We start from the raw sequence: 144,179 nt of genomic DNA, 5'->3' as shown, positions 1-144,179 counted from the left end.
AAAAACCATCTGAAACTACCAGCCAGAGATAAGAATTATGAATATTTTAAGACATATCTTTCCACATTTTAATTTTTTTTTAACGTTTATTTATTTTTGAGACAGAGAGAGACAGAGCATGAACGGGGGAGGGGCAGAGAGAGAGGGAGACACAGAATCGGAAGCAGGCTCCAGGCTCTGAGCCATCAGCCCAGAGCCTGATGCGGGGCTCGAACTCACGGACCGCGAGATCGTGACCTGAGCTGAAGTCGGATGCTTAACCAACTGAGCCACCCAGGCGCCCCCACATTTTAATTTTTTTAATGTTTATTTATTTTTGAGAGAGAGAGAGAGACAGAGCACGCATGGGGAAGGGACAGAGAGAGAGGGAGACACAGATTCTGAAGTAGGCTCCAGGCTCTGAACTGTCAGCACAGAGCCTGACGCAGGGCTCTAACTCACAAACCCAGAGATCATGACCTGAATGGAAGTCGGATGCTTTACCGACTGAGCCACCCAGGCCCTCCTGATAGACATTCTTATAACCAAAATCTTTGGAATCCTTTGTTAGTTCTTGAAGATAAACTTTAGGAAGTGGGATTATAAGGTGTATCAGTGAAGATTCTTTGGTTGCAAGCAACAGAAATCTTACTGCAACCAGCTTAAGGAAAAAGGAAGAATTTACTGATACACATTCATTCAATAATTGTTTAAAAACAATTAGAGGGGCACCTGGGTGTCTCAGTCAGTTAAGTGTCCAACTCTTGGTTTCAGCTCAGGTCATGATCTCACTGTTTGTGAGATCCAGCCCTGTGTTGGGCTTTGTGCTGACAGCTCAGAGCCTGTTTGGGATTCTCTCTCTTTCTCGCTCTCTACCCCTCCCCTACTTGTGCTCTAACGTTCTCTCTCTCAAAATAAATAAACATCAAAAATAACATCAGAGATTTCGTTATTGGATTTATAAGGATACATTTATTTCCAAATTGGAACACAGATATGCTAAAAAAAAACTATAATTTTTTTTTTATCCACCTTAGTTCCTTATATCCATATTGTGATCAATACTCAGCTAAGCAATACAGGCAGACCCTCTGCAGATCTTCAGAGCACTCTCTGTGCAGCAATCCCCTCTCTAGTATGCTACTTTGAAAACTCTAGCTGCCTCATCCCCACATGAGCCTAGCTCTTATCTTCTCAATTCAGAGAGTGTTCCCCCTCTTTGCAGTGCAGTATGGAAACGTTCCCCAGACAGTGAATGGGGGTATTCATAGGGTTCACTTTGTTTCCCCCACTCTTAGAAATCTACTGTTTTGTTTGTTTATTTGTTTTAAGTAAGCTCTGCCCCCAACGTGGGGCTTGAACCAATGACCTGAGATCAAGAGTTGTATACTCTACCAACTGAGCCACCCAGATGCCCTGAAATCATACTGTTCTGTATTGCCCGATATCCAGTGTATAAAACCATTTTTTCATTATATTGTCTGCTTTTTTAATTGTTTTGGAAGGAAGGGTGAATGTGGCCCCTCTCATTCCATCTTGGTCCAAAGTAAAGTCTCTATCTCAACATTTTTCAAGTGCCTGTTATGTACCGGCACTTGGGATCCCTGCTAGAGCATATAACCAAACTACAGAAAGGTCAGAATTTGTGCTGACTCCAGGGACGGCAGCATCTAGGGATACATAAACGCTACTGGATTTTGAAATCTCTGTCTCTCTATCTCTGTTTCTGTCTCCGTATCTTTCAATATGTTGTGACTCTACCTTTTTGCATTTGTGTCAATTTTTCTTTCTTTAGATGAGCTGAATTCACAAAGAGAGCACAGGCAAAGCAACTTGAAACTGCATTCTTTCAAGCTTAGTTATTTTAGAAAAAGGTGAGTCTCTTTTTCTCAGCTTCAGTTTGAAAAATCTCTAGGAAGGAATGATAAGCCCATCCCTTGGATGAATCACTGTGGCTAGGGAAGTGAGGAACTTAAACTGACCCAATCCAGATCATATGCCTTACATTTGTAACCAGAGATCTGGAAACCCTTACAAAATAGAGTCACAGGAGAGTCATCAGATGAGCAGCCATCACAATTTATGTCTGCAATTCTGGGTGTACTATTTTTTTATATTTAGAAAAACTGAAATAATTTCAAACTTCAACACATTTGCCAATGGTTAGTATTAAGGGTTCAGAAGCTTGCCTATTATACCGCATAAAGAAGCTAAGGTAGAAGTAGGCTTAACCTTCGATTGGTGAATATGGTTCAGAAAAGTAATGCACTATAGAGAAAAGCATATGAGGGTTCAGAAGAACAACAGAACTCTAAAGGGTAAAGGAAACATTTACAAGGTTAGTTTAGGAAACATCCAAAAAGAACTTTATGATAAGGTGGGGAAATCATTTCTCATTCATGAGCCACAGCCAGGAAATTCTTAAAACATCTAGACTATTTCACAGTTGGGCAAGACATAGTTTAATCTTGGAGTCATCTTTTTTTTTCTTTTAAGTTTATTTATTTTGAGAGAGAGAGGGAAAGAGAGAGAGAGAGAATGCAAGTGGAGGAGGGGTAGAAAGAGAGAAAATCAAGGAGGCTCTGCATCACCATCCCAGAGCCTGGTGTGGGGCTTGAACCCACAGACTGTGAGATCATGACCCCAAACCAAAGGCCAACACTTAACCAACTGAGCCACCCAGGCGCCCCTTGGAGTCATCTTTGAAGAGTCTTTCCACTTATTATTATTCTCTCAGCAAATTGATTATCAAATCCTGTCCATTCTCTCAACCTTCACTGGCTTCTCTTTATTTAAGTCATCTCTCGCTTGGATTACTGCACAGGTTTTCCAGCTGACTTTCTGAACCAAGTCTTGCTCCTTGTGATGCAATGCTTATGTTTACTGGCCCAGCATCCATTTCCACTTCTTCTCTGTAATTGTACCCAAAATCCCTTTTTGGGAAAAATTCGTCTCTTACTCTCAATCATATAATTTTGGTGAGATTAACCTCACCTCCAGTTCCAGAACTGGATTCTGGTTAGCTTAGCTGCTTAGTGAATTTCTGTTGAATTAGTAAATCTACTGATTCACTCACTGAGTGAATTCACTTATTCTTCTGATCATACTGATTACTTTGGGTCAATGAGACAGAGTAAAATGTTTGTTGGGTGCTTCTGCAAGCTAATTTATATTCTTCCTTTGGATTTCTGTAGAAATGTCATTTTATCAGGGATAATTTCCCTAATCTCACAATTTAGGTTATCCTCTCTTGCTACACACTCCTATAACTGCCTTTTGTAATTCACATTGCATTTCTAATTGTTTAAAATCTGCCTTCCTTTTTAAGAATATACACTCCCTGGATAATGCATGGCTTTCTCTCATACTCATTGCTATATTCCCAGAGTCCAGCATAGGGCCTGGGACCAAATACAGAGTAAACAAATCAATAGACCAAGAATGAACTTGGAGTTCAGAATCATAGAGAAGGCAAGAAAGTGTAATTTAAGAAGGAATGAGCATTCTACCAAACTTAGTTTAAACATCAACCTAAAGCTACCTGACATTAAAGAATCTGAATATTTTGAGCTAAATTCCAATTTAGACAGAGCTAAGAGAGGAAATTTGAAATCAGAGAGGCCAAATATTGTTTCCAAGTAAGCTTTTTAAAAAAAGGTTTATTTATTTTTTAGTAATCTCTACACCCAATGTGAGGCTTGAACTCACAACGTTGTAATCAAGAGTCACATGCTCTTGGGCGCCTGGGTAGTTTCAGTTGGTTGAGCATGTGACTTTTGGTTTCATGATGACTCAGGTCATGATCTCATGGTCTGTGGGTTCCAGCCCCTCCTCAGGCTGTGTACTGACTATGTAAAGCCTGCTTAGAATTCTCTCTTTCTCCTTCTCTCTCTGCCCCTCCTCTGTTCATGCTTTCTTTGCCTCTCTCAAAATAAATAAATAAACTAAAAAAAAAAAACAACCAAAAAACAGGCATATGCTCTTCTGACTGTGCCAGCCAAGTGCCCCTCAAGTAAACTTTTTTTAAAAAATTTTTTAAGGTTTATTCATTTTTCAGAGACTGAGAGAGACAGAGCATGAGGCAGGGAGGGGTAGGGAGAGAGGGAGACATAGAATCTGAAGCAGGCTCCAGGCTCTGAGCTGTCAGCACAGAGTCCAACACAGGGCTCGAACCCACAGACTGTGAGATCATGACCTGAGCTGAAGTTGGACGCTTAACCAACTGAGCCACCCAGGTGCCCCTCAAGTAAACTTTTGGCTACACTTTCCTTAATGATCTCTGTGAACTCATCCATGTCTGTGCTTGTGCGTTGTCTATCATTTTGGCATTATCTTATTCATTAATTCAACAAATATTTATTCACTATCTCCTTCATTTATGCACTGCTATAGATGCTAGAGATAGGATAAATAAAAATGTGATCCTATAAGAAATTTATAGTCTAATTAGAAAGATGATGTATAAACAAATTATAATATAACATTGTGACATGTGCTGAAAGAACAAATTAGTGATTATTTATTTCTTTAAACATATGGTATTATTAGTCAGGGTCTTTCAGTTGCAGGTGACAGAAACCCAATATCAAATGGCCTAAGCAGAAAGTGGAATCTATTGACTTTTGTAACTAGGAATTCCAGGGATAGAGCTAGGCTAAGTGACTCAAATAATATTATTGGGTCTCTCTATTTCTTTCTAGATTTCTTTTTTTTTTTTTAATTTTTAATTTTTATTTATTTTCGAGAGGTGGGGGACAGTGGGGGCAGAAAGACGGACACATAGAATCCAAAGCAGGCTCCAGGCTCTGAGCTGTCAGCACAGAGCCTGACGCAGGGCTCGAACTCATGAACCACAAGACCATGACCTAAGCCAAGGTCTGACGCTTAACAGATGGAACCACTCAGGTACCCCTCTGGATTTATTTCTTACTGTTTAGGCCTCATTTTCTTTTTCTGAAGATGGACTCTGAAGTAGATTCTGTGGTGCCCAGATGCCACCTTTAGGATGAAAGCACTGATTTCCCTCCACCAGCTTTTGGGAGTGTGGGCTGCTAATAGCTCAAAGCAGAGTCCCAGAGTCTCTCTCTGGGAATTGCCCTTAGACAAAAAGGCACCTCAATCAAGGTTATACCTATTCCCTGGGAGCAACTTGCTCTCAGACTGATCAATGAGGGGTTCCAAGGCCTAGGCTCTTGCCTTGATTCAAGAAATAACTGAAGGGCCATCTCAGCTTTAGAGCTACCCACGGGATCAGTTGACTCTGAGGAACTTGAGAAGATCTGACATTTGGTAGATCTGTTCTATGAATAACAGGGTTGAATATATTTTTAAATTCCGGTTATACAGGAAGAAATGGAGAGAAGTAAAGAGGATGAAATATAAAGTAAAATCAAAAGACTGTTCTGATTAAAGACCAAGAGCCTTGCCCTGTGACTTCTCTTCAGGATTCTGCAGATCTTCATCAAGTGCTTCTGTGCAAGTGGGTCTTTTGTGAAAGCAGTGAAGAGACTGGGCTTCCCCCCCCAACCTCCTCCTCTCCCCAGATAGCCTGGGATGGGATGGAACTGTGGAGCATAGGTGTATTTAAGAATTTAGAAACATAATCTGAGGAAATGCATTCTAGAACTTTGCAGAGGCAGTAGATAGAGCTATAAACTCTATATGTTATAAGGTTTAACTGGTGAATATCTGGATATATTTTTCATAGCAACAAATATCACTTGAGGAACTAATAGCAAAACTAATAAATGCCAATAAATCACAGTATAATAAAAGAAAGGTAAAATGCCATTGAAATTGAAAGATCTTAAGCAACTGATATATTAAAAGATGGATATTTATAAGTCATCACTTAGCTTTCCAAGAAAAGTTAGAAGTTCATTCCAAGAAAATTTTTATTTATTTATTTATTTATTTATTTATTTATTTATTTATTTATATTTTCAATATACGAAGTTTATTGTCAAATTGGTTTCCATACAACACCCAGTGCTCATCCCAAAAGGTGCCCTCCTCAATACCCATCACCCACCCTCCCCTCCCTCCCATCCCCCATCAACCTTCAGTTTGTTCTCAGTTTTTAACAGTCTCTTATGCTTTGGCTCTCTCCCACTCTAACCTCTTTTTTTTTTCCTTCCCCTCCCCCATGGGTTTTGGTTAAGTTTCTCAGGATCCACATAAGAGTGAAACCATATGGTATCTGTCTTTCTCTGTATGGCTTATTTCACTTAGCATCACACTCTCCAGTTCCATCCACGTTGCTACAAAGGGCCATATTTCATTCTTTCTCATTGCCACGTAGTACTCCATTGTGTATATAAACCACAATTTTTTTATCCATTCATCAGTTGATGGACGTTTAGGCTCTTTCCATAATTTGGCTATTGTTGAGAGTGCTGCTATAAACATTGGGGTACAAGTGCCCCTATGCATCAGTACTCCTGTATCCCTTGGGTAAATCCAAGAAAAATTTTAAAAATAAATTATGTTCATCCATCTATCATGACACGCAAAAAATAATCAAAATTCTTGTTCCTGACTAAAACATTACCCAAAGTGTTCCCTTAGGTGTTATTCATTAAACAACAACAAACCCTCACAACTATCCTCCGAAGAGAGACCTCTGCAAATGAATTTACAATTGTGGATTTTAAATCCTTCTAGAAAATAGACAGATGAATTAGATAGTTTCTGGGGAGCCATTTCTATCTACCCTGTTACCGAGGTTTTTTGATGGTTTTGTCTCGACTGGGGGTGGGGGGGGGGGGGGAAAGCACTGAGAATAAAACAACAAATTAAGAGAGCCATCTACTGGCAGCTCACTGAAATCTGTTTAATTCGTTAGGCTTTTATGCCGAATATACTTCCATAAATACTATGATCAACTTTCTGGATAAAGTTAATCTCATGCTATACTTTGTATGAAGGAGGATAATAGTTATAACTTGAAACACAGATACCCATATAGAAGTTATTCTTTGAAATTTAGCCAATTTGGCTATTACACTAAGAATGATGATGACAGGGTAGATGATGTTTATTTAGTAAAGTGAATATAGTAAGAGCAGACAATGTATGTCCAGCACTGGTCCATGTACTTTCTTTATTCTTATAATCCTCACAACAATCTTATAAAGTAGGTGCTATTATATTCTCATCTCACAGATGAGAAAAGTGAGCACAAAGAAGTTAGTGCCTGCCCAAAAGTCAAGCAGCTAATAAGTGTCAGCACTTGGATTAGGACTCAAATAATTTGGCTGTACAGTCTATACTCTTTAACTATAATATGATTCAAAAATTTGTTGAGTTCATATTATGTGATCAGCACTGGCATAACTTATCGAGAGACTCCTGAAATTAAGCTACAGATCTGGTGCAATTCCTACAAAAATTCTGACTTTTTTTTTTTTTTTTTTTACAGAAATTGACAAGATGGTCCTAAAATTCTTAAGGAAATGCAAGTGACCCACACTAGCCAAAACAATTTTGAAAAAGAAGAACAAAATTGGAGGACTCACATTTCCCAATTTCAAAACTTAATGCAATGTTACAGTAATGAAAGTGTGGTACTAGCATAAGGATAGGCGTATATATCAAAAGAATAGAGGGGCGCCTGGGTGGCTCAGTCGGTTAAGCCACCGACTTCGGCTCAGGTCATGATCTCGCAGTTCGTGAGTTCGAGCCCCGCGTCAGGCTCTGTGCTGACAGCTCAGAGCCTGGAGCCTGTTTCCGATTCTGTGTCTCCCTCTCTCTCTGCCCCTCCCCTGTTCATGCTCTGCCTCTCCCTGTCTCAGAGATAAATAAACGTTAAAAAAAAAAAAAAAATTAAAAAAAAAAAAAAAAGAATAGAGAGGCGCCTGGCTGGCCCAGTTGGTGGAGCTTTTGACTCTTGATCTCTGGGTTGTGGGTTCGAACCTCATGTTGGGTTTGAAGATTAAAATCCAGAAATACTCCTATATATTTTTGGGTAATTGATTCTCAACAGGAATGTCAATGCAATTTAATGGTTAAGGAATAGTCTTTTCAACAAAAGGCGTTAGGACAACTGGAAATCCACATACAAAAGAATGAAGTTTTACTTTCTTTTTTTATTTTTATTTTTTAAAGTCTATTTATTTATTTTGAGAGACAGAGAGAGTATGTGAGCAGGGGAGAGGCAGGAGAGAGTGAGAATCCCAAGCAGGCTTGGCACTGTCTGAGCTGACAGTGCAGAGCCTGAAGTGGGGCTCCATCCTTCAGACCGTGAGGTCATGACTGAGCCGAAATCAAGAGTTGGACGCTTAACTGACTGAGCCACCCAGGTGCTCCTGAAGCTTTATCTTCTATCATTTACCAAAAGGAAATCAAAATGGATCAAAAACCTAAATGTAAAAGAGAGAGAGAGAGAGACCTAAATGTAAGAGCTAAAACTTTCATGTTCTATCATCCTACCTTGCCAAAAAAAAAAAAAAAAAAAAAATGCTTTTATAACAACAAACTGAAAATTTTGCTTAAATTTATGGTTTTATGTAACTGAATGTCATCCAAATATCACAGATGATTGAATTTACTATTGTACATGTTTGTGCATCCTGCTGATGAGCTGGTGATGTTTGAATTAGTAATAAAAGAAATATATACCTAATTCATAAATTGTTGCATGCTGTATTAGCTTGCTAGGGCTGCCATAATAAAGTACTACAAATTTAGTGGTTTAAAGAACAGAAATCTATTGTTTCACACTTTTGGAGGGCAAAAGTCTATAATTATTTGAATTCCAGGTAAACTACACAATTTTTTCCTGAAATGCCCTTTTTACATGAAAAAGTAAGTGGCAAACTATGTTTATTCAGACTTTGGCATCTGACAGAATTTTTTTCAAAAACGAATGAAGTGAACCTGTTACTTAGTTCAAGGAAAACTATGCAGTATTTTTTGCTGATAATAAAATTTGAGATTTTAAGTGAAAATTAGAATGCAGGAGAACTAGTTAGTATCTGCCATGGTGAGCTTGTCAGCTCCCAAATACTTACAGACCTTTCTGACAAGAAAAGTGCACGGTAAGGCACATTCCCACCTTAAGGTTTTGTGCACAGCCTGTCTCCTGTGACCAGAATGCTCTTCCCTCAGATCTGCTTGCCTTTATCCTTCATCTCCCTTAAGTTTTCATTCACATGTCGCCTTCCAAATGACGTCTACCCTGAGTGTCATATTTAAAATTGTAATCCACACCTCAGGACTCTTGAGCCTCCTTCCCGTCCTCTATTTTTCTTCCTCCCTCCATCTCCAAAGGACTTATCACTTTCTAGCATTCTACATAATTCACTTATTTTATTATTTATTTATTATTATTATTTTTTTTAAGTTTATTTATCTTGAGAGAGAGAACCAGTGGAGGAGGGGCAGGGAGAGGGGAGGACAGAAGATCAGAAGTGGGCTCTGTGCTGACAGCCGCAATTACGGGGCTCCAACCCATGAACTGCAAGATCATGCATGACCTGAGCCAAAGTCAGACGCTCAACTGACTGAGTCACCCAGACACCCCTATTTTTAATCTTTTTAAAGTTTATTATTTGTTTTAGTAATTTCTACACCCAGTGTGGGGTTTGAACTCACAACCTTAAGATCAAGAGTTGCATGCTTTTTCTAATGAGCCAACCAGGCACCCCTATTTTATTTGTTGTATATTCTGTCTTAACCAACTAAAATATAACCTCCTTGAGAAGAGGAATCACTGTTTTTGTTCACTGATATAACCCAAGCCCCTAAAATAGTGCCTAGCACATTGTAAGCAATGCATACAGATTCATTAAATTAACAAATGTTTGTAATATTTTATGTTAATATATTCATAAAAAGTTAAAGATTATATATCATATTCTTAGGGTTCATTATCTTGATTGTATTATATATTTCCTCAATGCCTGAATTTTTATCAAAGACTTAGGTTATTTTAAAAATCAGAATAGGGGCGCCTGGGTGGCTCAGTCAGTTAAGCGTCCGACTTCGGCTCAGGTCACGATCTCACGGTCCGTGAGTTCGAGCCCCGCGTCGGGCTCTGGGCTGATGGCTCAGAGCCTGGAGCCTGCTTCCGATTCTGTGTCTCCCTCTCTCTCTGCCCATCCCCCGTTCATGCTCTGTCTCTCTCTGTCTCAAAAATAATAAAATAAACATTAAAAAAAAATTAAAAATCAGAATATACATGTGCCTACACATGTACACATGTGTACATGTATATGTATACACATATATACAAAAGTGCTTGTATATGTATATGTGCACACACACATGCACATATATATTTAGCCCAGCCCAAATTACCTTCTATTCCAAGATGGAATTAAAAAAAAAAGTTTTTTAATCTTTATTTATTTTTGAAAGAGAGAGAGACAGAGTATGAGCAGGGGAGGAACAGAGAGATAGGGAGACATAGAATCCAAAACAGACTCCAGGTTCTGAGCTGTCAGCACGGAGCCCGATGCGGGGCTCAAACTCATGAACCTCTAGTTCATAACCTGAGCTGAAGTCAGATGCTTAACCAATTGAGCCACTCAGGTGCCCCACCAAGATGGAATTTATTCTGAGGAATTTATTCCTCTTGTATGTCACAGTAAGACTTTGTGTCTTTATTTAAAGTCCTGTTCACACTCTGCTTTGTTTTATAATTCATCGTGTATATGTTTGTCTCCCTCAGTAGATTTCAAGCTCCTCAACAGCAAGAAAATGTCATGTTCACATAGGCACCTGGCCAACTCAATATTTAGCCATGACTCAAAGATTAAACATTTTCAAAACTAGAGTAGATTTATTTTGAAACTGGCATTTGTCACTCAATGGTACAAACTTTGTGAATTTAAGTAAATAATAATTTTCAACTAAGCACTGGGACTTAATAAATATGATTCTTCCTAGCTTCTGTGTTTCTGTAGAGAAGTCAAAAAGTCAGGAGGTGTTCTCTTGTGGCAGCCTTTTTTTTTTTTTTTAAGTTTATTTATTTATCATAGAGAGAGACCGAGACAGCACAAATGGGGGAGGGGCAGAGAGAGAAAATCTCAAGCAGGCTCCGCACTGCCAGCTCAGAGCCCAACGCTGGGCTTGAACTCAGAAACTGTGAGATCATGACCTGAGCCGAAGTCAAGAGTCAGGCACTTAACCTAATGAGCCACTCAGGTGCCCCATTGTGGTTGCCTTTTTACTCTAAAATATATCAGTCTAAGGGCACCTGGGTGGCCCAGTCGTTAAGCATCCGACTTCGGCTCAGGTCATGATCTCATAGTTGGTGAATTCAAGTCCCACATCAAATGAGCTTGAGCCCAGCTTCGGGTGAGCACGAGCCCCGCTTTTGGTAAAAACACAAGCCCCGAGGGAGCCCCCTTATCTCTCTCTCTCTCTCTCTCTGTTCCTCGTGGGATTCTCTCTCTCTCTTCTTCCCCTTGCTCACTTGTGCCCTCTCTCTTGGAAAAAAAAATGTGTGTGTGTGTGTCTCTCTCTATATATAGTTTAATATAAACTACAGCTTTTGTGATACCAAGGTTTAATATTAATATCAACTTATTATTAAGTTAGTAATCCCTTTATATTTATAAAATAAAATACAGATTGTAAATCATTTGTAAATGCAGCAGGAAGAAAAAAACATCATTCAAAATTTCATCATCTAAAGGCAACTACTGTTGATATTTTTACCTGCATTTCTTGATATTTTTCTTCTAAGTGTTGTTTTTCATTTGTTTGTTTGTAAGAGTTGTGATTATTTTACCAACATAATTTTTTAGCCAGCTTTTTTTTCACTTGCCATTAGTACATGAAGCACATTTCCATGTTATTATGAACTATTCATAAACATTATTATTTGAATCTTCCCCCAGTTCAAAGTTTGAGACCTGGATTTTGGTTCAAGCGACAAACTGTCAGTATTAGACTCTTTCCTCTTTCTCCAGGTTCGCTGAATTCTCAGTGTCCTAACAGCCAAAAAAGTTAACGATTTTCTGTTAACAGAGACAGAGATGGAGAAAGAGAGAGAGGGAGGGAGGGGAGATAGAAAGAGAGAGAGAGAGGCTTTATATACTTATTTATTTATTAAGTGTTTATTTATTTTGAAAGAGAGATGAATCGGGGTGGGGGGGAGGGCAGAGAAAGACATAGAATTCCAAGGAGGCTCCATGCTGTCAGTGCAGAGCCCGATGCAGAGCTCGATCCTACGAACTGTGGGATCATGACCCAGGCCAAAATCAAGAGCCAGATGCTCAACTGACTGAGCCACCCAGACTCTCTGACAGAGGCTATATTTAGATTCAGAAGAATCTGAAATTGGGTCAGGCTAAAATTTAAACTAACAGAAATAATGTTTATGAACAGTATTTAACTTGCTGTCTTCCTGGAAAGCAGTGTAAGGTAGAAAGAAGAGCATAGGTTTTTTAAAAAAAATAATTGGAAAAATAGTTAATTTTCATAAGAATGGAAAGAATAAAAAGGAGAAAGAAAAATGTGAATTTTGAGGTCATACTGACCAGAGTTCAAATCATCTAAAAGTTGAGTAATGTTAGAGAAGGAAAAGAGTATAATATTTACTGCCTAAGAGGTTCAAGGTGCCTTAAACACATCAGTTATACAACTAGCCCCAGGCAAGAGGAATCATTGTTTTATGTCCCCAAGGCTTAGAGGGCTGCATATATAATGTACCCACAAAAACCATACTAAATACACAAAAGTGTCTTTATCATTCTTTAACTGGTTCTCAGCACTAACTTAGTAGGATCTCTTACCCATAATGTTTGTTCTCATGACTAATATTGTTTAGGCCCCAAGGAAATGATTCTCACATCCTTTGCCCTATATAATGCAACAGTGTTAAAATGCTGTAATGGTTTTGAACTTTGCTGGTGGCAACATCAAAGATAAACACTGTCTCAGGGTATGGAGAGGATGTGAGTGGTAAATGCTTAGGTAAGAAAAAAAAAAGACAACTGGGGCGCCTGGGTGGCTTGGTCGGTTAAGCGTCCGACTTGGGCTCAGGTCATGATCTCACAGTCTGTGAGTTCGAGCCCCGCGTCGGGCTCTGTGCTGACAGCTCAGAGCCTGGAGCCTGTTTCAGATTCTGTGTTTCCCTCTCTCTCTGCCCCTCCCCTGTTCATGCTCTGTCTCTCTCTGTCTCAAAGATAAATAAATGTTAAAAAAAAAATTAAAAAAAAAAGACAATTAACTTGTTAAATACTTTCTCTCAGAAAGCATGAATGCAATAGATTTTTTTTTTTTTGCAATAGATTCTTGAATAGCAAAGAACCATTTCACCATAAAGCTAGTCATTCATTTCCTTGCTTCAGTTCCTATTGCATTTTGTGGTTCCAAGGTACTTAAGAATTAGCATGATATTTGCAACAACTGTATAAGGTGACTATGTAGGTATTTTTATTTTTTATTTAAAAAATTTTGTTTAACGTTTATTTATTATTGAGGGGCAGAGACAGAGCATGAGAGGGGCAGACACAGAATCCGAAGCAGGCTCCAGGATCCAGCTGTCAGCACAGAGCCCAATGTGGGGCTCAAACTCACAAACCAAGAGACCATGACCTGACCCGAAGTCAGACGCTTAACTGACTGAGCCACCCAGGCACCCCTATGATGGTAGGTGTTTTTAAAATGCCCTCCAATGATCCCTGCTTCCTTGTGTGTATGCCCTTTTGTAATCGTCTCTCCTTGAGTGCGGGCTAGATGGAGTGGATTGTTTCTAACATGCAGAATACAACAACAGTGATGAGATGCTACCTGTATGACTTCCGCGGTGGCTCAGTCGGATAAGCGTCTGACTCTGGATTTCGGCTCAGGTCATGATCTCACGATTTTTGGGACTGAGCCCTGCATCAAGCCCTGCATCAGTCTCAGCACTGACAGTGGAGAGCTTGCTTGGCATTCTCTCTCTCTCTGTCCATCTCCCTTTGGTGCTCTCTCTCTCTCAAAATAAATAAATTAATTTAAAAAAAGATTCTCTCTCTCTCTCTGCCCCTCTCCCCTGCTCACACACACTCTTGATCTCAAATTAAAAAAAAAAAGAAAAAGAAAACAAAAAGACTATGACTTCTATTTTGCTAGCAAACTCTCTAGTGCTTCTTGGCTCACATGTTTTGAAGAAACAAGATGCTTTCTGGCAAAGAAATGAGAGTGACTATGACTAATAGCCAGTAAGGAACTAAGGCCCTTCGTCCAACAAAGAACTGAATCCTGTCAACAACCACTGAAATGAACTTGGAGGCACATTCTTCCCCAGTCATGCCTTCAGATGGGTCCATAGACCTTGGCCATCACCTTGATTACAACCTTGATGGACATCAGGAAGCAGAGAACCCAGCTAAATTATGCCCAGATTACTAATCCCCCCAAATTGTGAATTAATAACTGTTGTTCTTTAAAACCACCAAGAAATGGGTAATTTTTAATACAGAATACATAATTAACACAGTGGCTACTTAGCATTTTGTAATTTGAAACATTTTTATTACTCTTAAGTGTGTGTGTATATGTATATATATCTATATATGTAGGTATAGACATAAAAATACATTTTAATTAGCATAAAATATGATTAGTGATGTTGAACATCTTTTCATGTGCTTATTGACTACCTGTACATATCCTTTGGAGAAGTGTCTATTCAATTTCCTTGCCTATCTTTTAACTGGGTTGTTATCTTTTTATTCCTGATCTGTAAATTCTTTACATATTCTGGATACTAGACCTTTATCAGATATATGGCTTGCAAATATTTTTTCCATCCTGTGGACTGTCTTTTCACTTTCTTCAAAGGGTCCTTTGATGCATGAAAGGTTTTAATTTTGATGAAGTCCAATTTACTTATTTTTTTAATTAAAAAATGTGTATTTATCTTTGAGAGAGACAGAGACAGAGCATGAGTGGGGAGGGACAGAGAGAGAGGGAGACACAGCATCTGAAGCAGGTTCCAGGCTCTGAGCACAGAGCCCGATGAGGGGCTCGAACTCACAGAGAGATCATGACCTGAGCTGAAGTCAGATACTTAACTGACTGAGCCACACAGACACCCCTCAATTTCATACTTTTAAAGGCTGAATAATATTGCATTGTACCTATATTCATTTTGCTTATTCATTCACCTGTGTATGAACACTTGGGCTGCTTCCATCTTTTAGCTATTGTGAATAATACTGCTATGGCCAGGGTGTACAGCATGAACTGTTTTTTGTTAGAGAGAAAACAAACTTTCCCCAGAAGCTCTCTAGCAAATTTTCCCTCACATCTCATTGCCTGGAATTGCGTCACATATTCATGCCTAAACCAAGAGAAATGGGCCACAATGTTTAATTAGGGTCTAAACTTTAGGCAAATCATAATTTATGTCTGGTAGGGTTTGAGGAGGGAGTAGAACTCCCCAGAAGCTCTGGGCTGTAAGGAGGATGGTGGATTCCATTATAAAAGAAGGATGTCAGGGCGCCTGGGTGGCTCAGTCGGTTAAGCGTCCGACTTCGGCTCAGGTCATGATCTCACGGTCCGTGAGTTCAAGCCCCGCATCGGGCTCTGTGCTGACTGCTCAGAGCCTGGAGCCTGTTTCAGGTTCTGTGTCTCCCTCTTTCTCTGACCCTCCCCCGTTCATGCTCTGTCTCTCTGTGTCTCAAAAATAAATAAACGTTAAAAAAAAATAAAAAAAAAAAAAGAAGGATGTCAGATGTACAGATGGCCAACAGGCACATGAAAAGATGCTCAACGTCGTTCCTCATCAGGGAAATACAAATCAAAACCACACTCAGATATCACCTCACGCCAGTCAGAGTGGCCAAAATGAACAAATCAGGAGACTATAGGTGCTGGAGAGGATGTGGAGAAACGGGAACCCTCTTGCACTGTTGGTGGGAATGCAAATTGGTGCAGCCGCTCTGGAAAACAGTGTGGAGTTTCCTCAAAAAATTAAAAATAGACCTACCCTATGACCCAGCAATAGCACTGCTAGAATTTACCCAAGGGATACAGGAGTACTGATGCATAGGGGCACTTGTACCCCAATGTTTATAGCAGCACTCTCAACAATAGCCAAATTATGGAAAGAGCCTAAATGTCCATCAACTGACGAATGGATAAAGAAGTTGTGGTTATATACACAATGGAGTACTACTTGGCAATGAGAAAGAATGAAATCTGGCCTTTTGTAGCAACATGGATGGAACTGGAGAATGTTATTTTAAGTGAAATAAGTCATACAGAGAAAGACAGATACCATATGTTTTCACTCATATGTGGATCCTGAGAAACTCAACAGAAGACCAGGGGGGAGGAAAAAGGGGGGGGGGAGTTATAGAGAGGGAAGGAGGCAAACCATAAGAGACTCTTAAATACTGAGAATAAACTGAGGGTTGATGGGGGGTGGTGGGGAGGGGAAAGTGGCTGACGGGCATTGAGGAGGGTACTTGTTAGGATGAGCACTGTGCGTTGTATGGAAACCAAATTGACAATGAATTTCATATTAAAAAAAAATAAAAGAAGGATGTAAGCGTAAGCAAGTCAGTTACACTCTCCACTGCCAAGAGCAGTGAAAGTGACACACACAGGTTAAGGTGAATCTCAGATTTACATTGAATTTCTGTTTTGAAACTTTGAGGCTGGTGAACATACCTCATATTCCTGTCATCCTTGGTCATCATCTTCCTTTTTGTGTTCTCACCTGTGCTTCCTTTCCCCTAGCCCAATCCTCTACTTTTCTCCCTCTGAAATCTTTCCATTCCTTCTTTCATGCTCTAATTTGCTAAAACCTAGTTCTCCTCATAGAATTCTTATTTCACATCCTGGTTTTAATGAATGCTGACTTTTCTCTGAATTCGGTCTCCCTGAAACTTTCTTGAATTTATGTGGGTTGGTTTTTTTTTTTTTTGGTCTTTTTGTTCTCACTTACTCATGCACACCAGGTCCAGAGATGAATTCAGCTTTCTCCTCATTCTGTAATCCTCTGCTCTTATGTAAAAATCCTATTCCCTGAAGAATTTTGAGACATTTGTATACACCATTCTCTACCCTACCTCACTTCTGGCTAGGAGCTTACATCTCTATCTGCCTAGCTCACAATCTTATCCATGCCCATGTTTTTTTTTTTTTTTTTTTTTCAATTGTTATTTAAAGTTAATTACTCCTAAAGGTATATATATTCAGCTCAAATCTTCCTCTTAAACTTCATATCTAACTGTCTTCTGGACATAGCCATCTGACAACTCTTAAGCATTCCTTTTTTTTTTTTAATTTAATTAATTAATTAATTTATTTATTTATTTATATTTTGAGAGAGAGAGAGAGAGAGAGAGAGTGCAAGTGGGAGAAGGGCAGAGAGAAGGAGAGAGAGAGAATCCCAAGCAGGCTCCACACTGTTAGCACACAGCCCGATGTGGGACTCAAACTCACTAACCGTGAGATCATGACCTGAGCTGAAATCTAGATCAGGACGCTCAACCAACTGAGCCACCCAGGTGCCCATATTTTTAATTAATTTATTTATTTAAAAAAATTTTTTTTAATTTATCTTTGAAGGAGAGAGAGAGAGAGACAGAGTATGAGCGGGGGAGGAGCAGAGAGAGAGGGAGACACAGAATTCGAAGCAGGCTCCAGGCTCTAAGCTGTCAGCACAGAGCCCGATGTGGGGCTCGAACTCACGGAGTGTGAGATCATGACCTGAGCCGAAGCTGGACGCTCAACCAACTGAACCGCTCAGGCGCCCCTATTTATTTTTTTATTTTTTAAGTAGGCTTCATGCCCAGTGTGGAGCCCAACACAGGCCTTAAAATTACTGCCCTGAGATCAAGACCTGAGCTGAGATCTCAGATGCTCAACTGACTGGGCCACCCAGGTGCCCCTTGAGATTTTATTTTTAAGTAATCTCTACACCCAATGCAGGGCTTGAACTCACAATCCTGAGATCGAGAGTAGTATGCTCTTCTGACTGAGCCAGCCAGGCGCCCTAAGCATTCGTAATTCAACATCTGGAAAATCAGAAAACCAGAAACTTAGAAATCTTTCTTGATTCCTTCTCCTCTTCACACCTCTTCTTGATTCTATTATCCTAATATCTCTGACCAATTCTTTTTGCTCTTTCCTTATTACTATTTACTTCAGACTTCCCATTTTTTAAACTGAATTATGAAAACAATCTCCTAACTGTTCTTTCCAGCCCAAATCATTCCCTGTAATACCACAACCAGCAGCCTAAAATGTCATTCCCTAAATGGCTACCTATATAACCAGGTTAAACTCCAAGATTCTTATCACAGTACACAAGACCCTTTTAAGGAAATAGCCCCCGTCTGTCTTTCCAGTCTTGTATTGGACCATTCCCTCCCTCTCGTGTTCCAACTATAATGAATTTATGTTATTCCACATTGGTTGAGCCTCCCTCTTCTGCAGCTGGTTAATTTTTTTTTATTTATTTTTTAAAATTTACATCCAAGTTAGCATAGAGTGCAACAATGATTTCAGGAGTAGATTCCTTAATACCCCTTACCAATTTAGCCCATAACCCCTCCTACAACCCCTCCAGCAACCCTCAGTTTGTTGTCCATATTTATGAGTCTCTTATGTTTTGTACCCCTCCCTGTTTTTATATTATTTTTGTTTCCCTTCCCTTATGTTCATCTGTTTTGTCTCTTAAAGTCCTCATATGAGTGAAGTCATATGATATTTGTCTTTCTCTGACACTAATTTCACTTAGCATAACACCCTCCAGTTCCATCCACGTAGTTGCAAATGGCAAGATTTCATTCTTTTTGATTGCCGAGTAATACTCCATTATGTATATATACCACATCTTCTTTATCCACTCATCCATCGATGGACATTTGGGCTCTTTCCATACTTTGGCTATCATCGATAGTGTTGCTATAAACATTGGGTGCGTATGCCCCTTTGAAACAGCATACCTGTATCCCTTGGATAAATGCCTACTAGTGCAATTGCTGGGTTATAGGGTATTTCTATTTTTAATTTTTTGAGGAACCTGCATACAGTTTTCCAGAATGGCTGCACCAATTTGCATTCCCACCAGCAGTACAAAAGAGATCTTCTTTCTCTGCATCCTCACCAACATCTGTCATTGCCTGAGTTGTTAATGTTAGCCATTCTGACAGGTGTGAGGTGGTATCTCACTGTGGTTTTGATTTGTATTTCCCTGATGATGAGTGATATTGAGCATTTTTTCACATGTCGGTTGGCCATCTGGATGTCTTCTTTGGAGAAGTATCTATTCATGTCTTTTGCCCATTTCTTCACTGGATGTTTGTTTTTTGGGTGTTGAGATGTGTTGAGTAAGAAGTTGCTGCAGTGATGGTCAAAGAGGTTTTTGCCTGCTTTCTCCTCAAGGATTTTGATGGTTTCCTGCCTTACATTTAGGTCTTTCATCCATTTTGAGTTTATTTTGTGTATAGTGTGAGAAAGTGATCTAGGTTCATTTTTCTGCATGTCATTGTCCAGTTTTCTCAGCACCACTTGCTGAAGAGGCTGTCTTTATTCCATTGGATATTCTTTCCTGCTTTGTCAAAGATTAGTTGGCCATAGAGTTGTGGGTCCATTTCTGGGGTCTCTATTCTGTTCCATTGATCTGAGTGTCTGTTTTTGTACTACTACCATCCTGTCTTGATGATTACAGCTTTGTAATAAAGCTTGACGTCTGGGATTGCGATGCCTCCTGCTTTGGTTTTCTTTTTCAAGATTGCTTTGGCTGTTCGGGGCCTTTTCTGGTTCCATACAAATTTTAGGACAGTTTGTTCTAGCTCTGTGAAGACTGCTGGTGTTATTTTGATAGGGATTACATTGACTATGTAGCTTGCTTTGGGTAGTATGGACATTTTAACAATATTTGTTGTTCTTATCCAGGAGCATGGAATCTTTTTCCATTTTTTTGTGTCTTCTTCAATTTCTTTCATAAGCTTTCTATAGGTTTCAGTGTATAGATTTTTCTAGTTAATTATTTTTATCATTTATCTCAGGAATTTCTCATCTAGGGTCCCTCAAATTGAGAGTAACTGACAATCCTTATTCTCTTAATACCTTGTTCATACCTCTATCATAATGTTTATCACACTGTATCATGGACCATAATTTTCTATCTGAATTCTCTTCATATTTCCAAAGTGCTGGATATTTAGTACGTATAACCTGTGAATATAGATCCTGAGCTGCATTTTAAGATGAAGGTTTATTTTCCAGCACTTGCTGAATGTGGTTATGAAAGGAATAGGAAGATGGAATAATATTGCATTTAGGAGGGAAGCTGAGTTCACTGAAGTTGTTTTCAAAATTATGGGGATTCTGTGCATGTTTGCAGGTTGAGGTAAACGGGGCAGTGAAGAAAGAGAGGTTGAAGACGTAGGAGAAGTGACAGAAATAAGGTCATTTGGGAAGGAGAAAAGGTTTTAAGTTATCCTCAAAATAATTTTTTAGCTTTTAGAAGCCTACAAGTTATTTGTCTCATTAAGGGCTGAGTTCATTTTATCTAAAGATAATATCCTTGATCAGGGATTTATGTTACACATTTACTTATTAAACAGAACTTTCATCTTTACTTGGGTCCAGGAGGGAGATGGATAAAGAAGTACACTTGGTAGAAGTTAAGGATTAAAAGTTCACTAACAAAAATCTGGAGTTGTATCACAGTCAATGCTACTAGAATGGCTGGTATACTTTCAAAGGACAGTATATGCCTGGGATATGATGACATTTTATAAAGGTCTTGACACTTAAGATAAATGTTGTTATATATACCCATACACAGCAGTAAATGCTCTTTCATGATTTTTGAGTGTACCATTCTGATTAATCAAATATTATGGCTTTAATACTTATTATACAATCTGAATTACTAATGAAGAAAATGAAACACAGATGTTAAAAATAGCTTATATTAAAACTACACAGTATGAATAGAGATGGAGTTTCAGGGCCTCAGATATCACAGTGAACTCCCACAACACTTATGGAGAGTAAGTTACTCTGAACAAAGTACTGTGTTAGAGCTAAGAGGGACACAGATGTTTAAGATGTGGCTCCTGCCTTTTAGAATGTATATTAGCTCTTGCAGAGTTATGATTAACCGAATACATAAGTGATGTTTAGAAGACAACGTTACACATATTTTACTTCCCACTTTCCATTCTGATAAAGCTCTCTTATCTTATTTTCATTTCCCTTTTAAATCTTTCCTGTGCTTCAGAAATAGACTTTAGTGGCTAAGCAGAGTGTTTTGTCCCTAGCAGCACTCACTGTGTATTTGTTGAACTCAGACGAATATCTTGTATGGTTTTGATTTTTGTGTGCTTGGCAATTGGCTGAATTGGAAACTCAAAGACACAGTTAAAAATGAGAAGGGAGGGGTGCCTGGGTGGCTCAGTCAGTTAGGGGTCTGACTTCAGCTCAGGTCATGATATTACAGTTGAGCCCTGCATCAGGCTCTAAGCTGACAGCTCAGAGCCTAGAGCCTGCTTCAGATTCTGTGTCCTGCTCACTCTCTGCCCCTTCCCTACTCCTGTTCTGTCTGTTTGTCTGTCTCTCTCAACAATGAATAAACATTAAAATTTTTTTTAAATGAGGACATTGCTGAGTACTGCAGCTGCAAGAATCTCTTTTAAAAACCTACAGTCTGTTACATAAATTATGTACTCTTTAAACTTTTTTCCACGTTCATTTACACAATTGATCATTGAAACTGCTTTAGGATATGTATATCAATTATTTAGCATATTTTAAAAGCTTCCTTAATAACATCTTTAATAAGTGGATGCAATTTTGTATTTACTGCAAACAGTTATGAATAACAGATAACCTAATTATAGTTTATCATTACCTCTAATCATTACAATGGAAATGTTTCTCTCATTGCATTCATATTGTTTTGGTGCATGAGTATGGAAAGCAGCAGATTGTTTTCTGTGATCATAGATTTTAAATATTTACTTGCTAGTGCTGCATAATTTAGCACACTGGAGTTGGGAAGCAGTTTGTATGGTAGTGGGTGCCATGTCCGTGTTACAGAATACAATTACCCTCTGTGACTTCTATGTGAGGTTATAAAAATGGTAAGTATTCTACTCCATTTTTCCAACCAATTAAAATCTGTTTTGCTGTAAATCCACAGAAAACCAATGTTAATGGTATATGTCAATTTTATTTTGTAAAATTACCACATTGTTTAAGGATTCAAGCATTGTTTCTCATGGCCTGTTAGTGCAAAATATAAAAAATAAAATACATTCATTCTTGGTAATCCAAATCTTTATGAAAGTAACAAAAAGGCATACAGACAGCTTGTTCAATGCATGCTATCTGTCCTAAGAAATCAAAACAAAGTCTGTATTTTAAAATATGGAATCACAGACTAATGAGGCAAGATAAGTCAGTTTGTTAAATCTAATAAATGTTGCATTTATGATCTTGTGTAATTGGTTACTTGGTTGCCCTACCACAGAACAGAAAATAAATAGTTCCAGTTATCTGTTTTTGTAAGAATAATGAAAATAATCCAAACCGTTAACATGTTAAAAAAGTGAAAAACACTAAAAAAAGTTTATTTTTGAGAGAGCAAAAGGAGGGGAGGGCACAGAGAGAGGGGGACAGAGGATCCAAAGAGGGCTCTGCGCTGTCAGCAGAGATGTGGGGCTCGAACTCATGAACAGTGAGCTCAGGACCTGACCTCAAACGACTGAGCCACCCAACCACCCCAAAAGTGAAAAACATTTTAAAATTTAATTTTTAACTTTCAACCCTTCGATCTGAAAGGTTTCTTTTCCCTTGTAGGTACATAGTCCGGTAATACAGACTGTTAATTTTTTACTCCCAGGTCCTACTATAATTTCCTACGCAATTCAGAAGCATGCCTGGCAGACCTTGTTCCAACGCAATCTTTCAGTACTGCAAAACGACCTAGGATTACACTTTGCAATACGTTAGTATTTCCCTCACACTCCTTACGAGTATGGATAAAAATTTCCATCTCATAAAAAGCCTTTATACCGTCCTGTGTTTCAATCCTTGAAAAATAAAAGGAATGTGGAAAATCAGCGCACACATTCCTTAATATTTTATAACTTTCTGTCTATCAGTCTCAACTACAGCTTGGCTTAGACAACCTTCACAACAGGATAGAAAGGAATATATGTATCTTTATCAAAGTGAGGCTTGGTAGGAAAGTCTACATTATTACAAGAAATTTAGTGACTCCTCTGAAAACACATCTGGGATCTCCGGGTGTCAGGTGAAAACTGAAAAAAGAGGGGCGCAGCGCATATTGGGTCTTGTAGTTCCGCGCTGAAGGAGGAGGCGTGGCGTGGCGTTGCATGCTGGGAGTTGAAGTCCAATTGTTCCGCGGGAACTCAAAGCAGACACAATGTGGCTTGTCTATTAGAGACATTGCTTACAGAAACATACTTTCCCTTGGCTCTGCGCTTGCCGTATTGGTGACCTAGGGGTTGGGATGGCAAAGAGCGGGGAAAAAGGGATGGATGAAGTGAGTGGGTCATGGGCCTGTGGGCGGTTGATATTGCTACGGCCAATCAAAAGGATTTAATGCCCCGGAAGTGGCTGACATACTGGGTTCGCAAGGGAGGCCTTTCCTCTTACTACGGTGGCCGGGAAGCTCGGGATGCCTGTGGCTGCGGCGCTGAGGTCGGAGCGTCTGCGTGTGTGAGGGCTGCTTTTGGGGCGGCTGCTGCTAGAGCTGGAACACTTCCCGGGTTGGTGGCTCTTGCACATTTTTTACACCTTTCCAGTTCTGTTTCGGTGAGGGGCGACTTGAGCCTAGCGGAGTCAGGAGAAGGTTGGGACTTAGCGTCTCTGGTACCCAAATGACCGGGTTTTGGGGGGACCCACCTTCAGTGGAGATCCTGTGACCAACCGTTTACGCTCTCTGAGGGTTTTGGCACCTCCCTCATCTACTTTTTAGTGTAATTTGCCTTCTGACCTCTTGCCCTACCCGGGCTCCAAACCTAACTAACCATAAGCCTTCCTGTGGGCTGCTTGTTCCCCCCTCTCCTTGTGGCTTTTAGGTATTCCAGATACGACCTCTTGTCCACTAAGCTATCACATCCGTTTAACTTGTTTCCATTAAAAAAGAAAAGGCATGAAAAAAAAAATTAGATTCTCAAGATCTCAATCTTATCATTCCTAACACCTTATCTCCTTTTTGGCCTTTGTTACTGCTGCAGACCTTAACACTCGCCTGAATATCTTAATGCCTTTCCCTCCAGAAATTAACGTTCACTCTATTTGGTTCTTAGTCACCCTCAACTCTAACACCTTCATCTACGTCTAAGGGCTTCATAGGCTGGAGGTTCGAATACATTCTTATGATGACTGGTGAATGTGAGAGATTTCAGTGGTCATCTCAGCATGACTGCTTATTGAGTTTATATTTCTTAACATTTTTTGGCTTACATTTTCATTTTGTGTTATTTTCCAAGAGGTTTGATGCTACCTTACAGTTAAAGTAGAATACTTTGTCCTACAGCTTTTTGTATCTGAATTACTTAGGGGGGATTTTTTCCCCTCTATTCCTACTCAGAATATGTGTCCCTACTGGAATTTGCAATGATTTTGTGTCAGTTAATGGACACAACGGAGTGCTCGTTCCTTCTTGCTTGGTTGTGATTTGTAATTAGATTATGAGTCATTGAAAGTACCCAGAGGGATTGGAAAAGCTTTGAAAGGTAAAGTCTATGTATGTTCCAACTTACAAATTAATAAAGCCTGTTTGCTGAACAAGGAAGATTCTAATTCTAAGAGTTTCTAATTGGTCTAGTAATCTGATATGATATTCGATTATAAATTAATTCTCTGTAAAATTTGGGGAATTGTTTCAAGTTAATAAGTAGTCAGTATAAGGAATTGTATAGTTTAGTAAAAAAAAAAGTTTAAAAACTATTTAACTGATATTCTTTCTGTAAAATAGAATGCAAATATGTTGAAAAGTTTATTTGTTGTAATTGTTTATGGTGTATTTTTATATATTTTGATAAATCTGGTAAAACAGCACTGTATACGATTCATTAATGTTTTGTAGACAGAAATTTTTGTACTTCCTGGCTTTATGGGGACTGTGTAGCTCAAATAAGTCTGCAGCTTTTCTTCTATTCTGATTATTGCACTATGGAAATCCTAACAGTAAAACATTTGTTCTTCTTTAAGCATTTAAATACAATCTGTATATGTCAGTAAAATATAAATATTAATACTTGTACCCTGTCAAATGGGAATTATTCCTAATCAGAAATGGTTTCAGCCATGCTTACAATTTGGAGCTAAATATATAATATTTCATATGTAATTCACTCATAGAATTCTTGATTAGATAAATGTTAAGGGGCTAGACATTACTCAAACTTTATATTTTCTTGAGATTTTATTGATTTAGTAGGCATCCACTGAATATGTCTTACTATTTAGCGATCATGACAAAATCATCAAAACATTTATTGAGAGCATCCTGTTGTTCTCAGCTCTGTAGTAGATGCTATTAAAGCATTACTGCACTTAATATAACAACTTCGTGAGCTGCTGAATAGTTACATTTAGCAGATTGAGAAACTGAACCTCAAAGAGTTCAAGTCATTTAGTCCAGGTCATTTGACTCTTCCCACTCAACCACAGCTGCCAAGATGTATTCTCTACCCTGGAATATATAAGGAGCATTAATTCAGTAAGTATTTATTGAAGCAGCTGTTATGTACCAGATACTCTTCTAGGTGCTGGAGATATAACAGTGAACAAAAGAGACAAAAGTAAGTTCTTGGGGAGCTTACACTATAGCAGAATGTATGGCATGTAAACCTTGCCTTCAAGAAGCTGCAAATATAGCCAATATGCATTAGATTTTATGTATTTTAGAATGTTAAAGTTGAAAAAAGAGATTAACTAGGAAAGATTTAATGAAGAAGATGGGATTTAATGTAGAACTAAAATAGTGTATATAGAATTGGTAGGTAGAAACTTGAAGAAAAGTGATTTTAGCTTGAGGCATAAAAATAACAAAATTCTGAATTGTAAGGGAGACAGGGGAGAGGGAGGGACAGATAACTGGACTGCTTTTCAGTAACTTGCACACACAAGTGCGCAGTATTGGTTGAATTTGAAGCAAATGTTTAAATGAATGAAGCTATGACAAGAGTTCAGATATGAAGCAAAGAGGGATTAGATAGATCTACTGTTATTATAGTGGGACTGGAAGACAGGAATGCATTTGATAGCTGTTGATGAAAGAACCAGTAGGTTCTGTTAATTATTAAATATTGGGAGTAGGGTGGTGGCCAAAGGAGAAGGGAGGCTACATTACCAAGTTTGAACTGATTGGACCAGGTGTGTTGTAGATTTATTTACTTATTTCATCAAATCATGAGGTTTTAGAAAAAATTCCAAGATACACCTTTGTTTATGAATCACTATGAAAGAAGAAAATATTGCCAATTAAACAAAGATCGTCAACTATAAGTTGTATTCATTTTCAGAGTTAAAATGTGAAAATGTGTGATCTAGAAATGATGAAATGAAATACTCCTTATAATGGTTGGTGGACCTTATAACCATTTTCCCCCCTGTTTATAAATAAACTTGCAATCTTTGACATGCATTCAGTTATTTAGCATTTATTTATTAACTGGGCACTCTTCTCGGTCACAATGATGAAATGGCGAGCTTCATCACAGAACTACCCTCATAGAACTTACTGTGTAACAGGGGAGGCAGACATAAATCAAATGTTCAAAGATATTTAAAGTTCCAGCTATTGTAAGTGCTATAAGAGAGGACTTGATGTTATACAGAGGAAACACTGTTTACAAGAGGGACAGCAGTGTGGATGGGAAGAGGCCAGATTAGAGACGATTATATCTTGGGCCAGATGGTGGTGAAGATAGAAGTGATGGATTTAGAGATATTTAGGAGGTGGAACGAGGTGATGGATTGGACATGAGGAAAGAGGAAGAGGAAGGTGCTGCCACCACTAGGTTTTTGGCTTATGTAACTGGATGGATAGTGGTATAGTTCACTAAGCGAACACTGTAAGATGACCAGGTTTGGAGGGACATGGTTTATTTGTTAATATTTTTTATGGTGGCATTAGTTTTCAAGGTTAATTGCTTATTCTTTTTTTTTCTTTTATGTCATTGTTTTAATTAAGTATATTTGAGGAATGATGTACCTGAAATAAATTTTTTCAGTTTTTTTTTTTTCTTGAGAGCAGGGATAAAGTTCTAGATGAAAGCATGTTGGTATTCGTTTTGAATTTATATGTAACATTCAGCCATATATATGAATAGGTAACTGAGTACAGTTATATATGATCTTTATTTTCACGTGGGATTTGGCAATACATTGGGCTTCTGGTTAAATTCTAGCTTTTTCATTCAGTTAGTGTATATGTAAATTTAAATGTGTATTTGGGAAGAAAGGCATGCTTTTGATTTTTCCTTGAAATGGCTCCTTTGTGTAATTTTTCATAAATTTTGAATCAGTACAGTTTATTTTTAAAATTTTACATTTCATAGTAAAGCAGTGGAAGAGCAAAGAGCATGGGCTCTGGAGTCAGACTGCCTGGATTCAAGATGTGTTTTGCTATTTACTAGCAGTATGACCTTGTAGTAGTTATTTAGTCTTCCAAGCCTTTTTTCCTCTTAATCTGTAAGATGAGGATAATACTAGTATCTGTGTTACAGAGTTGTTAAAAGGATTAAATGATATGTAATATATGCATAGGTTAACAAAATTACTGGTACAGAGTTTGTGTTTATTTTTATTAGAGATATGTGGTCTGAAATTATCTGTGTATCTGTATTAACATTTTAATTTTAGAGATCCTTGTAACTAATAGATCCCAATTGGAGAAAGAATTTGGCTAGTCATATTTGGATTTGGAATAAATATTACTTAGCATAGTTTTGCTAATTTATAATTGTCCTAGATGACTTACCACATGTCATCTTTTAAGAATTTTCGTCAGATATTATGTTTAGTCTACAGCTATCATAGGAAACTAATGGTGTCTTGGTTTGTAATTACTTATTATTTGTTAGAATTAGTACTTTTATTTTTAGCTAAACCTTTCTGAACTTCATACTTGATTTTAGCACTTATGGATAGGATGAATAAGTTAGACTTAATATAGCCTGATCAGCTGCATGAAAGTAAATTTAATTTCCACCCTACTTTTTCTTCCAACTTTTTTCTTTTGAAAGTTTCAAACCTATAAAAAAGCTGAAAGAATAGTACAGCATATATCTGCACATCTTTTACTTAGATTCACTAGTTGTTAACATTATACCTCTTGTTTTTTCTCTCTCTAAATACACACACATGCATGCTTTTTTTTTTCATGCTGAACCATTGGAAACTGAGGTTGGAGACATCATGACACTTCACTCCTAAATTCTTCGCCATACATCTCGTATGAATTAGGACATTTTCCTACATAGCTATAATGCTGTGGGCACACCCAAGTAATTTAACCCTGATTGATATTATTTAATGTATAGGCCATATTAAAAAATTTGAATTTATCCAAATGTTTATCAGTAACCTCCCTTATAGCTTAAAAAACATACTGAATCCAATCAGAGATTATGAATTTTCTTAGTTGTCATGTTTGTTTTATTCTTCCTCCTTCCTGTTTTTTTTTTTTTTTTTTTTGTCTTTTAAGACTGACATTTTTTTTTAATTAAAAAAAATTTTTTTATTTTTGAGACAGAGTGACAGAGTATGAGTGGGGGAGGAACAGAGAGAGGGAGAATCCAAAGCTGGCTCCAGGCTCTGAGCTGTCATTGCACAGAGCCCAGCACAGGACTTGAACTCATGAGCTACGAGTTCATGACCTGAGCTGAAGTCAGATGCTTAACCGACTGAGCCACCCAGGCGCCCCTCAAGACTGATATTTTTGAAGACTCTAGGCTATTTTGTTTTGTAGATATTTTTATTAAAATTTTTTTTCTTAATGTTTATTTATTTTTGAGAGAGAGATAGAGTGCTAGAGGGGGAGGGACAGAGACAGAGAGGGAGAGACAGAATCCGAAATAGGCTCCAGGCTCTGAGCTGTCAGCACAGATGCCAGCACAAAGCCCAATGAGGGGCTTAAACCCATGAACTGTGAGATCGTGATCTGTGCCAAAATGAAGAGTTGGATGCTCAACTGACTGAGCCACCCAAGTGTCCCCCCTCCCCCCCTTTTTTTTCTTTTTTTAAAGTAGGGTCCATGCCCAATGTGGAGCTTGAACTCATGACCCAGAGATCAAGAGTCGCATGCTCTACCGACTGAGCCAGTCAGGTGCCTCACTGTTATTCTTTTTTTTGATGATTAAATTATCTCAAATCTGATTAGTCCCTTCAAGCCAGTTCCTATGGCCTTTGCATATGTCCATGTTGGTATTTGGGCATATTCTTAATTTTTTGTACAAAAGATGTTCCAGGCTCACCTTGTATATTCCTTGCTTAAGACCTGGAGTTAGCCATTTTGCAATGGAGTCCTGGTTCAATTTATTGGAAAACAGTACTCAGAAACCAAGATTTGGGCATTGAATATACTCACTGCTACTGGAGTATCACTGCTTTTAGGCTCTTTAAATAAATGGACACACATGCGCGCGCGCGCACACACACACACACACACACACACACACACATTTTTTAAAAGAAATCATGAATTTATAGGATGCTTTCAATTCGGATTCAGAACCACAGAGTTTATCTTCACCTTCTGTCAGTTCATATTTGTATCTCCCTTTTCCTACAGGGAGAATTCCGATTCAAAACTGTATTAATATATTTACCCATCTATCCTATAAAACATTTAAGTTAGTTTTGGAATTACTATACTGATACTCTCCAACAACAGATTTACCACTTAAAGATTTCTTTGCCATTTTATGTCCTTAGACTATATTCCACTAAAGATGTATAGTCAAATTATATGTTCCAAGTCATTTGAATTTTTTTTCTGTGATTATGTTTTCAATTAAAAATATAAAGATCTTACTAAACTAATTTTTTGTAGACTCTGTAAGTTATCTAGTAAAATGACTAAAGTAGCCATAATAATTTAAAACTTCAGCAATAATATATAGTTATAGGGAACTCCAGAATAGTTATATCAGGTAGAAAATATGCAGTTTTTATCTTTGTAAGGCTGTAAACTTGTAGCTCTATTTTCAAATTGATACACTATTGTTTAAAATTAGGAATGATGAGAAAATGACATCAAACAATTCCATTTATAAGCCAAAACAATTGTGTTTGTGAACATTTTAAACAATGCTCTTCTTTTGAGTGATGATACAATTCAAGCATTAATCTTTAACAATAGACATAATTGTTGAGGGTACTTTAGCACATTCCTAAGGAATATGGCTAGTGTTATCCTCATTTATACCCAGAATAGTAAGATTTATGTTATTTGTGTGTCCTTGGTCTTTGTATTTGAAGAGTCCCAGTTGTGACTGTGTGTGATTTTTTTCATTATGTGAATATTCTCATTGGAAAGGGGGAAAATATTTCTCTGAATAATTATAACATTTTATATTTCTACTGTGAGACATACCATGTTCTGTCTTGAGTTCTGGTTAGTTATAAACATCTTTCATATTAGAATGTAAGTTTAATGGGGTCAGGAACTGGGTTTCATGGCTCATTGTATCTCCCATAGTTCCTTATGAAAGTAACCAAATACTTGATGAATGAATTAATGTGATATTTTGTGTTTAAGTGAGGTATAAGTATTAGTCTCAATAATATGGATGCACCTTTTTGTAGTAGAAGTAAACTAATGGAATGGGACTTGGAAAAGGTCTTATCCATATTTACATGTTAAACCTCAAAATCACTGTCTGAAATTGAATTTCCCATCTTCCCCTTTAGCCTTCTCCTATTGGGTTAACTGTTTCTGTTAATGGCATTATTATCCTCCTAGACATCAGACCTGAAATCTCAGAGTCACTTTAGTGTTTCCTGTATGTACGTATATAAACATTCATATATTTGTATGATGTTGGTAGTTCTACCATGTCACCTTGTTGCTTATATCTCATTTCTTATCCCCTTACCAGTATTCTGACTGAGACCCTCATTAACACTCATATAGCAGTCTTCTGACTAATTGAAGAAATTGAGAATATTTAATGTGGAAAAGAGATGATGCAGCTGGGAGGTGGGTGGGAGGGTATGGGAGGTCTTTATATGATGGGTTATCAAATGTAAGACAGATTAGTTTCAGAAGGCCCAACCAGGATCAGTTGGTAGAAATTAAAAGGATACAGACTTTCGGTTCCATATGTCTTTCAGACAAGTGAAGTTGTTTAAAATGAGCTGGAATGGGGCGCCTGGGTGGCTCAGTGGGTTAAGTGTCCGCCTTCACCTCAGGTCATGATCTCATGGCTCATTAGTTCGAGCCCCATGTCGGGCTCTGTGCTGACAGTCCAGAGCCTGGAGCCTGCTTCAGATTCTGTCTCCCTCTGTCTCTGCCCCTCCCTGGCTCGTGCACACACACTCTCTCTCTCTCTCTCTCAAATATAAACAAACATTAAAAGAATTTATAAAATGAGCTGGAATAATATAGTTATATGGATACTCTAGAATAATTATGTTAGTAAAGAAAAATAGTTTAAAACACTATCAGGCTTGGGGCGCCTGGGTGGCTCAGTCGGTTAAGCGTCCGACTTCAGCTCAGGTCACGATCTCGCGGTCCGTGAGTTCGAGCCCCACGTTGGGCTCTGGGCTGATGGCTCAGAGCCTGGAGCCTGCTTCCGATTCTGTGTCTCCCTCTCTCTCTGCCCCTCCCCCGTTCATGCTCTGTCTCTCTCTGTCTCAAAAATAAAAGTAAAACGTTAAAACACTATCAGGCTTTTAAATTTATAGCTCAGTACTTAAAGCTCATTAAGTACTGAGCGCCCTGTTTTGGAGGTGTTCCCTAGAAGCTGGGTGAATGCACTTGGCTAGGATGTTGTAAAGGAGATCTCACTGCTATATAGGTGGTTGAATATGATTAATGATTAGTGAGTGAGTTTGAACCAGACAGCAGGTTAGATTCCGGTGGGTGGGAGTGTTTTGTTTTGTTTTTTTAATTTTTGAAATTCACACATTTTCTTTCATTGTACACTGTAGGTTAGGAGAGATTACTGATAGATTGGAGTGCATTATGTGGGAAAAAATGGTTAAGAACTGTTATTAATATTACTACTCTCTGGTTACTAGATACTTGGTAAATTCCCTTTGAATCCTGAGATTCTGAAATCCTTCCATACTTGTAGAGGTTAGGTTAATTTTGTCAATTAAATGATTTGACCCTGTATGTTGCTTCTTATATGCAGACTACATATTTAACCGCTTGCAAAGTTGTATTTTGAAGTATGGAGGCTCCAACCATTCATAGTTACCCCAGACTTACAGACCCCAGAGGTTATGTGATATTATTAAAATTTATTTATCAAATTATAGTAAATATTTTATGCTTCTTAGAGATAAGATCAAGATGAAGTAAGTATTATATGATCTTAGAGATAAGATCAAGAAGATCCAAGGAATACTTAAGGCAGGCCAAGTATCATTAATACTTCTTACTATAATTTTCAAGTAAATGAGGTCATTTAAACTCCTTATATCCTGTTTAGATTGTTATGATGACGACTTTACAGTCTGAACATGTACTGCACAAATGGAGGCTTTTGCCTGTAGGAACTTGATAGCAAGGCCACATTTGAGGGTAAATGAATGCTCAGTACTTAGTGTCTTCTTTGTAATTTCTACTAGATTTAAGAGAAGAATGCATAAGTAGTACCTTTTATTTGCATTATCATTGTAAAGTAGCTGTGCATTCATGTAGTGTTTTTACCAGGAGGGTGTGATCCTGAGGAGTCGAAAGAATGTTTGTAAGATGTATCCTTAAGGCAAAACTATCTTATTAAAAATGGGTTGTTTTTTTTTTTTTTTTTTTTTTTACTATTTTTGAGAGAGAAAGGGAGAGAGCACGAGCCTGTGAGCAGGGAAAGGGCAGAGTGAGAGGGTGACAGAGGATCTAAAATGGGCTCTGTGCTGACAGCAGAGAGCTTAATGCAGAGCTCGAACTCATGACCTGAGCTGAAGTCAGATGCTCAGTTGACTGAGCCACCCAGGTGCCCCTTTTATCCTTCTTTAAAATTTTTTTTTTTTTTAACGTTTATTTATTTTTGAGACAGAGAGAGACAGAGCATGAACGGGGGAGGGTCAGAGAGAGAGGGAGACACAGAATCCGAAACAGGCTCCAGGCTCTGCACGGTCAGCACAGAGCCCGATGCGGGGCTCGAACTCACGGACAGCGAGATCATGACCTGAGCCGAAGTCGGCCGCCCAACCGACTGAGCCACCCAGGCGCCCCTCATCCTTCTTTTAAAAGCCAGTTTCTTAATATGTGAGTCCTGCCCTTATTATATATCTGTTCCTTTTCTCAGTCTTTTTTATCCTTATCTCTTACTATCATCTACTTTGCCTAACCCTTAGCTCTGAAAGGGGACAATCCAAATAAATATTACCAGTGTTCGCCCTTTCTTCATATTGGTGACTTTTTAAAAGAAATAAACATGCTAGGTTTACAAACAACATTGTTAGACTACCAAGTTCAGTGTAGGAAGATAGAAGATTGGCAAATATAGGAAAAGAGAGAATAGAAATGGATACAGTAATTGATGTTTCTGCAAAGAACTGAGATGGAGGGCAATAAGAGAGCAGAGATGACAGACCAACATATTGAGAGACATTCAAGGTCAGACAAGGGATTAATAATTTGTTACTAAAAGTGCAAGCAGGTAGAAAAGGTTACAGTAGATGAAAACTTAGAATGGACCTCACAGTTCATTTTATTTGATGGTATAGCTAAAAGCACATAAAAATTCTAAATCAATATCTATATTTCATTTTGCTGCAGAATACCGTTTGGGGAAGATGCCCAAGCATACGCAAATCCAGTAAATCTGCAGTGTTTTTGTCGGTTGTACTATGTGACTGAGATATATTCTGTAGAATCAGTTCCTGAAGTTCTGTCAGGAGCTTTTACTTGGCTTTAAATTCTCAGTGGATAAAATATTCTGTCTACTGCCATATGAGAGAGGCTGATTACCTTCATCTGCCCTTCAAGGGCATTGATTTGAGTACCCTTTACATTTATCAGTTTATAATTTATCGACTGTCTTAATGCATGGTTATGGTTAGAAAAGTGACTCTCTAAAAATGACATCTGGGTCTCAATCGATGATTTTCATATCAAGGGTTGTAGCTCTGCTTTCCAAAAGAACTCTGCTTAGTCTTCACTCTGCTTTTCACATAATTAACAGTAAAGTTTAGGAATAAACCTCATCTGATAGCTTTATGTTTACTAAGATAAAATAAAATAGAATTTTCTCTTCTTCACTGCTATTTTTTAATTAAAATGGATTTGTCAGAATGTAAGTAATGAACAGAAATATGGGAATGATGGATGGTAAGATTTATTGTAGTATGCATTAATAAAGTCTACTTGAAAAAAGTTACTTATTTCTCTAAACTTCAAGAAATACGTATAAATCCCTTCTTCAAAGTGGAAATTGGGAACAGTGTTATTTTGATGGTTTTCCAGACTGAGGCTCTGACAGCACTACATAAAATAAACAAGAATTTTGGCATATTGTTTTGATCACTGCAGCAGTGAAACCAGGTATTTTAGATAACAAAAGAGATTGAAATATAATAGGTAATGAGTAAATCATCACTTTATACCTGATAGAATGAATTTTAATTCATTTTTAATTTTTTTTAAAAATTAGGAAAGTTTTTGGAAAGGGAATTTGTGGGTGAGGATAGTTTAGAATTTTGCAATGAGACTGCTGTCAAAGTTCATTGTGGTTTTATTTATTTATTTTTTTGCTCAGTTTAGTTAAACTAAAAGTACTGTTTGTCTTGCCTTTCCTTGGCTTATCTCACACAGGTGTAAAAAAGACATTTTAATAGACTGAATGGACTCAGTTATTAATTTATTCCTTTTCCTCTTTCCAAATCTCACTATTATTTTAAAGAGAAACAAAAATTATGAATTAACTAGGGATTTCCTCTAATTCATTTTATTCAGCCAAAACTGCCATAGGGAATTATATTGAGGAAGTTAAGTTTTCTACATGACTAAATAGCTGAGTGTGATGTCTTTAAGAACAGGAAAAATAAAATTGTTTATCTTAAAAAGGAAAAAGCACTCTGTCAGCATTTTATCTTTCTTACAGTCTGCTTAGGAATTTTGTAATAGAATGTCTTTCTTCTCTGTAGACTTCTTAGTCAAGCAATTTCAGGCACATTTGTAATGTTCTGTATTCAATTTTTAATGGGAGCATTTTTTGAATATTTTGTTAATTTTAAATGGGTTCAATATAAACAGTTTGAATAATAAAGTACAAAAAATTAAGAAAATATGACATTTCATGTCTTAGAGAGTTCTACATTTAGTGTGGACTTCTAGACATTGTTTTTCCATATTTTGTGGTGTGTGCAATTCTATATACATATATAATACGCATATAGATGTGTAAATTGTATTTATACTATTCTCTCTTCCTTTACCTTACTCTATATAAATTTAGTAAACTTTAACTTTTTAGGTTCATAGCAAAATTGAGCAGAGTTCTTACATTACCTCCTGTCCCACAAAACACAGAACCACAACCCCCCCACCCCCAACCAACATCCTGCACGAGAGTGGTACATTTATTACAGTCAAACCTACAGTCACATATCATTATCACTCCAGGTCCATAGTTTATATATTAGGGATCACTTTTAGTGTACATTGTGTGGGTTTGGATAAATGTATAATAACATGTATCTACAACTGTAGTATTCTAGAGAATAGTTTCTAAAAATCTAAAAACAGTTGCCTAAAAATCCTCTGTGTTCTGCCTATTCATCTTTACGCCTACAGCCCCAATCCCTCACAAACACATATATTTTTACTGCTTCTGTAGTTTTTAAAACATTTTTAAAAAATATTTATTTTGAGAGTGTGTAAGAGAGAGGGCATGAGAGTGAGGGAAGGGCAGAGAGAGAGAGACAGAGAGAGAGAGAGAGAGAGAGAGAGAGAGAGAGAGAGAGAGAGAGAGAATCCCAAGCAGGCTCCACACTCAGCATGGAGCCCAGTGTGGTGGGACTCCATCTCATGATCTGGGAGATCAAGACCTGAGCCAATATCAAGAGTTAGATGCTAAACCAACTGAGCCACCCAGGTGCCCCTACTGTTTCTGTAGTTCTGCTTTTTCCGGAATGTATAGTTTGACATACAGTGGCCTCTTAAGATTGGCTTCTTTCACTTAGTAATATACATTTAGTTTTCTTTCATATCTTTTTATGGCTTGATAGCTCATTTAGGTGCCTGGGTAACATTCTTTTGTCTGAATGTATTATAGTTTATCTGTTCACATACTGAAGGACATCTTGGTTGCTTCCAAGTTCCAATAAAACTGCTATAAACATCTGTGTGCAGGTTTTTGTGTGGATTGTTTTCATTTCATTTTGGGTAAATACCAAAGAGCACCATTGCTAAATCATATGCTAAGAGTATGTTTAGTTTTGTAAGAAGCTGCCAAACTGTCTTCCAAAGTAGCTGTAACATTTTGCATACCCATCAGCAATGAATGAGAGTACATATTGCTTGACATCCTTGCCAGCATTTGGTGTTATCAGTGTTTTGGATTTTGGCCATTTTAATAGGTATGTAGTGGTATCTCATTGTTTTAATTTGATTTCCTGGATAGCGTATGTGGAGAATATATTCATATGCTTATTTTCCATCTTTGGTGAGGTGAATCTGTTTAGGTCTTTGGACCATTTTAAAATTAGGTTGTTCATTTTCTTATTGAGTTTTAAACATCTTTGTATATTTTAAATAGCACACCTTTATCAGATGTGTGTTTTCCAAATATTTTCTCCCAGTCTGTGGCTTGTCTTTTCATTCTCTTGACATTGTCTTTCATAGAGAAGTTTTAAATAAAAAAAATTAATATTTATTTTTGAGAGAGAGAGAGACAGAGAGAGACAGAGAGAGAGAGGGAGACACAGAATCCAAAGCAGGCTCCAAGCTCTGAGCTGTCAGGACACAGCCTGATGTGGGGCTTGAACTCACAAACCACAAGGTCATGACCTGAGTGGAAGTCAGATGCTTAACTGACTGACCCACCCAGGTGCCCTGAGAAGTTTTTAATTTTAATGAAGTCCAGTTTACCAGTTATTTTTTTTAAGGGTTTGTGCCTTTGGTGCTATGTCTAAAAAGTCATTGCCATACTGAAGGTCATTTAGGTATTCTTCCATGTCATCTTCTAGGATTTTTATAGTTTTGTGTTTCACATTTAGGTCTACAGTCCATTTTGAGTTAATTTTTGTAGAAGGTGTATGGTCTTGTCCAGCTCCTTTTTTTTTTTTTTTTTTTGCATGTGTATGTCCAGTTGTTCCAGCACCATTTATTGAAAAGACTGTCTTTGCTCCATTGTATTGCCTTTACTCCTTTGTCAAAGACCAGTTGACTGTATTTATGTTGGTCTATTTGTGGGCTCTCTATTCTGTTCCATTGATCATATTTGTCTATTCTTTTGCCATTACCAATAATGTCTTTGTCCGATTTTGGTATTAGGGTAATGCTGACCTCATAGAATGAATTAGGAAGTATTTTCTCTGCTTCTACTGGGAGAGAGTATAGAGAATTGGTACAAATATTTGGTAGAATTCAACAGTGAAACCATCTGAGCCTGATTTTTTTTTTTTGGAAGGTTATTAATTGTTGATTCATATTTTTCTAATGGATATAGACCTATGTAAATTGTCTACTTGTGTGAATTTTGGCAAACTGTCTTTAAAGGAATTGCTTCATTTCATCTAGGTTATCATATTTGTGAGCATAGAACTGTTCATAATATTCCTTTATTGTCCTTTTAATGGCCATGGGATCTGTGGTGATGTCCCCTGTTTCATTTCTGATGTTAGTAATTTGTGTGTTTTCTCTCTCTCTCTCTCTCTCTCTCTCTGTTTTTTTTTCTTAGTTAGCCTGGCTGTAGGCTTGTAGATTTTATTGATCTTTTCAAAGAATCAGCTTTGGTTTTGTTGCTTTTCTCTACTGATTTCTTTCTTCCTGCCTTAATTTTTATTATTTCTTTTTTTTTCTGCTTACTTTAGACTTAATATGCTCTTCTTTTTCTGATTTCCTAAGGTGGAGGCTTAGGTTATTGATTTTAGATCTTTCTTCTTTTCTAATATAGGCATTCCCAATGCTATTAATTTCCTGTAAATTTTAAGGGAATTTTGCGGCATATCACAAATTTTAAGTTGTATTCTCATTTTCATTTAGTTAAAAACATTTCTTAATTTCTCTTGATGTTTCTTATTTGGCCTTGTGTTATTTAGAAGTGTTTTGTTTAATCTCCAAGTATTTGGAGATTTTGCAGCCAACTTTCTGTTACTGATTTCTAGTTTAACTCCATTGTGGTGAGAAGAAATGTATGGTTTCTATTCTTTTAAATTTGTTAAGAGGTGTTTTATGGCCCAGAATCTGGTCATTCTTGGTGAATATTCCATGTGAACTTAAGAATAATGTGTAATCTATTTTTATTGGGTGAAGTAGTCTGTCAATTATGTCCAGTTGATTAATGGTCTATTTACTTACTTGTTTTTAAAATGTTTATATATTTTTGAGAGAGAGAGAGAGAAAGAGAGCAAGCGGAGGTGAGGCAGAGAGAGGGGGGAACAGAGGATCCGAAGTGGGCTCCATGCTGACAGCATAGAGCCCGATGTGGGGCTCAAACTTGTGAACCGTGAGATCATGACCTGAGCCAAAGTCTGAGGCTTAACTGACTGAGCCACTCAGGTGCCACTCATGGTGCTATTTAATTCAACACTGTCTTTACTGATTTTCTGCCTGCTGGACCTGTATTTCTGTTAGAGGGATGTTAAAGTCTGTAACCATAATAGAGGATTCATCTGTTTCTTCTTACAATTTTATCAGTTTTGCCTCACATATTTTGATGTTCCCTGAATATCTTTTTATCATAATAAATATAGATCTATATCATAATATGCATATACCATAATTTAGTCATCAGCAGATATTTGTGTCTATTAGCACACCAGTGTGCTAGCTATAAGGATATAGTAGTGAAAAAGACACATTCTCTGCCCTCATGGACTTTATTATTTGAGAAATAATTATGTAAAATGCTTGTTTCTTCAGACTCACCAATTTAATCTCTTATGATGATGAAAAAAATACGAAATTCCTTTAATGTGCATTACTTAGATTTAGTAAGTTTGAAAATATTTTTCTGTGTTTATTGGCCTTTTTCTTTGGAATGCCTGGATTTTGGGGGGGGGGGGTGTGTTTTTTCCCCTTATTGATTTATAGGAGCTCTTTGTATATTAGAAACATACATAGAACATTTTTCTGTGTAATAGATATTGAAGTTTTTCCTAATTGATGAATTGTAATTTAACCTAGTTAAAGTTCTTTTTCTTCTTCCTATATTGAAATTTTCATTTTTTTTTTTTAAATTTTTTTTTTTTTCAACGTTTTTTTATTTATTTGTGGGACAGAGAGAGACAGAGCATGAACGGGGGAGGGACAGAGAGAGAGGGAGACACAGAATCGGAAACAGGCTCCAGGCTCTGAGCCATCAGCCCAGAGCCTGACGCGGGGCTCGAACTCACGGACCGTGAGATCGTGACCTGGCTGAAGTCGGACGCTTAACCGACTGCGCCACCCAGGCGCCCCGAAATTTTCATTTTTATGTGATTACAGTTTCCTTTCTGATTCCTAGTTTTGTATACCAGGCTTAGAAAGTCTGTTTCTTCAAGATTGTTTAAAAAATTTTAATTAACACTTCTCTGGCGTATGAGCACATGTGCCAAGTGTGTGCATTTGTGTTCAATTCTTTAACTTGTCTAGAATTCATAATCTGTGAGGTAGCTTTATTAAACCAGCTAGCTTATTACTCTAGCACTGTTTAGCAAATTAGCCATTTTTTTCAATGATGTGAAATATTTCCTATGTTAGGTACTAAATTCTTATATATGCTTGGATTTATTTCTTTTCTCCCTATTATGTTTTATTCAGTGTCATCCTTTGCTAATAATAATAAATTCAAGTTTTACTAAACTTTAATTACTCTAGTTTTTTTAAATGTTTGTTTATTTTTGAGAGAGAGAGAGAGAGATCGTGCACAAGCGGGGGAGGGACAGAGAAAGAGAGGGAGACACAGACTCCGAAGCAGGCTCCAAGCTCTGAGCTGTCAACACAGAGCCTGATGTGGGGCTCGAACACACAAACTGTGAGATTATGCTTGAGCTGAAGTCAGATGCTTAACTGAATGAGCCACCCAGGTGCCCAAATTACTTTAGTTTTGTAATGTGTTTTAATAGTCAGTAAGGCAAATCCTCTCCTTATTTGGAATTTTTGGTTATTCCCTTTTTTAAAAATTTTAAAATCTTTTTATTTAGAAGTAACTTTAAACTTAGAGAAAATATGCAAGAATAATAATAGTACATAAAACACAACTAAAATCCTTTACCCAGATTAATCTTTTATATATATATACACACACATACATATATATACATACATACATACATATGAAATTATTTTTCAGAACCATTTGAGAATAAGTTGTATTCATTGTGACCATTTATGTCTAAATATTTTATTGTAGACTTCATAACAATATTACTGTCATCTAGTTAGATCTGTCAATCTAATACCTTTTATAATTTTATTCCTTTTCTCAGAAGCAGGTATTACATTTAGCTTTTGTGTTTCTTTCATCTCCTTTGATGTGGAAAGATTCCAAGCCTTTCTTTGTCTCACACGACACTGACATTTTTGAAGAATATAATTCTCCCTCCCCTTTTGAAATACATGGTTCCTCATCTGGGGTTAGAGTGATGTTTCCCCATGCTAGATTCAGATTTTGCATTCTAGGCTGGACTTCTGTATTTGGTGTACTCTTCTCAGGACTCCCCTCTGAAGGCAAAGAAAAGCCATCTGTTCCACGTTGGCAAAGCAATTGTTTAATAGACATTTTTACTGAAGTATAATATACATACAGAAAAGTGCACAGGGGTGCCTGGGTGGTTTAGTCGGTTAAGCATCCAACTCTTGATTTTGGCTCAGGTCATGATCTCATGGTTGTGAGTTTGAGCCCATGTCAGGCTCTGTGCTGTCAGTGTGGAGCTTGCTTGGGATTCTCTCTCTGCCTCTCTGCCCTTCCCTTGCTCACGCTCTCCCTCTCTTTCTCTCTCTCTCTCAAAGTAAATAAACTTTTAAGAAAGTTAGAAAAATACACAAATAATAAATAATAATAAATGGATAGCTCTGTTATCACAAAGTGATCATACCTGTAATTTCACCATAAAGATTTTAATAGAGCATTAGCACCCCAAAGCTTACCCTTGTGTCTCCTCTTGGTCACTCCTTCCTCTTTCCCCTTTTCTGAAGGTAATCTCGAATCTGACTTCTAATATCATAGATTAGTTATGCCTATTTTTGAACTTTTAGAAAGGGATTCATATGTGTGTGTGTGTGTGTGTGTGTGTGTTGTTTGGCTTCTTTAGCTCAGTATTATGTTTGCAAGATTTATTCACATTGTTGATATAGTTGTAGCTCATTCTTTCTCAATGCTATATAACATTCCATGTAAAAAATGTACCTTTGGGGCGTGGCTCAGTTGGTTAAGTGTCAGTTTAGGTCATGATCTCATGGTTCATAAGTTCAAGCCCTGCATTGGGGCTCTTTGCTGTCAGCACAGAGCCTGCTTTGGATCCTATGTCTCCCTCTCTCTCTGTCCCTCCCCTGCTCATGCGACTCTGTCTTTTGAGAGTATTTTTGAGAGTATTTTTTACATACTGAAAAAAATATATACCACAATACATCCATTTCACAGTTGATGGACGTTTGAGTTGTAGTTTGGAGCTATTAAGAATAGTACTGCTATTAACTAACTAGAATTTAAATAGAAATTTGAAAAAAAAAGAATACTGCTATGAACAGGTTTACACATACGCTTTATTGAATACATGTATGCATTTCTGTTTGGTATATTCCTAGAAGTGCAGTTTCTGGGTCAGAGGCTATGAGTATGTTCAGCTTTAATAGATATTGCCAAACATTTTTGCAAAGTGGTTTCATTAATTTTTAACCACACCAGTAGTGTATGAGTTCCTTATACATCTCTCTTAACACTTGTAGTTTACTGACTTTTTAAGATTTAGCCAATCTTGTGTGTTTGTAACACAATCTCATTCTGTTTTCAATACATGTTTTCCTTTTTAAAGACCTTTCTTAGGCATATTGACCATTTGGTCATCCACTTATAAAATCATAAGTGTCATCCATTTATAAATAGAAAGTTCCTGTTCAAGTCTTTTGTGTATTATTCTACTCATTTTGTTATTGACTTACAGGAGGTCTTTGAATATTCCATTTTTACTAATTGAAATATTGACATATATAGTTTCAGGTTGTACAACATTGATTTAATACTTTGGAAAATAATCACCACCATAAGGCTAGTTGTCTGTCACCATACAAAGTTACAAATTTGTTTTTCTTATGATGAGAACTTTTAAGATTTACTCTTAGCAACTTTCAAGTATACAATACCAAATTATTGACTATAGCCACGAATGCTGTTCATTATATCCCCATTGGATATTTATTTAGTAACTGGAAGTTTATAACTCTTAATCCCCCTCACTCATTTTGCTTACACCCACACCTCCTACTCTTTGGCAACTACTGTTTTCTCTATGAGTTTTGTTTTGTTTGTTTGTTTGTTTAGATTCCACATGTAAGTGCAATCATACTGATTGCGTCTTTCTCTAACTTATTTCACTTTGCAAAATACCCACAAGGTCCATCGATGTTGTTGCAAATGGCAAGATTTTCCTTTTTTATGGTTGAATAGTATTCCAGTGTGTGTGTGTGTGTGTGTGTGTGTGACTTCTTTATCCATTCATCCATTGATGGACACTTACGTTGCTTTTGTATCTTGGCTATTCTAAATAATTCTGCAGCGAGCATACAGGTGTATATATCTTCAGTTAGTATTTTAGTTTTCCTTGGATACTCAGAAATGGAATTGTTGAATCATATGGTATTTCTTTTTTTTAATGTTTTGGTGAACCCGTATACTGTTTTCCAAAGTGGCTGAACCAGTTTACATTCCCACCAGCAATGCACAAGGGTCCCTTTTCTCCATGTACTCACCAACACTTGCTATTTCTTGTCTTTTTGATAATAGCCATTTTGACAGGAATGAGGTGATATCTCATTGTGGTTTTGATTTGCATTTTTTTGATGATGAGTGATGTTCATGTGCTTGTTAGCCATCTGTGTGTCTTCTTTGGAAAAATGTCCATTCCGATCCTTTACACGTTTTTAATCCAATTGTTTGATATTTTGTTATTAAGTTGTATGAGTTTTTAATATATTTTTGATATATACCCTTTATTGGATATATGATTTGCAAATATTTTCTCCCATTCAGTAGGTTGTCTTTTTTTTTTTTTTTTTAACGTTTATTTATTTTTGAGACAGAGAGAGACAGAGCATGAACGGGGGAGGGTCACAGAGAGAGGGAGACACAGAATCCGAAACAGGCTCCAGGCTCTGAGCTGTCAGCACAGAGCCCGACGCGGGGCTCGAACCCATGGACCGTGAGATCATGACCTGAGCCGAAGTTGGACGCTTAACCAACCGAGCCACCCAGGAGCCCCTAGGTTGTCTTTTTAAAAACAATTTTTTTAATGTCTATTTATTTTTAAGACAGACAGGGACAGAGTATCATCGGGGAAGGGCAGAGAGAGAGGGAGACACAGAACCCGAACCAGGCTCCAGGCTCTGAGTTGTCAGCACAGAGCGCAACGTGGGGCTTAAACCTGCAAACCATGAGATATCATGACCTGAGCCAAAGTCGGATGCTTAACTGACTGAGCCACCCAGGCGCCCCCATTCAGTAGGTTGTCTTAACATTTTGGTTGATGGTTTCCTTCACTGTACAAAAGCTTTATAGTTTGATGTAGTCCCAGTTGTTTGTTTTTGTTGTCTTTGCCTTTGGAGTCAGATCTGGTTATTCCCTTTTTATAGCATTTTGATTTATACTACTTTCCAATATGGTTCAAGGGATCATCTTCCAAAATCTTCTCTGCTCTAAAGTTAGTATTCTTAGAAACATCCATTTAATTTTTTTTATGGATATAAAGTGGGTTTCTGTCTTTATAGAAGATTGGAATTCAATTTTAGTTACATGAAAGTAACTACCATTGACTCTTGAACAACACAGGTTTGAAAGGCATAGGTCCACTTATACATGGTTTTTTTTTTTTTTTTTTTTTTGGTAAGTACAGTATTATAAATTTATTTTCTCTTTGATTTTTTATTAGCATTTTTTTCTAGCTTTATGTAAGAATATAGTATATAGTACATGTGACATACAAAGTGTGTATTAATTCAACTGTTTATGTTATTGGTAAGGCTTTTGGTTGACAGTAGGCTATTAGTAGTTACATTTTGGGGGAGTAAAAAATTATACATGGATTTCTACTAAACAGGGGTCAGCACCTAGCCCCTGCATTGTATATTGTTCAAGGGTCATCTGTATACCAAATTATTAAACCAGCAACAGCTTAACGAGTTTGACCTTATAATAATAACTTAATTATTCTCATCTACCCTCTGTATGGTGACAATAAAAGTATTCTTATAGGATAAGTCAAGGATATGTTCCAAAAATGTTTCAAATGTTTCACATTTGGGGGTATAGTTATTCTGAGTGAATAATCTATAGTAGCAGGAATTTTGAGGAAAAATAATAAAAGAACAACTTCACAATTTATTCTGCTCTAAGTTCCTTTAGGTTTGAAAATTTCTCATTAATTTCTGAATCTGTCACAGCATCTTACCTTGGCTATTTATTTATTACTAATTTATTTAGGAGTGATTATCTAAGATACAGACTTACCTCATACAAAATGTCTCACTTTGTCTTCATGTTCCCCCCACCCACTTTAAGGCATTAATTTTACATTCTTGCCAAAGACTATCCAGGGTATCCCTGGTAACCAGTGTTGTGAACTATTTGAACCAAAGTCTTCCCCATGGTCTACTTTCTTTCTGACTTAGAAAGAAAATACATGTATGTACGTTATCTTATTTTAAACATTTGAATTTAGAAGATTCATGGTTGGTGGCTTTTTAACAATAAAAATTTTAAATTCTAAAAATTACATATGTTCTTTGTATAAGATTTGAAAAGGTGGACAATAGTGGCATAAAAATAACCACATAGAGGAGTGCTTGGGTGGCTCAGTTGGTTAAGTGTCTCTTTTATTTTTGTTTTTTGTTTTTTTTTTTGAGAGAGAGGGAGGGAGAGAGTGCAAGGGAGTGAGAGGCAGAGAGAGAAAGAATCCCACAAGGGACAGAGAGAGAGAGACGGGGGGAGGGGGAGAGAGATAGGGGCACCTGGGTGGCTCAGTCAGTTAAGCGTCCAGCTTTGGCTCAGGTCATGATCTCACAGCTAATGAGTTTGAGCTCTGCATCGGGCTCTGTGCTGACAGCTCAGAGACTGGAGCCTGCTTCAGATTCTGTGTCTCCCTCTCTCTCTGCCCCACTCCCACTCACGCTGTGTCTCTTTCTCCTTCAAAAATAAACAAACATTAAAAAAATTTAAAAAAAGAGGGAGAGAGAGAAGCAGGGCTCATCTGAATAGGGACTGTTTTTACCCAAAGCAGGGCTTGTGTTCACCTGAAGTGGGGCATGAGCTCACCCTAAGTGGGACTCGAACTCATGGAACCTTGAGATCATGACTTGAGCCAAAGTCAGATGCTTAATGACTGAACCACCCAGGCACCCTAAGTATCTGACCCTTGATTTTGGCTCAGGTCATGGTCTCACGGTTTGGAGCCTTCTCTCTCTGCCCCTCCTCCACTCTAAATAAATAAATAAATAACCATCCACACACAATTTTACATCCAGAGAAACTTGTCCATTTTTTAAATTAATTAATTAATTTATTTTTAATTTTTTTTTTTAACGTTTATTTATTTTTGAGACAGAGAGAGACAGAGCATGAACGGGGGAGGGTCAGAGAGAGAGGGAGACACAGAATCTGAAACAGGCTCCAGGCTCTGAGCTGTCAGCACAGAGCCCGACGCGGGGCTCGAACTCACGGACCGCGAGATCGTGACCTGAGCTGAAGTCAGACGCTTAACCGACTGAGCCACCCAGGCGCCCCAAAACTTGTCAATTTTTGATGTGCTTCTTTCTAACTCTTCCCCTGCCCCTTCCCCAGCCAGTACCGTATGATGCATAAAGTTTTAGATTCTGCAGTGTTTCTCCATTTTCACAAACTTTCTGAAGACATTTTTAATGGATATGAATTCCATCATGTGGATGCACATTTTATAAACCTTTCTTCTTGCTTTTCCAAGTTTTGTTAAATTATGCAATTTTCTGAAGGAAAATTTTTCTTTCCTTTTCTATATTCTAGTTGTTAGTGAAAAAAATGTTCAATTGACAGAGGTTTACAGCTTGTAGAAGTGCTACTAGTGGTATACCTATATTTATTAATTTATCAGTACACTGATTCATTTAATAAACATTTTGAGAGCCAGTCACATGCCAGGCAGAGCTTACGGATACTCAGAAAGTTGACCATCTAGTGGAAGAGGTAAGAAGTAATAACAATTCAGTATGATGAGTCCTGTGATAGAGGAAGACATAGGATCCTGTAGGAGCTAAGAGCAGGGACCCGTCTAATTTGAGATACGGAAGTGGGGCGATATCTTACAAGTCTTATAAGAGGAGGTGAAACTTAAGCTGGGTCTTAGGGACTCAAGATAATAAGGTAGTCAAAAAGTGAGAGCGAGCAGGAAGACATTCTAGGTGAAGGGAACAGCACATGAAAGGTGTGAAGTATCAGATAGCATGTCCAATAGAAAGCTTTCATATTAATATTAAAAATGGCTTCAGTTATATGGTACATGTGAAGGAATGGCAAGAGAGGAAGCTAAGAAAGAGGGCAGACATAATTTCTTGAAGGGCCTTAAATATCATTCTCAAGGCTGAGAGTGTAAACATAATCATGGCAAAGTCCTTGAGGAACGTGTTTGTAGCTCTACTTTTCATTGATACATCAGCAATGCTCAAATTAATAGCTCTCACTCTCTGAGCTCCTGATCTATACATCCAGCTGCCTAGTTGGTCTCTCTAGAATATAGTTAGAATGTAAGCTCCATGAGAGGAAATATTTCACTGCTTTAGTCCTAAGCTGTATCTGCATTGCCTTGAACAGTGCCTGGCAATAATTTATTGAATAATTAAATAAATGTTTGATAGAGAATCATGTATCTCTCAGAGGCATCTCAAACTACATATAAATCAAATTTGTGATCTTCCTCCTCTAACCAGATCCTTTCTAATGTTCCCTATTTCAATGATTATCACCATTTATTTAGTTTCACAAGCCAGGAACATGGGTATATCTGTTGGCATACCTGTTTTTCTTGCCTTCTATATTCATTTAATTGCCAAGACATTGAAGTTTTGACATATTTCCTTATATGTCTGTTTCCCTCTCTCTTCACTGTTCCAGCCCAGGCTATTATCATCTCTTTCCTAGTCCTGTACAATCCTAGGAAACTCTAATCCTGTACTCTTGTCCCTTTTCAGTCTATTCTTCATGCTGGTCTTAGAATCAAGCCCATAGAATCAGATTCTGATATTCCTGTTTGAAACCAGTTTTTCTTTGGATAAAGAATAACATTCTTAACATGGTCTACAAGGCCCTGTGTGCTCTAGCCCATGTCAAACCTTTGGCTACATCTCAAGTGCTTTTTCTGGAATATCCATGTCTAGTCACATTGGCTTTTAAAATTTTTCCAATGGACCATGCTTTCTCCTGACTCCACTGTATAATGAGTAGCTTTTAGTACATGTTATAAAATGGAACATCTACTGTTAGAGAAATAAATGTATCAATACTTTTGAGGAGATATTTATTACCCTAAAAGAGCACTGTTCTGTGCAGCATTGTTTTCTTGAAAAGTAAACCTGTGAATTTTTGTAAATAAGCACAAGCATGTTAAAGTATAATTTGTTCCTTTTTCAGATTATATCACACATCTCACCTTTCCCTCAAGTCAGTTATAAAGCAAGTACTTACAAGGTACATTTATTCTTATTTTAAAGTAAGAAAACATTTTCCGTTGTAAATTTAAGCTATTGTTTTAAATGCTGCAGTATTGAGATAGGAAGGAAATGTAGGAAATGCCTTAAAAAACAAAACAAAACAATTCGGTTTTATATGAAAGTAGTGACTTAATCAGAATGGTGACTTAAAGCCTCCATTCTGAAGATAGCTGTCATTTCTTATAAGATTTAAAACCACCTTCTCTATAATAAATAAAACAAGTTGAATAGTCTCACAAGCACCAAAGCTGAGTTGTTTTACTAAGCTAATTTATTGTTCTTAATTGTGAGCACCTGGAGGAAATTATTGTTTGGTTTTGTATAATAATTTTTATTGTATATTTGATATTAAATGTTTCTGTAATTAAAATATTTATAGAATATATTGTATTCTGTTATGGAAAACAAGAAACTGGTTTGCTCATTCGTAGTTCAAGTTGTAAATCAGTTAAATAACTTTAGCAGGTATTGCACCATATGATATATATTCATTACTGATATTTCTTTAATTTTTTTTCTTTTAGTCAAAAGATTAAACTTTACAGAAGAATGCAATCAAGTGATGGCTTTTTCTTTAGAATTTGAATATGGAGGCTACAGGAACAGATGAAGTTGACAAGCTAAAAACTAAATTTATATCTGCTTGGAACAACATGAAATATAGTAAGTGTCATGATTTAAAAATTATATAAATCCAAAGAAATATTTGAAGATGTATATCATCTGCCTTATAAAGTCATTGAAAATTGGTTGAGGTTCTCTTGAATGAAATATTTCTGTAAGGAATGTAAATAAGAATATATTCTGAAGAAAGAGCCAAATATCATCATAAACATTGCCTAGAAACTTAGGCATGCTGTGTGGTCCTTTTTCCTTTAAACATTCAGAAGCAAAAAGAATTTATTTAGGTGATGATAATACCTCAGGTTTTCCGACTCAGTTTTAGGCAACTGTATGTATAAACTAGGAAGCAAGCAAAATAGACCTTTGAACACACCAAGCAGATATGTTCACACACCATTACCTATGAATTTCTCTCAGACCCTTATGTTTAACCTTGGGTTTGCGAACAAAGCCATTAAGGATCATATAGTGATTTTAAAGCCCACCTTGGACTAGAAACAATTTGGAGAAGAGGCTTTCAAAAATGGGGAAATACTCAGCAGAACCAGCTTCAACCAGGAAGAAGTTCAGATGCATAAAATACGAATGATAACATTTAAAAACTCCCTTTATAATGCAGATTCAGGTAGGGGAGCCAAGATGACAGAACAGCATGGAAGTTTTTTGTGTATCTCGCCTCCATGAAATACAACCAGATCAACACTAAACCATCTTGCACACCTAGAAAACTGATCTGAGGATTAACACAATAATCTGCACAACCTGAACCACAGAATTCAGCGGGTACACAGCGCGGAGAGGTGAACTGGGGGAGAGAGAAGCCGTGGAGGGCAGGGAGCCACTTTTGCTTGGGGAGAGAGGATGGAGCCGGGGGGGGGGAGGGGAGCGGAAAAGCACCACTCCCCAAAAGCAGCTGGAAAGTGAAAATTGGAAACAGCTGCAGGGACTAAACTAAAAAGGGAGAAATGAGAAAGGAGAAAGGGGAGGGTTTAAATTCCATTAAGACTGTAAACGGGGAGCGCAGAGTCTGAAACTCCACAGCTCAATACCTGGTGGTGCTCTGGTGGGAAGGGCAAATCCCCAGGAGCAGAGTGGGGTCCAGAAGGTTCTCAGGCCACACTGGGAGAAGTGGTTCCATTGCTAGAAGGACATTTGGTGGCGGCTGTGAGGCCACCTGGTCCCAGCAGACCCCAGAGAACAGCCACATTTGCTGGTGCTGGAACAAGGTCGTTAAGGGTGAAGCCTGGTGCCAGATGTATTGTGATTTTCCATAATCCCTGAAATGCTGCTGCTACACTATCTCACGAACTTTTTCTGGGGCGGGCTGGCACCTGGCTGCAGTCTCTGGGCATCGGCAGCAGCACCATCCCGTGAACATTCCTGGGCGCAGCTGGCACCCGACCATTGCTTGGTGAGACCCTCCGCAGAGGGGTGTAACAGGTTAAAGCTGCAGTCCCTCAGAATTAAGGGGCCAGGCAAAACAGCCGCATCTGAGACAAAATTCGGGAGAGAGGTACTACCTGGGGCTTGGCCATGGACTGTATAAAAGCGGGGAGTGGACAAAAGCTGAAGACAAAGGAGGGGTGTGTGATTGTTGATAAGGGAGAACAGTTCCCATACTAGAGACTGGGTTGCTGCATGACGCCATTTTCACTGCTCCCATGCATGCACATATGCACCTGCGAACGCCACAACAATCCACCCCAGTAGGCTAGCAATGCCATCTAGTAGAGAACAGAGCTGTTACACTAAGCCCCGCCCAACTGGGCCAACCTCGCTCTTCAAGAACACAAGTCTCACTGCCTGCTTAGTTTATGGAAATAAACTTCTAGGGGAAAATGAAGTAATTTCAGTCGTATTTCAGTCTGTTAGCAGGTCCAACTATTCAATTTTTTTTTTAAACAGTTTTTTCTTCTCTTTTTCACTTCTTTTTCTTGAATACAGAAAGAAAAAAAATCGTTTTATTTTCAATTTTTATTAAAAATATTTTTCTTTAAAATTTTTCCTATATTTTTACTTTTGTGTAAATTTTTTCAAATTCTATTTTACTTCCATCATTTTATTTTAGTCTACTTCAGTGTATTCACTTTTTCAAATTTTCAAACGATTTTTTTTTCTTTTTTCTCTTTTTGGTTTCTTTTCTTTTTCTTGAATACAGAAAGAGAAAAAATTCATTTTTATTTTTAATTTTTATTACAAATGTTTTTCTTTAATTTTTCTACTATATTCTTTACTTTTGTGTAAATTTTTTCAAATTCTATTTTACTTCCATCATTTCATTTTACTCTACTTCAGTGTACCCAGTTTTTACAATTTTCAAACAATTTCCTTTTTTTTCTCCCCCCCCTTTTTTCTCTAATCTATGAAGCCACTTTCAACACCCAGACCAAAACACACCTAGGATATAGCATCATTTATTCGATTTTTTTGGTGTCTTTTTAATTTTAATATTTTTTAATTTTAATTTTTTTAATTTTAATTTTTTCTACCTCATTAATTCCTTTTCTCCCTTCAAAATGATGAAACGAAGGAATTCACCCCAAAAGAAAGAGCAGGAAGAAACGACAGCCAGGGACTTAACCAACACAGATACAAGCAAGATGTCTGAACCAGAATTTAGAATCACAATAAGAAGAATACTAGCTGGAGTCGAAAATAGATTAGAATTCCTTTCTGCAGAGATAAAAGAAGTAAAAACTAGTCAGGATTAAATAAAAAATGCTATAACTTAGCTGCAATCACGAATGGATGCCACGGCAGCAAGGATGGATGAGGCAGAACAGAGAATCAGTGATAGGACAAACTTACGGAGAATAATGAAGCAGAAAAAAAGAGAGATTAAGGCAAAAGAGCACGATTTAAGAATTAGAGAAATCAGTGACTCATTAAAAAGGAACAACATCAGAATCATAGGGGTCAGAAGAGGAAGAGAGAGAAATAGGGGTAGAAGGGTTATGTGAGCAAATCATAACGGAAAACTTTCTTAACCTGGGGAAAGACACAGACATCAAAATCCAGGAAGTGCAGAAGACTCCCATTAGAGTCAACAAAAACCGACCATCAACAAGGCATATCATAGCCAAATTCACAAAATACTCAGGCAAGGAGAGAATCATGAAAGTAGCAAGGGGAAAAAAAGTCCTTAACTTACAAGGGAAGACAGATCAGGTTTGCAGCAGACCTATCCACAGAAACTTGGCAGGCCAGAAAGGAGTGGCAGGATATATTCAATGTGCTGAATCAGAAAAATATGCAGCCAAGAATTCTTTATCCAGCAAGGCTGTCATTCAAAATAGAAGGAGAGATTAAAAAGTTTCCCAGACAAACAAAAATTAAAGGAGTTTGTGACCACTAAACCAGCCCTGCAAGAAATTTTAAGGGGGACTCTCTGAGGGGAGAAAAGATGAAAATATAAATAAATACCAAAAGCATCAAAGATTAGAAAGGACCAGAGAACACCACCAGAAACTCCAACTCTACAAGCAACATAATGGCAATAAATTCGTATCTTTCAGTACTCATTCTAAACGTCAATGGACTCAATGCTCCAGTCAAAAGACATAGGGTAACAGAATGAATAAGAAAAGAAGACCCATCTATATGCTGTTTAAGAGACCCACTTTAGACCTAAAGACACCTTCAGATTGAAAGTAAGGGGATGGAGAACCATCTATCATGCTAATAGTCAACAAAAGAAAGCTGGAGTAGCCATACTTATATCAGACAGTCTAGGCTTTAAAATAAAGACTGTATCAAGAGATGCAGAAGGGCATTATATCATAATTAAGGGGTCTATCCACCAAGAAGACCTAACAATTGTAAATATTTATGTGCCAAATGTGGGAGCACCCAAATATATAAATCAATGAATCACAAACATAAAGAAACTCATTGATAGTAATACCACACCCTACTCACAGCAGTGGACAGATCATCTAATCAAAAAATCAAGGAAACAGTGGCTTTGAATGACACACTGGACCAGAAGGACTTAACAGATATATTCAGAACATTTCATCCTAAAGCAGCAGAATATACATTCTTCTCCAGTGCACATGGAATGTTCTCCAGAATAGACCACATACTGGGACACAAATCAGCCCTCAGCAAGTATAAAAAAATCGAGATCATACACTGCATATTTTCAGAACACAACGCTATGAAACTCGAAAGAAAAAATTTGGAAAGGTAACAAATACTTGGAGACTGAAGAACATCCTACTAAAGAATGAATGGGCTAACCAAGAAGTTAAAGAGGAAGTTAAAAAGTATATGGAAGCCAATGAAAATGATAACACCACAACCCAAAAACTCTGGACCACATCAAAGGCAGTCATAAGAGGAAAGTATATAGCAATCCAGGCCTTCCTAAAGAGGGAAGAAAGATCTCAGATACACAACCTAACCGTAGGCCTTAAAGAGCTGGAAAAGAACAGCAAATAAAACCCCAAAGCAGCAGAAGACTAATGCTATTGAAACCAAAAAAAAAAGAGTAGAACAGATCAATGAAACCAGAAGATGGTTCTTTGAAAGAATTAACAAAATTGATAAACCACTAGCCAGTTTGATCAAAAAGAAAAAGGAAAGGACCCAAATAAATAAAAACAAGAATGAAAGAGGAGAGATCACAACCAACACAGCAGAAATAAAAACAATAATAAAAAATATTATGAGCAATTATATGCCAATAAAATGGGCAATCTGGAAGAAATGGACACATTCCTAGGAACATACACACTACCAAAACTGAAACAGGAAGAAATAGAAAATTTGAACAGACCCATAACCAGTAAGGAAGTTGAATTAGTAATCAAAAATCTGCCAAAAAACAAGAGTCCAGGGTCAGAGGGCTTTCCAGGGGAATTCTACCAAACATTTAAGAGTTAACATCTATTCTCTTGAAGTTGTTCCAAAAAATAGAAATGGAAGGAAAACTTCCAAACTCTTTCTATGAAGCCAGCATTACCTTGATTCCAAAACCAGACAGAGACCCCACTAAAAAGGAGAACTATACCAATTTCCCTGATGAACATAGATGCAAAAATCCTCAACAAGATATTAGCCAACTGGATCCAACAATACATTAAAACAATTATTCACCATGAGCAAGTGGGATTTATACCTGGGATGCAGGGCTGGCTCAATATCCACAATAAATTAATGTGATTCATCACATCAATAAACGAAAGGACAAGAACCATATGATCCTCTCAATAGATGCAGAGAAGGCATTTGACAAAATACAGCATCCTTTCTTGATAAAAACCCTCAAGAAAGTAGGGATAGAAGGATCATACCTCGAGATCATAAAAGCCATATATGAACGACCCAACGCTAATATCATCCTCAATGGGGAAAAACTGAGAGCTTTCCCCCTGAGGTCAGAAACAAGACAGGGATGTTCACTCTTGCCACTGTCACTCAACATAGTATTGGAAGTCTTAGCCTCTGCAATCAGACAACACAAAGAAATAAAAGGCATCCAAATCGACCGGGAGGAGGTCAAACTTTCACTCTTCACAGATGACATGATACTCTATATGGAAAACCCTAAAGATTCCACCAAAAAACTGCTAGAATTGATTCATGATTTCAGCAAAGTTGCAGGATATAAAATCAATGCACAGAAATCAGTTGCATTCCTATACACCAACAATGAAGCGACAGAAAGAGAAATCAAGGAATTGATCCCATTTACAATTGCACAAAAACCCATAAAATACCTAGGAATAAATCTAACCAAAGAGGTGAAAAATCTATACACTGAAAACTATAGAAAGCTTATGAAAGAAATTGAAGAAGACACAAAAAAATGGAAAAAGATTCCATGCTCCTGGATAGGAAGAACAAATATTGTTGAAATGTCGATACTACCCAAAGCAGTCTACGTATTCAATGCAATCCCTATCAAAATAACACCAGCAGTCTTCACAGAGCTAGAACAAACTGTCCTAAAATTTGTATGGAACCAGAAAAGACCCCGAATAGCCAAAGCAATCTTGAAAAAGAAAACCAAAGCAGGAAGCATCATAATCCCGGACTTCAAGCTATACTACAAAGCTGTAATCATCAAGACAGTATGGTACTGGCAGAAGAACAGACACTTAGATCAATGGAACAGAATAGAGAACCCAGAAATGGACCTACAAACGTATGGCCAACTAATCTTTGACAAAGCAGGAAAGAATATCCAATGGAATAAAGACAGTCTCCTCAGCAAGTGGTGCTGGGAAAACTGGACAGCAACATACAGAAGAATGAACCTGGACCACTTTCTTACACCATACATAAACTCAAAATGGTTGAAAGACCTAAACGTAAGACAGGAAGCCATCAAAATCTTCGAGGAGAAAGCAGGCAAAACCTTTTTGATTTTGGCCTCAGCAACTTCTTACTCAACACGTCTCCGGAGGCTAGGGAAACAAAAGCAAAAATGAACTACTGGGACTTCATCAAAATAAACAGCTTCTGCACAGTGAAGGAAACAATCAGCAAAACTAAAAGGCAACCAACAGAATGGGAGAAGATATTTGCAAATGACATATCAGATAAAGGATTAATATCCAAAATCTATAAAGAACTTATCAAACTCAACACCCAAAAAACAAATAATCCAGTGAAGAAATGGGCAAAACACATGAATAGATACTTCTCCAAAGAAGACATCCAGATGGCCAACCGACACGTGAAAAAATGCTCAACATCACTCCTCATCAGGGAAATACAAATCCAAATCACAATGAGATACCACCTTACACCTGTCAGAATGGCTAACGTTGCAACAACAGATGTCGGCAAGGATGCGGAGAAAGAGGATCTCTTTTGCATTGTTGGTGGGAATGCAAGCTGGTGCACCCATTCTGAAAAACAATATGGAGGTTCCTCAAAAAGCTAAAAATAGAACTACCCTATGACCCAGCCATTGTACTGCTAGGTATTTATCCAAGGGATATAGGTGTGCTATTTCTTTTTTTTTTTTAATTTTTTTCAACGTTTTTTATTTATTTTGGGGACAGAGAGAGACAGAGCATGAACGGGGGAGGGGCAGAGAGAGAGGGAGACACAGAATGGGAAACAGGCTCCAGGCTCCGAGCCATCAGTCCAGAGCCTGACGCGGGGCTCGAACTCACGGACCGCGAGATCGTGACCTGGCTGAAGTCTGACGCTCAACCGACTGCGCCACCCAGGCGCCCCTAGGTGTGCTATTTCAAAGGGACACATGCACCCCAATGTTTATAGCAGCACTATCAACAATAGCCAAAGTATGGAAAGAGCCCAGATGTCCATCGATGGATGAATGGATAAAGAAGATATGGTATTTATATACAATGGAGTATTACTCGGCAATCAAAAAGAATGAAATCTTGCTATTTGCAACTATGTGGATGGAACTGGAAGGTATTATGCTAAGTGAAATTAGTCAGTCAGAGAAAGACAAATAGCATATGACTTCACTCATATGAGGACTTTAAGAGACAAGACAGATGAACATGAGGGAAGGGAAACAAAAATAATATAAAAACAGGGAGGAGTACAAAACATAAGAGACTCATAAATATGGAGAACAAACTGAGGGTTACTGGAGGGGTTGTGGGGGGGGAGGGGAATGGGCTAAATGGGTAAGGGGCACTAAGGAATCTACTCCTGAAATCATTGTTGCACTATATGCTAATTTAAAAAAAGAAAATTAAAAAAACCACAAAAATAAAATTAAAAAAATAATGCAAATTCAGGTAAAACACAATGGACAGTTGGCTCCTGCTCACTGGAAAGCATGGCCAGCTAAAGGCCATGTTAGACAGTTACAACTTGATAATAAGACATTGCATTTTGAAAACTATGAGCACTGATTTTTTAAAAATTGAGATATACTAAAAAAATCATCCTTTTATGATTCAGTGGTTTTTAGTATATTTATAAGATTGTACATCATCACTAGCTAATCCCAGAACACCTTTATCACCCCAAAATGCAACCCAGTACCCATTAGCATCTACTCCCTGTTCCTCCCCACCTCTTCTCTAGCCCCTGGCAATCACCAGTCTATTTACTGTCTCTATGGATTTGACTGTTCTGGACATTTCATATAAATGGCATTATGCAACTTGTGGCCTTTTCTGTCTGACTCCTTTCGCTTAGCATAATGTTTTCAAAATTCATCCATATTGTAGCAGGTATGTATCAGTACTTCATTCCTTTATATGACTGAATAATATTTAATTGTATGGCCATACTACATTTTCTTTACCCATTTATTATTTGATGGACATTTGGGTTGTTTTTGAATTTTTGGCTAATATGAATATTGCTGCTATGAACATTGTGTAAAAGTTTTTGTGTGAACATATGTATTCAGTTCTCTTGGATATATACCTAAGAGTAGAATTGCTGGATAATACATTAACTCTAATTTTAACTTTTTGAAAAAGTACCAAGCTGTTTTCTAAGGTGGCTGTACCATTTTACATTCCTATCAGCAATGTTTGAGGGTTTGAATTTCTCCACATCGTCAACAGCACTTTTAATTGTCCATCTTTTTTTATTGGAGCCATTCCAGTGGGTACGAAGTATCTCAGTGAGTTTGATTTGCATTTCCTTGATGAATAATGATATTAAGCAACCTTCCATATACTTAGTATTTGCATATATTCTTTGGAGAAATATCTATTTAAATCCTTTTGTGTATTTTTTAATTGGGTTATTTGTCTTTTTATTTTTGAGTTGTATGAGTTCTTTATATGTTCTAGATAGAAATCCCTTAGCAAATATATGATTTACAAATACTTTCTCCCATTTTGATGTTGTCTTTTTACTTTCTTGATAGTGTCCACTACAGCACAAAACCTTCAAATTTTGATGAAATCCAGTTTATTTATTTTTTCTTTGGTTGTTTGTGCTTTTGATATCAAATTAGAGAAACTGTTATGTAAATCAGAATCATGAAGATTTATACCTGTGTTTTCGTAAGAGTTTTATTTTTTTAATTAAAAAAAACCTTTTTTTAGGGAGAGAGAGAAAGCGAGCATGAGTTGGGGAGAGGGGCAGAGGGAGAGAGAGAGAATCTTAAGCTCCACAGTAAGTGTGGAGCCTGATGAGGGATCCTGGGATCATTACCTGAGCCACAATCAAGAGTCAGACGCTTACCTGACTGAGCCACCCAGGAACCCCAAGAATTTTATTAATTTAGCTCTTATATTTAGGTCTTTGATCCATTTTGAGTTAATTTTTGCATGTGATGTGACGTAGAAGTCCAACTTCATGAAGTCTTGCTATTTGCAACTATTTATTTTTTGAAAAGACTATTCTTTCTCCATTGAATGGTCTTGATTCCCTTGTGTAAATCAGTTGACCACAGGGGCGCCTGCGTGGCTCAGTCGGTTAAGCGGCCGACTTCGGCTCAGGTCATGATCTCGCGGTCTGTGAGTTTGAGCCCCGCGTTGGGCTCTGTGCTGACAGCTCAGAGCCTGGATCCTGTTTCAGATTCTGTGTCTCCTTCTCTCTGCCCCTCCCCCGTTCATGCTCTGTCTCTCTCTGTCTCAAAAATAAGTAAATGTTAAAAAAAAAAATCAGTTGACCACAGATGTAAAGGTTTATTTATGGACTTCCAGTTCAGTTCCATGTATGTACACATCCATCCGTGTGCCAGTGCAACACTCTCTTAATTACTTTAGCTTTTTGTAAAATTACAAAATTGGAAAGTGTGATTCCGTCAACTCTGTTCTTTCCAAGATTATTTTGGCTATTTTGGATGAATTTTTGATCATCTTAACAATTTCTGCATGAAATCCAGTTGGGATTTTGATAGAGATTTTAGTGAATCTGTAGATCACTTGTACAGTATTGCCATATTAAATCTTCTAATCCATGGACATGGGATATGTTTCCTTAGACATGGGATATGTTCCTTTATATTTAGGTTTGTAATTTTTTGTTTCAATCATGTTTTATCGTTTTCTACTTGTAAAGCTTGTTAAAGTTTTTCCTAAGTATTTAGGAAAGTATTTACTTCCTTTTTTGTTAAAGTTATTCCTAAGTATTTTATTCTTTTTGATGCTATTTTAAAGTGAATTGTTTTCTTTCTTTATTTGTTGCCAGTATATAGAAATACAGTTGCTTTTTGTAATTTTATCTTGTGTCTTGTAAGCTTGATGTTCTACTTTATTAGCTCTAATAGTTTTTTTTTGGGATTCCTTTGGATTTTCTGTATGTAAAGATCATGTCATCTGCAAATAGAGGCTTATGTTCTTTTTAAGCCATTTAATTTGGTGAATAGGTTATGTGATGAAGATTTCATTTGTAAGTTGAAAACTGTCATACAGGCACTAGATAACCCATTTTTATTTTACTATTTTTTAAATACAAATCACTTTTATTTTTAAATGTTTATTTATTTATTTTTGAGAGAGACAGAGAGAGAGAGTGTGTGAGCAGGGGAGTGGCAGAGGAAGGAGGCAGAGAATCCGAAGCAAGCTCTGAGTGCTGTCAGTGTAGAGCCTGATGTGGGGCTTGACTTCAAGAATCATGAGCTCATGACCTGAGCCAGTCTTAAGCTTAAGACCTAGGTGCTCCTAGAATAACCCAGTTTATCAGTATCCTAGGAATTGTTAAACTATTATTTACATGTGTTGTTTTCCTTATCTCGATACTTAAGTGGCTACCATAAAATCATGGTAATTTCTAATCTCTGAAGAACAGATGGTTTAAGGTGACTAAGTGTTCTAGATAGCTTCAAGTTATGGACTAGTATTTTTGTTTGATTTTATTGGTTGAAAATCTTTCTAAAATGTTTTCTGTATTTTCCTTGCTTAGAGTTTGTGTAGTATGGGTGGTGCAGGAAGGACTAAGATTGATTGAGCATTTACTAGCATTTAAAAAAAGTTTTTTTTTAATGTTTATTTATTTTTGAGAGAGACAGACCATGAGTGGGGGAGGGGCAGAAAGAGGGAGACAGAATCTGAAGCAGGCTCCAGGCTCAACTGTCAGCACAGAGCCCAACACGGGGCTCGAACCCATGAACTGCAAGATCATGACCTGAGCTGAAGTCAGAGGTTTAACAGATTGAGCCACCCAGGTTCCCTAGCATTTTGTAGATGATTTATGTACCTTATATAAATCTCATATCTTTCTGAGATGGATATCTTCCTGAGATTTTTTTTTTTTAATTAGAAAACTGAGATTAACATATTTGTGGTCACATATCTAGGTAATAAGTCATGAAACTGGTGGTATTCAAATCCAGCCTCCCTGTTCCTCAGTCTTGCTCTTCTCTGAATATAGTAAACATAATTTAGGATTATTTTTTTCAATGTCAATATTATGAAATGATGAAGATGGAACTAGAAATGGCATAGCACTTAAGATTTAAAAGACTCTGGACCTTACTTTCTTGGAAAACTGCTTAATTTTGCTTTCTTCTCCCCTCTCTCCTTTTATTTACCTGACTTCATGAGGTGTGTAAACTTGACTTCCTTTTTAAAAATGGTTAAAAGTAAACCATCCTTCTGGGTGTTTCAGATCCTCCCGAAAATAATTATCATCTGTTATTTCTACATTTTTTGGCTTGTTTGGATCTTTTAAAGCTTTGTGGTTTTCAGGTAGCTGACTTAATGGACTACAGGTTTTTTGTAACATTCTGTTTATGATTGCTATTCTCCAAAGATCGTCCTTAGTAAGGATGTTTAATCATATCTTGTGTTGTCTCTTTTTTCATTGAATCTGGGCTGGCCTGTGCCCATATTAACCAATAGAATGAGAGGAAATGAGGCTGTGTCGATTCTAGGACTGGCCATTAAGAGGCAACTTCTGCTTGCTCTGATTTGGAGCTCTGAACTGTTATGTCACCACTTTAGGTACTCTGCTGGAGAAAATCACATGGAGAGACCACATGATGAAGAAAGGCCCTGAGATGATCTAAGAGAGAAAGCATCAGCCATTTCAGTGTCTCAGTTGAGCCTCTCCATCTGATTTCCACTACGTTAGACTTAGCAGGAGAACTGCTCAGTTGAGCCCAGTCAATCCACAGAACTGTGTGATATAAGAAAAAAGTTGTTTCATAAGATAAAAACAGAGAGGGAGGCAAACCATAAGAGACTCTTAAATATACAGAACAAACTGAAGGTTGCTGGAGGGGAGGTGGGTGGAGGGTTGGGCTAAATGGGTGATGGGCATTAAGGAGGGCACTTGTTATGATGAGCACTGGGTGTTGTATTTAAGTGATGAATCATGGGAATCTACCCCCGAAACCAAGAGCACACTGTATACACTGTATGTTAGCTAACTTGACAATAAATTATATTAAAAGAAAAAAAAATTTCCTTCAGCACAAAAAGTTTCTTCAAGCTTCCTTCTGGTCAATGCTCACCCCTCACAGACAGTCACTGCCCCGTTTCAATTTATTTAATGGCTTGCTTGCCAAATTTACTTACTTTTCTTAACTTACTTAGTTTTATTTAGTTTTCATTTGAATCATAATGACATTTGTCTCTGTCCCACCTCCCTCTGCTATAAACTGAGACTTAAAGGTAAACAGTAGGGGAGATTAAGATACAAAATAAGAATATATTCTTCAGTATGAAGAATTCTGGTGAATATATATTTTTCAATATGTATAAGAAGAACTTATTAATATAATTTTATTCATGGCTCCTTCCTATACTCCAGGCTCTGTTATCCCATGTCTCTATGGATTTTATATCCTCCATTTTTTGTCTGTGTGTGCCATGGTATCCTGGTGCAGCATCAACAAGCTAGGGTAGAGGTAGTTGTGTTTCTTACAATACTTTTATAAAGATAAAATGAAAACTGGTCAACTAAAACAAAATAATTAAAAAAAAAAAAAGAATATTCTATAGACTAGTCATTTGGCATACTGGCCTAATTCAGCTTTGACATGCCTGTGGAAAAAGAGAGGAAAATGGCTGGGCCTTATGAGAAGTCCTGAGCCTTCTTATGTACCTAGCATCATGGAGTATTAAAATAAGTCAGTCTATTATGAGGGTTAGGTCCTGCCAGGATTTGCACAGGAAGTGTAAGAGTGAGAGAGTATGCACCATATGAGTGATGGCTGAGCTTTAAAGCACTGTATATCTGTGCTCAAGTAAAATGTGGATCCTTGCAATGCCCCAGGCTCTTAAGAATCAGACTCAACAACTTCTCTTTTCTTGAGGAAGGATTGGTGAATGGTAAGACGGGGTAGGCAGAGGCTAGAGCATAGGGAGAAAGAGAAGTTCCTCCTTGAAGATTGTTTCCTTTTATTTGAAGTTGTTTTTGTGAAGTTCTTAGAATTTGCTTTAGAAATACTGCCTTTAGAGGGGGAGGGAGTTATTACTATTTGGGGGTTAGAATCATTTTCGTACAGTACTAACAATTCTAAGAGATAATGTTTGTTTGTAAGGTGCCTAGCCTAGTTCCTGGTATAGAATAGGATCAGTAAATACCATTTTCCCACTGGAGTTCAGAGAAGAGCATCAGAGCCAGGTGGGAAAAAGAAAAACTGGCTTAGAAGTGCACACAGGAGGGTGTGGAGCCTGCTTAAGATTCTCTTCCCTTCCTCCCTCTGCTCCTCCCTGGCTCACACTCACTCGCTCTGCAGACACACACACACACACACACACACACACACACACACACGAGCTGTAAGAAGTAGATAGGCTCATATTGGGGAGGATATTTTTGTCATGGGATAGTATGAGCCAAACAGCAAAGCCCACTTTGAGTATAGGTGAAAAGTAGTGGAAAAGATGACTGTAAACGTAATTTGTATCATATTTTGGAATGTCTGTAGTATCACTGAGAAGTTCATAATAAATCTGTTAAGTAGTGAGTCACTGAGGATGGTTTTTGAGCAGAAGAGTTACCTATCCAAAGCTGAGCCACAGGGAGATTAATTTGGCAGTGACATGTGGCATATGCTAGAATGAGGAAAAACTGATGACACAGAAACCGTTTTGGAGAGTACTGCAGCAATCCAAGTAAAGGAAAACCCGATTCATATATTTATTTGCCATTCTTCCTTTTCTCTAGCAAATTCAAATACTTGCATCATCTTTATTATGAATACATATTTCTATTTCTTTTTTGTATTCATTTGTATTAAAGTACTTTGGGGAGCACTTTTGTAAAAAGTCACTTATTTTACATTTTCTAAAAACTTTTCAATATAAATGGCAGATAGTCTACTTAAGAGTAGACCTAAGTCTGTTGGCTCCCAATTTCAGATTCTTTCTGTTTATATGCTCTTGCATGTTAGGAGCTGCTTTTAAGTCTATCCTTAGCAGTCAGGAATTTCATATACTTAGGAATACTCAGGAATATAATGGGCAAGTGTTTTTCTCAGGAAATTAAGAACTATTAATGGCATCATAAAAAACCAAGAGGATAGATGCTACAGTTTCGCAGGAATAAAACTTAAAGAATTTGCAACTGTAGTTGGGAATTGGGGATTTGGAGGTGGAAATGGAAATGAGGATCTCTGAAAGCTCTATTCACTATTTTCAGACATCCTCAGGTGGCTGAAATGATGGGGTTATACATTTACCTAGGAAACTTCGGGGATTCACATTTATCACAAGCAGTAGTGGACTGTGTTACCTTTTCCCTAAATTACCTCATTGGAATACTCAATTACTTTAAATATTTTAATTATCTAAAATGGAAGGAAAGACAAGAAATTGGTAACATTTGTTGCATGTGGGAGAAAGAAGTTAATGTCAGAGAAACTGGAGTAGAATTTGCACTGTTATTTTTAAAAGTAACTTTTGTCTTTTTAAAAATGTTTATTTATTTTTGGGAGAGAGAGTGCATGTGCGCACAAGTGAGGAGAGGCAGAGAGAGAGAGGGGGAAAGAGGATCCCAAGTAGGCTCTGCACTGACAGCAGTGAGCCCTAAGCAGCCTCGAACTCATGAACTGCAAGATCATGACCTGAGCTGAAGTCAGATGCTCAACTGACTAAGCCACCTAAGGCACTCCTATACTGTTATTTTATTTTATTTGTAATTTTTAATTTTTACTTGAGAGAAAAGAGAGAGTGCGCACAGGGGAGAGGGGCAGAGGGAGAAAGAGAGAGTCCCAGGCAGGCTCCACACTCAGTGTGGAGCCTGATGTGGGGCTTGATCCCACAGCCCTGAGATCACGACCTGAGCCAAAGTCAAGAGTTGGACACTCAACCAACTAAGCCACTGAGGTGTCTCCAGAATTTGTACCTTTTAAGTTTTATACCATAAGATCATTGTGGGGAAAAAAAAGAACATTGTGACCTGTTTGAAAATAAATTAAAATTAAGTTCTTTTCTTTCTCATGTTCTTTACATGATGGAGTGTGTTTAAAATACTTAACTGTATTTGAAGGTAGCATAAATGACCTGTATTTTCAGTTCTTTGTCCATATATTTTGCTATTCTTGCAAAAAACTGCATGTTCATAGTTTAGAATTGATGATTTGAAATAAAATAAAATAAAATGCTACACTTTTAGCCTGAAATCCTTTAATTGCAAAACTGTTTTTCTCTTTTCTTGTTTAGGTTGGGTGTTGAAAACAAAGACATATTTTAGTAGAAATTCCCCTGTATTGTTGCTTGGAAAATGTTACCATTTTAAATATGAAGGTAAGTGCTAAATTTGTAACCCATTTAAAAATCTTTGTATTCCTTTATTGTGTAACAGTTTTCATTGTTTTATTTCCAGATCAATCTACTTTTGGCATATTTTTTTTTGTTTTTTGCTTCTTTTTTATTGTAAAATAATAACAGAATTTACCTTCTTAATAATTTTTTTATATTTATTTATTTATTTATTTTGAGAGAGAGAGATGAAGAGTTCTGGAGATATATGGTGGTAATTTTATTAGCACAACATTGTGAAATTGTGAATGTATTTAAAACCACTGAACTGTATGTACACTTAAAAATTATTAAGTGTGCATGTATGTGTGCAAGAGCGAGAAAAGGCAGAGAGAGAGGGAGGGAGAATCCCAAGCAGGATCTGTGCTGTCATCATGGAGCCCGATGTCAGCATAGAGCTTGATCCCATGAACTGTGAGATTATGACCTGAGCCGAAATCAAGAGTTGGATGCTTAACCAACTGAGCCACCCAGGTGCCCCATACCATCTTAATAATTTTTTTAAAAAACTTTAATGTTTACTTATTTTTGAGAGAGAGAGAACGAGAGAGAACGAGTAGGGGAGGGGCAGAGAGGGAGGGAGACACAGAATCCAAAGCAGATTCTGGGCTCTGAGCTGTCAGCACAGAGCCCGATGCAGGGCTCGAACCCACGAACCATGAGATCATGACTAGAGCTGAAGTCGGATGCCTAACAGACTAAGACACCCCAGTGCCCCAACTTTTTTTCTTAATGTTTTATTTATTTTTGACAGAGAGTGAGTAAGGAAGGGGCAGAGAGAGAAGAGAGACAGAGGATCCCAAGGAGGTTCCACACTGTCAGCACAGAATCTCATGGGGAGCTTGAACTCATAAATTGCGAGATCATGGTCTGAGCTGAAATCAAGAGTCAGACCCTTAACCAATTGACCATTCTACTTTTTATGCCTCTGTTTTGGCATATTTCTTTTAAGAACATGTATTTTGTGTAACACATAATGTATTGCCATATGGTTTGGGTTTCTAGTAAACTCTTTGAGGATGAGAATCATGACACCTTTTGTTATATCCCTCACAGTTTTGGACTTATGAGTGTTAGTTAAATATTACTTGAATTGATATCATAATATTCTTTATCAAGTTTTCTGATGATAACTTTAAAGTATATGCTAATATGAATGGACATTTTTCCAAAGAAGACATTCAGATGGCTAACAAACACATGAAAAGATGTTCAGTATCACTCATCATCAGGGAAATACAAATCAAAACCACAATAAGATACCACCTCACACCTGTCAGAATGGTTAAAATGAACAACTCAGAAAACCACAGATGTTGGCAAGGAGGCAGAGAAAGGGGAACACTTTTGCACTGCTGGTGGGAATGCAAACTGGTACAGCCACTCTGGAAAACAGTATGGAGGTTTCTCCAAAAATTAAAAATAGAACTACCCTACAACCAGCAATTGTACTACTAGGTATTTATCCAAAGGATACAAAAATGCTGATTCGAAGGGGCACATGCACCCTAATGTTTATAGCAGCACTAGCAACAATAGCCAAAGTATAGAAAGGGCCCAAATGTCCATCAACTGATGAATGAATAAAGAAGATGGAATATATACACTGTGGAATACTATCTGGCAATCAAAAATAATGAAATTTTGCCATTTGTAACAACATGGATGGAACTAGAGTATATTAATGCTAAACGAAATAAGGCAGTCAGAGAAAGACAAATGCTGTATGAATTCACTCATATGTGGAATTTAAGAAACAAAACAGATGAACATAGGGGAAGGGAAGGAAAAACAAGATAAAAACAGAGAGGGAGGCAAACCATAAGAGACTCTTATATACAGAGAACAAACTTAGGGTTGCTGGAGGGGAAGTGGGTAAGAGAATGGGCAAACGGGTGCTGGGCATTAAGGAGGGCACTTGTTGGGATGAGCACTGGTTGTTATATGTAAGTGATGAATCACTGGGTTCTACTCCTGAAACCAATACTATACTATATGCTAACTAACTTGAATTTAAATAAATAAGTTAAATGAAAAAGATTGAGAAAAAGAAGTATATGCAAATAATTTAAAGTGTCACCTTGGTTAACCTGAAAATGGTAGATTTTCCAATTCTTTTTTTTTTAAGTTTATTTATTTTGAGAGAGAGTGAGCATGATTGGGGGAGGGGCAGAGAGAGAGAAGAGAGAGAGAATCCCAAGCAGGCTCCCCTCTGTCAGTGCAGAGCCGGATATGAGGCTCCATCCATGAACTGTGAGATCATGACCTCAGCTGAAATCAAGAGATGGAGGCTTAACCGTTGCCCCAGGCGCCCCAGATTTTTGAATTCTTTAAAAAAAAAATTTTTTTTTAACATTTATTCACTTTTGATGGAGACACAGAGTGTGAGCAGGGGAGGGGCAGAAAGAGAGGGAGACACAGAATCTGTAGCAGGCTCTCGGCTCTGAGCTGTCAGCACAGACCCAATGCAGGGCTCAGACCCATCAACTATGAGATCATGACCTGAACTGAAGTCAGATCCTTAATCAACTGAGCCACCCAGGTGCTTCCAGATTTTCCAATTCTTAAGGATGTTCTAATTTCTGAAATTATTGACTTATTTTGATGTTTTTGAGTTTCTACATATGCCCGTCCTTTTAATAATTATGTATTTTCTTTTAACAATTTATGTCACTTAATGAATGCCTTGTGTTAGGCATCATGCTAAGCTCTTTGTGAAGTGCCTTTAATTCTCACAGCAAGCCTACAAGTTTGATTCAAGTATCTTATGAGTATGAAACAGGAGCTTAGAGAAGTTAAATAATTTGTCCAATGTCACACAGGTATTAAATGGCACAGCTGTAATTTAAACCAAGACTGTGTCTCACTTTACTCCTGGCTTTTTTTCTACTATACATCTGTCCTTGGTTTTGTGTGTAGGAGTATGTGTGTGCATGTGTGTATGTGTGTGTGTGTGTAAGAGAGAGAAGGAAAGAACGTGTGTGAGAATATGTCATTATCAAGGCTTTTATTTTTGGTTGACTTATTTTGGCATCTCATTTATCAGCAATTTTCTAAAGCCTTGTAAATGTCTTGTAATGGTAACAGCTAACATTTATTGAGTATTTATAATGTGCCAGGTAGTATTTTAAGTAGTTCACATGCTTAACTCATTGAGTCCTCACAGCACTCTTTAAAAAAAAAATGTTTTTTTAATGTTTATTTATTTTTGAGAGAGAGACAGAGTGTGAGCAGGTAACAGGTAGATAGAGAGGGAGACACAGAATCCGAAGCAGACTCCAGGCTCCGAGCTGTCAGCACAGAGCCCGACATAGGGCTCGAGCTCGTGAACTGCAAGAACATGACTTGAGTCGAAGTCAGACACTTAACTGACTGAGCCACCCAGGCGCCCACAGCATTCTTGAAGGATGAGTAGGAAGGTGATAGATAAAGAAGGCATGCGTTTTAGATAAATAGAATGGCATGAAATATTAGAGAGTATATTTAACAAATAGCGAGATATCCAGTGCAGGTATGGTGGGAGAGAATTCTGGAAAGGATCAAATTATGGAGGAGCTTCTTGAATGCTGTGCTAAAGAGTTATGTCATTAAAAAAAATTTTTTTTAATGTTTATCTATTTTTGAGACCGTGCGAGAGACAGAGTGCAGGCAGTGGAGGGGCAGACAGAGGGAGACAATGAATCTGAAGCAGGCTCCAGGCTCTGAGCTGTCAGCCCAGAGACCAACGTGGGGCTCGAACTCACGGATCGTGAGATCATGACCTGAGCCGAAGTCAGACGCTTAACCGACTAAGCCACTCAGGCGCCCCTATGTCATTTGTTTATAGGCATGGGAGAGTATGGGCCTTGGAGTCAGATATTAAGTGCTTTTGAATTTTGGCTCTTTTTACTAATTAGTTGTTACTTTAGGCAAATTATTTAATCTTCCTAAGTATTAATGATAATTTTCATAAGGGCTTAGTGATGTGCCTGGTACACATAAGCATCCTAAATGGTATTATTATTCATGATATAAGAAATTGGAGAAAAAGTTATTAGAATTTTCAAAAATTTAATTTAGCTTTTCAAAGTAATCCTCTGCATTCAATTAGAATAAGAAATTAGAATTTCTTTTTAAAGATAGCATTGTATATTTTTTGGAAGAAGTACTTTGAACAGATCCTTGTAGTGGGTTCTTGAGCATCCTCAACTCTAGAGACAAAAAGTAAATGATAATAGGAGATATGAATGAGAGAAATAGAAGACTACAGTTGACCCTTGAACAATGGGTTTGAACTTTTCAGGTCCACTTGTAGGTAGATTTTTGCAATAAATATAGTACAGTCCTATAATTGTATTTTCCTTGTGATTTTCTTAATATTATTTTCTTTTCTCTAGCTTACTGTAAAAATACAGTATATAATACATATACAAAATATATGTTCATTGACTGTTTATGTTATCACATAAGGCTTCTGGTCAACAGTAAGCTATTAGTAGTTTAAGTGTTTGGGAACTCAAAAGTTCTATATGTGGATTTTTGACTACAGGGTTGGGGTTGGAACCCCTAATGCCCTGTTGTTCAAAGGTCAACTATAATTTGCTTTGTTTTAGGAATGGTGATACAGGAGAAGGGTGTGGAGATCTAGAGGGAAAAAGGAGACAAGCTAGAAAGGAGGCTGCATGTCCACTGAAACACTGCCTTGTTGACATCACCTCATCTTAAGTAAAGTCAGTTAAGTGCATGAGATGCTTGATCTAAGAGGAGTTCTTTTGGAAAAGGAATGAATTTGACATCTGGAATGAAGAAGACAACTCATATTGCAGTAGCTGGTAGCAGGGAGAACCATTAAAACTTAAGCTATGGAGAATTAACAGAAATCTTGGGGGCTGGTTCTGGACTCCAACAGGTCACAAAATTTTGGCTTCAGCAAGTTTTTTAGGTTTTCAGAGAGACGGAAAGTGGGGTGCCCAGCCGACTTAACTACAATGATTGTTATTATCTTAGATTTCTGAGCAACAAAATGCCAAATTTCATTTAATTATTTTCAGTGATCACATATTGAGAATGTACTGTTTAGGACATTATCTTGCCCAGAAGAAGCACATGGTAGTCATAATAAATACATTCTTTGTTAGAATAACTGATAGAATGACTGGGAGTCAGTTAACAGGCAAGATATAATGACTCTGATAGAGGGTAGTGGAAATGGAAAGGAGGGGATGGATGTGAGATATTATAAAATAGAATCAATAGTATCTAACTATTGGTTTTGGTAACATGAGAGAGGAGATAAAGAAGACTTAAAAACTACTATCTTGGGGGCACGTGGGTGGCTCAGTTCATTAAGTGGCTGACTCTTTTTTTGCTTTTTTAAATTATTATTTTTTTACATTTTATTTATTCTTGATAGAGACAGAGCACAAGTGGGGGAGGGGCAGAGAGAGACAGAGACACAGAATTGGAAGCAGGCTCCAGGCTCTGAGCTGTCAGCACAGAGCCTGACACGGGGCTTGAACTCACAAACTACGAGACCATGACCTGAGCTGAAGTCAGACGCTTAACCAACTGAGCCACCCAGGCGCTCATAAGTTGCTGACTCTTGTTTTCTGCTCAGGTCATGATCTCACAGTTCCTGAGTTCGAGCCCCAGATTGGGCTCTGTACTGACAGTGCGAAGACTGCTTGGGAGTCTCTCTCTCCCTCTCTGTCTCTTTCTCTCTCTCACAAAATAAATAAACTTAAAAAAAACCCCGAAAAACACTCCACTATCATCTTGGATGATAGGTAGTGTCAGTAACCAAATGGTATACTAAAGGAATGATGGGTTTGGGCATATATGTAGTGTTTGAAGTAGACTGCTTAGAAATGAACAATCTGAAGTAGGCTGTTGAGAATTGATTTGTAGTTATTTTCAAAGAGGTGGCATTTGAGGCCAATGGATAAGGTCACATTGATTGAAAGTGTAGGTGGAGAATATCCATCTTTAAGGATATCCTGATGAAGAAGAATTAGTGAATGAAATTAAGAAGATACAGACAATATAGAGGACAAAACCCCACAATGGTGTATTATCAGAGACCAAAGGAAAGAGATTTTCAAGAAGAAAGAGTTGGACAAAGTGCCTAATGCTCAAAAAAGAGGTTAAGTAGGAAATAGCCTCAGTAGAGGATCTAGGATTTGTTAATTAGAAATTGCTGATGACTTACTTATATCAAGTTGGTGTTACTATGTGTGCTGTTGGTTTTTGTGCTATGTCTACTGTTTTTAGGGATCTGTGTTGCTCCAGATCTTGCCAGGGTTATACCTAAATGTTGTGGAAATAAGATCCCAGAATTTGGAATTTTTTGAATCATAACTTTTATTAAATGCACAAAGAAATGAGGAGTTACATAGAAGCATATTACTTTTTTTTTTTTCTTATTAACTAGACCCCATGCCCCATGTGGGGCTTGAACTTACGACCCTGAGATAAAAGTTGCATGCTCTACTGACTGACCAGCTAGGCGCCCCTACAGAGATATATTACTTAATTCTAGAAATTTGAACACTTTTTAGATGTCATTCTATTATTGATTGATATTGAAAGTATTTTTTCTGACCACAATAGAAGTGGATTAAAAATCACTAAATAATATAGTAATATGATGGGGCACCTGGGTGGCTCAATAAGTTAAGCGTCTGACTTCAGCTCAGGTCATGATCTCGCAGTTCATGAGTTCGAGACCTGCGTCAGGCTCTGTGCTGTCAGCTAGGAGCCTGGAGCCTGCTTCAGATTCTGCGTCTCCCTCCCTCTCTGCCCCTCCCCTGCTTGTGCTCTGTCTCTCAAAAATAAATAAAAATTTCAAGAAATTAAAAAAAATAATATAGTAATATGCTATATACACTATAATGACAAAAAACTAGAAACAAACCAAATGTCTATCAATAATAATTTGTGGTAATTCATACAGTGGAATATTATACAGCAATAAAAATAAACCAGAACTACCTATAACAACATGGACAAATCTTAAAAACACAATTTTGAAAGCCATAAGCAAGTAATAGAAGCAAAATAGTTTGATTCCATTTTCAAAAGGGTCAGAAACAGGAAATATAAAATCATCAGGGACACTGAGATAATGGGGTTTTGTTTTTGGCATAAAAGGGCTAACATTGGGAAGAAGCAAACAGATTAAAAATTACTCAAATACCATGAGTTCGCTCATATGTGGAAATTAAGAAAACAAAACAAATGAACAAAGGAAAAAAGAGACCAAAAAAACCAGAATTAAATACAGATAACAAACTGATGGTTCCCAGAAGGGAGGTGGGTGGGGAGGGGGGGAGTTGGGTGAAATAGGTGAAGGAGATTAAGAATACACTTACTGTGATGAACACTGAGTAATGTGTACAGTTGTTGAGTCATTATATTATATACCTGAGACTAATAGAACATCATATATTAATTATATTTGAATTAAAAGTTAAGTAAATAAATAAAAAAATTACTCATAATGTATTGTTGAGTACAATTTTGTTATCCTCCATAAAAGGGTATACACAGGGACTGGGTGGCTCAGTTGGTTGAGTGTCTGACTTCGACTCAGGTCATGATCTCATGGTTTGAGAGTTCAAGTCCTACAGCAGGCTGGCTGTAGTCAGCGCAGAGCCTGCTTCAGATCCTCTGTCCCTCTCTCTCTGCTCTTCCTCCTTTCCCCTGCTTGCACTCTGTCTCTCTCTCAAAAAACAAAAACAAAAATGGTGTATACACAGGGTTTTTATCTTCTCTGTAAATGCACAACTCATAATTTCAAAAAAAAGATTTAATATAAAATTATTAAAACAATAAAAATTCACTATTTGTAATAAATAATACAGACCTAAGCATTCAACTTTGGCTCAGGACATGATCTCATGGTTTGTGAGTTCGAGCCCTGCATCTGGCTCTCTACTGTCAACATGGAGCCCGCTTTGGATCCTCTGTTCCCCTCTCTCTTTCTCCATCCTCTGCTCTCTTTCTGTTTCAAAAATAAACAAACACTAAAAAAAAATAAAGAATACAAAGAAGAAAAATTTTTCTTCCATTGGATTCTGTCATATCTGTCATATATCCTATCTTTGTACTGAAACAGACACATGCTACTTTAAGGAGTAATAGGTGAAGATAAGGCCAACATGCTGAGATTTAGCAGAGTGGGACGATGAATAGAACAGGAGTCCTAGATGTCACAGAGGCACTGAATTAACCAACCTAGAGCCATCCCTACATAGGACTTCTGTTTGTGTATGGTAATACATCCCCTTATTGTTTAAGCTATTTTGAAATGCATCCATTAGCAACCTTTCTAATTTGGTCTACTTCTGTAGTTTTGTAGCAGCCTATATTTCTGCTTCACCACAAATATCATAATGGGATTAACAACTTTTATACTTTTGTTTAATGTTTCTCATCTGCTGGACTGTAAGCTCCTTGAGAGTAAGGACTGTGCCTCTCATACTTTCAGTGTTAACTCCAGTGCCTGGTGCATAATAAGGCTCTCAATAAATATTTGTGGAGTAAATTAATAATCTTGTTCATCAAATCCCCTATTAATGAATACTTAAGTTGTTTCCAACTTTTTATTTCAGTAAAGCTACATTAAACATCCTTATACATGTGTTCACACATACAGAGAACTTCTCTATGATAAACATTTAAATTTACAACCTCTTCATGAGAAATTTGAGAGTACTTAGAAAAATTGAAAATATATACATTTTAGGACCCAGCAATTTGACTTTTAAATATTTACTTATCGCTTCTCGGCCTTTTGGCTAAGATCGAGTGTAGTAAATATTTACTTACTTTATCCCATATCTGATAATTACAAGAACTGTAGTCTTTGAGGATTCAATTTCACAATTTTTTTTACTTATGATTCTCATATTAGCTTGTTTAATTGTGATAGTCAGCCTTGACTGAACCCTCAATGTTACTAGCAGTTTTCTTCTATTTCTTTTATCAGCTTTCGTTTCATTTTTTTGTTGTGGTTCTTTGAGACTTTGTTCATAAAGCTCTGATCTCATGTGTCTCCAGAGCATCATAGAAAACAAAAGCAAAGCAAAGCAAAACAAAACAAAACCTTCCTTTGGCTCCATTTATCTTACATTCACCTGACAAATGTTTATTGCACATCTGCTATGGACTGAACTCTGTACTAGGTGCTGAAGATTCAGGGGTGCATAAGATAAAATATTCCTTCTCTTGTAATATACCTGAAATTTGGAAAAGGGTAAGATATAGATAAATATTATAGATATAATTAATTAAGAAAATTAAGAAAAGAGGGGCGCTGGGGTGGGTCAGTCAGTTGAGCAGCTGACTCTAGATTTCAGCTCAGATCTGCAGGATTGAGCCCCAAGTTGGGCACTGCACTGACAGTGTAGAGCCTGCTGGGATTCTCTCTCTCCCTCTCTCACTGCCCCTCCCCTGCTTGTGCATGTGCTCTCTCTCTCAAAATAGACAAACATTAAAAAAAGACTGTGAAAAGTCAGAAAGTGGAATAGCAGAGGTAGTATTATTATAGTGGAAAGTCAACAGGACGATAAAGTTCAGTTAGTACTAGCAATTTTCCAATTTTTTTAGTAAATTTTAAATTTAGAGTAAATTTAGAGTAATTTTAGAGACTAGGTTTTTAAAAATATTTATTTTGAGAGAGAGAGAGAAAGTGAACACATGTGGGAGAAGGGCAGAAAAAGAGGGAGAGAGAATCCTAAGCAGTCTCTGCGCTGACTGCACAGAGGCTGATGTGGGTTTGATCTTATGAACCATGAGATCATGACCTGAGTAGAAATCAACAGTCAGATGCTTAACCCACTGAGCCACCCACGTGGCCCAAGACTAGATCTTAAAAGAATAAAGAATTAATTACTTCATCAAGGTAGGAGATTAGGAATTATGTTTGGCAAGCCTCAGGATGATGTGTGAGTTATGTACTATTGTGTCAAATTTCAAACAAATTTGAATGTCTCTAAAGTAGAACTTTTGGGGGCACCTAGGTGGTTCAGTTGGTTCAGCATCTAACTATTGATTTCAGACTCATGGTTCGTGGGTTTGAGCCCCTAGTCGGGCTCTGTGGGGGGCAGCGCCAGAGACTGCTTGGGATTTTCACTCTCTCCTTCTCTCTCTGCCCCTCCCCTGCTCCCGCACTCTCTGTCTCCTTTTCTAAATAAATACAAAAACGTAAAAAATTTTTTTCTTTAAAGTAGAAAGTTTGGATATATTTGTAGTGCCATGTTCAATTTCCATGCATCTTTATTTGTAATTAACTTCAAACTCAAATATTGAGAGAAATTCATTGATATTGGGGGCTTCTCAGTCCTTCTTTTTATTGTCACTGAAACTGTATGCCACAACTTAGCACCATTAATCTGAATATTATGAAGGTTAGGTGATTGTAATTTTTTCAGAATGAGTTTGAAGAGGGATAGGTGAGCAAGGATAAAGAAAAAAGCATGATAAAATTGCTTTAATATCCTGCAGAAGGGCATTGGAAATTGAACTCCTTGGAATTGAGAGTTTAGGCAGATTTATCTATCCACCTGTCCACCCACCCAAACCAAGCAACATTTATTAGGATTTACTTGTGTTACGCAGTGTGCTACATGTTGAGGTTGTAAACATGACTAAATATACTCTCTAGGAGTAATCAAGGAATGTCAGTTCATTTTGAGAGAGTAATCAAGGAATGTCAGTTCATTTTGAGCACTAGTGTTTTGTAGATTATTGGGCAAACAGTAACTGTAGTTTTCACATAGAAATTCTGTTGTTTTTTTTTTAAAGCTTATTTATTTATTTTGAGAGAGAGACAGAGAGAGTGCACGCATGAGCAGGATAGGGACAGAAAGAGGAGGAAGAGAGAGAGAATCCCAATGCGGGGCTTGATCTCACAAACCGAGATCACGACCTGAGCTGAAATCAAGAGTCAGACGCTTAACCAACTGAGCCACCTAGGCGCCCCTCACATAGAAATTGTATTACATTCAATCAATTTGAAAAGGCCTTTTAAAATGACATATGTGGGTGGCAGCAGTTTTTAAAAAATTGTATTTCAACATGAAAGGATAACTGTATATTTAGGAATTTTATATTCTTACTCTTTAGCTTCTTAGTTTTGATTTTATAATTTGAGTATAAATATTCATGGCAATAAATACAGTGTGCACATTTTATTTGATTTTAAGAATCAGCTTATGTGATTATATTCATTTTACATATTGACAAATCATGATATTTTATTTGCAAATCCCATTTTAGAGAGCACTAATATCTACATCCTGAGCCAAATGAGGCAAAAAGAAAAGGTATTTTAATATTATCCCCTCATAAAAGAGTTGATTATATTCAGAATATAGGATATTATTATTAACAACATTACTGATGATACTTTATATTAGCTAGTTCTAGAGTGTACAAGACATTTCAGCATCCATTCTCATTTGATTTTCATAATAGCCTGATTAGGCAGAATAACATTTATCTTCATTTAAATTGAAAAAAAAGTATTAGAAAAATTATAATATACTTCCTATCTTATGGACAGTAAGGGAACATAATATCATTATTGATTTTTCTTTGCATATATTTAGACTATATTTTATGTTTTTATTTTGTAGATGAAAATAAACTGTTACCTGCAAGATCAGGATGTACAATAGAAGATCATGTAATTGCGGGAAATGTAGAAGAATTTCGTAAAGATTTCATTTCAAGAATATGGCTGACCTACAGGGAAGAATTTCCTCAAATAGAAGGCTCAGCTTTGACAACAGACTGTGGTTGGGGCTGTACATTAAGAACTGGCCAGATGCTATTGGCTCAAGGACTCATACTACACTTTCTTGGTAGAGGTAAATCAAATCTGTTTTTGGGGGGATTTTTGTTTGTCTTCTTAAATTTGGACTCCAGCTTGCAAACTGCATAAAATTTACTTTGGTTAATTTCTTGACTCCCTTGTTTCTTCTAAAAGTTGTAACTAATCTAGCATATTCCATCTCTACTGAACTAAGCTAGGTATGACTTATACGTAAGTATAAGTTTTTAGTATTCTTTGGAGTTTGTTGTTATTACTTAGTTCTTTTTGATTGAACTCTCTGGATTATCTCCAGTTCAGTAAATCTTGGGCAGGTCAATACAGTGACTTTGAGCAGATAGTTGATATTTTTATATTATTTAAATCTTATATTTAAACTGGTTTATTTTCTCTCTATATATCAATAATGCTTTAAAATATTTTTATCTTTAGAAATATGATGATAATCAGTTAAACTGATTAGGCATATTCTTTTTTTTTTTTTTTTTTTTTTTAATTTTTTTTTCAACGTTTTTTATTTATTTTTGGGACAGAGAGAGACAGAGCATGAACGGGGGAGGGGCAGAGAGAGAGGGAGACACAGAATCGGAAACAGGCTCCAGGCTCCGAGCCATCAGCCCAGAGCCCGACGCGGGGCTCGAACTCACAGACCGTGAGATCGTGACCTGGCTGAAGTCGGACGCTTAACCGACTGCACCACCCAGGCGCCCCAATTAGGCATATTCTTAATAAGGTCATCCTGCTTATATTATAGTCTCAAAAATGTCACTGATACTTAATTTACATATATCTATTTTTTAAAATGTGCCACCTTTCTTACCATTTCTACTAGTCCATTTTTTATAATTTGTACATTTGTAGGAAGATTTTAGTTTATGATTTTAGGCTATCATACATGGTTATTGCTAAGTGTTATCATATTTTAAAAGTGTTAGACAATTTCCCTGTAATGCATGGCAAATATTTAATAACCTTTCTGTAGGGATGATTGATGAGATTATTTAGAGAGAATGTTTATTCAAGAGTGGTATGGATAATACAAGGAAAAAGAATTTTTATAAACTTCTCTGGGATGATTTATTTGTAGTCGTATGCAATCAAGGGCAAGAATGGGGATATTTTTCACAGTCCTGACTATTTCTCTGAATCTGTGCCTCATTTTGTTAAAATTACATGTATTCTTGGAATTGTCTTGTCATTAAAAACAGTGAAGTAGTGAATGTAGTTGATTTTGGGGGGATCTTTGATCTTTAATGACTTCCATTTGTTAACTTTTCATTTACTAGAGAATTGATATTATGCCCTAAACAATGACTGAGTTATTCTTTTTTTTTTTAAACATTTATTTATTTATGAGAGACAGAGAGAGACAGAGCATGAGCAGGGGAGGGGCAGAGAGAAAGGGAGACACAGAATCCGAAGCAGGCTCTGGGCTCCAAGCTTTCAGCACAGAGCCTGATGCAGGGCTCGAACTCACAAACCGTGAGATTATGACCTGAGCCGAAGTCGGATGCTTAATTAACTGAGCCACCCAGGTGCCCCATGACTGAGTTATTCTGAAAGGACTATATGAGAAAAAAAAGAAAGAAAGAAAGAAAGAAATGTAAAACTTTCATGGTTAGACTTCTATTTTAACATATGATCAAAGAAAAATCCCCTTTCTGAAGTTATTCTCTCATGAACGTTAGTATGTTTATTGTGCCTTTGGGTAGTCAAAACTGGATATCTGATAAGCAGTACTGGTAAGGAGTACAAGAGTCCTCATTCCATTTCAGCACTGTCAAAGAAAAGAAAAGAAAGAAAAGTATTTTTCCAGAGTTGTTTATTTGTACCTGAGTTTACTATTTTTTTCTCTTTCATTTTGGTAATTTTTCCTGATCATATGTAATATATTCCCATTTTAGAAATTTTGGAAACAACAGGCAACTCCAGAGAATAATATTACCACTCAAAAGTAAACATTATCAATATTTTGACATACTTTCTGGGCTCATATCTTCCTTCCTTCCTTTCCTTCCACTTCCTTCCTTCCTCCCTTCCTTCCTTCCTCCCTTCCTTCCTTGAGAGAGAGAGAGACAGAGCATGGGAAGAGGAGAGCCAGGGAGAAAGGGAGACACAGAATCCAAAGCAGGCTTCAGGCTCTGAGCTGTCAGCACAGAGCCTGACGCAGGGCTCGAACTCATGAACCATGAGATCATGACCTGAGCCGAAGTTAGATGCTTAACCAACTGAGCCACCCAGGCGCCCCTCATATCTTTGGTTTTTTAAGCAGCTTTTTGGGATATAATCTACAGAAATTCACTCATTTAAAATGAACAATTCAGTGGTTTTTAGTATGTTTACAGGGTTCTGCAACCATTACCATAACCTAATTTTAGGATATTTTCATCATCCTGAAAAGAAACCTCACACCCTTTGGTAGTCACTCCCAATACCCTGCTTGCCATGTGCAACGACTAATCTATTTTTTGTCTTTATAGCTTACCTACTTCTGAGTTTACTAGTGTAGTTTAGTAACCTATATGACTTTAAATGCGACATACTTCTTTTAGTAGAATTGTTAAAATCTGTTTAAAAGATCTGAACACCTTGCTTTGGAATTACTATAGCTTGGACCTGGCCTGATGCTTTGAACATTGAAAATTCAGACTCTGAATCATGGACTTCCAACACTGTAAAAAAATTTACTGCATCATTTGAAGCATCACTTTCAGGGGAAAGAGAACTCAAAACCCCAGCAGTTTCTCAGAAGGAAACAATCAGGAGATACTCTGATGATCATGAAATGCGAAATGAAATTTATCACAGGAAAATCATCTCTTGGTTTGGTGATTCCCCTTTGGCTCTCTTTGGTTTACACCAACTAATAGAATATGGAAAAAAGTCTGGGAAAAAAGCCGGAGACTGGTATGGACCAGCTGTGGTTGCTCACATTTTAAGGTAAAATTGCATTAAAATCTTTCATCTTATGACAGAGGTCCTTAGGCTCAGAGATACTGATTTTTGCAGTGTATATATATATATATATATATATATATATATATATATATATATATATATAATTGGACCTTTTAAAGTCTTACTGTAGGAGAATGTTCATAAGGGAGCTTTCATTTGCTAATAGGGAAAAAACAAGACATTGGAACTCTAGTTATATTTATCTATGATAAATTTTTTTCTTTATATCTTATTTCTTATATCATAGGTATAGATACCCAGGGTCTCTTTCTAACCAGGTTTTCATTAGACTGCCTTATTGGAATGTTCTAAAAACTAACAACTCTTTCAACCTTGGAACATGCATAACATTATAGTTTTTTGTTTTTTTTTTTTTTAATAGTGTAACCTGGGGGCTGTAATGTACTGATAGTGTAATGAAATGTCAAGAGCTAAAATTGATGTTTTCAGCATTTCTTTGCACATATCAAATTCTTGTGAATTGTAAATGTATGGGACTATTAATATTATAATTATACCATAGTAAAAGTAAAGGGTCTGTGACATTCAGAGTAGTTAGAAAAAAGTAGAAAGTCAAATTTCACTATACCTCAGCTCAGCTTTTTAGTGCCATTTATTTGGATACTGCTTAAATTTTTAAAAGAAAACTGCCTTATTTGTTGTGTGTCCCTTTATTGTTGTAAATGCAATCATTAATATGTTATCCAAATATAGTGTGTTTATGCAAATATAGTAAATTTAATCTATTTATAATCATATATAAATTTGAAATTATTATAAAGTTTCTTGCATATTAACAGGCTTTTATATTTTATAGGCCAGATGCTTACAATTGGAAATGTATTTGCCTAAAGTTATTAAATGTATTGTTAATAATAATATCAAGTCCCGCTTAGTGTGACATTTATAAAAGCATAATCATAAAAGCTTAGTTTCTACTTTTCAAGATAATATGTTCTATACCCCAGGGATTAAACACTTTTTCTGTAAAAGGCCTGATGGTAAATATTTTAGGCTTTGCAGACTATATATAAGGGCTCTGTTGCCCATTTTTCTTTTCTTTTCTTTTTTTTTTGTTTTACAACCCTTCACAATTGTAAAAACCATTCTTAGCTTGCAGGTTGTATGAAAACAGGCCACAGGTTGTATATGGTCTGAGGGCCATAGTTTGCCAATCTCTCTTCTAAATTAACACAAACATACATAATAAGGCATGTGAAATTAAAAAATTATAAAGATACAGTTAAATAAAAATTTTTATGTTTCTTCAATGTATGTAATTTCCTTTTAAAGATATTATTGTGACTTTTTTCATATATGCACCACTGAGAACATTATACTTCGAAATATTTTTCAATCTGCAGTTTTACTTACAGAATTCTAAGGCTCAAAATTAGGAAATTCATTTGTTCAAGTTATATAAGTTTTTGAATGAAGGGGGAAAAAAGTCATGCTATTTAAAGAAAGAAAAAAACTTTCCCAAGTGTAACAGAGGACAGCCATACAGTAATTCACTGCTAGTCAGTAATGTAAGTTAATATGATGTAAACCTTGAAGCATATTGTAATACTCTGGTTAGAAAATGTTTAATACAGCCAGGTGAGTGGTTGAGAGACATCCTTTTTGGGGGGCAGGGTTTACAGCTTTACACCCAAGAATTTTTTTTTACAGCTTTGGTAACTTCTATTTTAATGTCCTTTGAGTAATTTAGTGTAACACTCTACTTTGAAAAGACTGACCTGATTTTTGATACCATTCAGATGATAGTTTTGAAAGCAGACACTAAATGATAAATATAGGAAAGTAAGAAAAAAAAATGATGGCTTTCTTTCCCCTTATATTAATTTTTTAGTGATTAACTGAAAATATTAGGCTTTTAAAGGATGATACTTGTTGTTTTCTTAGAAAAGCAGTTGAAGAAGCAAGACATCCTGATTTACAAGGAATAACTATTTATGTTGCACAAGATTGTACAGGTGAGGGATGTATATAATTCTAATTTTTATCTGTTTATTTGATTATACTTTTTAATTTAGACATAATTGGCATATAATATATTAGCTTCAGGTGTACAATATAATGATTCAAATTTGGATATATTGTGGAATGGTCACTACAGCAAGTCTAATTAACAACTGACACCATACATAGTTACAAAATTCTTTTTCTTGTGATAAAAATTTTTAAGACCTACTCTCAGCAACTTTCAAATATAACATGGTATTATTAACTTTAGTCTCCATTATATTCTCATGACTTCCTTATTTTGTAGCTAGAAGTTTGTACCTTTTGACCCCCCTTTACCCATGTCACCCTCCCCTCACTCCCTATCTCAGGAAACCAGCAATCTGTTCTCTGAAGGAAAAACTCATTTCCTTGGAGTGTATATTAGTTCAGAAGAGTCTGAGGTAAGGATGGTCATGTGTGTGCTGCCCCAGAAAAATTAGAGAATTTAAAGGTTTATAATTAGAAGCCATTACTGAGTATTTGGGAAGAGTAAGATGAAAGAATTAAAACATGGAAAGAACTATTGTTGCACTTTTGTACCTTTGGTTTAGACTGACTATGGAGATAGAGAAGCTACTGACAGAATTTGATAACTCATAACCTAAATTTGGAATTTAAAGGGAAGAACTGGGGCACAAGTGGCAGAATTTGTTAATCAGCTAACTGTGCAAGAGCAGAAGAGTTTGATTTTCTTCAACCAGGGAGTTTGAAAAAGCTTTTTTGTTGTTGAACAAAACAAAATAAAGTTTTGTCTATATTTGGTTCTACAAAATCTTCCCATTTTCTCTTGAACTATCCTATTTAGGCTGTCATGCCCATCACTCTACCCAAGCTGCTCTCATCAATAATTTAATCTTGCTAAATCCAGTGGTCACTTCTCAGTCCTCACATCACACAGTCTGCCAGCAGCATATGATACAGTTGACCACTTTTTCCTCCTAGTAATGTTTTGTTTCCTGAGTTTCTAGAATGCTACTCTTCAAGTTTCCGTCTACATATCCACTCCTTCATCAGTCTCCTTTGCTGGTTTTCCTTATCTCCCTGATCTCTGAAATTGTTGTGCTCAGCCTTTAGACCTCATCTCTTTTGTACACAGATTTGAATTCACCAGGTCTCATGGCTTTATAGGACCATCTATATGCTGTCAACTCCCAAGTTTATAGGACCTCTCACTAAATCCAGGCGTTTATATCCATAACTGCCTATTTATCCTCTCTGTTTGCATGTCTAATAGATAGCTGAAACTTAGCATGTCTAACACTGACTTACCGATTATCCTCCTATTTTTTCCCTTCTTATAGTTGTCTATGTCTTTGTAAATGGCACCTCTCTTACTCTTTTTACTTATACCAAAACCATTCAAACCACCTGACTCCTTTTTTTCCCTTTTGCATCTTGCATTTAACATATTAAGGAGTTCTTTGATTTACTGATCACTTTTAATCAGCTCCATATGACCATCCCATGACCATTCTCTATCTTCACAATGACTACCTTTGTTTGAGCCACCATCATTTCTTGCTAGATTTCTGCAATTGCTTTTTCTTTTTTTAATGTTTGTTTATTTTTGAGAGAGAGAGATTGAGGCAGAGAGAGGGAGACACAGAATCCAAAGCAGACTCCAGGCTCTGAGCTGTCAGAGCTGAGCCCAACATGGGGCTTGAGCTCACAGACCACAAGATAATGACGTGAGCCTAAGTTGGACACTCAACCAACTGAGCCACCCAGGCACCCCTCTGTAGTTGCTTTCTAACTGTTTTTTGTGCTTCAGCCCTTACCTCTACAGTCTGTTATCAACACAGGAACCACACTGGTAAAGTGTAAGTCAGATTAGGACACTCCGTTTCTAAAAAACTCTTCAGTGGCTTCCCATCTCACTCAAAGTAAAAACTGCAATTTTTACAATACCCCTTACTAACTTCCCTCCAGAGACACAGGCCTCTTGGTCCAGAGCATGCTGGCTATGCTTCTGCCTTAAGGCATTTGCATTGGCTGATATCTATACCTGGAATGCTCTTCCCCCAGGTATTGGCATATCTTGGTTTCTTACTTTGTCTTGATCTAAATGTTATATTTTTCATAAGGCCCTCCTTAACCACCTTATTTTAAATACTCCCTCCACTTCCTGTTCATTTTTCTCCCTTTGTTTTTCTTCAGAGCACCCATCACCATCTGACATATCTTATATTTTACTTTACTGTTTCCTCATATTAGAGTATATGCTCTATGAGGGCAGGGATTTTTCTCTTTTGCCCATTGGTAAAGCCCTAGTGCCATAGTAGCTACTTGATAAGTATCTGCTAAATGTATAAATAGGGTAGACATTTTTTAACTCATTGAGACCTTGATGGTGACATCAGAGATTAGATGACTGGCCAATGAGGGGGGGGGGGGGAGGGACTAGAGTAAAAATGTTTCTGAAAATCATTTTTATAAAATGTAATACATATTCATTATTTTTCTCAGTTTATAGTTCTGATGTAATTGATAAACAGTGCACTTCCATGGCCTCTGATAATACAGATGACAAAGCTGTTATTATTCTAATCCCTGTTAGACTTGGTGGAGAAAGAACCAACACCGACTACTTAGATTTTGTAAAGGTATGAATAAGAACTAAAATATTTTAAGGCAATGCTAGCTAATCTGAAAAATACAGAAGGTTTGCCATCTTTTTTCTATTAAATGGGTAGTGATGATTTTATAGTTGTAGATTGTAAAGCTTGACATTAGAGATTTTAAATTTCAGTATTGCAGGATCAGATGTGATTTGAAGAGTATCATGTTCTATGACCAAGTGAAAAGCCTTTTAATCTTTTTGTAGCTAATCAAGGAGACACAGATGCACCAATAATTATAATATGTGATATGTCTACAGTTCCCATTATCCCTCTATGTGATTGTTAAAAGGATGTACCTTTGTTTGTTTATAAAACCCACATTAAATTGTTTCAAGATAACAACTGAAACAAAGTGAGTTTTCTATTACTGCTGTATTATCTCTTAATTTGTTTCCTGTGGCACCATAAGGTGAATAAGTGGGATGACTATTTATATAGACAGAAGTGATAAAGATCACATGGGGGAAGGTTCCATCTTTGGCTTCTTTATATTAACCAGTTAAAAATCAGTTCTATTTGAGAACACAACTCTTTTCTCCAAATGAACCTATTGTTATCTAATGTTGTTTTGTTGTGGGCATCAACACATTCAGTTGTCACAAAACTTTAACTTAAAACTTTTTTTTTTTGAGTATACTTGACACATAATGGTACATTAGTTTCAGGTGTACCAACATAGTGATTCAACTTCTCTATATGTTCTGCTATGCTCACCACAAGTGTAGCTTGCTTCTGCAACCATACAATGCTGTCATTGACTATTCCCTGTGCTGTGCCTTTTGTGACTGTGACTTATTCATTCCATAACTGGAAGCCTGTATCTCCCATTCCCCTTCACCCATTTGACCATCTCCCCTACCTCCTTTCTCTCTGTATTTATAGGTCTGATTCTGCTTTTTGCACAAAACTTTACCTTTTTAAAACAATTTATTTTAATATTTTATTTATTTCTGAGAGAGAGAGAGTGCAAGTGGGGGAGGGGCAGAGAGAGAGGGAGACACAGAATCCAAGAAGCAGGCTCCAGGCTCCAAGCTGTCAGCACAGAGCCTGATGCGGGGCTGGAACTCATGAATGGTGAGGTCATGACCTGAGCTGAAGTAGGATGCTTAACCGACTGAGCCACCCAGGTGCCCCAAAACTTTACCTTTTGAAATACTTACTTTTGGTTAAAATTATAGTATTTTATATTATTTTCATAGTTTTAATAAAGTTTCTCATCTTTTCAAGGTCAGAGACGGAATTCCTCTTTGAATGGAGTGTTCTGGTATATAGTAATCTTGAAATCTAAGTTTCAGTAATGGTTTGTTCCCCACGTAAAGCCTTAGGGTCCATGTGTGTATGAGTGGAACATGTGTCTTCACTTTAGACTGTGCTACTTCTAAAAATCTAGAACAGTTGTTGTCAATATATGGGATATGGAAGTTTTCTAGCTGGTATATTGGCTTTTCCTAATAGTTATTAAAATTTTGCAGGCATACATGTTACCAATAGTACTAATACTATATCGAAAATATATGAATCTGTTAGATAGAATCAGGGTTTTAATTTCTAACATGTGGGCTCTTTAGTAGAGTTAATGTTAGAATGTGGGAAGGTATGAACCATTTCATCTAGCAAATCTATTAAGGGTTTTGGGACTTTTGGCATGTTGCCATGTCTCAGTAGGTTGTAACCAAGTCTGAACTGGATGGATTCCCTCTGCCTTTTCCACTGCCATGAAAAGATTAGAAACTGAGGCAATCTTGGAACTGACTCCTTTGGTCAAACCCCTATTTCTGTTGGAATGGGCTGCAGATGGCTTCAAGGCATATTTCATCTGGCTGCGAGCTTTGCTACTTGGTGCTATTAATATTTTTTATCATTCAATCATATTGAATGATTCAATGGAGTTTGTAGTGAAAAAAACCATGGTTAACTGTTAAAGTGATCCTCAGAACCCAGCATATAGGAGTTGCTCAACAACTAACTGGTTAACTCTCATATTTCTATAACACTTTTAATACAGATACATCTCATTTTGCCTTCAAAACAGCTAGGAACTATTTGTCTTTTTAAAACCGAGAAGACTGAAGTTAAATGATAAGTTTAAGTTCAGACAGTAAACTGGTAACAGACCAGAACTTTTGTTATTTTTATATTTTCCCTAAAATACGGATTTTTAAAAATGTAATATTTCTTTGAGCTTCTACCAATTGAATTTATACATAGTCCACTAAAATAAGAAAGCATTGACTATTGAGACATTTTAATTTTTCAATTATCAGCAAAAAGTGGCCGAGATGGCTGAGTGAAGTAGGCTGGATGTTAGGTGTTATGTTTGCTTAAGGGTTGGTTGGGTCAAAAGCCAACATGACAACTTGTCAAGAGGCATTCACTTGGAAGTGAAAAAATACAGTGTCTGACAGTCCTAAAAGAAGAAGAATCTTCCTCTTCTTCCTCTTCTGCTCTTTTTTCTCTTTCTCTACCTACTCCACCCCCATTCCACGCCTCCCACTCCATCTCCCCCTCTTCCTCCACTGCCTCTTTTGTCAGCAGTTGTATTTTTTTTTCCTGCCAAACCATTGTATATGATACTCTCTAAAATTCACCCCTCAGTTCTATTTTCCAAATTTATTAATCAAGGTAATTCCAATCTTTCAGAGATGGTACCATCCCCTGCTACATTCTGTGAGGAGAAAGAAATTTGTTGTGGTGCTTCATCAGCTCTTAGCTCGGGAAGTTTATTTATTTATTTATTTATTTATTTATTTATTTATTTATTTATTTATATATATTTTTAGAGGACCTGGAATGGGAAAATCTAATATGTTCTCCTTCTCCAGCAAGACAAATTAGGACTTTTCTTTTTGACTGATTACTTCAGTCTTATTTATTGCTTCATGGGTACAGCTCAATAAATTCTCACCACCAGATAGCTGTGAAGAAGCTTTTTTAGGGACTGAAAAGTGTTGCAGATTTCCAAAGATACAGTCTCTTCTATGTAATGGCATTCTAGTTCCTAATCTGCCTCTAAGTGTTTATTGCTAAATCTGCTCTAGTCTGTTGAAAAGGAAATATAGATGTCAGGAACCAGAGTCTTTATTCCATTACTTAGGATCACTGCTGAGGAGAGTTACGGATGATTCTTGCTATATACTTTTTTCTTTCTTTTCTTGGCTATGAGGGACTTAGAACTCTCACTTCCTCATGGCTCTCTGTGTCAGAAACATTGTGTGGCAGCTGATCAGATTGCCTCAAGTTGAAGTAAGGCACTCTCTAAGGATTTTTATTTGAGGGGAAAGCAATAGAATAATAGACTATCCATGGAATAATAATAAAAACAGAATAACACTTTATTGTTTATTTTCTTTATAATTTCATCTTATATATTTGTTAACTCTAAATTAATTTTAACCTATAATATGCCTTCTCTGTTTCATTTAACTTTCTTAGTTGCAGTTCTCTTTTCCAATTTTCACATGACTGAAAATACACAAAGTTGTTTTCTCTAAGAGGGTTATTTATAACAGTGAGGACCTAGGAACAACTTAAATGTTCAGAATGGAGATTTTAAGGCACATTTGGCTATCTTCATAAAATAGAGTATTTTACAACCATTAAATATTATACTGAGATCTATATTTATTGATAGGAAAAGAGGTTTATGATGTAATGACTGACCAAACTTATAACAGCATGTGTAGTGTGATGCCACATATATAGAACTGTATTCATAAATCTCTATGTGAATATACACAGATTGAGTTCAAGAAGGTGTTCCCCAAATATTAATAATGATAAGCTCTGAGTGTCAGGGTTTGGGGAAATTTTTACCTTTTAATATATATTCTGTGTGTTTTTATTTTTTTACAACAACCACATTTTTTTAATGTTTATTTATTTTGACACAGAACACAATTGGGGGAGGGGCGGAGAGAGACAGAGAAACACAGAATCTGAAGCAGGCTCCAGGCTCTGAGCTGTCAGCACAGAGCCCGACACCAGGCTCAAACTCACCAGCCATAAGATCATGACCTGAGCCAAAGTCGGATGCTTAACCGACTAAGCCACCCAGGTGTTCCACAACAATCACATATTTTTAAGAAAATAATTAAGTTAAAAATACTTTATGGTTTGATTACTTGTTAAAGGGAAAAAACCATTGGTTCATATATATATTTTTTTATTAAAAAATTTTTTTTTAATGTTTATTTATTTTTGAGAGAGAGACAGAGAGTGAGCAGGAGAGGGGCAGAGAGAGAGGGAGACACAGAATCCGAAGCAGGCTCCAGACTCCAAGCTGTCAGCCCTGACGCAGGGCTCAAACCCATGAGTGGTGAGTTCATGACCCAAGTGGAAGCCAGACATTCAACTAACTGAGCTACCCAGATACCCCAGTTCATATACTTTTCATTTTTATATCTTCTAGATATAAAAACACCCTGTCATTTAAGAGAAGGAAAGCATAAATATTATTTAATACTTTGGGGTTTTATAATATGCATCATCATTATTAGTCACTTATAAGTTTAGAATACATGATATAGATATAGATGTAGATATAGATACAGATATAGATATAGATATACACACATACACACATAATATAGGCTAAAATATTGACAAGGCTTTATTAACTGATTCCACTGGCCATGTTTTTTAAAAGGTGTAGAATTATTTGGCCCAGGGGCACCTCAGGTGGCTCAGTTGGTTGAGCATCTGACTCGATTTTAGCTTAGGTCATGATCTCAGTGTTGTGGGACTGAGCCCTGAATTGGGCTCCATGTTAAGTGTGGAGCCTGCTTGAGATTCTCCTTCTCTCTCTCTCTCTCTCTCTTTCTCTGTCTCTCTCTCTCTCTCTCCTCCTTTCCTCTGCTTTCTCTCTCTTAAAAAAAAAAAAAAAAAAAAGGATTATTTTGCCCAGCTTAAATAGAGTTTTACACTTAGAATAGATGCTGAGGGGCATACTAAATAATTGATTGCGGTATCCCTGATATTTTATGATTGGTAAATAAAACTGGCTTTAATAACAATTATTTTTTGCCTTAGATTATATTGTTTTCATTTTATCTTATTCTAATAAATTTATGAAATAGCATAAAAATGGGTCAAATGAATGCTGTTGATTAGAAAATGGTTTTTAGTTTGGGATTCTAAGACTTGAAGTTCAGTGAAAATAGTAATAAGGTCTAAGGAGTATTTCTAGTATTTTAAAAACTTGATGAAAATACTATATTGATCATGATAAGGCTGCAACAGCTAACTGAAAGGGCAAGTGTTTTGGTTTTGGTAGGAACTGTATTGCCTTTATATGGTGACCTTATTTATTTCTGTATCTGGTACATAGTAGTTGTTAATGTTGAGTGACACACTGATCAGAACACTTGATTTACTGTTGAGTGATTTAAAGAAAATGGAAAATAGTGTTTGTAGATAGAAGGATTTTAGAATATGGGGCATATGTAATAAAAATAATACTGGTGGTGAAAAATTTGGGAACTATGATACGTACTAATACTGCTAATACAAATTTGATTGTTTTGAATAATTATCATTTGCCTCATGACTCTAAATCTGTATTAATTCCTTTTGACAGGGTATTTTAAGTCTTGAATATTGTGTGGGTATTATTGGTGGCAAACCTAAACAGTCATACTACTTTGCTGGATTTCAAGGTTAGTGATTTAATAAAACATTTTTATTATTGTTTTCTTTCAAAAATCAGAAGTTAATTTAGGATCATTGGAAACAGGATGATTAACAGACCAAAATGAGTACCTTATAAATTCATCAGTCCTACCATAGCCACTCATTTGTCATTTGGTCCACAACATAATTGGATTCTGTAAAATGTATGTTTAATTTCTGTTATTGCATAAACAGGCATAATTTATTGGTTTCACTAAACTTGAAAAGACATTGCTGCTACATTCTGACAGTTGCTATTTACATATTTACTTTTTACCAGTTTTAGTGGTGCTACTTGATGATAAAATGACAAGCAATATGTTCTTCCTGTCAGGATAAAGTAGTGCAATACATTTTTCATATGCAAACTGTAGAATATAATTGTGTGTTTGTGAAAGTAATTTTATCACCAAAAATTAAATGACAGTCTCATCACTTTATAAAAATTCTGCTTATACAAGCATATTTGATTATGCAAAAGTTAATCTGTCCTGTGCAAACCTATGTTTCAGTCAATGAATATCAGTCTGGCAAGCTGTTACTCCCAGGTTTTTTTCAGCTATTCTACATAGAAATTGGATTGTAAGCAGTGTAATAATAAGGTGTTTTTTGAATTACTTGTCTTCTGTTTTGTCCTTGTAGATGACAGTTTGATTTACATGGATCCTCATTACTGCCAATCTTTTGTAGATGTCAGCATAAAGGATTTCCCTCTTGAGGTACTATGGATAAAGAGCTGGTACTATTTTCTTACCATATGAAGCAAACTCAAATTATTTAGAGATGTGTTAGACAGCTATGCTTTTCTGGTATTACAATTCCAAGTTAGTAATATTTTACTGATTTATAAAACCATAATCCATACACTGGTCAAAGGTTAAATAATTTGCTGAATTTTAATTTATGACATACTTTCTTCTTCATTTATCTTTGTCTCTGACTTGTTAGGTACCTTAGTCCTACCAAAATAAATGATCAAGCCTCCAAGTAATTTTGTAGATAAACAGCTGAATATTACTCAAGAATTTAAAATGTTAGGCATGTTTTAAAAAAAGAAAAAGCGGGGGGAGAAAAAGATGATGGAGTTGGTTTAGAATAACAAAGTGACTTGTGACTATCTGCTAACTTATTTTATGTATAATTGTTAAGTCTTAGTCCCTAGTTAAGTTTCTCCAGAGCTTAGTTGGGTTTCTACTAATTGTTTCAGCTCTCATTTCTTAACATATTCTTTTCCTTTATGTTGGTCATTTGTGATCCAGTGTTTTTTTTGGGACAGACAGAGAGAGACAGAGCATGAACGGGGGAGGGGCAGAGAGAGAGGGAGACACAGAATCGGAAACAGGCTCCAGGCTCCGAGCCATCAGCCCAGAGCCTGACGCGGGGCTCGAACTCACGGACCGCGAGATCGTGACCTGGCTGAAGTCGGACGCTTAACCGACTGCGCCACCCAGGCGCCCCTAGTGTTTTATTTTTTAATTTTATTATTTTATTTTATTAAAAAATTTCTTTCTTTATTTACTTTGAGAGAGCAGAGAGAGTGTGAGTGAGGGAGGGGCAGAGAGAGAGAGAGAAAAAGAGAGAGAGAGAGAGAGAGAATATCCCAAGCAGGCTCTGTGCTAACAGCACAGAGCCTAATGCGGGGCAGGAACTCACAAAACTGTGAAATCATGACCTGATCCAAAATCAAGAGTTGCATGCTTAACTGACTGAGCCACCCAGGCACTGCTAAAATTATTATTTTTATTATAATTTTTTTTTTAACATTTATTTTTGAGACAGAGAGAGACAGAGCATGAATGGGGGAGGGGCAGAGAGACAGGGAGACAGAATCGGAAGCAGGCTCCAGGCTCTGAGCCATCAGCCCAGAGACCGACGCGGGGCACGAACCCACGGACCGCGAGATCGTGACCTGAGCTGAAGTCGGAAGCTCAACCAACTGAGCCACCCAGGCGTCCCTAAAATTATTATTTTTAAAAATATTTATTTATTTAGTAATCTCTATGTGCAATGTGGGGTTCAAATTCACAACCCTGAGATCAAGAGTTGCATGCTCTACTGACTGAACCATCCAGGTGCTCCTATTATCTAGTATTTCAATTTAGAAAATTTTGAGAGTGCATAGGTGAGACATGTAATTATTTCATGGTTTTGGTTCTTGTTTTCCCAGTTGATGCTTTTATAGACTTCAAGTAATTTTAATCACTTAAGTGGCATGGATCACTAATTCTCAAAGGCTTGGCAAGTTAGAAATGTGGTTTAATATTTTGTTTTAGTAAGAGCTTGTTAGCTAATAATATCTAATAATATTTAAGGGATAGATTATAAAAATAAACTGTAAGATTAGAATCTGGTTCTGAAAGATACATTATAAAACATGCTAGCATCTTTTGTAAACTATTACTTGAACTAAAGTACAAGCAACTTGAGGCCAGAGATAAGATTTGCTTTCTGTTTTCTTCCTTCATAGTGTCTTGCATGTAAACCTTAATAAATATTTATAGATGACTTATTGATACTGTGGGCAACACAATAGAATTGTGCTATGTGAACCATGTCGTAATTCTCTTTCAGCTGCATTGTGGTCTTGTAGCACTGATTCCTATGTCTAAGTTACACAGTGTATCTGTGACTTGTGACTGTGTATCTGTACCATATTAACTACTTAAAAAAGTAGACATTTGAAATTCAGATGGAAAATTATTCATAGTTTTCTAGTATTATCTAAAATAGGCAAATTAAAAGCTTATTAGTATTGACTATCTTGACCAGTAGAGACTATTCATCTGATATTTTGAGAGATTCCACAAAGAAGCCAGGTGAATGACTATCCTGGTTATGTCTACACCAGCAAGATTAGAAAGGCTGCAGCTCACTTTGGGAGGCAGGTGCAACACACTTCATGAGTAAGTCAATAAAGCTTGAAGTGGGGTGTTAGTAGTGGGAATGGAAGAGAGGGAATGATTTTGAGAGACTTTGCAAAGTAAAACTTGGTGAAATCAAGTAACTTCTGAAATGCACAGAAGCATTTATTTCTTATACATTGGGACACTGAGAAAGTGGGTTTAGATTTATATATATATATATATATTTTTTTTTTTTAAGGAAAAAACATATAATTTATTTGACTTTAAGGTACCATTGATTATAAGATGCAACATTAATAGTGTTTTTGAAGAAAACTGTACTAAACAAGTATTGATTGTGAAGTAATAGAATTTTCAGAAATGTTGTATCGATGAAAATAGACTCAACAAAAATAACACCACGTTATTTCTACTAGGTATTATTACACATATGTATTTCCTGCTAGTTCTGATATTGTTAAGTAATCATATATTCAATATCCATATATGTTGGATTAGGGTAACCCTGAAAAATCTCAAGCAAACTTTATTTATTTATTTATTTATTTATTTATTTATTTATTTAATAAATATATGAAATTTACTGTCAAATTGGTTTCCATACAACACCCAGTGCTCATCCCAAAAGGTGCCCTCCTCAATACCCATCACCCTCCCTACCCTCCCTCCCACTCCCCTAGATTTATATTTTTGAGATGCTAGAAGAGTATCTCAACCTGTCTGGATAATTCCTCTGGACAGTTTTTCATTTTTCTCAGTTCAGGCATTTGTCTTAGGCTATTTATTGAATAGTATCATTTATTTTTCTATGAGAGTATAATATAAAAACTACAGCAAGTTGTCTATCTTTGTACAGAAATAAAATTTTACTTTTTGCTTTTTATCATATTTAAGCTTAAAATGCTCCCAAGTGGAGATATTATTAATCATCCTTGCCTTGGTATGTAGGTTGTTGTATGTATTTATGCTATTGACATTTTGCAGTTGATTGATGTAATTATATGAGCATTCTAAAACCACCACCCTTATACCTCAATTATTAAAATTATTTTTTATTATTAAAATTTTTTTTAATGTTTATTTATTTATTTATTTATTTTTATTTTTTTTAACGTTTATTTATTTTTGAGACAGACAGAGACAGAGCATGAAGGGGGGAGGGTCAGAGAGAGGGAGACACAGAATCCGAAACAGGCTCCAGGCTCCGAGCTGTCAGCACAGAGCCCGACGCGGGGCTCGAACTCACGGACCGCAAGATCGTGACCTGAGCCGAAGTCGGCCGCTCAACCAACTGAGCCACCCAGGCGCCCCAATGTTTATTTATTTTTGAGAGAGAGAGAAAGACAGAGCACAAGCAGAGAAGGGGCAGAGAAAGAGGGAGACACAGAATCAGAAGCCATCTCTGGGCTCTGAGCTGTCAGCACAGAGCCTGATGTGGGGCTTGAACCCATGAATTGTGAGATCATGACATGAGCCGAAGTTGGACGTTTAACCGACTGAGCCACCCAGGCACCCCTATTAAAATTATTTTTAAAAGCATGTTTATTTGATCAGTACTTGATTTTGTAGACGGAGAAATTAAAATCTTAGCTCTTTTATCCAACACCATGTAAAGAATCACTGGTAGTCTTGATATTTTGTGTGAGTGCCTTGAATCCAATAGGATTATGAAAATTTAAGAAAATAGTATATCTGAGTATTTGACATTAAAGAAGAGATTTAGACCATATCTTTTGTTGTTCTTATGGTATTGAATTCCTATATATGTAGAGTTGAACTTTAAAAATTTTGAAGCCAAATCAGACCAAGTATTTTTCTCTTTTAAACTACTACTTACTGAGTTCTTTATATGTGCAAGGCACTGTCCTAAGTACTATAGTCTTCTGTTGAATTTTTTTCTTTCCTGTGGTTCCAGATGCTTTGCTTATGTATATATTTGTATGAATTTTCTATTCTTTTTTTAAGTTTACTTATTTATTTTGAGAGAGAGACAGAGACAGACAAAGAGACAGAAAGTGTGCATAAGCATGCTCATGCAGAGAGAGAGAGAGAGAGAGAGAGAGAGAGAGAGAGAGAATGCCAAGTAGGCTCCATGCTGTCAGCACAGAGTGATACAGGGCTTGATCTCACGAACTGTGAGATCACGACCTGAGCTAAAATCAAGAGTCGGACACTTTAATGACTGAGCCAGGCAGGAGCCCCCAATTTTCCATTCTTGTGACACCTTCTTATAAAATATATTCTTATGTATTATTTAATTTTTATATTAACTTTGAAAAAGAGAATTCCCCTCATCTTTATCTTCACTGAGTTTTTAACTTTGTGAAGTGAAGTCATGTATGTATATACGTCTATAATTTTCATTTAGAGAATGGGGTTTAAAGGAGCAGCATGAATTACCTTAAGGAAAAAAGTTGTGTAAAAACAAGTTGAAATTAGAAGGGAATGAGAAGAACTCAAATGGGCTTTTGCAGTTAGGGTGTGTTGAATTGTGGGTTCCCAGTGGTTCAGGCAGAGTATCAATTGTTGGGATGAGAGGACTAGAAGATACATATTTTCATTATTATATATATAAATATAAATATATACATATAAATATATATATATATATATATATTTATGTGTGTATGTATTTAATAAGATTTCTTAAACCAGAGACTGTTGTGTCATGTTATTTATGATACACTTTCAGAATGACTGGTGCTAACTCTTACAAATAACAAATTCTATTCTATTATTAAGGCAATATTTGGTTACTAAATATTAATATTCTGTTAATAAGGCCTTATAAATAGACGTATTAGTCTATTGTGATTCCTGGGCCCCCAGTTTCAAGTTTCAGATTTTAGGAGTTCCATGCAGTAGTGGTTATTTTAATCTATCCTGGTAAATTCAGAGAATAGTGGCATTAAAGCTATGAGAATGATGTGATGTGATTAGACAGATGGATGAGTGAATTCATCAGTGAAAGATGTACCCTTTATGAATTACACATGTGAACTGCATATAGTAGGAGGTGCTTTGTAGTAAGGGTATTCTCTAACTCAGGAAGCTCCATCTAAATCACCAGAATAGCATAGCTACACCTAAAAGTATTTGTTTCAGTATCGTTTGTATGTTTAGGTAAGAGAGTCCACTATTCCAAAAACTAAGCTTAGAACAGTGCCTGGCATTTAGTAGATGCCTAATAACTATTTGTTGAGGCAGTGAATAAATAATGTATTAAAAAATGAAATAAATAGGAATTGACTCACCATGACTAGTTTTTTCAGAAACACATTTCATTGTCACAGAAGTACTTATAGCAAATACTCCCTAAAATGTGTTTGTGAAGTAAAAGGTGCTACTCTTACCAATCATCAGAATTTTAAAAATTAAAAAAGAAATCGTGGGGCGCCTGGGTGGCGCAGTCGGTTGGGCCTCCGACTTCAGCCAGGTCACGATCTCGCGGTCCGTGAGTTCGAGCCCCGCATCAGGCTCTGGGCCGATGGCTCGGAGCCTGGAGCCTGTTTCCGATTCTGTGTCTCCCTCTCTCTCTGCCCCTCCCCCATTCATGCTCTGTCTCTCTCTGTCCCAAAAATAAAAAAAAAAAAAAAAAAAAAAAAAAAGAAATCGTAAGTACAGAGCTGAAAGAATCATCACAAAGTGAATACAGCTGTGTAATGAATGCCCCTTGGGAAAATATTTTAAAGTCTAACTTGTTCTGTGACAAACAATTCTGAATTATAAGTTAATGTTAGTTTGACTTCAGAACCTTCTAAGGTGAACCAAAAAACATAATTTTAAGTTTTAATGGTATAAAATGCCTCTTTGTGATACGAGTCCTAGTACTCATATAGTGACACCCAACAGCAATTTCATTTTTCAGTGATCAGAGACTTATATCTGTGTTTTTGTGAATAATTTAAAAAGTTCTTTGTAGATATCAAAACAACCATGAATAACAATATAGTGTTTGTCATTACTGTCTATGATGACTGAGGCAATACAGTGAAATCGCACTAAGCCTATTAGGTTTAGTCTTATTGGTTCTTACATGAAAATAGTAACATAGTGTATGTGATGTAGGACATCCTTGTAGTTGAGTTTAAAAATCCTTTGTTGGACCGCGTACAAACTTTTGGCCCTTCTTACTTATCCTCAAGTAGTAAAAACTAAATACACATTCTTTATTATTGGCTTTGGAAAGAGTTGGGTAAGTGACTATTTTTAGATACCTTGTAGGTAGAGTATCTTTTTGTGAATATGACATAGAGCTATCTGTGCCTTACACACAGACTCCTTATACTCCTGTAGTTAACTTATTGTTAACTAACACATTTATGTAGCTCTTCTGTGCCTCTCTAGATCTGTTTTCAATAAAACAGATAATTAAGCAGGTGAAACAGTTTTGGAAAATGTCCAACTAAGACAATACTTGTTTTGACTGGTACTCTGGAGGTTCCAAAGATTGGATCTCACTATATAAAGTAAGTATTAGGGGCGCCTGGGTGGCTCAGTAGGTTGAATGTCTGACTTCAGCTCAGGTCACAATCTCATGGTTCATGAGTTAAGGCCCTGCATTAGGCTCACTGCTGTCAGCTCAGAGCTGACAGCATTTTGGACAGCATAGAGGATATTTACATATCCTCTAGTGATAATATGGGACTCTAATTGGATCACTAGGATATATGGGGAGAGGAAAGAGTGATTTTGACTGATTCACCATAAACAAATTTGGAAGCCTATGTTTTTCTATATTTTAATAAACAGTTTAAGTTAAAATCCCATAGTTTTAGGCATTAAATGTAGGGACATTTTCAGTTTATGAGTTCAAATTCAGCCTTGATCATTTCTTAATTGAGCTGGTTCTTTAATCAAAAAATATAAAATACATAACAAAGAATTTCTCACACCCATCTCCCATCTGCCCAGTTTTTCTCTCTCTAAACTTGGTATATCCTTTTTTTTTTTTTTTAAGTTTATTTATTTATTTTGAGACAGAGACAGTATGAGCAGGGGAGGGGTAGAGAGACAGGGAGAGAGAGAATCCCAAGCAGGCTCTATGCTGGCAGAGCAGAGCCTGACACAGGGCTTGAACTCATGAACTGTGAGATCATGACCTGATGATCTCATCAGTACCACAAACCTGAACTGAAACCAAGAGCTGGATGCTTAACCAACTGAGCCACCCAGGCACCCCAATTTTGGTTACCCTTACAGAGTTTATTTATACAAATGTAAACAAATGTGACTATATATATATATATATATATATATATTTACTTATGGTCCTCCTTTTTTTATACATACAAAAACAGACTTTGGTGGTAGCATCAATGATTTTTAAGGACAAGACCTCTGAGCATTCAGGCAGTTTAAAAAAAAATCTTTTAAGCAAAGCACCAGAATGTGGTAACGAAAAAAAAAAAAAAAAGATTGGAATGATTAGCTTTTTTTTTTTTTTTTTTAGAGAGTGCATGCAAGTGGGGCAGAGGAAGAGGGAGAGAGGGAGGGAGGGAGGGAGGGAGGGAGGGAGAGAGAGAGAGAGAGAGAGAGAGAGAGAGAGAGAGAAAGAGAAAGAGAAAGAGTCTTAAGTAGGCTCCATGCCCAGCACAGAGCCTGATACGGCTCAATCTCATGACGCTAAGATCATGATCTGAGCTGAAATCAAGAGTTGAATGCTTTACCAACTGAGCCACCCAGGTGCCCCTGGAATTATCTTTATATTCTACCCTTTTCTTTTGTATTTTCTGAAGATCCCAGACTCTACTAGTTAGCCATATCTCACTAGCAAGAGTAGAGAGGCTAGAGCAGCCTCCCTAGCCAATTTATATCTGTGGCACTGTGACTACATGAGAAAAGTGAACTGAAGTGACAGGAAGACTGGTAAGGAGGATAGCAAGGACCATCATAGAACAGTTTACAACTGTGTCCCATACAGGAATAAACAAGAACTTAAACAAGTAGAAGAATGAGTTGGAAGAATATGTAAGTGTGTATGAATTGTGTCAGATGCTAAAATTCTCACGTTGACCTATTTTCATATCATTATGGAACACTTACATGAATCTGTGTATTTGTTTACAATGTCTTGATATCCTTATTAAAAGGTTTTCTAACATTAAAAAATCTCAAAAAACAGGCTTAATTGAACTTTCATAGAAATAACTAACTGAATTCTAAACCTTGTGCTAGCTTATGTATGTCTTTTTCAGTGGCACATTTTTCTTCCCTTCTGCAAGTGTTCGAAATGCATGCCATTTTTGACACACTTCTTTTCTTCTGTGGAATGGCACTAATATCATATAGGGTGGAGATTTGGTGAACTGAATGTAAATAAAGCTTTGGAGGGTGGAAAGTACCATTTTCATAGGATAGACTAAAACACCGTTCCAAAGCATATTTATAATTTTGAGAAAAGTTAAATGGCAAATTTTAATTTAAGTAATACCTTGTATATACTGAAGTCCATCCAATAAAACTAAATTAATCTTAAAGTACTTTTAAAATTACAGACATTCCACTGCCCTTCTCCCAAAAAGATGTCATTTCGAAAAATGGATCCTAGCTGTACAATAGGATTTTACTGTCGAAATGTTCAGGACTTCAAACGAGCTTCTGAAGAAATCACTAAGGTACTTTTATTTAAAATATTATATTTGTAAATGACCTAATTCTTATTAGAGATAGCCTATCAGAGGACAGAAATCTGTAAATTATTCTTTTGTAAAATTTCCCCTTGAATGTTAATATTATCAGGAATATTGTGAACCAGAAAGTAAAACTACTTGGGGACTCCTAGCCTTTGAGACTAATAAAACCAATTGGCTGAAAGTATCAATTGCCCCACTAGGTGGCACTGTTGAAATAAAAATCCCTTCCCAAACTGTAGCCATGTGCAAGCAATTAGGTTATATTTTATTTGAAGAGGATTTTAAAAGGGCAATACCTTAGGGGGTAGAAAAAAATTAATGAAGTATTTGATCAAGCCAAATTGTGCATTATTTCTTGTTAGTCCAAGTGCTTCTTTGATTTTTTTTAAAGAGAAATGGTATTTTTGGATTTCTCAGAACTGCTTTATTAAATGAGCTGTGTTGTTACCTTCCAATAAGCTTGTCTAATCTGATCTATTCTACTTATAGGGTCTTTGAAATAGGTTTATTTAACTCCTTCTCATTACCTTTAAACTTTAGCTTTTTTTTTTTTTTTTTTTTTTTTTTGGTCCTTGAGTACTGCTAAAACATAGAACCTTAAGGTCTGTCTATATTTAGTACTTTAGAAAATAAAAAAGATTACTTACTTAGGAAGCAAGCATAACTGGATGGCTGTCTTTATTAGTATCAGTAGTTATAGGCTATAATTTTATGGTAAACAAAACCAATATTAGAATCATTTTTGGAAATTTTTAACTTGAGCTCAGGTATAGTAATACCTCATTATTGCTTTAACTTCCAGTTAGTTTTATTCTGGAAAATGGACACAGTGGGCTGAAATTTGATCTTTACAATGTAAAAACATAATGAAAAAGTTAAATAAGTTTCATATAAGCGAAGAGTAGTTTACTTGACCTGCCATATAAAAGAGGAAAATTAACAGGTACATGACAGAAAAGTGAATGAGAAGAGAAAATGAGACACAGGGGAAGTTTACTTCTCATTTCTCAGAATTGTTGTCTTTTCATTCTCCTTTATTAACCCAGAAGGCCAAGTGAATGTAACAAAATGTGTATTCTCCATTTTCCCCCTCTTTCATTACTTGAAGTTAGTATATACACTTGTATATTTTTGTTTGACAGTTCTGTCTTTATAAAGTACCATGTAAAATATGTGCTAAAATACACCAATCCAGGTGATATTGTAATAGAGACTGAGGCTGACCATCATTTCCCATTAGAAAGTTGTGTTTTTGTTTCCACTAGTTTGTTTTCTATCCAGGTGAAAATAAGTATGTTTAGAACAGTAAAAGTCTACTCCTGGAATAGAAACAAACCGAATTATTATTACCAAAGTGAAAAAAACAAGATTCACAAATGAGTTACATGTTGATATTCTCTGATTAAAACTGATACTTTTTGTGGTTTATATACACATACATACCTATTTATATCTATATTATGGTTTTTACATGGGAAAATACTTAGAAATTATTGCTCATGATCCATCAGAGTAATTATGCAATATTAAAGCAAAGGGAAGCAATATTGAAATATCATGTGGAAGTACTGAGAATTTTGGTAGAGTCCATTAACTTTCTTTTAATAACAAGGTTGTTTCTTAAGTTAATAGTTTTTTTTAGTAGTGTCAAAAACTCTTGGTCGATTAATAACCTGATCATTTACTTTTGCTTGGAAGGTTGCAAGTTAAGTAGTTTTCCTTCTCTTCTTAAAAACTGAACTTGGTGTTTTTTTTGTTACACTGTTATTTTTTTCTCTTTAAAAATTAAAACAATTTAAATTATTTGATTCAATACAGGATATAATGTCAGTTGTCTCATTTTGAAAATGAAGCTAGGTAGCCTAGATTCTCATGTTTAATTTGTAATGCGGTATGAATATTCTAATGCCTTATACTACATGATTTTTAAAATGTTAATAAAAATTGTGAAGTTAATTCACTGTTTAGCAGGGCTCAGCCCAGCAAGTATCTGTAACTACCATGTTGAAAAGATAAAATGACCAAGCCATAATCCCTACTTTTGAACAGGTCTAAGGCTTCTGCCCTCGAATAGCATTTATAGGCCAGGAGAGAGAGAATAAGACAGGTAGACATACATTACATTGAATATGATAAGCACACATACAGAACTAGAAATAAATTGATAGCGGAAGGAAGGATGTTGAAATGAGAGCAATGTCACATCCCAGTCACAGTTCTTTACTGTGATGGTGATATTTAATTTGGGCCTTAAAGTGTAGGCTTAATTTCTAATGGCTTATTAAGTAGAAGGAAGGGTGCTTCAAGCAGAGGAAATAACAGGAGGAAAGGTATTGGACAAGGAAAATGTAGAGCTCTTCTAGAGAATGGCAAATAGTCCAATTTGTTAGGTGCCAAGGGTACACGTGGGGTAGGATTTCTGTCTTCTGCCTAAATTAGGATCCTATATGGCTTGGGAGTCTCCAGTTCTAGCAAGCCTTCCAAGTAGTCTTGTACACCAAATTTGAGAGCCACTGGTGTTAAGACAGTACAACCCAAAGTGTATACTTGATATTTTTAGGTAGCACCAGGGTAAATTATCTTAATATTTATATGTTTATTTATAATCATATTAGAAAAATATAACTGGCATTTTAAACATGGTTTCCTATTAATTAGTGTTTGTAAAAGGCTACTTAAGTTAAAAACTATGAAAAGAAAAATAATCACTAATTATAACAGAGATGGCATACGTAACAAAAATAATGAAGGAGGCATATATATGTGCAAGGCTTGAGAAACACTGCTACAGGAAATAGCAAAGGATGAGGCTAGAAAAAGAGGTTGGAATAATATCATGGAGAGTCCTGAATGCCAGGCTGAGGTTTGTACTTTAGCAGTATGTTGATTTTATTGTTTTTTTAAATTTCAAGCATACAGAAATACAGAGAATAACTTAATAAATACCCATGTGCTACCATTGAGCTTAAGGGGAAAAAACCCATATATGATTGCATTGTATTAACTTTACCCAATCTTATTCCCTTCCTTCCTTCCCAGTGGTAATTACTATCCTAAATTAATATATAATACTCATACTTTATATATCCATAAACAATATATTTTGCTTTGTATGTTATTAAACTTATCATTAATGGTATGTTTATATAAAAATGTATAGATCCTGCAACTTGCTTTTTCATTTAATAGTGACTTAGAGATTATATCTATATGTCTTGGTGTTGCTTATTCCTAATTGCTGAGTAGTAGTTTTATTTAAACTGTCTTTTGTTGATGGTCATCTAGCTTGTTTCAATTTTTAATTACAAATAATGTTTATAAGAATATTCTTGTCCATATCTCTTCATGCATGTGTACTACTTTAACTGGAATTATGTTAAGATACTCTAGATATGCTGGAGTGGAATTGCTGCGTCACAGGGTATGCATATTTTTAGATTTGTTAGATATTGTCAAATGCTCTCCAAAGTTATCATACCAACAGTATATGAAAATTTCCAATGCTCCATATTACCACTTGATATTGTAAAACTTTTACATTTTTAACCAATCTCATGTATGTACATAGTATCTCTTTGTAGCTTTAATTTGTATTTCTCTGATTAATAGTGAAACTGAATGTCTTATCAAAGTTTATTGGTCCATTGGTTCCTCTTTTGTGAATTTCTTACTCATTTCCTTTCTCTAATTCTCTATAAAGCTATTTGATTTGAAGGAAATCAAATCAAATTTGTAATTCTGGATACTATCACTTGTTGGCTCAATGTGTTACAGATAATATTCTCCTAGGCTACTGTTTTCACTTGTCAATGATATCTTTAATTTTAGTCAAATTAGTAAATCTTTTTCATTATGGGTTTTGAATTTTCTATCAAAGAAATGTGTAATAACCAAAGTCATAAACATATTTCTTATATTCTCCTACGTTTCTTCTTCTTTTTTTTAATGTTTATCTTGATAGAGAGAGAGCTAGCAGGCAAGGGGCAGAGAGAGAGGGAGAATTCCAAGCAGGCTCTGAGCTGTCAGCACAGAGCCCGACGTGAGGCTCAAACTCACAAACCATGAGATCATGATCTGAGCCAAAACTAAGAGTTGGCCTCTTAACCAACTGAGCCACCCAGGAGCCCCACATTCTCCTACATTTCTTCCAAAAGTATTAAAAGTTTTATGTTTCACATTTAGAACTTGTATATGTCTTAAGTTATGTATCTTTTTTTTTTAAAACATGGATAATTGGTTCCAGCATTCTTTATTAAAAGACTTGCTTTGTAGTGCCTTCTTCAAAGACTTGGATGAAGACAGAGCTGTAGGATGGGAGAGGAAGCCAACTATTTTGAGAGAGTTTGTGAAAGTAGAATCTGTAAGACCAAGCAGCCACTGGGACTTGAGGGCAAGTGAAAGAGAGAGTCCAAAAACAAGTCTGCTTTACAGACTTAATAGACACTTAAATAAGCGTCTAGGAGAAAAAATTAATTGCTGTTAATATGGTAATTCATCTAGTCAACAAGAGATTTGAGTGCTCTCACTTCTACCACTCCACCAAAACTCCTCTCAGGGTCGCTGATGCCCCCCACGTTGCTAAGTCCATGGGTCATATCTTAGTCTTCATCCCACCTATCCTAACATTTGTATCTGTCATAGCTGAACACCCATTGCACCTTTATACACCCTCTTTATTTGGCTTCTACAACCACTATCTTGGCTTTTCTCATTCTTCACTAGTTTTTCCTTCTCAGTGCTCCTTTGTCTGCTCTTCTTCCCAGTCTCTTCATGTTGGAGCACTGCAGGACTTAGTCTTTAGTTCTCATGTCTTTATCTTAGTGATCTCATCTAGTCATATAGCTTTATCAATTATAAGTCAGTTAAGACCAAGATCATATCTTTAGTTCCCACCTCTTTCCATTCATAAATTGTATATGTCCAGCTGCCATTCAGCATCCCTTGTGTTGTCTTATGCACATATCCAAAATCAAATTCCTGATCTTTCTTTTCAAGCCTATTCTTTTTTTTTTAATGTTTATTTATTTTTGAGAGAGAGAAAGCATGAGTGAAGGAGGGGCAGAGGGAGGGAGAGAGACAGAATTCCAAGCAGGTTCTGTGCTGTCAGCGCAGAGCCCGATGTGGGGCTCGATCTCATGAACCATGAGATCATGACTTGAGCTGAAATCAAGAGTCAGATGCTTAACTGATTGAGCCACCCAGGCACCCCCCTTTTCAAGCTGTTCTGCTCATAATTTTCCTCATCTCATTTAAGGGCAAATTTATCCTTCTATCTGCTGAGGCCAAAAGCCTTGGAGTTATCCTTACCTCCTTCCTATCTCTCCTATCCTAGAACCAATTATATGTTTAATATATATCTAGAATCGGACCACTTTTCATACCTCTACTGCTACTATAATGGTCAATGGCCTAATTTGTTTCTAAGCCCCCTTCCCCCGAACCTGTTCTCAACTCAGCAGCCTTGCTGATGTTTTTAAAACTTAAAACATACTACTCTTCTCCTCAGAAACCCGCACTGACTTTCCATTTCACTTACAAGTAAAACAGTTCTTACCATATCCTCCAAGGCCTCAGATGATGTGTCTCTCCATGCCCCACCCTCTTACCCTAACCCCTCATGTCTTACTCTGCCCTCTTTCATTCTGCTTTAGCCATGTTGGCTTCCTTGCAGATGTCTAACCTAATAGGCAGGCTCCTATCTTAGTGCCTTTGCAATGGACTGTAATGCTTTTTCCCTCATATCTGCAGGACTGATTCCCTTGCTTCCTTTAAGTCTTGGCTCAGATGTCTCCTTAATGAGGCTTAATCTGACCACCTTATTTAAACAGTTTTCCCTACCATTCCCTCTTACCTTGTCATTTTATTTTTTTCAAGGTACCTACTACTTTCTAATACACTATATAATTTACCTGTTATATTATTACTTATTATATAGATGTATTATATATTTACCTATTATATTTATTATTATCTGTCTTCCCCAGTGGAATATAAACCTCACAAGGGCAGGAATGTTTTGCCTGTTTAGGTCACTGATGTATCCCAAACCTTCTAGAACAGTGCCTGGCCCATAGTAAGTATTCACTGAGTTTGCTGAATGACCATCTAGAATTGGGTTTGCAATGGTGAACAAGAAAGTTGTAACTCCTGGTTTCATGAACTGATAGTCAAAGTGGACAAAATAGACATTAAATCTACAAATAAATGCATAACAAAAATTTTAAATTCTGTTAAAAATATAGTTTATAGGCAAGAAAAATAGGAAACACAATTTAATTTGGGGAGTGAAAAAACATTTTATATGATACACTCATTGTATTTTCCTTAAGGTTCAGATAAAAGTTTTATTTGGTCTATGAAATCTGCCCTATTTGAATCTACCACACAATTAGTAAAAATCAGCAAGAGAATAGTAAGGGTCTTCCTACTATAATGAACTTAATTGTTAGAGTTTCATGACTTGCTTTAAGAATGCTTCAAAACCTTGAATTGGGAGATGAAATGAGCAATAGAGTTTGGCATGATAGAGACAGCAGAATTTCAGATAGAGTTAGGAGTATCTTTTATTTCATTGAAATGGTCAATCATGGAATCTCTGTGGATAAGGAGGCAAATGGACGAGAAGAATTGAGAGGTGGAAAATTTTAAAGTCAGGTGAATTTGATGAAGATACACTGGGAATGCATCTACAACAATCCCTCTTGGGGCACCAGGGTGGCTCAGTCAGTTAAGCATCTGATTTTAGCTCAGGTCATGACCTTATGGCTCGTGAGCGTAAGCCCTGTGTTGGGCTGTGTGCTGACAGCTCAGAGTCTGGATCCTACTTCAGATTCTGTGTCTCTGTCTCTTTCTGTCCCTCACTGGCTCATGCTCTGTCTCTCACTCTCTCTCAAAACTAAATAAACATTAAAATTTTTTTAAATGTAAAAAAAATAAAAATAAAAAAAATACAAACCAACCATCCCTCTTTCATCTTCCACTTCTTTAGACTTCAGCATCTCTATGGCATAGTTCTATTTAATCCTGTCTCCGATGATCCCCTCCCTCCCTGTCTATAAGTAGTTAATCATATTGTTAAAATCTTTCATGTCCTTTTTGTTCCTGCAGAGTATGTAAGATATGTGATAAAAGTTTCCAACTATAATCGTGGGTCTGTCTCCTTTAAGTTCTGTTGCTTTTTGTTTTACATATTTTGAGGCTATGTTATTAGTTACATACAAATTTAATATTGTTAGGTCTTATTGAATTAACTCTTTTATAATTATATGACCCTCTATCTCTAGTAATATTTTTTCCTTAAAGTCTATTTTTTGCTTTGTCATATATTTTAATCCTACATATATTAAACTCCACAATGCATTTTGTTTTAATCAACATTACCCTTTCTGATGACCTTCATTCTTTCGTGTTATTTTGTTTCTTTCTGGGATCATTTTGCTTCTCTCTGAAGAATTTCCATTACTGTTTCTTCTAGTGTTGTTTGCTGGTGATAAATTCTCTCAGTTTTTGTTTGTTGATTATAACTTTATTATGTCTTCATTAAAAAACTGAAATAAAAGCAGTCGTACAGAAAAGTTGTAAATATGGTTCAAATAACTTTTTCCTGAGCCACTTGAGAATTAGTTGCCAACATGATGCCCCATAACCCTTGAAAAATTGAGTGTGCAATTCCTAAAGACAACTATCAAAATCAGGAAAGTAGCACTGTACATTATTACCATATAATTCTCAGAAACTATTCATGTTTTGCTAACTGTCCCAGTAATGCTCTGTATAGTAAAAGGCTCCAGTTCACAATAATGTGTTGCATTTATATATACTGAATTTTTAAAAATCTAGAATAGTTCCTCATCTTTCCTTGACTTTCACATGACCTTGATTGTTTTCAAAGATTATGGGCACTTTTGTTTTTGGCTTTATTTTTACAAGATACTTTTGATAATTTTATAGATTATCCCCTCAATTTGTGTTTGCCTGATGTTTCCTCAGGATTTTTCAGATTATGCATCTTTGTCAGGTGTATCACAGAAGTGATTCTGTGTGTTCTTACTGCATCCTAGTGGTTCGCACATTATTTCAATTTGTCTTTTTACTGATGATGTTAACTTTGATCAGTTGATTAATATCTGCCAGGTTCCAGTCTGGCTTCCACATACTCAGTAGACCAGGATGACTTCTCTGACCCTGGCATGGATGCCTGTTTTGTCCAGCTGCATCTAGTGGCTTTAGAAATGAATTGTTTGGGAGGGAAAGGAATGATGAAGAGGTTGCCTTCATTATTGAAAAATATTTTTGCTGCACAGAATTCTATTTTAGCAGTCTTTTGTTCAGTACCTTAAAGATATTTATTCCATTGTGTTCTGGCATTTCTTTCTTTCTTTCTTTTTTTTTTTTTTTTTTTTTTTTAAGTTTTTAGTTATTTTGAGAGAGAGAGAGAGAGAACAGGGGAGTGGTAGAGAAAGAGAGAAAATCCCATGTAGGCTCCGCATTGTCAGCATGGAGCCTGATGCGGGGCTTAACTCACAAACCTGGACCTGAGCCAAAACCAGCTGAGCCACCCAGGCGCCCCCTGGCTTCTGTCACTTCTTGATATACATCCCCTAAGATTTTTACTTCTCAGGATTTTCCTTTTCTTGGTTGCTTTCAGCTACTTTCTAAAAGTTGCTTTATCTATTTTTTTTTCCATTTCTTAATGATTGTTGTTGGTGGCATAGTTAATCTCATCATGGCCTTCTAAATAATTATATTTATAAAATACTTGTTTTAATTCTTTCCAAGTTGTAAAATATAACTGTAAATAAACAAATCCATTTTAAAAATCCTAACATAAAATTAGTTTTATTTCATTGGAGTTTTATCATGAGTACTCTGTATAGAAAGGAACATGGCATTACAGTTTTATCTTAAATCCATCCAAAGAAATTTTACACTAGCAAATTATAGAAGTAAAGTAAAATAAACCAAATGAAAAGAATTTGGTTACTCTATAAATGGAAGCTGCACTACTCTGGTTGTTCAGTCTAAAAACTTGGAATCATCCTGAATCCCTTGCTCTGTCTCACACCCCAGGCCCAATCCAGCAAAGTCTATCATCTTTCCTTTACAATATATTTAGAATTTGGTTATTTCTCACCATTACCATTATTACCCTGGTCCACGAGCATATCTTCCTTGGGATTACTGCAGTGTCTTCTTAACTGATCTCCCTTGCTTTGTCTATACAGTATCTTTTCCAAACAGCAGCCTGAGTGATTTTGTTAAAATGTAACTAACATTGAAAAAAAAGAAAAAAAAGTAACTAACATTGTGTCACTTTTTTTACTCAAAATCCCTTGCTTTCTAACTCATTCAGAGCAAAAGCCCTCAACTCTTCCAGTGACCTGTTAGGCCTTCTATAAGTGGAAACTCCCTCTACCTGCCTTACTTCTCTAATCTCTTCCTCCACCTCTCTCAAGTCCAGCCCCACTGGCCTCTTGAAAATGCTAGGTGTCCTGTTTCAAGGGTTCTGCTTGTTTTCCTGTGCCTGCAATTCTCTTCCTGCAGATATCCTCATGGTTCCCTCCTTCACTCCTTTCAGGTCTTTACTCACCTGTCACCTTCTTAGCCCTTTCCTGGCTACCCTTTCTTTATGTAATTGTTACTTCCCTCTTTCCTTGTTTTATTTTTCTCCTTAGCATGTTAATTTAAGTGTACACACACACACACACAGACACACTGATATACCATCTATAAACACTTTATGCATATTTAATTTATTTACCACTTTTCTACTTTACTGGACTGTAATCTCAGGAGTTATTTGCTGGTTTTGTATATTATTGTTTCCCCAGTGCCTAGAAATTGCCTGTCATATTGGAGGAATATATAAATAGTTGTTGAATGAAGGAATGAATTAAAGAGATTTTGTTGTAAGTTTGTTTTATAAATTAGCAAGGAGCTCAGTAATTGAATTATAGTAAGTCCAGTACATTTTCACATATTTCTTCTGTTGTATTCTCTTCTTTTTTAATGGATGTATTATCTCTGATCCCCAAGGAAATTAATTATAGTAATTTTGAAATTCTTCTGATTCTTTTGCTGTTTCTGTTTCCTTCTGGATCCTTTTTTGTTTTTGTTTCAGCTTTAATCTTACAGTTCTCCTTTGGATGCCTTCCCTTAAATAACCGCTATGTGTTTATACTTAAGAGTGAGGCACTAAAGAGGTGAGAAGTTCGGTGTGTTTGAGCATGGCTTGTTAGCTGATGATTTTCATAGTAGGGTGATCAGGTGATAAGCTTGCCTTTTCGTTGGGTGACCTCCAAGTGTTAGTAAGGGCTAATCTTTTCTCTAGAGTTGCTTCCTTGTTTTCAGAGGGGAGTTCTGTCATCTCCCTGTGGAATGCATGTTGCTTGCTGGTGCTCCAGTACCGAGATGTGAAGGATACTGAAAACCCTATAGTTTAATATTCTAGAGTCTCACTTAATTCTTTAGCTTTTAGTCATCACTGTGCCTGGTGTACTAAAAAGGCCATATCTTTATTCAGTTTTTCCAAAGAATAAACCTTTACTTTGCTATGTGTAGGATGCCTAGTGTGGAGCAGAGAAGGGGGTTGTGAAGAGGGACCTCAGAATTGAGTCTATATATAGGCTTTCAGTGAGTTTCCTTGTTTTCAGTTTTGTGTCTCACCTTTATTTTTGTGCCTTTATACAATCTTCCTCTCCGAGTTCTGTGGGGTGAAACTGCTCACTTTGATAAATATCCTGCCATCACATCTCTATCCCCCCTGAAATTAGATACCTCCTCTGCTCTGCTGATGTAGATTATTGTTATCTTATCTCACATCCCCTATTCTTCCTCCTTTTACTTGTTCTCAGTCTAAAGATAATTATAAAGAAAATACTCTTATTTAATGATAACCTTACTACATGATAGTACTGATGCTTGAGACCAAAAAGTCTCAAATAAAAATGTGAGTATTAGGAAGTTAATCGTTTGATTGTGGAATGGATGTCAACACAGGAAAAAATATTTACAAGTGGCTAGTTGTCCTCTAGCTACAGAACAAAATTTATATTACAGCCATTGAATCCTAGATATCTAAGAGATCTTAGAGGTTATTCAATCCAGAGCTAACATTTGTGGAGTCCTTACCATATGTTTGATACTTGATATACATTATCTCATTTAACCAACACAAAGCTTCTGAGGGAGGGTACTGTTATTCCCTGTATACATGAGGAATCTTATGTCAGTAACCTTCACAAAGGCCACAACTAATAAATGGTGGTGCTGAGATTCAACTTAAGATGGTGGCCACATACATGAGGAATCTTATGTCAGTAACCTTCACAAAGGCCACAACTAATAAATGGTGGTGCTCAGACAGTTCAACTTAAGAATACATGCTTATAAGCACTATTCTATACAGTTTCCTATTTATACATCAGTCCACAGGTTCCACACAGTTGACTTGCTAGTCCTCATTTCAGCTAATAGTGAGCTAATAATTTCTTTGGAAGTCTTTTTAATTTTTGGACAGACCTCTGTTGTTAAAAAAGCATTTCTTATATTGAGTTAGAATCATTCTCTATGTGACTTTTACTTTTTCATCTCACAAAGTAAGGGAGTAAGTTTGCTTCCTTTTCTAGAACACACACTCCCATTTTCTCCAATGGTACACAATTTCTCATACCCATTGCTATTTTGGTAAATGTCTTTTTGTAAACACCTTAGAGTGTCAGATTTATGTTGATGATTCTATTTCCTTTCCTTCTAGTTCTGTATTCGCCAAGTGAAATCTGCAGGATATTTTTCTTTCATAGGTCCTTTTTACTTCTGGGATTTAATGATAAGAACTCTGGTTTCTTTGAAAATCTTCAGTGACTTATTATTTAATTGAGAAGACATGAAAGGGATATTAAGGATAAATGACTACAAAAATATATGTGGTAAATGCCAGAAAACTAATATTATGATAATAACGACAATAATAGCCAACATATTAGAGGCCAGGTAATCTTCTGAGTACTTTACATATGTTAACTGATTTAATCGTCTGATGACAACTTTGTGACATAGATGTTATCAATACTGACATTTTGTAGCAAAGGAAAATGAGTCCATCTAGTTAAGCAACTTGCCCAGTTCAGATAGTTTGAAAGTATTAGCCAGGTTCTGAGCAGAGACTAAGTTCCATAGTCCATGTTTGTAATCTTTGTGCTATATGAGACAATTCTGTAGTACTTTAGAGAAAGGTATAATCACTTCAGACTGAGGTTCTTGGCAGTGGAACTTGGGCTGGAACTTTGAGGACTGATTTTCTATGGTCAGAAAGGAAGCATGAAGGATGGCTGCATCATGAGCAAAAACAGTACAGTAGAATGTTATAGGATGTTTATGGTAGAATGTTATGAGGTAGAATGTTTAATGTGACTAACAAGGGCCTGGGTGATCTCGCTCTTGTATACCAATCTGTCTTCCTCTTTTCCCCTACCCTTGACCCATTCTAGCCTTCTTTCTATTCTTTCAATGTGCTGAGTGTACTGGCATCCTAGTCCTTCGTATGAGCTGATTTTTCTACCTGGAGTGCTCTTCTACTAGAACTCTTACATGTGACTTGTTATTGTCATTTGTGTCTTGGCATAACCTTTTCTGACCACACAATCTACAGAAGCCTTCAAATGCTTCCTTACCACATTACCCTGTTTTATTTTTATCATGGTTCTCCTCTTGAATGGTATATAAGCACCATTAGTTACCTGTTCAATATCCACCTTTTTTTTTTTTGCTAAGAGAAACCTGATTTTATTTGGGGTAACAGTGTACCTACTTAAACTTGGTCTCCCTTCTATTTAAGCACAGTTTGCCCGGTGAAATATAAGCTGGTGTGTGCTGGGAAGTTTCTGGGAAGATTTCTGCTCTTCTGATGAAATGGTAGATATAGATGTGGTTCTGTCACTCCCCCTTATGTCTACCCGTTCCTGCCTTGAATGTGAATTCAACACCTGGGATTTCAGCAGTACTTTGTGATCACTAGGGAAAGGTCAAGAGAATTGTAGAAACTGTTTGACATCAATTAACCAAAGCCAGCAATCAGACTTTTATGTGATAAAAACAATTTCTATTACTTAAAGCCATTGTTGTTTTTTATTTTGTTTTTTGTCAGTTGGCAACAAAAACAATTCCTAATTAATATAAATGATGTTACCAATGATAGAAACCTAGAGAAGTCTAGAAGGGAGCTAATTTGGGGAGGCAGAAACAGTCATTTTATTTTGATATATCAGTTTGAGCTGACATTGCAGCATGCATCTACTTACTGTAGGAGGCGGTATAGTATAGTGGTTATAACAGAACCAGAACACTTAGGCTTAAATCTTGGCTCTATGAGTTTCTAGCTACGTGAACTTGCACAAGTCACCTAATTCCTCAATATTTCAGTTCCTGCAACTGCAAAACATGGATAATAACAAAGCCTAACAGAGAAATGGTTGAAACTGAGAGTAGATAATATTTGTAAGAGAGAATATAGGATATATAGAGAAGATAAAGGATCAATAATTGATTAATATCTGCACTTTGGGATGCAGGAATAAGTAGAGTCAATGAAGAAGGAGATAGAGAAGAAATAGTTCAGAAAACAGAAGGAGAAACAGGAAAGTAAAATATTACAGAAATCTAGGGAAGTGAGTATTTTCAGAAAGAAATGCTTATCAGTGTTGATCGCTGTGAAAATATCAAGAGGATAGGAACTAATAAAAGTCTTTTATTTGAGGACTAGAAGAGTGTATTTTCAGTACAGTGAGGGGTAAAAGTTGGGTTACAGCAATTTAAGACTAAGCAGTGAGAAGACAGAGGAATGAATATCACATGCACATTTAACTTACTTCAGTTCAACTACATGAACTCTTGTAATACAACAGGAATGTATTTTTCCATGTGTACTCTTTATTACATGCTATAGACTGTAGCGTATTGTACATTAATACACGTTACAGAATAGGGTTGTACATACAAAACCATGCATAACACCCTTTAAACAGTTTAAAGGCCTTTTGAAGATAATTTTGACTATATTGATTTTGACTATATCTGATTTTCACATCATGGGCTGACTTTAGAACCTAACCACTACATCAAATGTCGCTCCACTGTGAATACAGTGGTGAGTATAAACCACAGAGGTCTAGACTGCTCTGTACTGGGCAAAGTTGTACAGGTGTGGTGGTAGAGGCTAGAGGTAAAGGTTTTGGCCTGGGGAGAGGTTTTGGCCGGTTCTATTTCTGTTCTTCCTTATATCTACTAGCATTATGAAGGAAGAAATTGCTTAACTTCTGTCCTCTAGCTTTTTCCTTTGTAGATTTTGAGACCTGTCAAGGTAGCACAAAGGAAAAATGTGATAAATCATTTGACCTCTTGAAAAATGATTTGCCTTTTAGATAATAAAGCCGCTTCACAACATGGATGGAACTGGAGAGTGTGATGCTAAGTGAAATAAGCCATACAGAGAAAGACAGATACCATATGGTTTGACTCTTATGTGGATCCTGAGAAACATAACAGAAACCCATGGGGGAGGGGAAGGAAAAAAAAAAAAAAAAAGAGGTTAGAGTGGGAGAGAGCCAAAGCATAAGAGATTGTTAAAAACTGAGAACAAACTGAGGGTTGATGGGGGGTGGGAGGGAGGGCAGGGTAGGTGATGGGTATTGAGGAGGGCACCTTTTGGGATGAGCACTGGGTGTTGTATGGAAACCAATTTGACAGTAAATTTCATATATTAAAAAATAAAATAAAATAAATAAATAAATAAATAAATAAAATTTAAAAAAAAAAAAAAAAAAGGTAAGACCCTTGCTTGAAATAGGCCATAGAAGAACTGTTTCCAGCAGAGAAAGACTGTGCTAGGGTGAATTTCTTTATGCCTTTGCCATAGGGGAAGGGGGAGGTGATCTCATTGTTCTGGACCTTGCAGATGTTTAGAGTAACAACAAGAAAATGGCCCCGAGGCTGTCACAGAATGGAGTGGAGAACTGAACCCAAGCCTCCAAATGACTTGAGTTCTCAGGGACAGCTTTCGCTGCTGGGTAAAGAAAGGAAAAATAGGAAGAGAAACTTTTGAGAGAAGAGGTAGATGAACATCCTTATGGATCAGTCTTGGCTGCTGGTGTACTGTTTGTCTAAGTCTACAAGATGTGTGCACAGCAGTCAGTGGAGCCAAGCATTTGTTTATTCGATAAATAAATCGGAGTGGACCAAAAAAAAAAAAAAAAAAAAAAAAAAAAAAAGCCGCTTCAATGTATTTTTGACTATGTTATTAAAATACAACGAAGGACTTGCCTATTCTAAAATTATTGTTGAGCAAACCACTGAATTCCCTTTTGAAAAGCAACTATGAGATAGTAAACTCAGTTATCTTCATTAAAAAAAATTTTTTTTCAATGTTTATTTTTGAGAGAAAGAGATGAGCGTGAGCAGGGGAGGGACAGAGAGTGAGGGAGACACAGAATCAGAAGCAGGCTCCAGGCTCCGAGCTGTCAGCACAGAGCCTGACGTGGGGCTCAAACTCACGAACTATGAGATGATGACCTGATCCAAGGTCTGACGCTTAACTGACTGAGCCACCCAGGCGCACCTTAATTTTTTTTTTTTTAAATGGTTTTCTCCTACCCAAACAAGAACTACATGTTATAAAGTTTGGAAATGAGAAGTATAAAAAAAAAAATCACCATGAAGTCTTTCCTTTAGAGATACTATTCTGTTCTTTATCCATCTAGTCTTTTGAAAACATGTATTTAAGATTTTAACATAATTGAGATGAAATTTTATATATAGCTTTATATCCTGCTTTTTCTCTTAATGTTATATAGTATTTCCCCAAGTTACTAAATAATTTTGTTATCTTTTATTTTGTATAGTGTATCAGTTGATAATACCTCATGTCATATAGATAACCTAGTTCAGATTTTTTTTTCATGTAAATTTTATGTTATCCATTATGAAGAGACTTTAAGGTTTTGACAGTGTGTCCTTTCTTGGACTATAAAAGAAGAAAATAAAAGTTTTAACTTTTGATAAAAGTTTTTAGAATTAAATTTTCAGTTTTTAAAAAATTTAAACCCAAGGGGCGCCTGGGTGGCTCAGTCGGTTAGGTGTCCAACTTCGGCTCAGGTCATGATCTTACTTGCAGCTTGTGAGCTCGGGCCCCATGTCGGGCTCTGTGCTGACAGCTCGGAACCTGGAGCCTGCTTCAGATTGTGTGTCCCTCTCTTGCTCTGCCTCTCCCCCACTCATGCTGTGTCTCTCTCAATAAACAAACATTAAAAAAAAAATGTTTTTTAATTTAAATCCAAGTTAGTTAACATATAGTGTAATGATTTCAGGAGTAGAATTTAGTGAGTTACCACTTACATATAACATCCAGTGCTTATCCCAACAAGTGCCCTCCTTAATGCCCATCACCCATTTAGCCCATCCTGCCACCCACCTCTCCTCCAGTTTGTTCTCTGTATTTAAGGGTCTCTTATGGTTTGCCTCTCTTTCTGTTTTTATCTTATTTTTGCTTCCCTTCCCCTATGTTCATTTGTTTTGTTTCTTAAATTCCACATATGAGTGAAATCATATGATACTTGTCTTTCTCTGACTTATTTCGCTTAACATAATACACTCTAGTTCCATCCATGTTGTTGCAAATGGCAAGATTTTGCCACAAAAAGATTTCATTCTTTTTGATCACGGAGTAAAACTCCATTGTATATATATATATATATATATATATATACCACATCTCCTTTATCTGTTTGTCAGTTGATGGACATTTGGGCTCTTTCCATAATTTGGCTGTTGATGCTAGTGCAGCTATAAATATTGGGGTGCATGTGCCCCTTTGAATCAGCATTTTTGTATCCTTTAGATAAATACCTCATAGTGCAATTGCTGGGTCATAGGGTAGTTCTATTTTTAATTTTTTGAGGATCCTCCATGCTGATTTGGTGATTGTTTCCTTTGCTTTGCAGAAGCTTTTTATCTTAATGAGGTCCCAATAGTTCATTTTTGCTTTTGTTTCCCTTGCCTCTGGAGACATGTCAAGTAAGAAGTAGCTGCAGCTGAGGTCAAAGAGTTTGTTGCCTATTTTTTCCTCTAGGATTTTGATGGTTTCCTATCTTACGTTGAGGTCTTTCATCCATTTTGAGTTTATTTTTGTGTATGGTGTAAGAAAGTGGTCCAGGTTGATTCTTCTGTATGTCGCTGTCCAGTTTTCCCAACACCATTTGCTGAAGAGACTGGCTTTTTTCCATTGGATATTCTTTCCTGCTTTGTCAAAATTAGTTGAATACGTTTGTGGATCCATTTCCGATCTCTATTCTGTTCCATTGATTCATGTATCTGTGTTTTTATGTTTTTGTTTTGTTTCTATTTTTGCCAGTACCATACTCCCTTGATGATGACAGCTTTGTAATATAGCTTGAAGTCTGGAATTGTGATGCCTCCAGTTTTGGTTTTCTTTTTCAACATTACTTTGGCTATTCAGGGTCTTTTCTGGTTCCATACAAATTTTAGAATTGTTTGTTACAGCTCTGTGAAGAATGCTCGTGTTGTTTTGATAGGGATTACCTTGAATATGTAGATTGCGTTTGGCAGTAGCAACATTTTAACAATATGTGTTCTTCCAATCCATGAGCACGGGATATTTTTCATTTGTTTGTGTCTTCTCCAATTTCTTTCATAAGCTTTCTATAGTTTTCAGTATATGGACCTTTTACCTCTTTGGTTAGGTTTAGTCCTAGGTATTTTATGGTTTTCAGTGCAACTGTAAATGGAATCAATTCCTTGATTTCGCTTTCTGCTGCTTCATTATTGGTGTATGGAAATGCAACCCATTTCTGTATGTTGATTTTACATCTTGTGACTTTGCTGAATTCATGTATCAGTTCTAGCAGTTTTTTGGTGGAGTCTTAGAATTAAATTTTCAAATCAAGTTATTCTTTTTAAAAAAACAAGTCTGAAAAAACATTCTTGATGTGGTATGTAGGAGCTAGGAAAAGTGTTTGAAAGGCATGTTTTTAAGTGACTGAGGCCTAATGTCCCAATAATTCCTTATTAGTTTATCTCTTTTTGTTGTTGTTGCTGTTGTTAAGTCGTCTTGAGAAAGTAATTTAAATCCTTTGGGGCTCAATTTTCCTACTTATAAAGTGAGAGTTCAGTAATTTCTAAAGTTTCCTTTGGCATTTCCATATTTATTTACCCAATATATATTTTTAAAATAGACTTTATTTTTTTATTTTTAATTTTTTTTAATGTTTATTTTTGAGAGAGAGAGAGAGAGAGAGAGCGTGAGTTGGGGAGAAGCGGTGGGGGGGGGGGGGGGGGGCGGGACATAGAATCTGAAGCAGGTTCCAGGCTGTGAAATCTTAGCACAGAGCCCCACATGGGGCTTGAACCCATGAACTGTGAGATCATGACCTGAGGCAAAGTCAAGATGCTTAACCGACTGAGCCATCCAGGCACCCCAATAGACTTTATTTTTTAGAGCAGTTTTAGTGTCATAGCAAAGCTGAGTGAAAAGTACACAAGGTTTCCATACACTCCCTTCTCCCTATCAACCACCCCTCTCCCCAGACATTTGTTACAACTGATGAACCTATATTGGACACATCATTATTATCACCCAGAGTCTATAGTTTACATTAGGGTTCATTCTTGGTATTGTACATTCTGTGGTTTTGGACAGAGGTATAATGCTGTGTAGCCCCCTTACAGTATCATACAGAATAGCTTTCCTTCCCTAAAAATTCCTTATGCTCCACCTATTCATCTCTTCCTTCCTGTTAATCCCTGGCAACCACTAGCCTTTTCCAGAACATCATATTGTTGGAATCTTAAAGTTTGTAACCTTTTCAGATTGGTTTCTTTAACTTAGTGATAATGCACTTAAGGTTCCTCCATGTCTTTTATGGCTTTGATAGCTCACTTCTTTTTATTACTTATTTATTTATTTATTTATTTATTTATTTATTTATTTTTTGCTCACTTCTTTTTAGTGCTGGGTAATATTCCATTGTCGGGATATACCACAGTTTATTTATCCATTTACCTACTGAAGGACATTTTTGTTGCTTCTAACTTTTGGCAGCTGTGAATAAAGCTACTGTAAATATCGTTGTGCAAGTTTTTGTGTGGACAGAAGTTAAATTTTCATTTGAGTAAAACTTTAATATATTTTTCAGTTGATAATCTTTAAAAATATATTAAGTAAATTGAGAAAAGTTAGGAAAATTATAATTGTCAAAATCTGAATCAATAAATATGCACAAGGGGGCTTCACAGTGCAAGTGGGTTTACAAATAGTAGGCACATTTTATAATTAAAGAATAGAGGGCTCCTTTCTGACATTTTGCCCTGGGTCACAGATTTGAATCATGGTTGATGAGCAGCTAATAAACCCAAATGACTTCTTTATTGATCTTGAAAGAAAGGATGAAGAGATGATAATATTAGCTTTGTTGTGTTGATTTGAAAATGATACAATGATACCTGCCCACTAGATACTGGACTTTTTACAAGTGACATTAAATGAATATAAAATGAAGACAATTTTGGACTGTATTCCAGCCATTGGCTGGAGGTGAAAGAGGCCTGATTAAATGCCAGATTCCTCTGTCTCTTATTGTCATTTTCTGCATTTTTCCTTTTTTTTTTTTTGTAGAATGTAAGTAAAATAAATTTGAACGATGTATACTTTAGGAGTGTAAGAATTATAGGTTATGATTTTCATTATATCTAGTTTTTCTAAGTACTTGTTTTTAAATGGTTCATTTCCATTCAATTAAAAATGTATTTCATATTAACTGTCTCATTGGAATATGTTTTAAGTAACATTGTATCTGTATGCTAGGGCTATATATTTATTTTAGCCACATTTCAAGAGAATCTATAAATGCAATATATAAGAATTTGATGATCCTGCAGTTGAATATTGACATTTGGGAGAATTTAGTTTTTACCCCTGAAATTATCCTTTAGAAACATATTATAATTAATTGATCATGATTAATGATGTGTAAGTACTGTTGATATTTTTTCAGCATTCTCTAATTCACATAAACTTTTCAGAATCCTTATAGATCCTGGTTATCTATAGAAAAGTTTATTTCTGTCAAAAAATGTCATCCAAAAATTTTTATTCATTTTTAATGAAAATTGTTTTAATTTTTTAATTAAATTTGTTTCACAGAAAGATTTAAAGCGGTTTAGAATGGGTGTTGGATTGTTAACGAGTCCCACATTGACAGAGGTTATAAAGGTTGTTGGTATCCCCACAATTCCAAGTATTACTTCCTTCACTTCTGAATTATATAGTTTTAGAAGGTAATATGTAAGGTATGGATTATTGCTATTTATGAGAACACTGTATTTCCTGTTTACTAAATTACTGCAGAAATATTTTTTCAAATATGTGACTCTGAAAAGACTAAACTTAATTTTTAAAAATAACTTTTTATTATAGCTTTTGGTCAGTTTAACAATTCTCTGAGGTAAGGGGACTGGGTATCTTTTGCCCCATTTTGTAGATGATTGGTAGAGTAATTTTGTCCAAGTTCACATCAAGGTAAGTTGTAGAACTGAGATTAGAATGGACCTTGTGACTAAGTTTAATGGTGTTTCTTCTGTGTAAAGGTACCAATCTTTCACAGTATTTTACTATAGTCAGGGATACCATTTTGTTTCATTTTCTGTAAGCCAGAACAGTGAAACAATGGTACTAGATAAGTGTAAATGAGAGAAGCTAACAAGAGAGACTCAGGGCTAGAACATTAGATTTCGTCACGTGGTCCTACTGTACACTCTTGCATCCAATAAGGGATTTTTCTGTACTTTCTGTTACAGATGCTGAAAATTTCTTCTAAGGAGAAATATCCCTTATTTACTTTTGTAAATGGTCATTCCAGAGACTATGATTTTACATCTACTACAACCAATGAAGAAGACCTTTTCTCAGAGGATGAAAAGAAAAGATTAAAAAGATTTAGCACAGAAGAGTTTGTCTTGCTCTAAAGATTAGTGCATTTGTGCTTGGTGGGAAGAATTCCTTTGAAGGGGAACAATGAAGAGAAACAAGTTTACTTGAAACTGGCTTATTTTCACAAATATCTTAATTTTATATGTTCTTTTAAAAAAGAACATTTGGAAATACACAAGTTTTAAAGATATTTTTCTGAAGGAGAAATGATTTAATGAATCTTGATTTCTAATAAATATCAAGTAATTCTGGCTGTATTCCTGTTTCCCTAAGATCTGCTAACGATAACTCTAACTTAACTGCGAGCCTTCCAGTCTTCAAATTCTTCCACCTGAGGCCACTAGTCTCCTGAAGGTTTTGTGATATAGGCCCCCAAATTGGGATCACCAAATAGGTTCAAAAGCTTCAGTTTATACTAACAACCAGAAGACCAGAGAATGAATCTTCAGTGTTGCCTAGCTTCCTGATATTAATGCAACCAAAGGAAACTTATGGATGTATCTTGATATATTAAATAGCAATTGTTAGCTATGATATGCATATAATTATATCAGTAGAATTGTAAGTTAATGTAATACTTAGCAATATGATTTTATAATGGCTCCTCATTTTGCTTGCTATTGAGACTTCTCTGAGGAATATAAAGTATTGGTATTCCCTAGAAATTTAAAGGTTATGTTATTAATAATAACTTCATCCAATCAAATCAGATAAAGGCAATTTTATATGATTAGTGTTTGTTTCCTATTCCAAAACTGAAATTTTATGGGAATTCTACTTACTATGGAGTTTTTAAATCTAAAAATAAGTACTAAAAAAGATATCAGTAGATGCTCCTCTATGTGGTTTTGCTATTTGTATAAATCAGTGTAGTGGTGTTTAGAAGCTGAGGCTATCTATAAGGTAAATCTGCCTTAAATGTATTTTATGTTACTGAAAGGCAAATTTGTGATATAAAAATATGAGTTATTATTCAGCCAGAATTATATACTATAATAAAGATGTGAGAACATGAACCTTTGTTTTGGTTTTAATAGGATTGTTTTAATTCTTTAATTTGAAAAAAATCATTGTCTGATATGAAGTCTATTTACTTATAATGAAAGCAAATAATATTGTTTCTCTGAAAGAAAAATATTAACTTATTTTATGGAGTTTTCATGCTTCAGTGTGGAAAGGTGACTTATAAAGACATAAGATTGTGTATCATTTAAAGTCATTGATCTCTTCTATCAGAAAGCCTATTTGTTAGGTGTAGAGTTGCATGCAAAACTGAAACACAGGGTGGGCAGATTGCTTTAGTATGCCTGATGAGAGAAATCAGGTTTGGCATTTCCCAGTGAGGACAGTTTACTGAATTGATATAAATAGCCTGAAATCTAAAATTTTCCTTTACTCCAGATAAAATCTGGACAAATTAAGTCCAGTACTAATTTCCCTAGAATGTCAAAGCAGTACTAGGAATAAGAAGCCAGTAATATGCCTGATTTTATGTACTGCAGTTGTCTTGTCTAAATTATTGCAGCTTGTTTTTTATACACACATGCAGTAATCACAGGATTTTACAACAAACACATCAAATGAGAGTGCCCATACCTTCAAATGAATCAGAACCGATTATAAGTATTCTCTTACAAGAACTATATAAAAGTTTTGACTTAAGTATAGCATTCTGTTATTTTCTCAGCATATTCAGGGATCATTTTTAAGTAGGATTTTGGGATGAGATAAAATTACACCTGGCCAAAGTTGAGATGAGAGGAGGCAGAAACTTCCTTTACATTGAATTATACTGAAGATACTCATAATCTGTACAGACAAAACAACCCAATCTTACAACACAGTCATCCCCATGACTGAGAATAAATGTATAGAAATCAGAAATGATTAGCATAATATGCACATATGAAGTATTCAACAATGTGTATGAATGAATGCATGCATTCTGAAAATTGGAATAGGCTGATTGACCTATCTTGCCTGTTAATTCAACATCAGTTGAGGACCAGCCAAAAGTTGTACTAATCTTTTATTGGAAAGGCAGCAACAAAACTACATCATTAGATTTAGAATAGAGGTACTGTATATTCTGGTTAGACTTTGTTTTCAACACAGATTTCATTTCAAGTTCAGACAGCCAGTAAACTCAGTCAATAAAGCTTATGAATGATCTCTTTCCGTGGAATAAAGGAAAGTAAAAAAAGATAAGATACTAAGATCGGTGTACTGTTAAAATTATGATAGTTGGATCTTCCATTTGGACATCAATATTAAGATGCTAATTTTACCATTAACATTTCAAAAATGAATTTTTAAAATTCTTAATGTGACTTTTTTGATGGTGAAGATTTCTTTTCTCTCTTCCTCGTAAGATTTGACACATTGAATCCTCTTTTGTCAATGTATTAACCACCAGCAGGCAATGTTGAGAGTCATTTGCTGAATGAGTGAATGAAAAGATCTTTTACGGTACAAGTCTATCCAAAAGGATTTCCCTGAGGTATCCATTTTTCTGTTTTTATATTAAATTAACCCCATTAAGTCTGTATTAGTGAGATGACAACTGTATAGGATTAAAAATTTAGGTCACTTTGTGTTCTGTTAACCTTAGACATTGTCCAAGGGCAAGCATATCCAATAGTATATATGTTAATTCCATCTTGTTTTTGGAAGAATTAAAGAAATAAAACAGCAAAAATAACTTATCTGCATAATCTATACAGTGTTAGGTCAGAAATCTTAATTTTTTTAGAAATCAAATCATTACTTTCTATTATTTCATGCTGGAAAGCACTCTATTTCTGGTCAACTCACATACTATTCTAGCTTTGTTTTTTATTAAAAAAATTTCTTTTAATGTGTATTTACTTTTGAGAGAGACAAACAGAGCATGAGTGGGGGAGGAGCAGAGAGAGAGGGAGACAGAATCTGAAGCAGGCTCCAGGCTCTGAGCTGTCAGCACAGTGCCCTATCTGGGGCTTGAATTCACAAACCATGAGATCATGACCTGAGGTGAAGTCGGACGCTTAACTGACTGAGCCACTCAGGTGCCCCAATACTATTCTAGCTTTATTTCCCCCTTTTCTTTGCTAATTATCTTGGAACTAGGAATTTTTTTATTTTCATGCTTTATCACAGATCACCTTCAACTCTTTTTTTAAACTATATATATATTCATACATAGGCCAAAAACTTAAGAATTTTCCAGAAACAAGAAAACAAGAGGAAGAATAGATAATGAGAAAACACTTTGAAAATACTAAATAATTATATGAATTTCTATTGAAATAGAGGAAGAAATTAGAATTTAATAGAGAAATACGAGCAAGATGTCCAGAATATACTGATAGAGGCAATTTCTCTGAAAGGATTAGGGATTACTATTTTCTATAAAAAGAGCAAATTTCTTAACAAAAAAATTTAGGAGAATAAATATCATGTAATATTTATAATAGCCTCAATATTGTCAGTCACTACAATTCAACAGTACTATATTCATTTGAGCATTTAGAACAAATATTTTGAGATAATTAAACAGGTGAAACACGAGACCAGGAAAAACTGGAACCACCCCATCTTATTCTAAAATATAAGTTTTACATCATTTTATAGTTTGAATATTAACTGAGTTTAGAAATCTTAAGCATTTTTGTGTGGTTTTCATGGTTACATAACGACCTTCTCCTTGCCTATAAACTTTGAAAAATATTACATTTTGAGTATTGCAGACACATTTTAAAATTAGCATTTGCCTCTCTTTCTTTTTTATAGTCTTTATCAACATTATTGGTGGCAAGCAGTGGCCCAAAACATTCAGCTACAGTTATAAAATTTCACTTATTCTCTCACAATAACAAAAATATATTAAAAGTGGAGAATACATGTTTGTTATTAAGTAGGAAAATTACTGTGCTACTCTCTAACCAACTCCTCCAGAAACTTAGAAACTCAGTCTTATTTATTTATTTATTTATTTATTTATTTATTATTTATACTGAAGTATAGTTGACATACAATATTATATTGGTTTCAAGTACAGAACAGTGATTCAACATTTATATACATTATGAAATGATCATGATAAAAGTATAGTTACCATCTGTCACCATAGAAAGTTACTGCAGTATTATTGATTATATGCCCTACGTTGTACTTTACATTCCCATGACTCATTTTATAATTGGAAGTTGTATCTTTTAATGCCCTTAATCCCCTGCACACCTGTTTGTTCTCTGTATTTATGAGTCTGTTTCTGTTTTGTCTCGTTTTTGTTTTTTAGATTCCACATATAAGTGAAATCATAACGTTATTTGTCTTTCTTTGATATATACACACACATATATGTATCACATCTTCATTCATTCATCTATTGATGGACACTTCTGTATTTTGGCTATTGTAAATAATGTTGCATTGAATATAGGAGTGCATACATCTTTTTGGATTAGTGTTTTTGTTTTCTTAGGATATTACCCAGAAGTGGAATTGCTAGGTTGTACAGTATTTCTATTTTTAATTTTTTGAGGAAACTCCATACTGGTTTCCATAGTGGTTGCACCAATTTATATACCCACCAACAGTGCAGGAGGGTTCCCTTTTCTCTATGTCTTCTCCAACACTTGTTATTTCTTGTCTTTTTGATACTAGCCATTCTGACAGGTATAGAGGTGATAATCTCATTGTGTCTTTTATTTGCTTTGTCCTGATGATTAGTGATGTTGAGCACCTTTTCATATGCCTGTCAGCCATCTGTATGTCTTGGAAAAATGTCTATTCAGGTCCTTTGCCTGTTTTTGTTTTTGTTTTTTTGTTTGTTTACAGAGAGAAAGAGAGAGAGCATGAACACACATGCATGGGAGGGGCAGAGACAGAGGGACAAGAGAATCCCAAGCAGGCTCTGCACTGTCACCATAGAGCCCAATGCAGGGCTTGAACTCAGAAGCTGTGAGATCATGACCTGTGCTGAAATCAAAAGTCAGACACTTAACTGACTGGGCCACCCAGATGCCCCAATTGCCCATTAAAAAAAATTTTTTTTTAGTGTTTATTTATTTTTTGAAGGAGACAGCATGAGCAAGGGAGAGGCAGAGAGACAGGGAGACACAGAATCCAAAGCAGGCTCCAGGCTCTGAGCTATCAGCACAGAGCCCGATGCAGGGCTCGAACTTACAAACTGTGAGATCATGACCTGAGTCAAAGTCGGATGCCCAACCAACTGAGCCACTCAGGTGCCCCCCCAACTGCCTATTTTTTAATTGGATTGTATTTTTGGTGAATTATATGAATTCTTCATATATTTTGGATATTAATCCCTTATCAGATATATTGTTTGCAAATATTTTCTTCCTCCATTCAATAGGTTCCCATTTTGTTTTGTTTGATAGTTTCATTCACAGTGCAAAAGCTTTTTAATTTGATGTAGTCCCAGTTATTTATTTTTGCTTTTGTTCCTGTTGCCTGAGGAGACAGATCCAAAAAAAAAATATTGCTAAGAGTTTACCAAAAAAAAAAAAAAAAAAAAAAAAAAAAGTTTACTGCCTATGTTTTCTTTTAGGAGTTTTATGGCTTCAGGTCTTACATTTAGGTCTTTAATCCATTTTGAATTTATTTTTGTGTATCATGTAAGAAACTGATCCAGTTTCATTCTTTTGAATGTAGCTGTCCAGTTTTTCCAGCACCATTTATTGAAGAAACTGTCTTTTTCCATGGAATAATCTTGCCTCCTTTGTCATAGATAATTGACCATATAAGTGTGAGTTTGTTTCTGGGCTTTCTGTTATGTTTCACTGTTCTATGTGTCTATTTTTGTTGTTGTTGTTCCAGTACTATACAATTTTGATTACTACAGCTTTGTAGTATAGTTTGAAATCTGAGACTGTGATACTTCCTGCTTTGTTTTTTCTCAAGATTGCTCTATTGGGGATATTTTGCAGTTCCATACAGATTTTAGGATTATTTGTTCTAGTTCATTGAAAAATGCTGATAGAGGTTGCATTGAATCTGTAGTTTTAACAATGTTAATTCTCCCAATCCATGAGTATGATATGTATTTCCATTTATGTATGTCATCTTGTTTCTTTCATCAATGTCTTAAATTTTTCAGAGTACAGGTCTTTCACCTTCTTGGTCAGATATATTCCTAGGTATTTTATTCTTTTTGATGCAATTGTAAATAGGATTGTTTTTTAAATTTCTCTTTATGATAGTTGTTAGCATATAGAAACAATAAATTTCTGTATCCTGCAACTTTGCTGAATTCTATTATTAGTTTTAATAGTTTCTTTGGTGAAGTCTTTAGGGTTTTTTCTTTTTTTTTTTTTTTTTTTTTTAAATTTTTTTTTTTCAACGTTTTTTTATTTATTTTTGGGATAGAGAGAGACAGAGCATGAACGGGGGAGGGGCAGAGAGAGAGGGAGACACAGAATCGGAAACAGGCTCCAGGCTCCGAGCCATCAGCCCAGAGCCTGACGCGGGGCTCGAACTCACGGACCGCGAGATCGTGACCTGGCTGAAGTCGGACGCTTAACCGACTGCGCCACCCAGGCGCCCCTAGGGTTTTTTCTATATACAGTATCATTTCATCTGCGAATAGTGGCAGTTTTACTTCTTCCTTACCACTTGGATGCCTTTTATTTCTTTTTCCTGTATGATTGCTGTGTCTGGGACTCTCAGTACTATGTTGAATAAAAGTGGCAAAAGTGTGCATTCTTGTCTTATTCCTGATCTTAAAGGAAAAGTTTTCAACTTTTTACCACTGAGTATGTTAGCTGTGGATTTGTCACATGTAGCCTTTATTTATGTTGAGGTATGTTCCCTCATGACCCACTTTGTTGAGAGTTTTTATCATAAATGGATGTTGGACTTTGTCAAATGCCTTTTCTGCATCTACTGAGATGATCATATGATTTTGTTAATGTGGTGCATCACATTGATTGATTTGCCAGTATTAAACCATCCTTGCATTCCTGGACTAAATCTCACTTAACCATGGTATACGATCCTTTTAATGTATTGTCAAATTTGGTTTGATATTTGACATTTGATATTGTTGAGGATTTTTGCATCTATATTCATGAGGGATGTTGGACTATAGAGTGTGAGTGTGTGCGTGTGTGTGCGTGTGTGTGTGTGTGTGTGTGTGTGTCTTTGGTTTTGGTATCAGGGTAATGCTGCTCTTGTAGAATGAATTTGGAAGTGTTCCCTCCTCTTCAATCTTTTTTTGAATAGTTTGAGATGGACAGATATTAACTCTTCTTTAAATGGTTAGTAGAATTCACCTGTGAAGCCATCTGGTCCTGGACTTTAGTTTGTTGTGAGTTTGCTGATTACTGATTCAATTTCATTACCAGTAATTGGTCTGTTCAGATTTTCTTTCTTCCTAATTCAGTGTTGGAAGATTGTATATTTCTAGGAATTTATCCATTTCTTGTATGTAGTCTAATTTGTTGGCATATAGTTGTTTGTAGTAATTCCTTATAATCCTTTGTATTTCTGTGGTGTCATTTGTAACTTCTCTTTCATTTCTGATTTTGAGTTCTCTTTTTTCTCTTGGTGAATCTGGCTAAGGTTTATCAATTATATTTATCTTTTCAAAACCAGCTCTTAGTTGCACTGATTTTTTTTCTTTCTTTTTCCTTCTCCTCTTTTTTTTTTTTTCCTTTGTCTCTATTTCATTTATTTCCACTCTGATCTTTATTATTACCTTCCCTATGCCAACTATGGGCTTTGCTTTTTCTTCTTTTTCTTGTTCCTTTAGTTGTAAGGTTAGATTATTTATGAGATTTTTCCTGATTCATGAGGTAGGCTTATATTGCTATAAACTTCCCTCTTAGAAATGCTTTTGCTGTGACCCATAGGTTTTGGAACACTGTGTTTCCATTTTCATTTGTCTCCAGATATTTTTTATTTCCTCTTTGCTTTCTTCATTGATTCATCGGTTGTTTCATAACATGTTTAGCTTCCATCTGTTTGTATTTTTCCTAGTTTTTTTCTTGCAATTGATTTCTAGTTTCATACTGTTGTGGTTGGAAAAGATGCTTGATATGATTTCAATCTTAAATTTATTGAGACTTTTTTTCTGGCTTACCATGATCTATTCTGGAGAATGTTCTATGGACACTTGAAAAGGATGTGTATTCTGCTGGTTTTGGATGGAATGTTCTGTATTTATCTGGTAAGTCCATCTTGTCTAATGTGTCATTTAGAGTCACTGTTTCCTTACTGATTTTCTGTCTGTATCCATGCCGTCAAGGGGGTCTTAAAGTCACCTACTAATAATGTATTACTTTGTTTCTCCTTTTATGCCTGTTAATATTCACTTTACATATTTATATGCTTCTAAGTTTGGTGCATACTTAGGTATTTACAATTGTTATATCCTCTTGTTAGACTGATCCCTTTATCATTATGTAACGTCCTTCTTTGTCTCGTTACAATCTTGTTACAACAATCTTTGTTTTAAGGTCTGTTTTGTCTGAAATAAATAGTGCTACCTTGGCTTTTGAATTTTTTTTTCATTTGCATTTGCACAAAATATTGTTTTGCATCTTTTTACTTTCAATCTGTAGGTGTCTTTAGGTCTGAAGTGAGTCTTTTGTAGGTAGCATATAAATAGGTCTTGTTTTTTTTAATCCATTTAGTCACCCTATGTCTTTTGATTGGAGCATTCTGTCCATTTACACTTAAAGTAATTACTGATAGGTATGTACGTATTGCTATTTTATTCATTGTTTTCTGGTTGTTTTGTAGTTCTTCTCTGTTTCTTTTTTATTGTTCTCTTCCCTTATGATTTGATGATTTTCTTTAGCGTTATGCCTGGATTCCTTTCTCTTTATTACTGCATATTTATTATACGTTTTGGTTTATGGCTACCATGAGATTCATATATAACATCCTATGGATACAGCAGTCTACTTTATAATTTTTTTTTTAACATTTATTCATTTTTGAAAGGCAGAGAGAGCACGAATGGGGGAGGGGAAGAGAGAGAGGGAGACACAGAAACAAAAGCAGGCTCCAGGCTCCAAGCTGTCAGCACAGAGCCTGATGCGGGGCTTGAACTCACGGACCGCGAGATCATGACCTGAGCCGAAGATGGCCGCTTAACTGACTGAGCCACCCAGGCACCCCCAGCAGTCTACTTTAAGTTGATGGTCATATAAGTTCAAACACATTCTATTTTTTTTATATAAAATCTCAGAATAGTTTTTAATGTGTATTGAGAACTACTGAATTTAAAACTGCAGGATAAACAAATATATCATTTTTTTTTCAAGTTTTTATTTAAATTCTAGTTAGTTAACATACAGTGTAAAATTAGTTTCGGGTATAGCATTTAGTGATTCATCACTTATATACAACACCTAGTGCTCATCCCAAGTGCCCTCCTTAATACCCATCACCCATTCCCCTGCCCACCTCCCTTCCAGCAATCTTCAGTTTGTTCTCTATAGTTAAGAGTCTGTTTTATGATTTGCTTCTCTCCACCCACCCCATGTTCTTCTGTTTTGTTTCTTTAATTCTATATATGAGTGAAATCATTATGGTACTTGTGTTTCTCTGATTGGCTTATTTTGCTTAGCATGATACTCCCTAGCTCTATCTACATCATTGCAAATGTAAGATTTCATTCTTTTTTTATGGCTGAGTAATATTCCAGTGTGTGTGTGTGTGTGTGTGTGTGTGTGTGTGTGTGTGTGTGTGTGTTTGGGCTGTTTCTATAATTTGGCTATTGTTGACAGTGCTGCTATAAACACTGGGGTGCATGTGTGCCTTCAAATTAGTATTTTTGTATCCTTTGGGTAAATATCTAATAGTACAATTGCTGGATTGCAGGGTAGTTCTATTTTTAACTTTTTGAGGGACTTCCATACTGTTGAACACATTCTAAAAGCAATACATTTTCACTTTCCCTTCTACATTTTCTGTATATGTCATATTTTACATCTTTTTATTGTGTGCGTGCCTTAACTAATTATTGTAGATATAACTGATTGACTACTTTTGTTCTTAAAAATGTCTAATTTGGCTTTTTCTATGATCCATAAATTGGGCAGCATCCCATCTAGCAAGTAGAAAGGAGCTACTATTATATTCTAATCATCATACTGACTTTACAAGTGGTTGATCCACTGCATTTACTATATGTTAGATTTTACCATTGAGATTTTCTTCTTTCATAATTTTCTTCTAGTTATGGCCTTTTCCACATTTCTTATAAATCTGGTTTAGACTGATGAACTCCTTTACCTTTTTTTTGCTTGGGAAACTATGTTTCCTTCAATTCTGAATAATAATTATATTTCTTGGTTGTAGGTTTTTTCCTTTCAATACTTTGAATACATCATGCCACTCTCTTCTGGCTAGCAGAGTTTCTGCTGAAAAGTCAGCTGATTGTCTTATGGGTGTTCCCTTGTACATAACTAGTTGCTTTTCTGTTGTTGCTCTTAAGTGTCTTTGATCTTATTTATTTGGTTATTTATTTTGAGAGGGAGAGAGCACACGGACAGGGAAGAGGAAGGTTCTGTCCAGAGAGTATAGAATACTATAAAAATATTTAAAACATTGTAAAATGATTTTTAATCATATAAGCTTGACATGATCTTAGATGATATAGTTATAGCATTTCATATGTATTCTTTATTTTTATTCTTTTATTGTCAAACATACACTTAATTGATTCTAGTGAGCATTTCATTGAGGCTAATCATTATTTCTGTCTGTATATTAATTATACCAAATTTATGAGACCTTTTAAAAAATTTTTTAATGTTTATTTATTTTTGAGAGAGAGAGAGAGAGAGAGCAAGTGGGGGAGGAGCAGAGAGAGAGGGAAACACAGAATCTGAAGCAGGTTCCAGGCTCTGAGCTGTCAGCATGGAGCCTGACATGGGGCTTGAACCCACAAACCATGAGATCATGACTTAAGCCAAAAGTTGGATGCTCAACTGACTGAGCCACCCAGTGCCCCTGTGGGGGAGAGAGAATCTTAAGCAGGCTCCATGCTCAGCGCAGAGCCTGATGCAGGGTTTAATCTCACGACTGCAAGATCATGACTTGAGCAGAAATCAACAGCTGGGTATTCAATCAACTGAGCCACCTAGGTGCCCCTCAGATTCTTTAATTTTTGACATTTTAATTATTATGTGTCTTGGTGTGGATCTCTTTGGGTTAATAATTGTCATAGTATTGAGCAAACAGAAGAAAAGATTGTTTGGGGGATATACTATGTGTGCGCAAGCATATACTATGACTGTGTATATAATTTATTTATGACTTTCAGGCGGGTTTATGTATTAGCCTGAAATCTTTTACCAGCTGCTTCCTAACTTCCACCTGAAATGCTCCTCCAGAAACAGAGCTACTTAGCAGGCAGAAAGGCTCAATGATTTTAAAATCACAGTTGGTGGGGGGTGCCTGGCGAGCTTAGTCAGTTGAGTGTCCTACTTCAGCTCAGGTCATGATCTTGCAGTTCATGGGTTCAAGCCCCGTGTCAGGCTCTGTGCTGACAGCTCCATGCCTTTGGATTCCATGCCTTGCTTTGGATTCCATGCCTCCCTCTCTCTGTCCCTCCCCAACTCATGCTCTCTCAAATAAACGTTAAATTTTTTTATAATAAATAAAATCAGAAAAAAAATTTTTAATAAAAAAAATCTAAAAAAAAAAAGATTCTTTTTGCTTTTCAGCTTGGATAATTTCCACTATCCTGTCTTCCAGATCACTGATTGTTATACATCTTCTAATCTGCTATTGACTCCCTCTAGTGTATTTTTTGTTATTGTATTTTTCAGTTCTGAGTTTTTAAAAAAAAATATATCTCCTTTTTCTTGAAGTTCTCATTGTGTTCATCCATTCTTCTGCCAAGTTGGAGGAGCATCTTTATGACCATTACTTTGAACTCTTTATCAGGTAGTTTGCTTATCTCCTTTCTGTCTAGTTCTTTTTCTGAGGCTTTTCTTGTTCTTTTATTTGGAACATATTCCCTCATTTTTCCTGTCTTTCTATTTGTTCTATGTATTAGGTAGGTCAGCTACAATTCCTGGTCTTGAAGGAGTGGCCTTACATAGAAGGCATTCTGTGGGGCCTAGAAGTGCAGTCCCCTCTGGTCAGCAGAACCAGGCACTCTGAAGGTGTCCCCTGTGTAGACTGCATGTGCCATCTTATGGCTACCTGAAACTGCCATGGGTGCACTTGTGGGAGGGGTTAGACCCAATGTGGCTTCCTGCAAGACCTGGCCACTACTCTTGTGGGCTTGCTGGTGGGCAGGGCTGTCCCCACCCTTTGGGACAGGAGCTACTTAGGAGGGGTGCTAGCCAGGACAGGATGGGTGGGGGTGGGTCTGCAGGGGAATGCCTGGTTGGGGTGAGTGGTGCTAGCAAGGTGGATGGAGAGTGTCAAAACTAGTGCCCACCATTGTTGGCTTACACAGGAGGGCAAGGAAAATGGCAACCACCAGTGCTTTTATTCCCAGAGAAAAGTTCCTATGGATCCTTGCCCCTCTAGCACTTGCCCTAAAATTAGTCAATAAATTGTCATGTATAGCCCAGGCACTTTTCAAACTGCTGCCTCTGTGCTGGGTCTTGGAGTGAGTGAGTTTGTGCATGGACCCTTTAAGAGCAGAGTCTTGGTTTCCTATAGCCTTCTAGCTCTCTTGGAGTTAAGCTCCACTGATACTCAAAGATCCTGGAGTTAAACTCTGCTGATTTTCAAAGCCAGATGTGATGGAGGCTTATCTCTCTGGTGCAGGTCCCCAGAGCAGGCAGATGTGGGGCTTGAACCCCTTGCTAATCAGGGAGGACCTCTGCACCTGTGATAGCCTTCCCATTTGTGGGTTGCCATACTGGGGTTGTGGGTTCTGATCAGACTGCATCTCTGCCCCTCCTGCCCTTCTTGATGTGGTCTTTTTAAAAATATCTTTAGTTCTGGAAGAGCTGTTCTTTTAGTCTTATGGTTCTCAGAGAGAGTTGTTCTATATGTATTTACAGACGTGGTGTGTCGGGTGAGGAGGTGAGCTGAGGATCCTATTCCACCATCTTCAGTGATTCTTCTACTAGCTCTTCCCTTATTTTTTTAGGGAGACAGGGAGAGTGTGAGTGGGGGTGAGGGGCAGAGGGAGAGAGAAAAAATCTTAAGCAGGCTCCATGCTCAGTGTGGAGCCCAATGTGGGGCTAGAACCCACGATCCTGGGACCATGGCCTGAGCTGAAATCAAGAGTCAGATGCTCAACTGACTTAGCCACACAGGTGCCCAGCTCTTCCTTTATTTTAAGTCAACAGTCCATATGCTGGATGTCATTCAAGAGTAAAACATAGGGGCGCCTGGGTGGCTCAGTCAGTTGAGCGTCCGACTTCGGCTCAGGTCATGATCTCACGGTCTGTGAGTTCGAGCCCCGCGTCGGGCTCTGTGCTGACGGCTCAGAGCCTGGAGCCTGCTTCGGATTCTGTGTCTCCCTCTCTCTCTCCCCCTCCCCTGCTCATGCTTTGTCTCTCTCTGTCTCAAAAATAAATAAAAACATTAAAAAAAAAATTTAAAAAAAAAGAGTAAAACATAAAATTCTATGGAGAATCATCTTCCATTTAAGTTACTGATAATTAAACTAATAATTATAAATGTTTTGTATTTATATCTTATACTAATATAAATTAATAAAAAATGGGAATTCATGGGTTTAAAAAGAAGTTATTTTATAAGCAGGAAAGGTAAACAAAATTAGAAATGTGATAGGTAAATACAGCACAGTAAAGTGACACAGATAAAAAAAATACAAATTAGAAAGACTTATAGGCTGGGGTGATTTAAAATTTGATGTAGGCATTCGAAGAAAGTAAATACTAACCAATACCAGGAAGTGGATATGGGTGGCCATGTCATGCAACTTCAAGGGATACTGTCTTTGGTGTATGTTGCGTGAATGGCACTACCTGGAGCCATACAATGTGGCATCCCTGTAGTTAATATTTACATACTACTTGCTATTTACTCAGCACTATTGTGATCAATTTACTTGTATTAAATGACAGTTAATGAATCTAAGATGGGGAATTAGATCTGGGATTAAGGGAACAATTAGAGTCCCAGGACTTGGATAATCACATAATGGAGCAAGGTGACAAGAGTTTATGCTCAGGACTCCAGTTAGTAATCAGAGGGTTTTAACTGAGAGATGCACATATATATTTAAATTATTTCCAAAATACTTTAAGTAGATATCACAGGAAAAAGAAATCTACCTCACACTTCTGTTCTCAACATACTACTTTCTAGGGCACCTGGCTGGCTCAGTCAGTAGAGCATGCAACTCCTGATCTTAGGGTTGTGGCTTTGAGCCTCATGTTGGGTATAGAGATTACTTAAAAACAGAATCTTAAAATATATATATATTACTTTCAATTGTCTCCATTCCCTTATATTTTGTTTTCATGTTTACATTAAGCATGTTTTTTTCTAGGTTTGATTATTTTGAGAGCGAGAGTGCATGCATGCAGGTGAGTGGTGGAGGGGCAGAGAGAGGTCTTATGACTGGTTCCTAAAACTGACCCACTGTGCTTGACCAATTTTGTGGCTACCAGTCCAAGCCTGTACTTAGAGGGGCTCTTAGTTATATATATATGTTCCTATAAACACTTAAAATAGTTGAATCTGAAGGAACTGAACCACAGATGTTTCCAAACAATGTTTTGAGGAAGGTTTTTTCCAGAGAGTACAGAATACTATAAAAATATTAAAAATGTTGTAAAATGATTTTTAATCATATAATCTTGACATGATCTTAGATGATCTAGTTATAGCATTTCACAGATGTTATTTTTATTCTTCTATAGTCAAATATACAGTTGATTGACTTAGAGTCAAGTGAGCATTTCATTGAGGCTAATCATTATTTCTGTCTGTATACTAATTATATCAAATTTATGAGACATACATTTCTCACCATGAGTCTCAGCACTTTCATTTTTCTATTTTCAGGTCATGTTTACAAAATAAGGGGAAATGAAATGTAAAATCCAATACTGAATAAGCTGCTATACAAAAATTGTAACATTAGCTGGCAGGCAGCATCAGCTCAGAGCCCAAAGGGCTTCTTTGTCTGATGTTCAAAAGTCCAAATTTTCTAACATTGAAGGTGATTTAGGGGAACCAGATTACATATGTAAATCTAATGTCTTTCTGATTATTATCCTAGGGGGTGTGAAGTGGTATCTCATGGATTTTTTTTCAAGTAACAGCTTTATTAAGATGTAATTCACTCATTTAAAGTGTACAGTTCAGTGGTTTTTAATATATTCACTGAGTTGTAAATGATTACCACTATCAAAGTCCAGAATATTTTCATTACTTTAAAAAGAAACCCTGCACCTATTAACTAATCTACTTTCTGTTTGTATGGATTTGCCTATTCCAGACAGTTATATAAGTGGACTCGTACAGACGTGGCCTTTGTGTCAGACTCCTTTCACTTAAGCATACTACTTTCAAGACTTGTGGCATGCATCAGCACTTCATTCTTTTTTGTGGCTGAATAATATTCCATTTGATGGATATACCACATTTTGTTTATTCATTAGTTGATGGAGATTGGTTGTTTCTGTTTTTGGGTTATTATTAATGATCCTGTGAACATCTATATACACAATTTTGTGTAGACACTTGTTCTCATTTCATATAATTTCTCCTGGGTATATGTCTAGGGGTTTACTTGTATGTGGTACCTCTGTGTTTAGCTATTTAAGGAACTGCCAAATTGTTTTCCAATGTGATGTACCATTTTACAATCCCACCAGCATTGTATGAAGTTTCTAATTTTTCTACTTCCTCAACAACCCTTGTTATTGCCTTTTTCATTTTAGCTATCTAGTGTTTATAAATTGGTACCTTATTGTGGTTTTTATTTGCATTTTCCTAGTGACTAATGATGTTGAGTATCTTTTCATGTGCTTGTTGGCCGTTTGTATATTTTCTTCAGACAAGTGTGTATTCAAATTCTTTCTTCGTTTTAAATTGGTTATTTGTCTTTATACTACTGAATTGTGAGAGTTCTTTGCATATTCTGGATACAAGTCCTTTATTAGATATATGACTTACAAACACTTCCTCCCATTATGTGGGTTTTCTCTTCACTTTGTTGATGGTGTCATTTGAAACACAAATGGTTTTAATTTTGATGGAGTCCAATTTATCTATTCTCTATTTCCTTGGTTGTGTCTGCTTTTTGTGTCATATTTAAGAAACCGTTGCTTAATCCAAAGTCACAAAGGCTTACACCTATACTCCTTCTAAGAGTTTGACAGTTTTAGCTCTTACATTTGATTTTTTTTGTTTTTTACTCATTTTCAGTTGATTTTTGTATAAGTGTCCATATTCCTTCTTTCACATATGGGTATCTAGTTGTCCCAGGCACTATTTGTTGTAGACTATTCCTTCCCCATTGAATGGTCTTGGTATTCTTATTGAAAATCAACTGACCATAAATATGAGTGTATTTCTGGACTCCCAGTTCTATGCCATTTATCTATATGTCTATCCTTATGCCACTGCCACACTATCTTGATCACTATAGCTTTGTAGTAAAATTTGAAACTGGAAAGTATAAGTCTTCCAATTTTCTTCTTTTCAAGATAATCTTGGAAGTTCTGAATTCCTTGTATTTTCATATGAATTTTAGGATCAGCTTGTTAATTTCTGCAAAATTTGTGTTCATTTTGTCAGTTTCTGTTTTTACAACATAAAGAGTTATGTTGTACTTTTACATTGTGTAAAATTGGCTCCAAATACCAAAGACATGTTTAGAAAGGAATAAAACATGTAAAACACAGGTCCTATAGTTATGGTCATATCATAAAATTACAGTAGATTATGTTATATCCAAGCAGCAGCCACAATGAGTACTTTAAAAGTAAGACTACCCATTATTCACTTGAAACTACTAGTTCGGAAAAAAATTATGAATCTTTGTATTTAGGAAAAAACATATTCAATTTCCCTGTGAAGCTCTAGTGTTACACGGTGGAGATGACATTAATAAACTGGTTGAACTGTAGAGTCCAACTGGCTCTGCTCAAATTGTGACTTTAGCACTTACTAGCTACATGGCCTTGAGCATGTCACTTAATCTCATCTATAAAATATGGATAAGAGTAATCGTAACATTGGGCTACTGGGAGGATTAAGTGAGGAAACATGCAAAAACACTTAGAAAAAATGCCTGGCCCATAGTGAATACTCAGTAAGTATTAGTCTTTAAAAACTGTTGTCAAGATTTCCTTCATGTCTGCCTTAAGATTTGAAAAGGCTTTAAGAGTATTTTGTGTGTGTGTGTGTGTGTGTGTGTGTGTGTGTGTGTGTGTACTGGCACTGGAGACCAAAATTTAGAGAGAAACAAAAAAAGGAAAAGAAAAGAAACCCCCCACTCCCAAACCTCTTAATTCCATTCCAATATTGAATGTCTGTAGGCTCTACAGAATACACTGAAATAAAGTGACGCTTCTGTCAGGGAGTTTAGGGATTTACTTAAAAGTGGGGAAAATACACAAAATCTCACAGTTGGTAGGGGAAGAGAAGACTTAGAATAGAAGTTCTACAAAATAAAATTATATTTGGTTTCAAAAGAGACCTTGCATCTGGTTATGGGGGTTAAGAAAGTCTTCATGGAGGAAGTGGCATTTGAGATGAATCCTGAAAGTCTGGTATGATTTATATACCAGTAGGGTTAAGGTAAGTATTTGGGCCAATAATGAAACTGCACAAAGATTCAGACAGAGGTCCATGGACATATTTTCCAAATGAAAGCAGGGTCAAGGTGGAGGGCCATCCCTAGAGGGTACATTTGAAATACATGTGGCTGATTTTGGTTGTTCTGCCTACAGAGCACTACTCTTAGTGAGTAAGGGGATGATGATAAATATCCTGTGATGATGTGGACAGAAAAATGAATGATAAGAATGAAATGTTTATCAAGGGCCTATTACTGAGGGCCTGAAACCTATACTTATGTAGGTGGATGCCTAGGAGAGAGACATGGGGGAAGGATACTATGAAGGAAGAAACAAAGGGTACAGAAGTCAGAGGAAGTGGGATTTAGTTCTAACACTAAAATGTGAAGATTTAAAATTGGAAGATGATTTCTCAAGCCCTCCCCTTAGAGTCTGTTTTACTGAGATATAATTCTATAGAGTCTGTGGATGAAGTCAGTGTATTTCAATGGGGCTGAAGAACAATAGTTCATTTAATGTAAAGGTTCTTAACTTGATGAACCCAGAAATAGAATTCAAGGGTCTATGAACTTGGACATAAAAAAATTACATCTTTATTTTCGCTAACATCTAACTGAAACACAGTATTTCCTTCCACTAAGAATGTAGGCAACAAAGTGCAGTAGGATCAGCAGTACCCAGGACTTTGTCACTAACAGAAATCATAAATATTTTCAAATCATAATTAATGCAGTTATTTGGAAATATTTACACACTGCTTTGAAATGATGGCAGGACTAGCTGCTGCTAGGACTTATTACTGGATTGATAAAGAAAAAATATATTACTATATGTCACAAACTTAAAAATATTTTAACAACCATTTTCCTTTGCAGCCATATATATTTCATTTATATAAAAATATTTTGAGAATGAGTCCATTGACTTCAACAGACCACCGGAGGATTTAGAGTGAGAAAGTGGGAGACGTGGAACGATAGAAGATCATGAGAATGATGGTCAAGGCAAGGAGTTCAGGCTGAAGTCATGAGTTGGAACATTCTGAGTGTTTGAGTAGGAGAAGGTGTGAATGATAACAGAACCAGCACCTGGAAGTGGGAATGCAAAACTATCCCTCTGACAGGTTTAAATGGAAGGAGGAGTCTTTGCTTGGCAAGTTTAGAAATTCCTTAGCATTGTCAGGAAAAATAAATGTTTGAGTCAATGTGAAGAAACAGAGGACTGATGATTAGGATAACGATACCAATGGCAACAATGGCCATTTTGGGGGCACTTATTAAGTATTAAAATTTTTTTTTAATGTTTATTTCTGAGAGAGCGAGCGAACGAGCATGAGCAGGGAAGGAGCAGAGAGAGGGAGACATAGAATCCAAAGCAGGCTCCAGGCTCTGAGCTGTCAGCACAGAGCCCAATGCGGGGCTCAAACTCATGAACTGCGTGATTATGACCCCAGCCGAAGTCGGACGCCTAACCGACTGAGACACCCAGGTGCCCCTATTAAGTATTTTATAAAATACTATATTTAGTTCAATCTTCACAATAATTCTGGGAAATTAGGTATTTATATTGTTTCCATTTTATAGATGGAAGTAACTGAGGGTCAGATATGGTAACGTAATTTGCAGATCTGGGATTTAAACCTCTCCAGATTCCAAAGCCTGTTCCAGTTTTCCCTGTATCATACTGAGTTAGAGGTTCCAAAGGATGGAGAAGAAGGCGCAAGCAAAAATAGCACAGGGTGGAGGAGGGCTGAACTGCCTGGGGATGAAAGCAGGGCAGTTGTGGGAGGGAAGTCTTTGACCTAATATGGCCAGAATTTTGGAAAACTGGAATCAAAGACACAGGCAGTTCAGTTAGTAGACTTGACAGGCTGAGGAGATGAGATAGCACTTGACAGATTTGCTTATATTTTACTGGCATTAAGAACCAGATTCCTGTTGTTTCAGAAACTGCGAGATAGATGGGAAGTTTATGTAAGATGTTCCCTTTCTCTCTTGCCTTTGCATAGTACATCCTGCCCACCCTGAGGTGAAGAGTCTGATTTTAGTAGCCTTATGAGGCAACATTTTGAGCCTTCTCTTCTTTGCCTGGCCTTCAGACCCCAATTTTCCAGAGACCGCAATTGAGAAAGAACCTTTTGTTACTGTACAATAAGAGGAAAACTCCCAGTGGTATTAAGCAGACTGAGGACTTTGCAAAATATAGCAAGTTCATGTCTGCTAATATGTTAAGTTATTTGGCCTCCCTAGTTTAAGTAGTGATTTGTTGTTTTCATGCTAATACAAATTCTTGTATTAATAGGAGCATGGCCTGGGTTTCTTCATCCGCCTGGGAAAAAATTACTTGTTTGATGGTAAACAAAGAACAGAAGAATTGATTCACTGTCCTCATTTTTAAAAAAGATGGTATGAAGCAATAGTGGAATAATTTTAATTGTAACCCTCTAACACTTGCGATCAGTAAGATCATTTGTGTTCTGTTTTTAGGAAATGGAGTATTAAAGAGGACACAGTGCATTAGAAATGCAAAACATGACCGCATGTTCTCAGGATTTTGTCAGTGTTACATGAAAGAGCACTTGTACTGGGATGCTCAGCTCTGAGGGTATTCTCTGTTCAGTGTGTATTTACAGAGATGTATGAATATTTGATTAATGAGTCATGGTCTCTGGAGAAATTTAATAACTGTGTTGCTGTACAAAGCCAGGCCCTTAACTGTTAACACAGCTGCCAATAGTGTCATTGACACTGCAACCCTTTCTGAATCTAATATATGCTGTGGAGTAAATTCCTTGGTCAAAAAGGGATCTGTGAGAGACATTATTCAGTTATCTGTTTTGAACTTTACTCAATTTGCAGGCTCTGATTTGTAAAGATTTTTCCAATGAAAACAAGCAGTGATATGGAAACTTAAAAATGACCTTTTTAAAATGATTACTTTTCCCAGAAATTAGCTGAAAAATCATTGATAAATAAAAAGTAGTTGATTATCCTCTTCAAGATGATCTGTTAGGAATTTAGCAATAATTTTTGTCTTGCGTATCACCTAAGAAATATCCATAGGAAGTAGAAATATGAGATGTATTCATGATTTAGATATAGATCTCACATCTATTTGAATGCTATAAACTAAATTCATTATTAAACATAACTTAATGCTTTTTCAGGAATTATTGAAGGCTAATTTATCCCTTCATCTATTTTTTGTTGTTGTTTTTAATGTCTATGGAGAAATCAATTCTAACTTTCAAAGTTAGGTAGGTATTTTAGTAATGTTACCTCATTTAACTGCTTGAGTAACAGGGAGAAATGTCAAAAAAAGATAAATTTAGTGCAGGAGCTTTTGCTGGAAGCTGTAACTGCAGGTTAGAATTATCCATGCTATGCAGAATTTCCTGCAACACTTCTCCTTAGGGCCACAATGCATTACAGCAGACGTATAATGAAGCTGCTATAAAATCTCTGGTAATTAAGGGGGATTTGACAGTAATTGCAACAGTGAATCAACTTAATTATTACCTGCTTCAAAGAGAGCTAACCTGATGTTATAATCTAACCTTTTCTACTTTTAAAATGGGAGATTAAACAAGTATATGTAGCATTTAAGAATTAAATCTGTTGAGATAGAATTGTATTAATATACTTCTAATATACATTTTATGCACATGTACACATCAACTTCTCAGAAGAACTAGCATGAGGCTCTCTGTGATCCATTACAGTTATTTGGTCTGCTCTGGAAATTGAACCAAACCCACATCTCTGATTCAAGTCAGCTTCTCCTCCTCAAGCCACAGACAGAGCTTGACTGTGGTTTACCTGACTTCTACGACATAAAGGATACTTTCTTAATATTAGCATGTAAAGAAAAGAAACACCAAAACGATTGTTTAGATACACTAGCTCTTAGAATCTTAAATCCCATCAAAAGCTACAACCCAGCTGATATGAAGGTGAAGATTTAGGATCATCTGAGAGCTCTTATGGAACTTGGAATATTCAACCCTGAGTACAAAGAACAAGATACCCAGGTTTCAGCCAGAGTTCTGTTTGTGGTAATGCTTCTTATAAACTGCCTCTTCCCACTTCCTATTGCTCCCTACCTTCCTTCTCACAAGAGTGAGAAGGTACCTTACCTTCTACCTCTATTACCAGGTACCTTAGAACATTTAATACCAGGTTCCATACTTACAGTTTGGTCTCCTCTCTGGCAAATTCCCCTAACCTCCTTTCTGCTTTATGCCTTGTGTATTCATTGGCTTTAACTTTATGAATAGCCATATTAACTTCTGTAGTAATAGAAATATTGGAGTGTAGTAGTTTTATTTTGGAATGTGAATCTTTTCGTATGGCTTTGTGTTTCCTTATGTAGAGACTCAATAAACTGGCTCATTTCACAGGGGATGATTGATTAGGCATGTATTTGGTACAGATTGGGGATGAGATAATCTCATCCTCTACCAATGCTTGCCACACTTAAAGTATATTCATATTAATGTGAACCAGAATTGATTCTCCATCTAGGGCAGCAGGACCCCTGAGCAGACTTTGATCACTGATCTTTATAAGGTTTGTAAGATTTGTTGCAAATTCAGCCTGAATTCCCTGAAGTAAGATTGAGACCACACATTATATACCTTGTTTTGTAATGTTGCTTCATACCATTAACCAAATTCTCTCTCAATATAGGAAGCAAATAAGTATGATCAATAATTGAATAAGGATTAGGAAATTAAGCAAGGTGAGTTCTACTTTCAATTTGGTCATCGACTGAGTTGGAGCAAATTGTCTAGAACCTCTTTCTGTTTTATTTTTCTATCAGACTGAATTACAACTATCCCACAGGGATCCCCTAAAAGCCAATTTACTTCTCTGTCTGTTAGAAAACTTTCACCGAAGCAGAAGCCGGCCAAAATAGTGGCCTTTGTAAAGTAGTTAGAACAAACAAATTCCAAAGGCACCTATTTTGTGATCAAGAATTCTCCCGTTTTGTGTGAATCACGGTTGTCTTTAGTTCATGCTCAGAGCTTTTAATTTACCAGGGATCAGTGATCTATATATGTAGGGTTTCTCCCTCTTATTTTTGTCTTTTAGATAGCTCAAATTAAAAGGCATGAAACTCAAACCATGTGACTACTATGTGATAAAAAATGTAGCAAGACCAATGGTAAAGAAGTTGGAGCTGTTGGCCAGAGTAATAATCTTTTACTTATACAACTTTTCTGTTCACTTGAGATAGAAAGATGAACAAAATAGGCAAGGTTTCTGCTTTCCTGAAGCTCACACTTAATTGTAACTTATATTTACTGGGCTCTTAACTATTCTAGGCATTTTGTATGCATTATCTCATTTTTATGTCATAAACAGAGATCTGTGCTTTATAGGGAAGAAACTTGAGATTCAGAGATTAATCAAATAGCCTAAGGCTATGCAGCTGGTAAATGATTCATTCAGGATTCCACCCCAGATCTATTTGATTCCATAAATGGTTGAAACCACTAAATTTTGGAATTGTCTGTGGAATTAATGAACCATATGGTTCCTTTCCTAGATATTATAAATGAAAACTTTACCATCCCAAATATTTACCATATTTCACTATAATAATGCAACAAGGTAGAGAGCCCTAAGTTTTATTTTTCCTTGTTTTTTAACTAGATTTATGTTAAAATCCTGTTTCTGACTACACCCAGAAATTAGCAAGTTTTCATTAAGACCCTCTGAAATATAACAGAATTTTCAGTGACATCATTTTCAATGTCAGAAACAAGAATCAGTGAGTTTTGAAGCTATTTTGCCCCATGCTAAAGCTATTATCCTCTCTCAATTCCTCTCAGATCTTTTCCACAAGCAAAACATGTACTAACTTCTTATGAACTTTATGAAGAATGGGTATCCATTTAGAGACTTGTATGGTAAAGACAAATTGTCATACTTCTTTGTTCTTATAGAATGATAAAGTAAAAAAATTAGGATTATGCTTTCTGAGAGAAAGTTAATTATACAATCACCTCAATTATTCAGGGGTAGAATATTAGATTAAGGATGTATTCATTCCTGCCTTGGGCAACAGAGAAAGACTTTTTAGTTGACACAAGCATGATCACAATAAGAGATTGAGTGAGCTGGCATTACCTGAAAAATGACATACATCTTTGAAAGGTGGCAAAGTTTAAGGGAGCTTAAAGATTATCTGGTCCATTGTCTTCTTTTTACAGATGAGGAAACTGAGGTCCAAGAAGATAAAATTACTTGCCCAAGTTACACACCTATATATGGCAGGGTTATGAGTTTGTTCTTTTAGCTGAGAGGAAATTTATTTTAAAGAGCTGATGTTTGGCAACTTTAATATAAAAACTGTAGAATGTCTACTGATGTCTTTTAAAAAATCTACTCTTCTTTAAGTAAATTGAGTCATTCTGTTGACTTTCAAGACCTGAGTCCTGAAAAGGGATGGAGTTCTTGTTACAAAAGTTGCC

General features: G+C 36.4%; 1 protein-coding gene and 1 pseudogene across 4 annotated transcripts; both read left to right on the top strand.

The window, feature by feature from the left end:
* Positions 1-23,461: 23,461 nt before the first annotated feature.
* On the top strand, positions 23,462-121,009 carry ATG4C (autophagy related 4C cysteine peptidase). 4 transcript variants are annotated; one of them, XM_078451826.2, is made up of 13 exons: positions 23,472-23,681; positions 24,509-24,653; positions 48,111-48,167; positions 48,715-48,853; positions 64,333-64,416; positions 76,050-76,283; positions 78,856-79,186; positions 81,110-81,180; positions 83,678-83,814; positions 89,408-89,486; positions 90,142-90,218; positions 98,861-98,980; positions 119,861-121,009. In XM_078451826.2, exons 4-13 carry the CDS (start codon positions 48,778-48,780, stop codon positions 120,026-120,028), a joined length of 1,377 nt encoding a protein of 458 aa, XP_078307952.1. In that variant the 5' UTR covers positions 23,472-23,681; positions 24,509-24,653; positions 48,111-48,167; positions 48,715-48,777; the 3' UTR covers positions 120,029-121,009. The 4 variants fall into 4 exon arrangements, with proteins under 4 accessions (XP_078307954.1, XP_078307953.1, XP_078307952.1 ...); XM_078451825.2 differs by lacking the exon at positions 24,509-24,653; XM_078451828.2 differs by lacking the exons at positions 24,509-24,653; positions 98,861-98,980 and having other exon boundaries at positions 23,462-23,681.
* On the top strand, positions 73,189-73,363 carry LOC132674154 (U2 spliceosomal RNA; annotated as a pseudogene).
* Positions 121,010-144,179: the final 23,170 nt, after the last annotated feature.

Source organism: Panthera onca, chromosome C1 (genome assembly GCF_046562875.1).
Source record: "Panthera onca isolate mPanOnc1 chromosome C1, mPanOnc1 haplotype 2, whole genome shotgun sequence".
Taxonomy (NCBI): Eukaryota; Metazoa; Chordata; class Mammalia; order Carnivora; family Felidae; genus Panthera; species Panthera onca.
Note: the sequence above shows the minus strand (reverse complement) of the source record. Positions and strands in the feature narration are given on the sequence as shown.

Excerpts from the sequence above, each read along its gene's own strand:
- ATG4C (XM_078451827.2), top strand. The coding sequence starts at position 48,778 with ATGGAGGCTACAGGAACAGATGAAGTTGACAAGCTAAAAACTAAATTT. Across the intron at positions 79,187-81,109 it reads GTGGTTGCTCACATTTTAAG|AAAAGCAGTTGAAGAAGCAA; the intron begins GTAAAATTGCAT and ends TTGTTTTCTTAG. Across the intron at positions 90,219-98,860 it reads TAAAGGATTTCCCTCTTGAG|ACATTCCACTGCCCTTCTCC; the intron begins GTACTATGGATA and ends TTAAAATTACAG.